This window comes from Prionailurus bengalensis, chromosome X (genome assembly GCF_016509475.1).
Source record: "Prionailurus bengalensis isolate Pbe53 chromosome X, Fcat_Pben_1.1_paternal_pri, whole genome shotgun sequence".
Classification (NCBI taxonomy): Eukaryota; Metazoa; Chordata; class Mammalia; order Carnivora; family Felidae; genus Prionailurus; species Prionailurus bengalensis.
Genome location: NC_057361.1, coordinates 58,530,026 through 58,653,483, shown reverse-complemented (window position 1 = coordinate 58,653,483; position 123,458 = coordinate 58,530,026). Strand labels below are relative to the sequence as shown.

The following is a 123,458-nucleotide window of genomic DNA, read 5'->3' as shown; positions in this document are numbered from 1 at the left end:
GATTCATGTATTTTGAAGCTCTTATATCAAGTGTACATGTATTTAGAAATGTTCTTTTCATTTATTGACCCCTTTACATTATGAGATTACCTTCTTTTTTTTAATGTTTATTTATTTTTGACAGAGACACAGAGTGTGAGTGGGGGAGGGGCAGAGAGAGAGAGAAAGACACAGAATCTGAAGAGGCTCCAGGCTCTGAGCTGTCAGCAGAGCCCGACGCGGGGCTCAAACTCACAAGCCGTGAGGGGCTCAAACTCATAAGCCATGAGATCATGACCTGAGCCGAAGTCAGATGCTCAACCAACTGAGCCACCCAGGCGCCCTTACCTTCTTTATTCCTGGTATCTTTGCTCTGAAATCTACTTTCTTCCATACTAATATAGCACCCCCCCCAGCTTTCTTTTGAGCAGGGTTATCATGGCACATCTCTTTTACATACTTTTACTTTTAACCTGTTTGTGTCTCTGTATTTAAAGAGCATTCCTTATAGGCAGCATATGGTTGGGTCTTGCTTTTTTTATTTTTACCCAGCTTTACCATCTCTACTCTGTAACTGGGGTGTTTAGACCAATCTACATTAAAAGAAAAAATTTTTAAATGCTTATTCATGTTTTGAGAGAGAGAGAGAGAGAGAGAGAGAGAGAGAGAGAGAATCATGAGTGGGGGAGGGGCATAGAGAAAGGGAGACACAGAATCTGAAGCAGGCTCCAGGCTCTGAGCTGTCAGCACAGAGCCAGACGCAGGGCTCGAACTCATGAACCATGAGATCATGACCCAGCCAAAGTCAGATGCTTAACCAACTGAGCCACCCAGGCACCCTTAGGCCAATCTACATTTAATGTAATTGTTAATATGGTTAAGGTTTTTTTTTTTTATGTTAATGTATTTAAGAGAGAGCATAGAGGAAGGGCAGAGAGAGAGAATCCCAAGCAGGCTTTGTGCTCAGTGCAGAGACCAATGCGGGGTTTGGTCCTACGACCATGAGATCATGACCTGAGTCAAAATCGAGAGTCAGACACTTAACCCACTGAGCCATCCAAGCACCCCAATATGGCTAAGTTTGAGTCTGTCATCTTGCTTTTGTTTTCCCTTTGTCCCATCTCTTCTTTGTTCTCTTTTTTCTCTTTTTTCTACCTTCTTTTGGATTGATCATTATTTTAATTCCATTTTATCTCCTTATTGGTTTATTAGCTTTACATCTTTGTTTTATTATTCTAGTCGTTGCTTATAGGTTTATTATGTACAACCATAACTTAACAGTCTACCTTCAAGTGTTATTATACCACTTCATGAAGAGTTATAAACTTATGTTAATGTACTTCAATTTCTGTCTTCCTGGACTTTACATTATTGTTATGCATTTTACTTGTACCCCACAATACACTGTTATTATTTTTGTTTAAACAGTTAATTTTTAATAGACTTTTTTTTAAGTAAACTTTACCCCCAGCATGGGACATGAACTCATGACTCTGAGATCAAGAGTCACATGCTCTACAGACTGAGCCAGCCAGGCACCCCAGTAGACTTCACTTCTTACATCAGTTTTAGGTTCACAGTAAAACTGAGCAGAAAGTACAGAGAATTTCCATATACCCCCTGCCTCCAAAAGAGTCATAGCCTACCCCACTATCTCAACATCCCACACCACCAGAGTGGCATATTTGTTACAGTTGATGAACCTACATTCATACATTATTACTACCCAAAGTCCATAATTTAGAGTTCATTCTTGGTGTTGTATATTCTATGAGTTTTGACAAATGTATGATGACATATATCCACTATTATAACAGCATACAGAATTCCTCTTCTAAAAATCCTCTGTGGTCTGCCTATTAATTCCCTTCTTCCCCCAATCCCTGGCAACCACTGATCTCTTTACTGTCTCCATAGTTTTGCCTTTTCCAGAATGTCATACAGTTGGAATCACAAAATATGTAGACTTTTCAGATTGGCTCTCTCACTTAGTAATGTGCTTTTGAGGTTCTTCCATGTCTTTTCTTGGACTGATGGCTTGTCTGGATTTACCACAGTTTATTTATCTGTTCACCTTCTGAAGGATATCTTGGTTGCTTCCAGGATTCAGCAATTATGAAGAAAGCACTACAAACATCTAAGTACAGGTTTTTGTGTGGTCATAAGTTTTGCTCATTTGGGCAAATTGAGTGTGATTGCTGGCCCAAACGGGCAATTATCTTTTTTTTAAATTTTTTAAATCTTTATTTATTTTTGAGAGAGAGACAGACAGAGCACGAGCAGGGGAGAGGCAGAGAGAGAGGGAGACACAGAATCCGAAGCAGGCTCCAGGCTCCAAGCTGTCAACAGAGCCCAATACAGGGCTCGAACTCATGAACTGCGAGATCATGACCTGAGCCGAAGTTGGACGCTCAACTGACTGAGCCACCCAGGCACCCCGGGCAATTATCTTTTTAAAACATCTTTATTGAAATAAAAATTTACATACAATTAATTCACTCATTTTAAATGTACAATTAATGATTGTCAGTATATTTACAATGTTGTGCTATCATCACAATATGATTTTAGAACATGTTCATCACCCCAACAAGATTCCTCTTGCCCAGTTGCAGTCACTCCCTGTTCCCAGTACTGGGCAACCACTAATCTACTTATTGTCTCTACAAAGGTGTCTTTCCTGAGTATTGCCCATAAATGGGATCACACAATATATCATCTTTTTGTATCTGATTTTTTTCATTTAGCATGTTTTTGAGTTTCACCCACATTGTAGCACGTATCAGTACTTCATTCCTTTTTATTGCCACCTTACATTTTTAATCAAATTTACAGAGATATAGTTTATATGCCATAAGCTCATTTTAAGTTTACAGCTTGATAACTTAAACTTTTTTTAAGTTTTTATTTATTTAAGGGGCACCTGGGTGGCTTAGTCAGTTAAACGTCCAACTTCAGCTCAGGTAATAATCTCATGGTTCTTGAGTTCAAGGCCTACATTGGGCTCTCTGCTGACAGTGCAGACCCTGCTTGGGATTCTCTTTCTCTGCCCCTCCCCTACTCTCACTTGCTTTCTCTCTCTCAAAATAAATAAATAAATAAATAAATAAATAAATAAATAAACTTAAAAAAAAAGTTTTTATTGAGACGCCTGGGTGGCTCAGTTGGTTAAGCATCAGACTGTGGCTCAGGTCATGATCTCACAGTTCGTGGGTTCGAGCCCCGCGTCGGGCTCTGTGCTGACACCTCAGAGCCTGGAGCCTGCTTCAGATTCTGTGTCTGCCTCTCTCTGTCCCTCCCCCACTCATGCCATGTCTCTCTCCATCTGTCAAAAATGAATAAACATTAAAAATTTTTGGGGGGCACCTGGGTGGCTCAGTCGGTTAAGCGGCCGACTTCGGCTCAGGTCATGATCTCGCGGTCCATGAGTTTGAGCCCCGCGTCGGGCTCTGTGCTGACAGCTCAGAACCTGGAGCCTGTTTCAGATTCTGTGTCTCCCTCTCTCTGACCCTCCCCTGTTCATGCTCTCTCTCTGTCTCAAAAATAAATAAACGTTAAAAAAAAAATTAAAAAAAAATTTTTTTTAAAAATACCAGCCAGATGTCACAAAAGATGGCAGAGCAGGACGCTCTAAGAATCCATCCATCCTCCTAAATAATTATTGAATTGGCAGGAACTGTCAATTGTAACAATTTGGAACTATACTTGCAGAGTCCAGGGGAGAGCTTGATAAAGAGGCTTATCAATTTTGGTAAATTTCTTCAAACATTGGCCTTTTACCCAGTAGTTTTCATCCCCCAGCACTAAGGCAGGTAGGTAAGGGAACAGTTCCTAGTGCAGCCTCCTGAAGCTTGAGTGGGCAATAAAGACATTGTCCTTCAACTATCAGGATCTTGTGGTTTGATTGCTGATTGATGTTTTTGATGGCTGAGAGACTGGCACAGAGGCTGACCATTGTTTCAAACCACGTGGACTGAAGCAGATTACAGGGGGTTTAAAGAAACAGTACTTGAGGGGCGCCTGGGTAGCTCAGTCGGTTAGGCGCCTGACTTCAGCTCGGGTCATGATCTTGTGGTCCGTGAATTCGAGCCCCGTGTCGGGCTCTGTGCTGACCGCTCAGAGCCTGGAGCCTGTTTCAGATTCTGTGTCTCCCTCTCTCTCTGTCCCTCCCCTGTTCATGCTCTGTCTCTCTCTGTCTCAAAAATAAATAAATGTTAAAAAAATTAAAAAAGCAAAAAGAAACAGTTCTTGGGTTTTTTGGTCTTTTGCTTCTTTCCCCACTCTGGGGACAGAGACATTTAAGGAAATCTTTGTCAGGTAACTGGCTGACCACAGAGATAACTGAACAGAAACTTCAGTGACCATGTACAACAAATAAAGTACACAATTTACTATTCAAAATGTCCAGTTCTCAAAAAAATTTACAAAATATACAAATAAATATGAAAGTATGGCCAAGTCACAGGGAAAAGAGGATTTGAAAGAGGAAGCCCAGACAGTGGAATTACTAGTCAAAGATTTTAAATCAACTGTCTTATGTTCAATAAGCTCAGAGAAACCATGGATAAGAATTAAGTGAAATCAGGTAAACAATGTATGTAAAAAATGAGGGTATCAATAAAAGAGAAATTACAAAAAAAATCAAACTGAAATTCTGGAACTGAAAAGTACAATAACTGAAATGAAAAAACTCACTAGGGGTCAACAGAAGATGTGAGAAGGCAAAAGAGATCAACAGACTTTAAGATGAGACCACTGGGGTGGAAGATGAGACCACTGGAGGGAGGGGAGATGAGACCATGATTTCTTTGAAATCATTCATTCCAAGGAAAAAGAAAAAAAAGGATGATGAAAAATGAACAGAGCCTCAGTTGGTTAAGCATCTCACTCTTGATTTTGGCTCAAGTCATGATCTCATGGTTCATGAGACCAAGCCCCACGTCAAAGCCCCACATTGGGCTCTGCACTGACAGTGTAGAGCCTGCTTGGGATTCTCTCCCTCCCTCTCTGCCCCTCCCTGACACTCACGTGTACTCTTCTCTCCCTCTCTCTTGCCTTCTCTCTCAAATAAATAAAACATTTTAAAAAAATGAATAGAGCCTGAGGGACCTGTAAGACATCATCAAATGTACCATGGTACACATATTCCACATAGAAGTCCTGGAAGGAAAAAAGAGAGAGAAAGCAGAAAAAAATTTTTAAAAAATAATAGCCAATAATGTCCCAAATTTGAGTAAATACATGAATATATATGCCCAAGAAGCTCAATGAAATCCACATAGGACAAATTCAAAGTTCTATATCAAGATATATTATTAAGTTGTTGAAACCCAAAGACAGAATTTTTAAAGCTACAAGGGAGGGGCACCTGGCTGGCTGTCCATTAATCATCCGACTCTTGATATTGGCTCTGGTCATGATCTTGCGGTAATGAGATCAAGCCCTGCATTGGGCTCCATGCTAAGCATGCTGAGCATGGAGACTGTTTGGGATTCTCTCTCTCCCTCTCTCTCTGCCCCTCCCCTGCTCACACCCTTTTTCTTAAAATGAGTAAATAAACTTAAAAAAAAATAAAAAGAAAGGAAAAAGTAAAATTATCCCTGTTCACAGATGGCATGAGCTTATATGTAGAAAACTCTACACACACACACACACACACAACTGTTACAGCTAATAAACAAATTCAGCAAAGTTGTAGTCTACAAAATCAATACACAAAAATCAGCTGCAATTACATACACTATCAATGAAAACCACAAAGCACTGCTGAACTAAATTAAAGAAGACATAAAAGAATAGAAAGACATCCTGAGTTCCTGGATTGAAAGACTTGGTATTGTTATAAAAATATTCCCCAATATGACCTACAAATTCAATATAAATGTAATCCAAATTAAAATCCCAATGTATTTTTTTCTTGAAGAAATAGAAAAATCCATCCAAAAATTCATGTGGAATCTGAAGGGACCCTGAATAACCAAAACCATCTTGAAAAAGAACAAAGTTAGGGGCGCCTTGGTGGCTCAGTCGGTGTAAGCATCCAATTCTCGCTTTTGACTCAGGTCATGATCCCATGATCCGTGGGATTGAGCCCCACGTCGGGCTCTGTGCTGACAACGCAGAGCCTGCTTGGGGTTCTCTCTCTCTCACTCTCTATCTGCACCTTCCCTGCTTGCATGCGCTCTCTCTCTTGAAATAAATAAACTTAAAAAAGAAAAAGAACAAAATTACAGGACTGACGCTTCCAGATTTCAAAACTACAAGCTGCTACAAAGCTACAGTAATCAAAACAGTGTGGTATTGGCATAAGGATAAACATATAGACCAATGGAATACAGAGCCCAGAAAAAAATCCTCAAATATATAGTCTACTGATTTTCAATAAGATGTCAGAAAATTCAATGGGAGGGTAGCCTGGGTGGCTCAGTCAGTTAAGCTTCCGACTTTGGTTCAGGTCATGATCTCACAGTCCATGAGTTCAAGCCCTGCATTGGGCTCTGTGCTGGCAGCTCAGAGCCTGGAACCTGCTTCTGATTCTGTGTCTCTTCTCTCTGCCCCTCCCCCACCTGTCCTCTGTCTCAAAAATAAACAAACATTAAAAAACAAAAAAGATTCAATGGGAAATTGACAGTCTTTTCAACAAAAGCACAGACAACAAAAGAAAAAATAGATAAATTGGAATTTATATAAAAATTAAAATAGGGGCACCTGGGTGGCTCGGTCGGTTAAGCGTCCGACTTCGGCTCAGGTCATGATCTCACGGTCTGTGAGTTCGAGACCCGCGTCAGGCTCTGTACTGACAGCTCGGAGCCTGGAGCCTGTTTCAGATTCTGTGTCTCCCTCTCTCTCTGCTCCTCCCCTGTTCTTGCTCTGTCTCTCTCTGTCTCAAAAATAAATAAACGTTAAAAAAATTAAAAAAAAATTAAAGTATTGTGTGTATCAAAAGATATCAAGAAAGTGAAAAGATGGGGTGCCTGGCTGGCTCAGTCAGTAGAGCATGCAACTCTTGATCTCAGGGTTGTGAGTTTAAGCCCCACACTGGGTGTTGAGCTTACTTAAAAAAAAAAGTGAAGGGGTTACTGGGTGGTTCAGTCAGTTGAGCATCCGACTTTGGCTCAGGTCATGATCTCTTGGTTCATAGGTTCAAGCCCAGTGTCAGGCTCTATGCCCCGAGCCTGCTTCGGATTCTGTGTCTCCTTCTCTCTGTCCCCCCTCTGCTTGTGCTCTGTCTCTCAAAAATAATAAACGTTAATAAAAATTAAAAAAATAAAGTTAAAAGACAACATATAGAATGGGAGAAAATATTTGCAAATCATTTATCTGATAAGAGATTAACATCTAGAAAATAGAACTCCTACAAGTCAACAACAAGAAAACAAACAACCCAGTTCAAGAATGGGCAAATGACTTGAATAGATAGGTCTTCAAAGAAGACATAGCCAAACAGCCAATAATCACACGAAAAGATGCTTAACTCAGTAGTCATTAGGGAAATGAAAAACAAAATCACAGTGAGATAAAACTTCAAACTCATTAGGATGGCTATGACTTAGAAAATGGAAAATAACAGTGTTGGTGAGAATGTGAAGCAATTGGAACCCTAGTCAATTAATTTATGTCAAAGGAGGCAAGAATACACAATGGTGAAAAGACAGTTTCTTCAGTAAATGGTGCTCAGAAAATTGGGCAGCCATAGCCAAAGAATGAAACTGGACCACCATCTTACACATTATACAAAAATTAATTCAAAATGGATTAAATATTTGAAGGTAAGACCTGAAACCATAAAACTCCTAGAGAAAACACAGGTAATAACCTCCCTGATATCAGTGCTGGTATTGATTTTTTGAATCTGACACCCAAAACCAAGACAACAAAAACAAAAATCAAAAAGTGGGACTACATCAAACTAAAAAGCTTTCACACAGCAAAGGAAATCATTACCAAAAAGAAAAGGCAATCTACTGAATAGGAGAAAATAACTGCAAATCATATATCTGATAAGGGGCTAATATTCAAAATATACAAAGAACTCATACAACTCAGTAGCAAAAAAAGAAAAAAAAGAATCTGATTTAAAAATGGGCAGGGGTGCCTGGATGGCTCAGTTGGTTAAGCAATCGACTTCAGCTTGGATCATGATCTCACAGTTCATGGGTTCAAGCCCTGCATCAGGTTCTGTGCTGACAGCTCTGAGCCTGGAGCCTGCTTTGGATTCTGTGTCTCTGCCCCTCCCCTGCTCACACTCTGTCTCTGTCTCTCAAAAATGAGTAAACATTAAAAAAAACTTTAATGGGCAGAAAATCTGAATTAGACATTTTTCCAAAGAAGACATATAGATGGCCAAATTGTACATGAAAAGTTGCTCAATATCATTAATCATCAGGGAAATGTAAATCAAAACCACAATATCACCTCACACTTGTTAAGATGGCTGCTATCAAAAAGACAAGAAATTGGGGCGCCTGGGTGGCGCAGTCGGTTAAGCGTCCGACTTCAGCCAGGTCACGATCTCGCGGTCCGTGAGTTCGAGCCCCGCGTCGGGCTCTGGGCTGATGGCTCAGAGCCTGGAGCCTGTTTCCGATTCTGTGTCTCCCTCTCTCTCTGCCCCTCCCCCGTTCATGCTCTGTCTCTCTCTGTCCCAAAAATAAATAAACATTGAAAAAAAAAATTCAAAAAGACAAGAAATAAAAAGTGTTGTGAGGATGTGGAGAAAAGGGATCCCTTGTACACTGTTTGTGGGAATGTTAATTAGTGCAACCATTACGGAAAGCAGCCAGGAGTTTCCTTAAAAAGTTAAAAATAGAACTACCATATGATCGAGCAATTCCTTTTCTGGATATTTAATTTTCTTTTTATTTTTGTAAGTAAACTCTACTCCCAACGTGGTGCTTGAACTCATGACCTCGAGTTCAAGAGTCACATAAGTTCTACCAAGTAAGCCAGCCACGCACCCCTCTTCTGGGCATTTATCCAAAAGAAATGAAAACACTACTCAAAAAGATATATGCACCCCCTTGTTAATTGCAACATTATTTTCAATAGCCAAGGTATAGAAACAATCTAAGTGTCTTCCAATGGATGAAAGGATACAAAATTGTGGTACACACACACACACACACACACACACACACACACACTCTGAATGGAATATTATTCAGCCACAAAAAAGAATGAAATCTTGCCATTTGTGACAACAAATGTGACAACAAAATAGATGGATCTCAAGGGCATTATGCTAAGTGAAATAAATCATATAAAGAAAGACAAATACTCTATGATCTCTCTTATATATGGACTCTAAAAAAAAAATAAAAAGCCAAAACCAACCTCATAGTTACAGAATACAGAATGGTAGTTACAAGAGGCACAGTGTGGGGGCGTGGGAGAAATGGGTGAACTGTTTGTGTGTGTGTGTGTTTAAACAAATTGGATAAAAATTTTAAAAAATAACTGGAAACATCATGTATTGCTGATGGAAATGTAAAATGTTTATAGCCACTGTGGAAATTGGTTTGGTGATTTCTCAGAAAGTTAAAAAAAAAAGTTACACATAGGATTACCATATGATCCAACACTCCTACATATATACCCAAAGAAATTGAAAGCAGAGACTCAAACAAATACTGGTTCATCAATGTTCACTGCATACTTGTACAGCAACATTCGCAAATAGGCAAAAGGTAGAGATGATCCAAGTGTCCATTAACAGATGAATGCATAAATAAAATATTGTATATGCATGCAATAAAATATTATTCAGCTATAAACAGGAATACAATTCTGATACATGCTATAATAAATACAAACCTTGAAAACATGATGCTAAGGCACAATAGTTCAGGCACAAAAGCTCAAATAAGCCAGGCACAAAAGTTCAAATATTGTACAATTCCACTCATATAAGGTACTTGGAATAGGCAAATTCATAGAGACAGAAAGTAGAATAGAGCTTACCAGGGGCTGTTGGGAATGGACAATGAAGAATTATTGTTTAATGGGTAGAGTTTCTCTTAGGGATGATGAGCAAGTTCTGGAAATAAATAGTGGTGATGGGTTATAAAACATTGTGAATGTACTTAATGCCACTGAATTGTACACTTTAAAATGGTAATTTCATGTTATATATATTTTGCCATTAAAAAATAAGAAAGTAGGGGCACCTAGGTGGCTCAGTCGGTTAAGAGCCTGACTTTGGCTCAGGTCATGATCTCACAATTCATGAGTTCGAGCTACACATTGGGCTCTCTGCTATCAGCATGAAGCCTGCTTTGCATCCTCTGCCCTTCCCCTCTCTGCTTTTCCCCTGTTTGTGCTTTCCGTCTCTCTCAAAAATAAAGAAAAGAAAACAAAAAAAGAAAAGTCAAAAGCCACAGGATAAACTCAGAAAAAAAAAAATATATATATATATTTTAATTTTAGAGAGAGAGAGCACAAGTGGGGGAAAAGGGCAGAGAGAGAGAGAGAGAGAGAGAGAGAGAATGAATCTTAAGCAGGCTCCACTCTCCCTGCCCCTCCCCTGCTCATGCTCTCTCTCTCTCAAAATAAATAAACTTAAAAAAAGAAAATATATTTGAACCCATTTGACAAAGGCCTGATTTTCTTAGTATACAAAAAGCTTTCCAAAGCAATAAGAAAAAGCAAAATGGAAAACTAGGCAAAGGACATGAGCAGCATACACACACACATTCACACACACACAAAGGAAAGACATGTGACTCTGAAGCATATTAGAAAGAAACTTAACCTTACTCCTGATAAAAAGATTGTGTTAAAAATACAATGAGATAACACTCTTTTCCTATAAAAATGGCGACACCAGAAAGTTTGAGAATACATTGTTTTGGCAAGGGTGTAAAGACACAGACACTCTTGAATTTTGTTGTTGGAATTGTAAATTGGTGTAACTTTTGTAAGCCAACTTTATCAAAAACTTTTAAAAGTACATTTGATTTTTTAAAATGTTTATTTTTTATTATTTATTTTTTAATGTTTATTATTTATTTACAGAGAACGAGCCGGGCAGGGAGCAGAGAAAGGGAGACAGAGGATCTGAAGCAAGCTCCATGCTGACAGGAGAGAGCTCAATGTGGGGCTCAAACTCAAAAAATGTGAGATCATGACCTAAGCCAAAGTCCAACAATTAATGGACTGAGCCACCCGGGTGCACCAACATTTGACTTTTTAAAAACATGTTTGTTTATTTATTTATTTATTTTGAGAGAGAGAGAGAGAGAGAGCGCGCAGGAGAGGGGCAGAGAGAATCCCAAGCAGGCTCTGCACTATCAGCACGGAGTCCAATGCAGGTCTTGAACCCATGACCCTAGCCGAAACCAAGACTCTGGCGCTTAACCAACTGAGCCACCCAGGCGCCCCACATATGACTTTTTTATAGGTAACAGAAAACCCAACTACAATAGGCTCAAACAATAAAGCAGATTTATTGGTTCATACAAATGCAAATTCCAGGGGATCAGAGATCTTTGCAGTTGATTTAATTCCATGGATCAACAATATCACCAAGGACCTAATTTCTGTCAGATCTGTCTTCCAAAGTGTGAGCTTCATCATAAATTTCACTTCCTTCTTGGTAGCAAAAGGAATGCAGCGTTTGCAGCTTCCCATCAGCCACACCACACTGTCCAAAAGAAGAGACAAAGCTGGCTTCTGTTCTCTCTCTCAGAAGATCAAAGAACAAAACCAAAACCAAAAACCTTCCACCAAATACTTCAACAAACATCCTCTAATATTTCATTAACTTGAATTGGGTCAGTGGCCCATTCCAGAACAATCCCCTTGACAGGACAAGGGTATGCATTCATTGGCTATAGCCTGGTTGCCTGAACCAATCACTGAGGCATGGGGGATGGGCTCACCCTGATTGGGTTACAAGAGTGGTTCACCCCAGCCAGAAGCTGGGGGTTGAGTTCAATACCACCCCTTCAAACTTTACCACTGGTAAACAATGGGGAAGATACAGAATGGATGTTGGGCAGGGAATCACATCAACCACTAATTAGTTTGATCCAGCAACCATACTTCTAGGAATTTATCCTATAAATGTACTGGCACTTGTCTGCAAATAAGTATGTTCAAGGAGATTATAATAACAGGATATTGGAAATGACAAAAACGCCTGGGACTGGTCAGATCAATGATGAGGTAGCCATCAAAAAGAAAAGACAGCTATAAATGTTTTAATGACACAATCTCAAAGATATGGTAAGTGAAAAAAGCAGAGTGAATAGCCTGCTGCCATTTGTGAAAAAAAGGGAGAAGAGATGCATATATATATAGATACATTTTTTAAGGGGAAAGAGGAAAGTAAACTTCCATTTTCATCAATAAACCAGGCCAGATAGACAGAGATATCCAAACACATGTGCACGTGTGTGTGTGCGTGCACACACACACACACACCCATTTATACTTGCATATGCATGATTTGCATAGAATATATCTGAAAGATTCATGAGAAACTGACAATAGCAGTAATCTCTGGAAAGGGAACCAGGGGAACTAGGGACTAGAAGTAGGGGTAATGCGTAACTTTCATTGGGGCGCCTGGGTAGCTCAGTGGGTTAAGAGACCGACTCTTGATTTCCACTCAGGTCATGATCTTCTGGTTTGTGAGATCAAGCCCTGTGCTGGGACCCATGCTGTAAGCACAAAGCCTGCTTGGGATTCTCTCTCTCCCCCTTCTCTGCCCAACCCCCACTTGCATGCATGCTCTACCAAAGATAAATGTTAAAAAAATATATATATATATATATATATAACTTTCATTGTATATCCTTTAATTTTTTATTTCTTTTTTTTAATGTTAATTTTTGAGGGGGGAGGGGCAGAAAGCGAGGGAGACACAGAATCAGAAGTAGGCTCCAGGCTCTGAGCTGTCAGCACAAAGCCCAACACAGGGCTTGAATTCACAAACTGTGAGATCATGACCTAAGCCAAAGTCAGATGCTTAACTGACTGAGACACCCAGGTGCCCCTGTATATCCTTTCATATTGCTTGAATTTTCTTACCATGTGCATGTATTTTTACTTAAAAACATGTATTAATTACAGGTTTCCATGTGTTACTTTTCATGTTGGCAAAGGTAAAAGTATTTGTTAATAGTTGGCAAAGATGGGATGCCTAGGTGGTTCAGTCGGTGGCTCAGGTCTCACAGTTGATGGGTTCAAGACTCGCATCGGGCTCTGAGCTAACAGCTCAGAGCCTGGAGCCTGCTTCCGATTCTGTGTCTCCCTCTCTCTCTGCTCCTCCCCTGCTAACACTGCCTCTCTCTCTCTTTCTCAAAAATAAATAAAGATTTTTAAAAAATTTAAAAAAAAGGCAGAATTCTACACAGCAATGAAAAAGAACTACTGATATATTCAACAAACATAGATGAAACTCACAGAAAATGAATAAAAGATGTCAGAGGCAAAAGAGTACATATCATTTATATGAAATTCAAGTACAGGCAAAACTAATCTATGACCATAGAAGTCAGAACTATTCTTGGGAGTGGGTAATAACAAATAGGGAGCACAAGGAGCCAGCCTTCTGTGGTGCTGGAAATGTTCTGTATTTAGACTTGGGGGGAGATTACATAGATGTATACACATATAGAAAGATCTACTTAAGGGGCGCCTGGGTGGCTCAGTCGGTTGAGCGTCCGACTTCAGCTCAGGTCACCATCTCGCGGTCCGTGAGTTCGAGCCCCGCGTCGGGCTCTGGGCTGATGGCTCAGAGCCTGGAGCCTGTTTCCGATTCTGTCTCCCTCTCTCTCTGACCCTCCCCTGTTCATGCTCTGTCTCTCTCTGTCTCAAAAATAAATAAACGTTAAAAAAAATTAAAAAAAAAAGATCTACTTAAGATTCATGCATTTTACTAGACAAGTTATACCTTATTACATGATAAAAAGGAATGAGGTAGATTATATAGTGATATGGAACAAATTTCAAGATATATTTTTAAGGGTGTGTGATTATATATATATATATCATATCCATTCCATACACACATATATGGTGCACTGACAGTAAAGTAAACAATGAATAACCACAACTCTGCTGGGTAAGTGCTAGAAAAAACTTTTGTTCTAAAGTCCTCTGATTCCTGGTAGCCTACAGCCTACATTTAAAAGGCCTCATGCTGGTGCAGCAGCGTGGCTCAGTCGGTTAAGCAGCTGACTCTTGATTTTGGCTCAGGTCATGATCTCTTGGTTCTTGGAATCGAGCCCCAAGTGCAGCTCTATGCTGACAGTGTGGAGCCTGCTTGGGATTCATTCTCGCTCTCTCTCTCTCCCTCTGTCTCTCTCTCTTTGTCTCTGCCCCTCTCCTCTCACATGCTCTCTCTCTCTTTCTTAATAAAGATGAAAAATAAATAAATAAAAAATAAAAGGCCCCATGCTTACAAGTGTCCAATTGGAGTTCAGATGAAGAACAGAGAAAACAGTGGAACGGCAGTATTTGAAGAAAAAAATAGCTGAGAATTGATGAATCAATCCAAGATTCACGAATTCCAAACAGGAAAAACACACAAACAAAAAAAACAAAGAAAAAAATCCCCACTCAAACACATTGTAGTGAAACTTCAGAACATCAAAGAGAATATTTTAAAAGAAGCAAGAGGCTTGGTGTCTACCTATAAAAGTATACAACACTATACCTATGACATATTATTGTCCCCCAAAAGAGGAAAAAGTAAAACCTGAATCTAAATCTAATCAAGGTTTAGATCTAATCAATATTCAGGAAATAAAAAGAACAGGGAATAACACCACAGGGATGCAATCACTAAAATCCATTCTATGGGAAGCACTACAGGACGAACAACCCAGTTTCTTCCACAAATAAATCCCATAGGGGTAAAAAAAGGAGGGAAAGAAGGAAGGGGCATCTATAGATTAAGAAATTTAAGAAACAGGGGTACCTAGGTGGCTCAGGTGGTTGAATGTCCAACTCTTTTTGTTTTAATTTTTTTTAATGTTTATTTATTTTTGAGAGAGATGTTTATTTTATTTTGAGAGAGAGAGTGCGAGCAGGGGAGGGACAAAGAGAGAGGGAGACACAGAATCTGAAGCAGGCTCCGGTCTCGGGGCTGTCAGCACAGAGCCCAACGCAGGGCTCGAACCCACAAACCGTGAGATCATGACCTGAGCTGAAGTCAGACGCTTAACTGACTGAGCCACACAGGCGCCCTGAGTGTCCAACTCTTGATTTCAGCACAGGTCATGATCCCAGGGTTGTGGGATAGAGCCCTGCATTGGACTCCATGCTCAGCATGGAGCCTGCTTAAGATTCTCTCCCTCTCCCTTTGCCCCTCTCCCCAACTTGCTCTCTCAAATTAAAAAAAAAAGAAGAGCACCTGGGTAGCTCAGTAGGTTAAGCATCCCACTTCAGCTCAGGTCATGATCTTGCAGCCCATGAGTTCAAGCCCCATATCGGCTCTGCTGACAGCTTGGAGCCTGGAGCCTGCTTTGGATTCTGTCTCCCTCTCTCTCTGCCCCTCCCATCTTTCTCTCTCTCAAAAAATAAACAAACATTAAAACATTTTTAAAAAGAGAGATTTAAGAAACATATCAACCAGGGCACCTGGGTGGCTCAGTCAGTTAGGCCTCCAACTTCGGCTCAGGTCATAATCTCGTGGTTTGTGAATTCAAGCTCCATATTGGGTTCACTGCTGTCAACACAGAGTCCGCTTCGGATCCTCTGTCTCCCTCTCTCTCTGTCCCACTCGCGCTCTGTCTCCCTCAAAAATAAATAAAATATGGGCTCCTGGGTGGCTCAGTTGGCTAAGCGTCTGATTTTGGCTCAGGTCATGATATCGTAGTTCATGGGTTCAAACCCTGTGTGGGCTCTGTGCTGACACCTTAGGGCCTGAAGCCTGCTTCAGATTCTGTGTCTCCCTCTCTCTCTACCAAAAAGAAATAAAACATTAAAAAATAAATAAATACAAGGGTGACTAGGTGGCCTAGTCAGTTAAGCCTCTGACTTCGGCTCAGGTCACGATCTCACGATTCATGGGTTTGAGTCCCATGTCGGGCTCTGTGCTGACAGCTTGGAGCCTGGGGCCTGCTTGGATTCTGTATCTCCCTCTCTCTGCTCCTCCCCAACTCATGCTATGTCTCTGTCCCTCAAAAATACGTAAACATTAAAAAACATTTAAAAGAAAAGAAACATCAACCAATTGCAGTGTATAGTCCTCATTTGGATCCTGACAATCCTTGACAACAAACTAAACATATAAACGTTCATGAGACAACAAGGAAAATGTGAATAGTGACTGCACATGTGATGATATTAAAAGAATTGTTAATTTTCGTTATCAACAATAGCCAAACAATGGAAAGAGCCCAAATTTCCATAGACTGATGAATGGATAAAGAAGATGCGGTATATATACACAATGGAGTATTACTCAGGCATCAAACAGAATGAAGCTTGCCATTTGCAACAATGTGGATGGAACTAGAGTATATTGCGCTAAGCAAAATTAAGTCAGTCAGAGAAAGACAAATACTGTATGATTTCACTCATATGTGGAATTTAAGAAACAAAACAGATGAACATATGGGGGGGGGGGAGAAAAAAGAGAGAGGGAAACAAACCATAAGAGACTCTTAAAGATAGAGAAAAACTGAGGGTTGATAGAGGGAGGTGGGTGAGGAATGGCCTAGATGGGTGATGGGTATTGAGGAGGGCACTTGTTATGATGAGCAATGTGTGTTGTATGTAAGTGATGAATCACTGAATTCTACTCCTGAAGCTAATATTGCACTGTGTGTTAACTATCTGGAATTTAAATAAAAATTTGAAAAGACAGGGGCGCCTGGGTGGCGCAGTCGGTTAAGCGTCCGACTTCAGCCAGGTCACGATCTCGCGGTCCGTGAGTTCAAGCCCCGCGTCAGGCTCTGGGCTGATGGCTCAGAGCTTGGAGCCTGTTTCCGATTCTGTGTCTCCCTCTCTCTCTGCCCCTTCCCTGTTCATGCTCTGTCTCTCTCTGTCCCAAAAATAAATAAACGTTGGAAAAAAAAATTAAAAAAACTATCTGAATAAAAATTTGAAAAGACAAAAACAAGAATTGTTAATTTTTTAGAGGTGGGGGTTTTATTGTAACGTTTAAGAAAAGTCCTTATATTTTAGAGATACATACCAAAATATTTATGGATAAAATGAAATAATATGATGTATGATATTTGTTTCAGAATAATCTTGGTGGTGCAGATAGGAGAGCAAGGGTTAGGGGAATATAGATGAAACAAGACTGGCCATGAATCTGGGTGACAGGTACATGGGGATTTAGTATACTATTCTCTTTTACTCTTGTATGTTTGAAATATTCCATAATTAAAGTAGGAAAAAACAGAGCTAGAAAGATAGATTACCTACAACGAAACGACTGACAGCTGATTTACCAACAAAAAAGAAATCAGTGTTTAGAAAGTGTTTATAGTACGACACTCTTTGCGTAAAAAAATAACATCAACTTATATATTTTTTTGCATATATTCTTGTATTTGCATTGATTTATCTCTGGTAGTTCACATAAAAATTGTTAATAGGAATTACTTCTCAGTAAGGGAATTGGGAAACTGGGGAACAGAGATGGCAACTCTTCACATACCCTTTTGTACTATTTGAATTTTTTCGCTTGTGTTTGTAATACCTTAAAAATATTTTCTCAGTAGGCTAGGAACAGGAGAATTTATAACTTGATACAGAGTGTATGTGACAACTAAAATCATCATACTCAATGGTGAGATATAAGGGGCATTCACCTTTAAGTCAGAACATATCAAGAATATTTTTTAATGTTTATTTATATATTTATAGAGAGAGTGCATGCGTGCACATGCAAGCAGGGGATGGGCAGAGAGGGAGAGAGAGAATCTTAAGCAGGTTCCACGCTGTCAGGGCAGAGCCTGACACAGGGTTCCATCTTGTGACTGTGAGATCATGACCTGAGCTGAAATCAAGAATCAGATGTTTAATTGACTGAGCCACTCAGGTGCTTCCAAATCAGAATTATTCACTTGTTTTTACAAATACCATGCAACACTGCTCTGCAGGTTCTAGTGAAAACATTAAGACAAAAGAAGGTAAAAGTTATAAATACTGTAAAGGAAGAGTCATAAAATGTCCTTGCTTACATAGGATATATAATCTAAGAAAATCAACTGAGAATTAAAATTAAACAGGAAAAGAGTTTATTTTAAATCAATAACTTCTCTATATAAAACTGCTATCTATAAAAATATCCAATTAGAAAATATAATGGGAAAGAAGATTCCATTCATAGTAGTGGGAAAAAATGACGGAAATAAATCCAACAAGTGTATAAAAGGGAGTGCCTGGCTGGCTCAGTTAGTAGAGCATGTGACTTCTAAAAAAAAATTTTTTTTAGGGGGCGCCTGGGTGGCTCAGTCGGTTGAGCACCTGACTTCGGCTTAGGTCATGATCTCGCGGTTCATGAGGTTCAAGCCCCGCATCAGGCTTTGTGCTGACGGCTTGGAGCCTGCTTCAGATTCTGTGTCTCCCCCTCTCTCTGCCCCTACCCTGCTCTTGCTCTGTCTCTCAAAATAATTAAAAACATTAAATAAATTTAAAAATTTTTTAACGTTTATTTGTTTTTGAGACAGAGAGACAGAGCACAAGCAGGGGAAGGACAGAAAGGGAGACACAGAATCCAAGGCAGGCTCCAGGCACTGAGCTGTCGCCACAGAGCCCGACGCGGGGCTCGGGCTCATAGACTGCAAGATCATGACCTGAGCCGAAGTCGGATGCTTAACCTACTGAGCCACCCAGGCACCCCAAGCATGTGACTCTTGACCTCAGGGTTATAAGTTCAAACCCCATGTTGGGTGCAGAGATTACTTAAAAATAAAATCATAAAACAAAGAAATGTACAAAACATTTACATGAGTAAAACTACAAAATATTGCTGAAGGCTATATGTATGAAGATATGAAAAATAGATAGACGTACAATATTCCTGAAAGACGTTTCAGAAGTGAAAAAAATTTCAAATAACTATCACTTTCCATAACAATCTCATTGGGGTTTGGGGGGGATAGGGTGGGAATACCAGACAAGTTGGTTGTGAAGTTTATCTGGAAGAATAAAGTCAAAAACTTGTTAAAGATGGAAATAAGGGGGGGAGGGGAAATAAGGGAAGGCTTGCCTACCAAATATCAAATTACTGTATAAAGTTGTGATATGCTTCAAGACTAGACAAACAGATAAGTGGAACTGAATAGAGAGGCAGTTACGTGTGGGAATTTATTTATTTATTTATTTTATTTTTTTAAGTAATCTCTACATCCAATGTGGGGCTCAAACTTAAAACCATGAGAGCAGGTCTCATGCTCCACTGACTGAACCAGCCAGGCACCCCTTATCTGGGAATTTAGTGTATGACAAAAATTGCATTTCAGAACCCTTCTGAGACACCACTAAAAGTGGTACATAAAATATGTACAACCCAAAAGGACAAAAAGTTTCAGGTATTCTCTAGAGGCAGGAAATCCATTTGAGAAATGGTACCTGAAACAGTAGCTAGGAAGAAATTCTGGTCTAGTGCAAAAAAGGATACAGATGAGAAGGGGCCATTTTGCCAGTAAAACTATGGAAAGGCTCCAGAATCTGAGACAACAAGGTACAGCAGAGGGTGAGCATGACATACAGGACTGAGAACTAAGTGTAATTAAAAGCCTGTACATGAATATTCAGTAAGACAAAAATGTTCACCCTTTCTTGTAATCAGAGGAAATGCAAAATAAAAATGAGATACCATCATTTGCACATCTGGTCGGTAAAAATGTTTTAATTGACAACAAAGTGTTGATGAAGGTACTGGGGAAACTGGTACCTCATATACTGTTGGATGGCCATGTAAATTGGAACAGTCTTTGTGGAGGGAAATTTGAGCAGTATCTATTTACATACATACATACATACATACATACATACATACATACATTTTCAGTAATCTCTATACCATTGTGGGGCTCGAACTCACAACCCTGAGATCAAGAGTAAAATGCTCTTCCGACCCAGCCAGCCAAGCATCCCTCTCTATTAACATTTTAGATGTATATGCCTTCTTTCCAGCAATCCCACTTCTAGGAATCTATCTTCAAGAAATATTAGCACAAATAATCAAAGATACATGTAAAATGGTTTTCATTGCTGCTTAATTTGTAATAACAAAAAATTGGAAACAACCTAAGTGTCCATCAGTATTGGAACAGATAGATAAATTATGGCATATATGTAGAATCAAGTACTTTGCAACACAAAAAAGAATGTCAGCGATGTATACATATTGATGTGAAAATATCTTCAAGGACTATAAAGTGGTATGTTTAATGATTAAGCAAGTTACAGAAAAATATTATAGAATGATTCCAAATTGACCAAAAAGGAAAAAACAAGTTTCTCCATATGTATATAGATAGCTACTCATACTTCTACTATGTTCCTACATGTTATAGGCCAATATGCTTGCAAATGCATTGAAAATATTTGAAAGGATATACACCAAACTAACACTGACTTCCTCTGAAGAATAAATTTAAGGATTCAAATATTTTATTCTCCATTTTATTCACTTTTGCTTTTTTTTAATGATGAAGGAAGCTCATTACCAGAAAGTTGAATATTTAATTGTCACATTGAAGATGGTTCTCAAATCTATTTTCAATGCTTTTTTCATGAATTCCAATTTTGCATTCACAATTAACTTTCTGCTAGCAATTCCACTCATGTTTTGCCATCATTTCAAATTCATATCTAAAATAAAGTTCATTATCAGGGCATGTGGGTAGCTCAGTCAGTTAAGCAACCAACTTCAGCTCAGGTCATGATCTCACGGTTCGTGAGTTCAGGTTCATGAGTTCGGGACCCGCATCGGGTTCTGTGCTGACAGCTCAGAGCCTGGAGCCTGCTTCGTTTTCTGTCTCCCCCTCTCTCTCTAAAATGAATAAAGAATTTAAAAAATAAAATAAAATTCATTATCAGACTATTTAACTATTAGTTCTAGTTCCTGCCTCTATTTTTGTTAAAAGCACTAGCTTCTACCTATTAATATTGAAGTATGCATCTTATTCCATTCCATCCCTTATCAGAAAAAAAATCACTAAGTCCAAGGTTTATTTCTTCATTTTTAAGAATATCTCATATGTCTTTTTCCTGTCTATTCTTTACCATTCTAATTCAGACCCTTCATTCAACAAATATTTATTGAGCATGTATTATATATGTGCTAGGCAGTTTTACGTTCTGGGAATAGTGAATAAATACAGAATTATATTCTGGTGAAAGAGAGAAATAATGTACAAATAAAAAGCCAATTATTCATTAACAGTGTTAACCTTTTTATAATGCTTATCCTATACCAGGCACTATACTAAGCTCTTTAGACATGTTAACTCATTTAATACTACTAATGACTTTATGATATAGGCACTGTTATTAATCCCATTTTATAGCTGGGGAAACTGAGGCACATAGCTCTTAAGTAGTCTAAGGTCATATAGCCAGTAAGTGGAGGAGTCAAGATTTGAACCCAGGCAGCCTGACCTTGGGTTCATCTCTTTGGTATGACTATAGGATAGACACGATGTCTGATGTCTCTTTATGACCTTAGAAGCTGTTGATCCTTACTATTTATATCTATTTATCGGGGCGCCTGGGTGGCGGCGCAGTTGGTTAAGCGTCCGACTTCAGTCAGGTCACGATCTCGCGGTCCGGGAGTTCGAGCCCCGCGTCGGGCTCTGGGCTGATGGCTCAGAGCCTGGAGCCTGTTTCCGATTGTGTGTCTCCCTCTCTCTCTGCCCCTCCCCCGTTCATGCTCTGTCTCTCTCTGTCCCAAAAAATAAATAAACGTTGAAAAAAAAATTTATATCTATTTATCAAGGATTGCCAAAGTAATGTTCTGATTTTATTATTTCTTTTTATTCATTGGAATAGTTTTGTAAAAAGATACATCCCCCCATCTACTATTTTGTTAGTTCAGATTGGAAAGGCAGGATAAATGTTTGATTCTTTTTATTGATGAATTCTCTTTTTAAAAAAATGTTTTAAGTTTATTTATTTGAGAGACAGACAGACAGAAAATCCCAAGCAGGCTCCACGTTGTCAGCACTGAGCCCGATGCAGGGCTCAAACTCAAAACCGTGAGATCATGACCTGAGCCGAGAGCAAGAGTCAGATGCTTAACCATCTGAGCCACCCAGGTGCCCCTATTGATGAATTTTCAAGATAATGAATTGGTTACCTATCATGAACTGAGACATGAATGACAGGAAGGAGCCAGTTATTCAAAAACCTGGAAGGAGACTATTCCAGGCAGGGGAATCAGATATTACAGAGGCACTGAAGAAGGAGTGAGCTATTTAAGTTCAAGTAACACATTACTTTCACTCCTACCTGTGGAACTATTTTGTTACAGACTGAATATGTCCCCCTAAAATTCATATGTTGAAATCTTATCCCCCAGTATGATGGTATTAGGAGATAGGGCCTTTGGAAGGTAATTAGGGTTAGATGAGGTCATGAATAAGGTAAGATTAGTACCCTTATAAGAGTCATGGAAGAGCTTGCTTCCTCTCTCTGCTCTCCACCTGGTAAAGGGCCCTCATCAGAATTCAACTGTTTTGGCACCCTGATCTCAGATTTCCAGCCTCCACAACTGTGAGAAATGAATTTCCGTTGTTTATAAACTACCTGGTCTATAATACTTTGTTACAGCAGCCTGAACTAAGACATATCTCTTAAATCTATGACTCTCTCCTCCATTCTTATGACCACACCCACTTAAGTCTGGGGTCTTATCTTTCTCCCCTGGACCACTGCCAATGATCTTCAATTAGTTTCACTGTCTCCAAATATCTCTTCTACCCTACTCAACTCTTTACTCATCAAAAGTTTTCAATTCAGTGTATCATTATTTTTAGTGATAATGCATCTATAATTTTATAACAGATTTCACTGGCAGATAGGATTCATTTAGTGGAGGGAAGTGTTTGCTGGAAAGTACTACTTGGACACCAACGAACACAGGCTTTGTAGTCAAGACCTAGATTGGAGTCCCAGGCTCTGACTCTTGATAGCTGTGTGACCTAGGGAAATTTATGTAACCTCCCTGAACCTCAATTTCTTCATGTATTATGAAAATGATAATTATCATGCTTTTAGGGGCACCATGCTTTTAGGTGGTTCAGTTGGTTAGCATGTGAGTCTTGATTTTGGCTCAGGTCATGATCCCTGGGTTGTGGGATGGAGCCATACATCAGTCTCCATGCTAAGCTTGGAGCCTACTTAAGATTCTCTCTCCCTCTCCCTCTGCCCTTCACCCCCACTCTGTCTCTCTCTAAAATAATAATAATAATAAGGGGCGCCTGGGTGGCTCAGTCGGTTAAGCATCCAACTTCGGCTCGGGTCATGATCTTGCGGTTCGGGAGTTCAAGCCCTGAGTCAGGCTCTGTGCTGACAGCTTGGAGCCTGGAGCCTGCTTCGGATTCTGTGTCTCCCTCTCTCTCTGCTCCTTCCCTGCTCCTGCTCTGTCTCTCTCTCACTCAAAAATGAATAAACACTTAAAAATAATGATGATGCTTTTAATACACTGTTGTGAGAATTAAATAATATATATTATCATTTGAGATACATGTGTATAATATACAGAGAAACAAAAAAGATAAAAGAATAGACAGATTATTATTACAGTGCTTAGATCACAGTAAAGGCTCAATAAAGAGTAGTTTCTTTAATTTTTTGTTACCCCTTCCACTATGCCTCTTGCAGAAGCTCCAATTTTAGTGATGAATTCCACCTGCTTAAAAACCCAGTCATTTGCGAAGAGCTGTTCTAGAACCATTTGAGAATATCCAAAACTTAAGGACCCCACTGGGGTCCTACAAGAGGAGCTTGATACCATGCCCCTCTAGCTTAAAAGAGTCCCTTTGACAAGCCTATCTAGGAACCAGTGAGGCGCCCCGATAAATAGATATAAATAGTAAGGATCAGTGGGACCCTTACATACTTTACCTCTCACTTCATCCAGATCAGTAATTAATTATCTCCCAGTTACACCATATTCAGTGTTTTGGTCTCTGGGATCCCTGCTTCCACTGTCCCCTCTCTCCCTTTCTGCTCTCCAAATCCCAGGATACTGCTACAGGGAGAACCAAGCAGACCAATATAACTTCATGCTGTCCAATTTCAACTTGGCCCTTGCAGCTCTTTTATTCATTTCATACATTCGCTGGCACTCTCCCCACAGAGGCTGTTTCAGACCTTCCTCATTCTCCTCAATCTCCCTGCTTCTACTTCCACAGAATTCATAGTAGACAATTTCATCAGATTACCTGGCACACCTGCAACAGATCAGTAAATTCTCTCTCCCTTCTAGCCCTGTCCTCTAGCCATCCAGTTCCCTTCTTGGAAAAGCAATCAATATTCTTGATCTCTTATTTAACCTTTCAGAGATATTTTATGACCCTACAAGCAAAAATATGGAAAACAGAGAACTTTCACTGTTCATTAAAGATAAATAGGATTTGGATACATGGAGAGAAAGGAGGTAATATTCTAAGCAGAGGAAACATCCAGGGCAAAAGCACAGAGGTGGGAATGAATAAGTTATATTTAGAAAACAGGGTATATAGCAAGTAGAGTAATCCCCTGAGAAATAATCCCAACTGCTGCCTCAAGTACTACCTCTCCTTTCCTAGTTCTGACTTCAGCCTGATCAGTGCTTCTTTGCCTGTTCTGCTCCACATACCAACAGAGTGGAAATCTGACACTCCATGGCCCCTCACTCATCCTCTCTTGCCTGGATCTCAGTTACTATTTATTGAGGTCTGACCCCAACCATCTGTTTCAGTGCTGCTAAAGAGTCCTAGCTCTTTTCTGAGTCACTTGCCAAGCCAAACACCTTCCGCTTCTTTGGTCACATGGACAATTTCCCCACCCTACTGAAAATAGGACAATGAATATAGAAGATGCATTGTATAGACATTGATTTTGCCAATATACACAACAGAGGTCAACGAAATATGTTAGACTATACAGCAGAGATGCAATCAGCAAAACTCAGACTGTGTGAAGCTCTACTGAAAAATGATGAGTTCCTCAATAAAAAATTGTAAGGAAAAAAAAAATAGATGAAAGGGAACCTTTAGTTTAAAAGTGACATACGGGGTGCCTGGCTTGGCTCAGTGGCTGGAGCATGCAACTATTTATTGATCTCTGGATCGTGAGTTCAAGCCCCATGTTGGGCATAGAGCTTACTTAAAACATAAATAAAATAAAATAAGATAAAATAAAATGAACAAATAATACATATCCACCAATCACAATGTGTGGACTTTATTTGGATATTGAATCAAATAAAAAACCTGTAAAAATTCCTTAGATGTTCATGAAACTATTGGAAATTTAAATACTGATTGGTAATAAATGATATTAAGGGAATATTGTGCTTATTTATGTGTGCTAATGTTATTACAACTATGGTTTTTTCTTTTAAAAAGGATCCTTACCTTTTAAAGAAACATACTGAAATCTTTAGGTATGGAATATCATGTCTGGGATATGCTTCAAAATGATGGGGAAAGGAGGAAATGATGAAACAAGTGCATGGAGTTGATACTAGTTAAAGCTGAGTGTTTGGTAAATTGGGATTCATTATAATATTCTGTCTACTTTTGTACATGTCATGAATTCTCTATAAAGAAGCTTTAAAACAATGTTATTGAATTGTCAAGCATCTTGTGAAAGTGTGTATATGGGTCTAAAGGAGCGGAACAGGAGGAACTGGAATTTGAGAAGAGGAAGGTCTGTTAAGATCCTCTGTGGGATGAGTGCCAGGGAACGCAGGAGACAAATAAAAGGGTTGCTGAGCAGCTTCCAGGGCCAAGTTGAAACTGGACAGCATGAATTTATATTGGTCTGCTTGGTTCTCCCTCTAGCAATGTTGTGGAACTTTGTGAGCAGAAAGGGAGAAAGAGGACAGTGGAGGCAGGAATCCTCAAAATAGTAACACTGAATCTGGTAAATACATTGGAAAAGTGTTGCATCAACATGAGATAGCACTGATCAAAGGCCTCACTGCTTCCTTGATAGGCTTGTCAAAGGGACTCTGCCAGGCTAGAGGGGCATGGTGTCATGTTCCTCTTCTAAGGCTTCTTTTTTCAGACCCCAGTTGGTCCTTATGTTTTAGATGTTCTCAAATGGCTCTATGACAGCTCTTAGCAATGACTGAGGTTTTAATTAGTAGCTATGGTACTTCCAAAGCATGCAATTTCCTTCCCTGAGTATTGCTTTCCTCATTTATAAAAATTTGGGATAATACCTACCTCACAAGGCAGGTGTGAAGATTAAGTAAAATAATGTGGGTAGAAGTGGTGAACACTGTGGCATTCTATACATGAGACTTTATTCCATCAGCAGGTGAATACAATCTCCCTTAATCCTGGAGCTGATGCAATGGTATGTTAAATATGTTATCACTTTGTAGACCAGCAAGACCTGTCAAGAAAATCCTTATTTTCTTATTGAAACATTATAAAATTGGATATTGGAGATGTGTCCCTCCTCTCCAAGAGAAAAAAAAAAACACCCCAACTTTCCTAATAGTCTGAAGTGAAAGCTTTTAGTAGAGAGAGGAATAATAGTAGTACTAATAATAGCAAACAGTTATATAGTGCTTACTATATATGTCAGGCGCTATACTAAATATGGGTTAGCTATTATTTTTTCTAAGTTCATTAACTTATTTTGTGAGAGAGCACGCACGTGCACACACAGCAGGGGAGGGGCAGAGAGAGAGAGAGAATTGTGTCAACTCTTACTACTATAATATACAATCTGGATCTCAAAGGAAAGATAAGGCCTAAAGATAAAAATGTGTGAGTCATCTACATGTGGGTGGTATTTGAAGTCATGGGCATAATTGAGAGTGTCTAGAAGAGTCATATATAAGAAGATAGGAAGATCAGGACTAAGTCCTGAGGAACTTCATCATTCAATGGCCAGGTAGAAAAGGAAGAACCCTGCAAAGGAGACTGAAAGGAATGGCCAGAGAAGTAGGAGGACAACCAAGAGGAGTGATGGGTCATAGAAGTCAATGTATTAAAAGTATTTTATGGAAGAAACCATCATGAGTGTCAAATTTTGCTTGTGAGATCAAGTAAGACAAGGACTAAAAGCATCCATTAGATTTAGTGACTTGATGGCCAAAAGTGACCTTATCACCACAGACTGAGTGGGTTGGAAGTCAGATAGAGTGTGTTTTGATTGTACCAGGAAGGAGGAAATAGAAAATCAATAGTTATTTCAAGAAGTTTGCTTATAAAGGAGAGAATAGAGTTAAGTAGCAGTTGAAAAGGGTTGTGTAGTCAAGGAAAAGTGTTTTTATAAAATTGGAGAGACCCGAGCATGTTTAGATGTCAATGAAAATATCCAATGAAAGGGAAAGCTTGAAGAAACAGGAGAGAGGATAATTAATAGTGTAAAGTTTCTGGGAAGGCATGAGGGAATAGGATACAAAGCACAATGGGAAGAAATGAGAAAGTGTAAAGGAGGTAAGGAGAGGATTCGTGCTAATGTGAACGAATATGTACATCTGACGGTGAGAAGTGGGGGAGTAAATGAGGTAATGCAAGCAAAGCACTTAACACAGTGCCTGGCAGGTTAGTTTGTATGAGAAGAGGTAGCTATGGTTATTGCTGTTGTTATTACCATTAATGTTATGTACCTGCTTTACTGTCTTACATTTTAGGTTTTGGACTGCATAAGATGAGGAAGTACACTACTTTATTAATTCTGTGAACTTGAAATTTTATATATCAAGTTTATATACAACAAAGGTTACTTGAACTTTTTGATTTCCTCACCTTCATCCTCTCCAGGAATTCTGGGTAGTTGCTGGTCTCCTGATTGTGATAAGATAGAAAAAAGTTGTACATTTAAGGTTAGTGCACTTTATGCACTTTTCTATATGCATTCTACACCTCTAAAAGCTTTAAACGTCCACCAAAGCCCCTATTGATGTCAACTCATCTGTAGAAAAATAACATTAAAAGTAAACTGCCGCCAGGGTTGGAAAGGATCTGAAGGGCTTGAGTCAAGGGGGAAACTTTATTTGCACCTCAAATCCATAGAATGAGAGCAGAGAAATGAGCCAGATTTGTTGAATATCCTGGAGGTCCAGGAAGCCCCTTGACCTCTGATCAAACTTCTCTGTGAGGCAGAGATGCATTCTTTGGATACATTCCCCAGGATCCCTTAATCTTGCCTCAATCTCCAAATCCTCAGCCATGCTATCCTGTGATCCCTTACCTTTGCTGCCCACGTCCATTCTCTCACTCCCATCTTACCTCTAGCTCCCGATAAGACCTTATATTCCTTGAATCGGAACTGAGAGAAAATTGTGCTATGAAAAGAACTTGAGATCATTTTGAGGTTTGGTGAAGCTTCCTACTGAGGTTTCTTAGACTTTGAATCTCCCAGATTCCTGCCCACTCTGTTGAGGGAGTAAATCTCGCTCAAGAAAAGGGAGACTCAAGAAAGAGATGATCACTCCTCTGTTTAAAAATCTACATTAAAAAAGGGCCTACACTGCCTTTCTAACTCTGTTTTAAATAATGTTCAAAATCCTTCAACTAGAATTTTAGGCTCCTCCCAATCTAGCTACACTCAGCTAATTTTTTTGTCCCCTCCCTTAAACATACCCCCTGATATGTTAGCAGTGGTTACAAACAGCAAAGGGACTAAGCTTGGAGAGTTTACATACTACATACTTCTGCACTGAGCATTTTACAATGACAATGTATTACTTCTGGAATTTAAAATAAAACACCTTCCTGCCTCAGCTTGGCTCTCCCTACTCTGCCATATCCATCCAATTCTCATTCCTACAAGTTTCCATTAAAAATTTATTTCTTGGGGCGCCTGGGTGGCGCAGTCGGTTAGGCGTCCGACTTCAGCCAGGTCATGATCTCGCGGTCTGCGAGTTCGAGCCCCGCGTCAGGCTCTGGGCTGATGGCTCAGAGCCTGGAGCCTGTTTCCGATTCTGTGTCTCCCTCTCTCTCTGCCCCTCTCCCGTTCATGCTCTGTCTCTCTCTGTCCCAAAAATAAATAAACGTTGAAAAAAAAAATTTAAAAATTTATTTCTTACCCGTTACATTCATGGTCGGTTGATTTTAAACTAGGGTACCAAGACAAGCCAATGGGGACAGAATAGCCTTCTCAACAAATGTTGCTGGGACAACTAGATATCCATATGCAAAAACAAACTTGGACCCCTACCTCATGCAACATACAAAAAACAACTCAAAATGGATCAAAGACCTAAATATAAGAGCTGAAAGTATAAAACTCTCAGTAGAAAAGAGGAACAAATCTTCACAACCTTGGATTAAACAGTGGTTTTTTTGCCTAGGACATCAAAAACATAAGCAACTAAAGGAAAGATAAATTAGACTTCATAAAAATTAAAAATTTTTGTGTATCAAAGGACACCATCAAGGAAGTAGAAAGGCGAAACAGAATAGGAGAAAATATTTCCAAATCATCTACCCGACGAGACTTGTCTCTGGAATATATTTAAAAAATTCTCACAACTCAATAAAAAGACAACCCAGTTAACAAATGGGCAGAGGATTTGAATAGACATTTTTCCAAATAAGAACACAAATGGCCAATAAGCATATGAAAAGATGTTCAACATCATTAGCTATCAAGGAAATGCAGTTAAAACCACAATGAAATTCCACTTCACACCCACTAGGGATGGCCATAATAAAAAGTACAAATAGCAAGTGTTACTGAAGATGTGGAGAAACTGAAATGGTTTTACACTGCTGATGGGAATGTAAAATGGTACAACCTCTTTGGAAAACAGTCTGGCAGTTTCTCAAAAGGTTAAAGTTACCATTTGACCCATAAATTATACTCCCAGTTATATATCCAAGAGAAGTGAAGACGTAAGTCCACATAAAAACTTGTACATGAATGTTCATAGAAGCATTATTCATAATAATGGAAACAAACCAAACTTTACCTCAATTGATGAAACAAACATAATGTGATATATCCATACAGTGGAATATTATTCAGCCATAAAAAGGAATGGAGTTCTGATACATTTTATAACATGGATGAACTGTGAAAACATTACGCTAAGCAAAAGAAGCCTTTTGCAAAAGACCACGTATTGTAGGATTCCATTCATATAAAACATCCAGAACAAGTAAATCCATAGAGGCAGAAAGTAGATTAGTGGTTGCCCACAGCCATGAGTTTGGGGGCGGGGGGGAACTGGTAGTGACTGCTAACACATACAGGATTTCTTTTTGGAGTGATGAAAATTGGTTGTGGTTGCACAACTCTGAGCATGCTAAAAAAAACACTGCATTTTACACTTTAATGGGTGAACTGTATGAAATGTGAATTGTTTCCCAATAAAGCTGTTAAAAAATGTTCTTCCACGGAGCTCTCTCTTTCTAATGCAGTCCACATTAATCGCTCCACTCTCAACTCCTCCAGCTCTTAATAATTGTACTGTACAAGTTAACACTCAGCTAAACTACTTGATGTTTTTTAATATTTCATATAGATTAGCCTGTCGGCCAGACTATAATTTTCCTGAGAGGAGTAAACAAGCTTTCTGTTTCTCAGATAGCTCTAAACCACCTAACACACAACTGGGCATACAGTAAGTACTCAGTAGATTACCCGGTGATTATAAAGAACAGGTTGACTGTGCATGTGCTTGTTTTCACACACGTGTGTTAAACACACACAGAAGTTGGGGGGGGATGAATAAAATCTCAGGTAGTGAGGTGAGAGAACGACACTATGTAAAACTGCAGAATACGAGATTTATTTAAGGGAAAAAACAGCACGGTTTGGACACTTTTGTTCTCCCCTCCTTCAGCCTGCTGCTGCTCAATAACAACAGGACATGGCCAACCATATCCTGGTCTCTGACATTCTAAGGGAACCACTGAGGTCCTATCTAGATAGTTGACTGGTGTCACTATTCCCCCATCGCTTCCTCCTCCTCCTCCTCCTCTGTCCAGCTCAGATCATCATCTGAATCCTCAGATTCTTCCTCATCCATCTCTAACCCAGTCCCTGCCTTAGCCTTCTCAGCTAGTGCATCAGGGTGCTCCAGCTGGGCCCAGGATCCTGGGTCAGCCTTGACCAAGGAGATCTCAACCCGAGATGGCATCAAGGAGACAGAGCTCTGCTCCACGTTTATGACCTGAGGAGGAGGAAAAGATAGAGGAACACAGAAGAAAGAGAAAATGAGGGTTTGTGGTCAGGGTGGGGTGGTGATGAATGATGAAGAAAAATAAACAAATGTAAGGTGTGGAAAACAAGACGGGGAGGAATAAAACAATACAGTAAGAAAGAGAGAAAGAGGAAAGAAACGGGAGGAGGAGGAGGGGGGAGAAAAAAGGGAGGGAGAGGGGGAGAGTGAGAGAATATCAAAGCAAATGAAGAGAAAACCTCCACTTTCCCACTATAATTCCTTCCCTCAAGACACCCTCTATTCATTCCAGTCTGGTCCTTCTTTTTACCCCATCTTCCTCCCCCTCCTGTGCCCCTTATCTTCACTTACCCCCCAGAGCTTCATCTGTGCTTGGAACACACGGTTACCATCAAAGACAATGTGGACATGAAGCTGAGAGAGAAGAATTACAGGGGTAGTAACAGTCTCAGAAGGTCAGAACAAGTTACTACAACAGAGAACCACGCCAGAGGTGTGATCCCTACATCAACAGGTCAGCCAGACAGCCCTGATCTACCAGCTCTACCTTCCTCTCAGGGAACTATGGAGCCCACATGTTAACTGCACACAGCAACTCTGCCTGTAAAATTGTAATAGCATCCAATCCACCAGCCTCCCATCCAGCATCAGACATTCCTCACCTCAGTTTGACTGGCCTTCACCCAATTGAACGCAGGAAGTGGAATCTGGCCATACACAGTCACCACTACTAAGGAATCTGTCTGGTGCCAATCATGACGGCAAGATGCTGGCAGCTAAAGAGAAGATGTGAAATGTGGGTGGTAAGAATGAAGTCTTGGGGCGCCTGGGTGGCGCAGTCGGTTAAGCGTCCGACTTCAGCCAGGTCACGATCTCGTGGTCCGGGAGTTCGAGCCCCGCGTCGGGCTCTGGGCTGATGATGGCTCAGAGCCTGGAGCCTGTTTCCGATTCTGTGTCTCCCTCTCTCTCTGCCCCTCCCCCGTTCATGCTCTGTCTCTCTCTGTCCCAAAAATAAATAAATGTCGAAAAAAAAAAATTAAAAAAAAAAAAAAAAAAAAAGAATGAAGTCTTAACCCAAGGGGAGGTCTCAAGTGTGTCTAGAGAAGAGACACGGAATCCAAAAAGATTACTACTACTTCATATTGCAAAGCCTCTGGGCTGTTGAGGATAAGGAAAAGAATTTTATCTGGTATACGAGGGAAAGTTATTTCCGGAATTTGGTTCTAATCAAAAGTTCGGGAAAGTTGGAGCTTACCTGCTTCCCCCAGTCATGCCTACCAACTCTGCATCCTGGCTGTGCCAGGAATGCCCCAAAATCCAGGGTCTGGATGCCACAGCAGCTCCAGGACTTCATCCTGAGGTGGGAAGATAATTCAACTGAATCTCCTCCCCTCTGCCATGAGCCCTAACTCCCACCTTATGATCAACATTGGGAGAAACCTGTCTCATAGGCCACCCAGTCCCCTCTCTCACCCCTCATGGAATCGAGGTGCTCCTGGGTGGTAGGTACATGGAGTAGCATCACTCTCAGGGCTTTGGTAAACCTAAGATGGATAAAGGAGAATCAAGAAAATAATTAGGTCATCCTAAAGTATACCCCACACAGCCTCATATCTATACCCAGTCATCCCAGGTACAGGATTTCTCGGCCACATGCTTGTGCCCCCTATAAGCTCTCACTCACAGCATCACATCCTGGATTCTGGCAGCTGGAACCACTCCAGATCAGACTACTGTCAAGTCCTGGGCAAGGGAAACAGAGTCAGAACCTATCCATTCCCTCCACCTAATTGCCACTTTCACTATATCCCAGTCTGCACAGCCTGTCCTACTAATGACCTACTTACCTGCTCCAGGTTCTTGGTCTAATTCCTTCTGTTCCAATGCCATTTCCAGGGCTTGGGATATATTTAGCGGAAGCAGCTTTGGAGGTAACTCTGACCTAGGGGTTATAGGTGGAGTGATTTAGTTCTGACCCATTAACTATGATCAACAGGTCCAACACTCCCACCAGTGGTAATGGTGTCAAAGTCTGGTGAAAGTGGGGCAGGATTGGAAAAGTTGGGTAGCAACTCCATCGCCAGTTTTTTTTTTTTTTTCTTTGTGTACATCCCAAGTCCCTGAACCTTGGGGGAATCCCTAGGGCTTTTCTTTCCCATCTACTCAGTTGCTTTAAAAATTTAACATTTCTCGGGGCGCCTGGGTGGCGCAGTCGGTTAAGCGTCCGACTTCAGCCAGGTCACGATCCCGCGGCCCGTGAGTTCGAGCCCCGCGTCAGGCTCTGGGCTGATGGCTCAGAGCCTGGAGCCTGTTTCCGATTCTGTGTCTCCCTCTCTCTCTGCCCCTCCCCCGTTCATGCTCTGTCTCTCTCTGTCCCAAAAATAAATAAACGTTGAAAAAAAAAAATTTAAAAATTTAACATTTCTCTGCAGAACTGTATCATATCCTCATCCTTCCCTAATTGTGGACCTAACATGACTTTCTTCTGTTGCTCATACTTCTTCCAGAAAACTATTCTCTGAAGCCTCATAGCTGCCAACACTACATCTTTTTCTTGATGTAAAACTCATTTCAAAGCTTTTTTCCAAGGGGCACCCTGGTGGCTCCATTGGTTAAGCGTCCAACTCTTGATTTTGGCTCAGGTCATAATCTCATGGTTCGTGAATTCGAGCCCCATGCTGGGCTCTGCGCTGACAGCATGGAGCCTGCTTGGGATTCTCTCTCCTCTCTCTCTCAAAATAAATAAATTTGGGGCGCTTGGGTGGGTCAGTCGGTTAAGCGTCTGACTTCGGCTCAGGTCATGATCTCACAGTTCGTGAGTTCGAGCCCCGCGTCGGGTTCTGTGCTGACAGCTCAGAGCCTGGAGCCTGTTTCAGATTCTGTGTCTCCCTCTCTCTGACCCTCCCCCGTTCATGCTCTGTCTCTCTCTGTCTCAAAAATAAATAAATGTTTAAAAAAAAATAAATTTTAATTTAAAAAAAAGCTTTTTTTCCAAAAATAAAAATAAATCAAGTCATTCTCAACAATCCCCCTTGTATTATAACTAAGTATGTATTTGTGAGGGGCTAGATACCCTGTTGACTCTAACTACCTATCCCATCACCCCATACCAAACTTAAAGCAAAGGACAGTACTCTGGACACAAATTTCCCCTTAAGATCTAAAATATACACAAAGCCCTGACACTTGGCCCTCCTCACACCCCTAGTCCCCAAACCCCAGTGACCCGTCAATCACTTCTAGGAAGCTCCAGAAATGTAGGAAAAACCCAGGGACCTCCTCCTCTTTACTTGGGCCTCTCCCGACGCAAAGTCTCTGCTGACTTTGGAATCGTATTCAGAGGTTTTTGCTCCTGAAGTGAACTGCTTGTGGCAGGCCCCTCAGGTTGAGGGGCCTCAGGGAGCTTCTCAGCACAGTGTGGTCCCACAGTACAGCCCTAGTATAGATAAGGAGAGAAGGATTAGGTATAGAATCCTTCTATTAGGGGCAGAATCCAAGGAAGTAAATAATTTACCTTGATGTTTAAGAACTCAGAGAAATCTGCAGTTCGCTTCCGGCAGCAGGACCAACCCTGATAACGAAAGACCCAGCGCAGCTCAGATTCCCGGGTAGATTTCCTTTGGGAAATGTTCTTACTGTCCCCCCTTGCTACTCCTCACCTTAAGTGCATCATGGAAGATTGGGACCCCAGGGTGATGGCAACAGGAATCTGTGGATACCAGCAGAAGGATCAAAGAAGGGCAACTATACCAACTATCCCTTCTTATCTCTCCCCCAGATTTATATGCTCATGGGTTTTCTTTAGAATAAAAAGAAATAAGTAAAGATTGAAGATCACCCACACCAATTAAACTAGGGTAGATATACTCAAATTTCTCTACTCTCTTAATGGGCTGCCCACAGCTGACCACTCCCCCAGCACTCACAGAAACCCCTGGCACAGTCAGGATTACTCACCAGGAAGGTTTGCATTGGGGTCAAAGTGCTGCCCACAGCCTTTGTTATGGCAGAATAGAGACATGGAGGACGTTGGTAGAATTACTCAAAGGGTATTTCAAGGAGTCTGGCTGACGAGTGGGAAACACCTCTTAGTCTGGAGGCTTTTAGCTGCCTGGAAGGGCCAGCTGTTTCTATCTTTAGTTCAGGAGGCGTACACCTCCTAACATGGGCAAGGGAACTTCAATTGGTCTTCTCAACCAATCAGAAGGAGCTCAGGAGCATTTTAGCTCTGAGGCTCAAGAAAAAAGGATCAAGCAGAGTAAGGCTTGGAACTTGGGTGAGGTCAGCTAACCACTGCTGAGACAGTTTTAGATTTACCAGGCCGATTCCAAGCCTCTGACATGCCAGCAGCTGCTCAGAAATGAATCCCAATTTTTAGACCCCTCTCAGCTCAATGAAGGTACCCCAGTTCCTCCAGCTCACTTTCTTCCTCCTTCAAAGCAGTAGCTTTCTTGTCATCCTCATTGCGTCTATGTACCGCCAATAGCACCAATCTTTGTCAACCACTTAAGCCATAGTATGCATCCAACCTCCCCAAGTTTGCCTAAATGGATTCATACTTTTGAGCAAAAGGTGATAAAGGCTTAGCCTTTGCTCAGCTCGAGTCAGAACGCCCCTCCCTCCATTCCCTTTCAAAAATAGCACAGAAAATTAAAAGGCTTAAAATGTATTTTAATAAGTTGATGCTGCATTACTGCTCCATTTCTCAGAAAAACTCCAAAGATATCAGGGACAAATCAAACATGGTACACCAATAAAAAAATGCACAGCGTAACTACCTAAGATAGGCAAGGCTAAGAGCTACTGTCCGACCTTCAGCATACAGCAACTCTGTTCCCAAGATTGTACTAGCCTATCAAGAAAAGCTGTGAACAGCAACATCATAGACACAAAAGGGCCATTCCTGGGTTACCCTTACCCAAGAAAAAAGATGGAGGCAACTTAACACAAGATTTTTCTTAAAGATACACTAAAATGAAAATCTCTAAGAGAAAATGTCTTCCTTAGGACACGAAGGGGTAATATATGGGATATAACAGAACCGTATGTATGTGGTCTGTGACCTCTGTGGACATTTGCCTGAATTCCCACCTGCCAAGTGGAGCAATGGGGCTAAGGTCATTGGGGGATGTTTGTTTTTGTGGTGTATGTGGCAGTGTCTCTGGGGTTGGAGGGTTTAAGAATGAGAAAGCAAATAGAACAGGATGGACAAAGAATGGAATGATCAAGACTAACAGGGGGTCTAACTGGATCCATTTTGTCATGGTCCCCCCCCAGGCCCTCAACAATCACAGGAGACTTCAGGAATGCACCACACAGAATCAATTAGTTAGACGATATACCACACAGAACTGATTTGTTAAATTTTATCGCCCCTCCCTTGCCCTCAGCCTCCAGCATACTCCCTTAGAGTAGTACAGGCAAGGAAGACCTAACTATTGGGAGGAATCCCTAACACTTTTTCCAGGGCAGAATTCTGGCTAGTCCAAAAAGGGTCTTTCTTTTAAGGGTTTTTGGGAAACTAGACACTGAAATTTTTATTAGTATCGGCGACGTTTGTTTGGAGCAAATTCAGCTCCAGGAGCTGCACGGTTGAACGCAGGAGGGGTTCCACCAATGGCCCCAATTCCTTCCATGGTAGCAGCCTGGCCAAAGCGTTCAGTTGTTGGTGGGGTCTTTTAAGAGAAAAAGAGAGCAATGTTACAATAGAACCTATGCCCCAAGCTTCCCACTCATCTGTAATACCTCCCCTGAAGGCCATTTCCACTCAACTATTCAAAGCTCTTTTTTTAAATGTTTATTTTTGAGAGAGAGAGAGCACAAGTGGGGGAGGTAGAGAGAGAGAGGGGGAGAGGATCCAAAGCAGGCTCTGCACTGACAGCAGCAAGCCTGATGTGGGGCTTGAACTCACGAACCGTGAGATTGTGACCTGAGCCGAAGTCGATGCTCAACCAACTGAGCCACCCAGGCACCCCCAACTACTCAAAGCTCTTGATGTGCTAGGGGTGACTAAACCTGTTTAAAATCCCAGTGGACATCCTTGGGGCACCTAGGTGGCTGAGCCGGTTAAGTTTCCAACTCTTGGTTTCACCTCAGGTCATAATCTCCCGGTTTGTGGGATGGAGCCCCATGTCTAGATCTGCGCCATGCAGAGCCTGCTTGGGATGCTCTCTCTCTCTCTGCCCTTCCCCTACTCATGCACTCTCTCAAAATAAACATTAAAAAATAAAGAACTCAAGTGGATATCCCTGAAAAGAAGGCTGTCTGAATTACAGACCCACCCAACTATCCTACCCTTATCTTTTTATCCCTATTCCTATTGACTAAATAATATTACATCCTGAATTCCCAGGTTGAATAATTTCTAGTTAAGTCTTTTCTCCTGAACTAAGTATATGAACAAGGACATGCCATCATTCTTCGGCAACATTAAGCCATCCAGTTTTAAAATTCTGATGCTATGACTATTAATTCAGGACTGTATGAGCCATAAAGCCTTGTGGATTTACATCTATTTTATGTGATAATACCTAAGTTTCATTGCCTTCCCTCCAAAAAAAAAAACAACAAACCCATTAACCCAAGGTAGCAACTAAACAGAAGGCATTTACTTAACTCCTAGACAAAGTATAGTTTGAGAATGGGTTTGTTCAAATCAAGACCTTGAGATTACATTTAATGGAAAACAGTGGTCTTAAAAATAGCAAAACTGTGGCAGACAGGGACTTTGAAAGCAAAGTCCTTTCTCCTATCATCATTTACAATTACTGTAAGGCTCCACAGTTTATTACCAATCCCAAGGTTCCATCTGGCATCATAGTGGCAGGTCCTGGAGGAGCTGGGGTACCAGCTGGCACTGGAGCAGGGGGCATGGCGCCTCTGTTGTTTATGCCCATAGCACCTAAAGCAGAGCAGTGTGATCAGTACAGGAGACAGAGATTGTCAATCTCTGTGCGAGAGGAAACAATTCAACAAGACCTCTGAGCTAAGGACACGTTACCCCACCCAAAAACGATGCTCCCAGAAATGTCAGCCCCTTAAATCTGGACAATGTCCGAGAAGCTACATAGTTTACCAGAAATGAAACAAAAAAGAAAATCAGAACCATTAATCTCGTAAGTCCTTACCTCCCATGGCCATCTGGCCCATCCGTATCTCCTGTTCTCTCTGAAAAAAAAGAAATACTCAAGACAGTCCAAGACAGCACTGCATTCTACCATTCACAATATACTGAGGACACACACTAAGGGAAGCAGATAGAGTGATCAACATGTTCCAAGTACACGGAGACCAAGCTGAGGAAAACCAATATCTCCTTGCTAGTTGTGCAGTGGGTTCAAGGTTAGACCTACAAGGACTCAAGTCAGAGTCCCCTATTAGGAACAAAAGGAGAGGTAAAAGCCAAGGGGAAAGACAGTTGATTTCTTCTAGGACCCCAGTATGTGCAACAACTCCAAGGACACCAGAGAGCTAGTCAAGGCTGCTATAGGACTGGACAGCTCTCATTGGGCAGTCACTGAGTCTAAACAGTATACACTGGCCCCAGCTCTTCATCCTAAATTGCCTATGAGACAAGAACTCCTCTTCAAACCTTATCTTTCCTTCCTATGAATTCTTCTAAAAGAGGAGTTTCATAAAATACAAAAACTGCTCATAACCTGTAATATTTTAAAGTCCAAGTGGACATTTGGTGGGTCTGTCATATCAGGACTGCCCTGGCACATCATGGGCACACGGGAGATATACCGCATCAGGGAATGTTCCCTTGAATCCTTCCTGCTGTCGCCGCATCATTTCTTCCTGCTGCCGCCGCATCTCTTCTTCACGGCGCCTGCGCTCTTCCTCCTGCCTACAGAGAGTCACCAAGATATTTAGGCAGAGACATTCCAGAACTTGAGCAGATTATCTTAACAGGGACTCAGCCAAGGAAATTAAGAGCCTACTGAAAACTATCATAGCTTTCCAAAAAATTCACTGTAAATGTGTCCAGCCCTAAAGCAAGTTCTTTCACAAAGGAGCCTCATGAGATCGGCACTCAGCTGCTTTACCTTTAGTGCAGCTCTGGATAATTCCTAGAACCATGGGCAGCCAAAACATTTCCCATCCAAAGGGAGAACTTGAGAAGCAGCCAGGAAATATTTGCCAACACATTTACAAATGCATGAGGTAGCACGGTGGTAGGAAACAGTAATGAGACATTACCTTTTAGAGGGATCAGAAAAAAAGGGTTTGAGAGTTAGTTACCTGAGCTCCAGTTGCTTTCGTTTTTGCACCTCTTGGTTGTGCAGCTCTTCCATCCTCCGGAGTTCTTCTTGACGCCTCATCAAATCTAGAAAAACAATAGACTAATTTAGAGTATTCTTCATTCTCCTCATACAGACCCAATAATTTTCCATAAATAAAGATCCAGAAAGCAAAGGGGATATATAATCCCTGAGTGGTCATCTGAGCTATCCAGATTCCAAAAATGAAGTCAAACGTATGATTTCTTTCTCCATAGAATCCAGTATTCTCTGCCACATCTCCAAGCTCATTTGACTACCAAGATCAACAAAATATTTCAGAGAATAAAAGCAGAGGTTTAGGCCTTTTTCTACTGAATGATACAAAGACCCTTCTGAAAAAAGCCATTTTGTTCTTGTTCTAGGTTTAAGACTTACAGGCCTATACTCACCCTGTCTCATTAACATGACTTGGTGCTCATGGCGAGCAGCCTCCATCTCCATCTCCAGCTTCTCACGAGCTTCCTTGATGTTGCGGTCCACTTGGTCCTGCTGCTGCTTCTCCATCTCAATGAGTGCCTTCCAGCGCATGGCATACTCATACTCAAAGGAGCCAGGCTGTGCAAATCTGGGTGGCTGTTCTCGCTCCCTATAGACAAAGTTCCTGGGCTATTAAAACTCTGTCAAAGATTCCCCCAACTAAGCACTGCATTCCTCCTGAGGGCCATTGCCAGTGAATACATATAGCAAAGACCTGCCTCTTTTATACATCCCTTTACAAGCTTCCTTAAGAATAGACAAACACCTAACACGGAAGTGATGGGACCACATACTTATGAAATTGCTGGTTCTTTATAACCAGCTTCTCTGGAAGTCCCTCTTCATCATCCAACTGGTCCATGGGCTCCACAGTCACAGGCCGAGGAAATCTGGAAGCAAGCAGCTCAGCATTAATCAAATTATACCCTATACCAGGCTTCCTCTCTACACCGGTCACTGGCACAGCAAACCAGTCAGGGGTCAGGACTGAACAATTAAACATATTTCTGAAGGGGTTTTTACACCAAGCCCCAAGTAACCAAGGTCTTTTGATGGCATTATGTGGAATCTGGGATTGAAAGGATGGAGTCAAGCTTTAGATCTCTGAATATAGCCTCAAAGATGTTCAAAGTAAATAGGATACTTAAGTACAGCCTAAATATCCAGTATCTAGAGAATACCAGATAATCACTTGGAATAAATACATGCACATGTGTTTTGCATGCACAAAACAACTTTTCAGAACTCTTTTTATTACTTTTTAAATTTTATTTTTGAGAGAGAGACAGAGACAGAGAGCAAGCAGGGGAAGTGCAGAAAGACAGAGACAGAATCTGAAGCCGGCTCCAGGGTCTGAGCTGTCAGCACAAAGCCTGACACGGGGCTCAAACCCACAAGCAGTGAGATCATGACCTGAGCCAAAGTTGAATGCTTAACCGACTGAGCCACCCAGGTGCCCCAACTTTTTGGAGTTCTAAGACTTCAAGGTAAAGGGAGATTTAACGCTGACTAAATGACAACCTACTAAAAGGTTTTTTTTAATATTTATTTATTTTGAGAGACAAAGAGAATGTGTAGGGGGAAGGGGCAGAGAACGGGAGAAAGAATCCCAAGCAGGCTCTGCGTGGACATGGGACTTGATCTCATGAACCAGGAGATCGTAACCTGAGCCAAAATCAAGAGTTGGGCACTTAACTGACTGAGCCACCCAGGCTCCCCTGCAAGGTTTCTTAATCCTCATACTATTTTCATTAATTTTACACTGAAAACCCTACTAGAGAGCTGAAGTAGTATCCAAAGTCTTTAAGTGAACATAAGAACATGGTTCCTAGGGGCTAACTCTCCATACCACTGAAAGAAGTAGCAATCTAAATTCTATTTCTAAAAGCAACCCCTACTTACGTGGTTAACAGGAAGGAGCCTTCACTGCACCTGTCCAGAGCTTTCCGAGCAGCTGGCTTCCCTGAGAATTCAACAATGCCTTTTCCTGAGGGCCTTCCTCTATCATCCACGATGACTACAGCCCTTTCCACTTGGCCAAACACAGAAAAAGCTTCCTCCAGCAGTTCGTTAGAAACATACTGAGGAAGGTTTCGGACCGTGAGCGATGCACTATGGCAGGCAAAGCGCACACGCAGCTGCTTTCCACGAAGTGGCATGTTGTCCAGCTCTACTTTGGCAATCTCTGCTAGGGTTCGTGTTTCCTAGGAAGCAGACAGACATCAGAATAACTCAGTTTTGACAAAGACCACATCACAGCCATCGAGAGTCTAAAGTAGCATAGCTCAAAACAAAATGCCTCCCCCCCCTAAAACCTTGACAACACACATATAAAGGAACCTTGATAGTACTGAAAGAATAGAGCTAGGTTTCAGATAAATCTTTGGATAATAAATAGATAAACCTAACTGTTCTGATAGCCTTGCAATAAATCGATTGGGAATTCTAGAAGTAAATACTACTTACATGGTCATCAGTATCATAGGTTATTCTCCCAAGTGGTAATAGATCAGTGGGACAATGATGAGCTTAAAACCTACCCTTAAAATAGTAGCCAGAATATTTTAATTTCAGCTAGCTACATACAAGTTTAATGAGAATCATGTATGACCTCTACAAGACCTTTTTAGAACCACAAACCCTAATAGGAACCCCCTCTTATATTACTAAAGAGGAACCTTGAGTCCCAGAGAAAATGACTTGCCCATATACTCTTGTTAGTGGTAGATCTAGAATGGAAATTAGTTCTAACCGCCACTTCTAATAACCTTGCTAGCATATCATGTTCCTTGTTTATGTAGATAATGTCTAGAAAAGATTCCCCCTATACACTTAAACATGTTTCCTAATTAAATCAGATTTTATGAAAAAAGATCTAGTTAAAAATGGTTATGATAACCTTTTTTAGCACAACTTAAAAATTTTTTAAAAATAAGATACAAATAAAATTGTCCCCTCGTGATTTTAAAAAGTCCTATGTAAGAACTTTTCAAAGAAATTATATAAACCCTAATCATTACTAAGATAAACTATGAGTTGATAATTATTGAAGCTGGGCATTAAGTATGTATAGGTTCATATACTACTCTGTCTACTTCTATATGTTTGAAATTTACCAATTAAAAAGTTCCAACAGGCATACTTTAGTTTTAGCGTCCAAGGCAAATAAACCTATGTTGTCCTTGAAACAAAGCAAAAACCTATGAGGAAAAATAAAAACAAAATCTGCATTTTCTGTCCTGTGCTACCAACTCCAACTATAAACATTTAACAAACAGACCATCTGAGAATTGTTTCCACTGTCTAATTTTCCAAGCCCATCATTCCCCAGTTTCCCCACCTTTTAGAGCACACATTCTAAAAACCCATGGTTGCTCACCAAGCGGATAAAGCCAAAGCCCTTATCCTTATGAATGAAGACTTCGCCTGCCTTCCCGTATTTCTCAAATAGTTTCCTCATCTCCTCCTCAGTGATGTCAGGAGGAAGATTGCCCACAAAGAGCCGGCTACGTTGGGTGAAGGTCTTCTCTCCTGGTTTCCTAAAATTCTTCAGGTCAATAGTCAAGCCTTCATCTGAGAGAAGACATACAGTCACTCAAAGGATTGGACAAAGAGATCTACAGTCACTTTCTCAGAGCTACAACTGCTCCCAGATTACTAAACCTAACTGCTGTAGAGAAGTCAAACACCATTTCCCAATGCAATGTATCCACTAACCACTCATCAGTAAATTGTACCTTAAAATGTGAAAGCAGTATGCAGACATCTGAGAGGACTCAATGGCACTACTATGGGCCAGGAGCCACCCAGATTAAGTCAGAGACAGAAAGACAATATGGGATCTATTGGTCAAAGGGAAAATTAAGCAAGTCAAGGAGACTTATGTCAGTAGGGATCAGCTTTTTAAATTTAAAACATAATTGCTCCATTTTCCCAATCTCTCACCAATCTTCATAACCGTTTTTTTTAACCAATCTTCATAACCTTAACAGCTCCCATTCTTTCATGCTTAGGTTAATGGAATGAAAGGAAATGAGTTAGGAAACAGTATTCTTTGTAGGAATTTCCGGAAATAAAAGACGGGTAGGCTGGTTTTAGTGTTAGAGGCACACAATAGGTGCTCAAAGTTGGCTAAATGAGTGGGAACGTGCCTTTAAAGAATGGTTACTCTGATTAAAAACAGGCTGGTACAGACCCCAGGCTAAAAGTATAACACTCAGTACCAGCCTTCTTTTCCATTAAAGGCTTGCTCTATATTTTCTAACTACCAGTCATCTGATGATTACCTCTAAGAACCAAGCTCTGAGGTAAAATACAGACACATCTGTTTGGCAGTAGACTACGCCAACACAGCACAGCAACTTGTACTCATCTGCTATCCAACACGTCTGCTCCTTGTTTCAGAGAATCACCCTTTTTCTATCCTAAGAAGTATTAGGAGATAAGTAGGGAAAAGAAGAACAAAGGTGTGCCACAAAGGCTTATTCTTATAATCTCAAGACACTAATCTAAAACTACCCACTTACAAGTGTGAACTCACTTTGGCTGCTGGCTTGTTGCCCATTTGCAGGTATTGGTGGCGGTGGTGGCTGTTGCTGTTGCTGTTGGTGGTGTTGCTGGTGGTGATGCTGATGATGCTTCCTTGGAGTATGGTTTTGCTTCTCCAAGTTAAAGGTTTTATTGCTCTGCATTTTTGCACCCTAAAAGGAAAATGTGGACCGTCAAACATTATCAGGGCTTATCAGTCACCTTCCTGATGACATAATGTCACAAATCATCTCTGACGTCCTGGCTTTTGCCAGATTCAAACAACCGGGTATGTTGAACAAGTATAGCAAAGGAGTACCATTCAAAAATCTAAGAACCACCAGACATTAGCAGTTATGTTGCACACAGAAACTAGACAAGAACTGAATGAGAACAGGTTCACGAGAGTAACTGGAGGAAACTTCCAGTTCACTAATTCTATACATTAATTGGAAGCTACTTTCCTCAAAGAAGCCATCCCCTAAAAAATGGCCCTATCATAATATTAAAACACAATGAAATAGATTCTAGTTACCACAAGGACAAGAACTAGTAGTAAATCTTGTTCTCCAGCACACTGCACAGTCCTAGCCTATAGTAGATATTGTGGAATCAACAGCAGAAAAAGTATGAACTGTGGAGTTAGATTTGAAGCATGGTCCTAATACTTAACAGCTATGTACTACTTAGTAAATTACTTCTTCACAAATTCCTTAAGCTGTTATAAAGGGGATAATAAAAATACCTACCTCTCAAGATGGCTAGGAGCATTCATAAATATGTGAAAACACTAGTTCAGTACTGGAATTTGGTAAGCACTCAGTAATTACTGTTATTAATCACAATAGAAAGATAAAGGACTACTAAAGCAATGAAAGCAATACAAAAAGATGAATATACAATTGTAATTTTAAATCTCATCTAAAAAAATCAATGTAAGATAAAAAAGAAAACAAAATGAAAATTCCTGGTACAATCCAGACTGAATTCACAAGTTGGTTTTAAAATGGAAATTTTCTAATTGATCTAGTTAACAAGCTGAGAACCATCTTCCTCATTCAAGGACAGTTCTCCAGTAATTAAAGGAAAAAGCCAATCCTCAATCCTTCCCCCTAAACACAAGACCTTTTAGTCAGAGTTTAGCTGAAGGAAAGATGTGGAGAAGGACCTTGTCATGAATACTTGTTGTTTCCATGATATGAATCCTTTAAAATAAAGAAAACTATTTCTCAAAGAAAATGTGACAATGTCTTGATAACTATTGATTTTGGATGATGGATACATGACAATACTTTATGTATATAAAAACTTTCCTGATATATTTCATCATATCCCGCCAAAACTAGAAACAACAATTATCAAATTCTATATCCACAAATTGTTTTGTAAGACAATAATAAGAGCTATCAAGATGTTGGGGTGTCTGGGTGGCTCAGTCGGTTAAGCGTCCAACTTCAGCTCAGGTTATGATCTCTCAGTTTGTGAGTTCAAGCCCCCCATTGGGCCTTCTGTCGTCAGCACAGAGCCATCTTTGGAAACTGTCTCCCTTTCTCTCTGCCCCTCCCCTGCTCTCTCTCTCTCTTTCAAAAATGAATAAACATTAAAAAAAAGAGCTATCAAGATGTTAATATTCTGTAACTTAAGAAGTTCTACTCCTAGAAAGTTATCCTAAGAATATAATTTTAAAATTTAAAAACCACATCCATGAAATAGTCACTTCAATGACCTTTACAGTAACAAAATGACTTAAAATACCCAAAATTAAAAAAAAATAGAGGTATGGTTTTTAATAAATTATGGTACATCTATTCAATGGAATGTTATACAGCATTAAAAATAATGAAGACTATGTAAACAAGAAAAATGTTTGATGTTTTAAAAGGGAAAGGTTTAATAAAGAGGAAAAGGGTATCTTTTTTTCAAAGATATGAATGAGAAACCTGGGTAGCTCTTGGTTTCAGCTCAGGTCATGATCCCAGGTTGTGGGATCGAGTCTCATGTTGGGCTCCATGCTTTGTGTGGAGCCTGCGTAGGATTCTCACTCTTTCTCTCTCCCTCCTTCCCCTGCCCCTCTCCCCTGCTCCCACTCTCTAAATTAAAAATAAATAAATAAATAAATAAATAAATAAATGTAGACAAGAACAGAAGGTAAGCAAAATGAAAACTGTCCTGTTTATACGTTATTGACCAGTTTTCATATATACATATATATATGTATACACACACACAAATTGAAATATATTTCACTAACTCACCCGACAAATATTCACTGAATGTTTACTATTTGCTAGGCACTATTATAGGTGCTTGGGACGCATCAATGAATAAAGCAAAGATTCTTGACTTCAGTTGTGCTTACCTTCTAGTAAGACAAAATACACATAATTATATAGTACTTAATAAAAAATAAGTACTACTGGAAAATAAAGAAAAATGAGAGGGGGGAGTGGATAGGAAGTGAAAGGGATAAGACTGCAGGGTGCCTGGGTGGCTCGGTCAGTTAAGTGTCTGACTCTTGATTTCATCTGACTCCTGATCTTGGCTCAGGTCATGAACTCACAAATCCTGAGATTGAGCCCCTAGTTGGGCTCTGCCCAACAGGGTGGAGCCTGCTTGGGATTCTCTCTCCCTCTCTCTCCCCTCCCCTGCTTGCCTGCATGAGTGTGAACTCTCTCTCAAAGTAAACATTTTAAAAAGGAAGTAAGGCTGCAATTTTATTTACTTTTTTGAAAGTTTATTTACTTTGAAAGAGAAAGTGAACTGGGAAAGGGCAGAGAGAGAGAGAACCCAAGCAGGCTCCCCACTGCCAGCGTGGAGCCCAACTCACCAACCGTGAGATCATGACCTGAGCCAAAATCTAGAGTTGGACACTTAACCCGGTTAACTGAGCCACCCAGGTACCCCTAGACTGAAATTTTAAATACATCTGTGAGAGAAGTCTAACTGGAAAGTTGACATTTAAGCCAAGACTTGAATCTTATTTATATCATTTCATCAATCTTATGTTTCTCATTAATAAGGCATCTATTACAAAACATAACTTTAATATAGAAAACTTAGAAATAAAAAAAAAAAATCCAAAGACCCACCACTAGAAAATAGTCAACATTTACCCTTCCAGTCATTGTACATATACATATTTGTATATTATAGACTATTTTGCAACCTGCCTTTTCTACTTTATTACACAATAAACAACTTTTATATCGCTAAATCTTCTACATTAATTAAAAAAATTTTTTTGGGGGGCGCCTGGGTGGCGCAGTCGGTTAAGCGCCCGACTTCAGCCAGGTCACGATCTCGCGGTCCGTGAGTTCGAGCCCCGCGTCAGGCTCTGGGCTGATGGCTCGGAGCCTGGAGCCTGTTTCCGATTCTGTGTCTCCCTCTCTCTCTGCCCCTCCCCCATTCATGCTCTGTCTCTCTCTGTCCCAAAAATAAATAAACGTTGAAAAAAAAATTTAAAAAAAATTTTTTTAATGTTTATTTTTGAGACAGAGACAGAGTGCAAGTGGGGGAGGGGCAGAGAGAGAGGGAGACACAGAATCCAAAGCAGGTTCCAGGCTCCATGCTGTCGGCACAGGGCCCGACGTGGAGCTTGAACACACCAACTGTGTGTAAGATGATGACCTGAGCCGAAGTGGGACACTTAACCAACTGAGCCACCCAGGCACCCCCAAATCTTATACATTAATTTTTAATGGACATAGTATTTAGCCATCAACCAAGCACCTATTGTGTTGGACACTTGGGTTGTTCCTAGTTTTTCAACATTACATATAAACCATGTTCATAGCTAAATCTTGGAACACATCCATGAGTAAATATTCCTCCTACAATTTCGATTTTTACTTATTTAGCTTCCAAAACATACAGTATCATTTCAATATAATGCAGTTATAATTTACCATTGTATATTCAGTTTTTCTTCACTTTTAGTGTCAGTATAATTTTTAACAGCTATACAAAGTCCATGTGGATATACACTAATTTACTAAACTATGAGACATTTAGATTGTTTTCAGCTTTTTCCTATTATAATGCTGCAGTATCTTCTTGCTTATTGCTTTTCTAAATTATTTCCTTATAATAAATTCTTAAAATTAGAATTGAACCTATTTTTGTGACTCTTACCGCATAGTGCAGCACTGTTTCCTCTAAAAAAGGGAAATCATGTTTGTAAAAATAGGATATTATAACATAAAAATTTATAAAGTCTACTCCAGCAACAGTTGGGGTTTAGGTTAGGTGGGCATTAGAATCAGATCTCTATTTGAGTCCCAGCTATTAAACACCTCCCTCTTCCCCGACTCCAAATTGGCCTATCGCAGAAACTTGAGTTATCTTCACAGCCATTTCTCCAACTAGGTCCTCTTACCTTCTTACCCCTGGCTAGAATGCAAGGAAACTGGTTTTTTTTTTCCCTTCCAGTCTTTAGTTTGGGATTCAGTGGCCCCAACCTCAGTATCTTGCATCCCATTCAGAAATCCACTATATTGTGGATTAAATTACACATTACATTATATATATATATATAAAATATTACACAATTTACATTATGGATTTATATTACACATCAATAAAAATTCTCATAGAGATCTATTCAAAACAAATATTAAAAACTCTGTATTTACATCCTAACCAAACCTCACCACTCCATTTCAGAAAAACCATTTTACAACTTCTAAGAAATGATCTGCTTCCTTGAGGATAAAATGCTAGCATGTTCTAAACCACTTAAGATTAAACTTCAAGGGAGATTATTTTTGGTTTTAGAAAGTGGAGCCTGGTAGTTGAGATGATAATACCAGATATTTACCAACCACTATATGCCAGGCACTGTACTAAGTCTGCATTATCTCACTTAATGCTCAAAACTATTACTCTCCCGGATAAGAAAACTGATGCCCATCTAAGGTCACTCAAATGTGGAGCAAGGAGTGGAACTCACATCTATTTAACTCTAAAGCTCATACTCAGCACAATGATGCAAGCTTACTAATCAAAGCTTGATTTCAAAGTTTAGGGTCCAACAAACTGACTAGCCATGTCACCTAACTTCTGAGCCTCAGTTTACTCACCTATAAGAAGATGGTAACAACAGCAACTTCACAGGGCTAGTTCCTTTAAGGACTAAAATGAGATCCTGACCACAGCAAGCATTTGTTCCTGCTGGGAACCACTATCCCTATTCCTACATTTGATTGGTGCTCTAGTTAGACAAATGTCATTAATTTACATGCTTCCTCCTCTCTTTTGGATTCTAGGAAAAATCATTTTTTACAACCAAAGTGCTTACCTTAGTGTTTTTGAATAAATGTCTCCACAATGCTAATCTTTATAATTTTCCCTCCAGTTTATTCTTTCCCAAGAAGGCATTCAATGGTGAAGACTAAATAATATCGTATAAATCACTTAAAACAGTGTCCGGAAAGTACCAAGTACTCAGTTAAGTACTGGCCCTGTCACTTATTTCTGATGATGACCACCAACAGAATTTGGAATTAACTGCAGAAATCTCTTGTGAGCAATAAATTCACTGCCCCCTAACCATTGGGCCTCTGAGAACTAAGCACAAAGATCAGCATCAAGGATTTGTCTACTTACGTGTCCCAATGACTAACTCAGATAAGGACTTTTGAGAGAAAATACGTACTGCTGATTTAGAAAGACTGGGGCTATTGGACACAATACAGTTGCACAAATGTGGTTTAGGTATAAGACCAAACACTACACCATACATATCTGAAATCCATTTTCAGGAAAAGGATCAACTTTGTAAGTGGAACCTGTGGGGGAAAACTGGTAAACATCTACTGACCTAGATGGCTGCATGGATATGAACTTGCCTGAAAGCTGTACAATGCACTGACATGGTAAGGTACTTTTCTAAGTGTTTCTTAGGACCTTTCATTTATTAACAAGGAAGTTGCACAAACACACAGTATAAATCTAGCCAGATTTACAATATAAAGATACACAATATACAGTTAAATTTGAATTTCAGATAAATGATCTTTTAGTATAAAGCCCAAGCAACGCATGCTAAAAAGAATTTGTTTCCTATGTGAAATCCAAATTTAACGGGGCGTCCTGTGTTTTACCTGGCAATCCTACCCCCTACACCTACCTCAACTTTGGCTGAAGATAAAGTGCCTCCCAAATCCTCCCTAATCTCAATTTCTCTGTTAAGAACACAAAGAAAGGTTTCAGGGGACAACAAGTTCCCCCAAGGGGAAAATACCCAATAGGAAATCCATGAAATTAATTTTCATTTTTAAAAAGTGATGCTGTAAACGGGTCGAGTAGCTAGGCAACAAGACTTAAAAAGAAAAAAAAAGAAAAAAAAAAAAGAACCTGATTAGGAAAACCGCGGGGTCTGGACTAGGAGATGAACTTCCCAGCTTAGAGTTTTGACAAAGAAACATCGCTGGGGGTGGGGGGGACGGCACTTCTCATTCTGAATTAATGGCCTCGCGAGGCTGAGAGGAGGAGCGCCGGCAAAGCGCCTCCTCCTCCAGCAGCGACTTCAGGGCTCTCGGATAATAGACCCCACACCCTCAGGCCCAGGGCGGGTAAAAGGCCGGGGAACTTACTGACAGAACTCGGATTCGAAGACGAGTCGCATAAAGAAACGGAGCGGGAAAGGCAACGGGAGCCAGTCAAACAAGAAAGCAAAGCGAGCTTAGAGCGATGGGCCCCTGCGGGTGGGCTGAGGACGCCGTGCGGCGGCGGGGACAAGGCCTCAAGGGGCCTTGGAACGAACGGCCAACCTCCCTCCAAACCTAGCCTCGCCCTAGCCTCTTGTCGCAGGAAATCCTACTCCCCACCCAAAGAAGAACTAAGTCGTCCCAAAACTCACCCTCTACCGACTGTTCTCTCCTCAGAGTAACGGCGACGCTACACGGCCTCTACCGTCCCGAGAAAAGAGCGCGCGACCGCCGGAAACGAGACGACGGAGCTCGGTGCCTCCCAAGGGGTACAAAATGGTGTTCTTCATTGGTTACCTGAGTTGCCAATCAAGGTTTATCTCCAAAGGCGGAATCGGTTTTCCGCCATTTCTTCAACCGTATTGGCTACTGAATGCGAAAGGTTTGAGTTCGTGTGAACGACAGATGGGGACAAAGAGCGGGGCTGTCCACTTAATTCGCATGCGCAAACTGCCGCCTGCTCCAGACGGAAAAGGAAGGGGGAGGGGGATAGGTAGGGAGGGGGATGGAGGGTCGGAAGGAGAGACATAAGCGGGCTGACGGAAAGACTGCAAGACCCAGTGATGGGAGCGGCAAAGGAAAGCGGAAAAAAGGGAGAGAGAGGAAAGTGGAAAGAGAAGGGGAGAAAACATGCGCGTAGGCGTGCTCTGAGAAATCTTGCACTGCGCCTGTGCAAAAAGCGGGAGTAACAATGTCATTGTATTCAGCGTGGTAGATCTAGCCTTTTCCTTCTGAAAAAATGCCCCGCCATGTTTCTTTTTTCACACTTCCTCATTAGGGCTTGCACTCTGACACTCCATACTTAATCAGGTTTCTAGTTGCTTCTGCTGCCAGGTCTACTCGTGAAGCCCAACTGAAACAGTCATCACTATGGTTATGGTTATGATTATGGTTATGGTTCTTGAAAGGGATGGAGGAGAGGACGGGGGGGGGGGCGGGTTGATACTTTAGGCTCTGTGATTGCACATAATTGTAACCAGCACCTAGTTCCATGGTAACCAGGCAACCCAGCAATCCAAACACCACTATTGTCCTTTCAATTTACAGAGATTCAACAGGTGTCTTCATTGCCATGGATACATTGTATCCATGTACAGGTATAGACTGATTCTCTATTCTCTAGGATGCCAATCAGGTAGGCACTTTTCATTTTTCAGGATTCAAGTTAATCAAGAGCATAAGGCTCAACTGATCGGTGTTTGTAGTTCTCACTAGTTAACTATTTCACACTCAGGGTTTCAGGGTGCCCAAACTGGCGTCACCTTATGTGGGGTCAGTGATCTAGATCTGCACTGTCCAATGGGAACTAATGCAAGTATAGAAAGGTTATTTGCTCTGTTCAATGCAGTAACTACTGGCTATACATAATGTGGCCACTGAGGGCTTGAGATATGATTTGTGTGACTGAGGAACTGAATTGTGTCTTTTAAAATATTTTATTTTTTTAAAGAAAGATTCTCTTATTATTTTTTTAATGTTTTATTTTTGAGAGAGAGAGAGTGTGAGCGGGGGAGGGCAGAGAGAGAGAGAATCTGCAGAAGGCTACAGGCTCTGTGCTGTCAGCACAGAACCCAACACGTGGAGCACTTCACTCACAAACCGTGAGATCATTACCTGAGCTGAAGTGGGACACTTAACTGACTGAGACACCCAGGCACCCCTTAAGATTTTATTTTTTAAGTTTATTTTTATTTGTTTTGAGAGGAAGAGAGAAAAAAAAGCATGAGTAGGGGAGGGGCATAGAGAGAGAGGGAGGGAGAGAATCCCAAGCAGGCTCTGCACTGCCTGCAAGGAGCCCAATGTGGGGCTTGAACCCTTGAACCGTGAGATCATGACGGGAATGGAAGTCAGATGCTTAACCAACTGAGTCATCCAGGCACCCAGGTACTGAATTGTTAATTGTATTTAATTTTAATTAGCTAAAATTTAAATGCTTTCTTTTGAGAGAGAGAGTATGTGCACATGCAGGCAAGGGAGAGGGGCAGAGGGAGGGAGAGAGAGGGAGAGAGAGAGAGAGAGAGAGAATCTTAAGCAGGCGGAGCCCAACAAGGAACTCAATACCATGCCCTTGGTATCATGACCTAAGCCAAAACCGAAATCAAGAGTCGGACACTCAACCCACTGAGCTACCCCAGGCGCCCCTATGTTTCTATTTTCTATATTTGTACTGACTTGGTCAACAAATGTTCATACTTTTTTATATACATAGGATTAAGCTAAACTATACATACTTTTCTGAGCCATGACTTTCTCACTTTAAAAAATAATTTAGCTTTCTTTGCATATAAGTGTATAAAGATCTATGAGGAATTTTTAATATCAAATATTTTACAGACACCCAAATGATGGTTTTTAGTGTCTCTTGAGTGAAAAATACAAATTATAAAAAAAGCTATGAATTCAGTAACACTTCAATGAATGTATGCTTTGTTAAAAATCACAACAGCTGTTTATATTGGAAAATATTTGGTAGCAAAGTAAAAGAAAAATTGTACATTTGTGTATCTCAAGACAATCACAACATAAACAGAGAAATGTTGATGTAAACAAATAATCGCAATACTGTAGGCAAATAATAGCAGCATATTAGAGGTAGCTCATATTAGTGGTAACTCAAAGGTAGCAGGGCTCTGCATGAGTGGATCAGGAATGGTTTCACAGGAAAGAACACTTTTGAATTGGGTCTTAACCAAGAGGTTGAAGTCAGACCGATTTGCAACGGATCAGAGGCAGAATGACTTATGTTTTCAGTAATTTGGCATAGTTGAAGAAAAGTAGGGAAGCTAAGTCATAGGAAATTAGGCAAGAGAGATAGGCATAGGCCAAATTAAGGGCCCGTGCTGTGCTTAGAAGTTTGTACTTTGTAGGTGATGGGGAAACATTGAAAAGTTTTGTTTTTATTTTTTGAGAGATAGAATAAGTGGGGGAGGGGCAGAGAGCGGAGAGGAGAGAGTATACGAAGCAGGCTTTGCCATAACAGGCTGACAGCAGTAAGCCCAATGTGGGGCTCGAAGTCACGAACTGCGAGATCATGACCTGCACTGAAGTTGGACGCTCAACCGACTGAGCCACCCAGGCGCTCCTTGAAGAGTTTTTTTTTTTTTTAATAATTTATATTGTTTTTTTCTGATAATAAAAGTAATATATGCTTTTTGAGGGCAAAACTTGAAAAGAGAAGTACAAAAATCATCATAATCCCATTATGGAGAAATTGTTGTTAACATTTTGGTATATTTTCTTCCAGATTACCACAGACGTGGGCATGCGTGCCTCTGTGTGTGTGTGTGTGTGTGTGTGTGTGTGTGTGTGTGTATTTATTTGTTCATTTATTTTTTAATTTTTTAAAGCTTATTTATATATTTTGAGAGAGAGTGAGCAGGGGAGGGGCAGAGAGAGAGGGAATGAGAGAAAATCCAAGGCAGGCTCCACGCCAACAGTGAGGAGCCCCATGTCAGGCTCAAATCCATGAACTATGAGATCATGACCTGATCCAAAACCAAGAGTCAGACGCTTAACTGACTGAGCCACCCAGGTGCCCCTTATTTATTTATTTATTTATTTATTTAAGAGTGAAAGAGACTGAGAGACAGGATAAATTTTTTCTATATCTGATAGGTTTGAACTTCAGAAAGATCACTGTATTACTGTCCTGAAGCTGTTGTAAAAAATTACCACAGATTAGGTGGCTTTAAAAAACAGAAGTTTATTCTCTCACAGTTCTGGAAGCCAGAAGTCTGAAATCACTATCACTGGGAAGAAATTAAGATGTGGGCAGGGCCGTGATTCTTCAGTATCTCTCAGGAAGCTCTAGGGGAGACTGTGTCTTGTCTCTTCCAGTTCCAGTTCTTGGTGGCTGCTGGCATTCCTTGGCTTGTGGCTGCATCACTGTAATTTCTGCCTCCATGGTCACTTTGCCTTTTCCTTTGTGTGTCAAATCTCTCTCTGCTTCTCTAAGAACACTTGTCATTAAATTCAGGGCCCATCTGGATAATTTCCCCATCTTAAGAGCCTTAACTTAGTCACATCTGCAAAGTCCTACTTTTTTGCCATGTGAGGTAATATTCACAAATTCCAGGAATTAGGACATGTATATCTTTTGGGGGCCATTATCAAGCTTCCCACAATCACCCTTGCAACAGTGTGTAGAAAAGATTGGAGGAGATAACAAAGGAGATCAGGTCACCAGTTGGAATACAATAATAATTTCAGGTGAAAAATGAAAGCCTGAACTAAGTGGTTGTAGGCATAGAGAAGAGGAAACCGAATCCAAATATATAGAAGGCAGGATCAAAGGGGACTTAATAGCCAATTAAATGCAGGGCTAAGGAGTGGAAGATTAGAATGATTCCCAGGTTTCTGTTTGTGGTGCCTGGTCATCTGATTATGCCACTAACTAAGATAGGAAACAGTGGAGGCAGAGCACCATTGGGAGGGTGGGGCAAGGAGTCCATTGGCGCACTTTGGCCAAGTCAAGTTCAAGGTGAGAGGAGCCAGCCAAGCAACAGAGGAAAAGAGTTTGACCTCTGAGAGGTCAATATTTTATAATTATTATTATCAATCATAATATTTATTGAATACTTTCAAGGTATTGAACATAATAATATGGGATGTATCAGTACTAAGTATGATTTCTGTCCTCAGTAAGTTACCAAGTAACTAAATAAACAGAAAACATTAATCAAGAGAAAGTGGAAAAAGGGGGGCCTGGGTGGTGCAGTCGGTTAAGTGTCTGACTCTTGATCTTGGCTTAAGTCACAATCTCATGGTTTGTGAGTTTGAGCCCCACATCTGGCTCTGTGCTGTGATGGTCTGGAGCCTGTTTGGCATTCTGTCTCTCCTCTTTGCCCCACCCCTGCTTGTGAACTCACTCTCTCTCTCTGTCTCTCTCTCAGAATGAATAAAAAAACTTAAAAAATTTTAAAAGAAAGTGAAAAAAAAGCGAATAGCTTGGTCTCCAATACTGTTTTAAGAACTATAAGTGATCATCACCTGCATTCAACATTGTACTAGAAGTTGTAGCCAGGGAAATTGGCAAGAAAAAAATAATAGGTGTCCAAAATAAAAAGGAAGAAGTAAAACTATCTCTGTTTGCAGATGACATGATCTTGTATATAGAAAACCCATGGGGCGCCTGGGTGGCGCAGTCGGTTAAGCGTCCGACTTCAGCCAGGTCACGATCTCGCGGTCCGTGAGTTCGAGCCCCGCATCGGCTCTGGGCTGATGGCTCGGAGCCTGGAGCCTGTTTCCGATTCTGTGTCTCCCTCTCTCTCTGCGCCTCCCCCGTTCATGCTCTGTCTCTCTCTGTCCCAAAAATAAAATAAAAACGTTGAAAAAAAATTAAAAAAAAAAAGAAAACCCTAAGGAATCTGCTAAAAAAATTATTAGAACTAGGAAAGAGCCCAAGTGTCCATTCATATATATAAATATATACACAATGGAATATTACTCAGCCATAAACAAGAATGACATCTTGCCATTTGCAACGGCGTGGATGGAACTAGAGTGTATTATGCTAAGCAAAATAAGTCACTGAAAGACAAATACCATATGATTTCACTCATGTGGAATTTAGGAAACAAAAATTGGGAAGGGGAAAATAAGAGAGGGGGGAAACAAACCATAAGAGGGTTAACAATAGAGAACAAACAGATAAAAACAAAAAAATTAAAATAAATAAAAAATTAATTAAAAAAAAGAGAACAAAGTGAGAGTTGGTGGAGGGACGTGGGGGGAGGGCTAAATGGGTGATGGGTATTAAGGAGGGCACTTTTATATGAGCACTGGGTGTTATATGTAAGTGATGAATCACTAAAATCTACTGAAACCAATGTCACACGATATGTTAACTAACTAGAATGTAAATAAAAATGTGGAGACTTTGGAAGAAAAAAACTATTAGAACTAATAAATGAGTTCAGGGTTGCAGGATACAAGATCAATATGCAAATGTCAATTGTATTTCTATACACTTACAGTGAAGAATTTGAAAATGAAATTAAACAAATCCATTTACAAAAACATGAAAAGGAATAAAGTGCTTAGGAACAAATTTAACAAAAGCATAAAACTTACACTCTGAAAACTACAAAACATTGCTGGAAGAAATTCAAGAACATCTAAATAAATGGACTTTAATTAGCAGATAACAAGTGTTAGCAAGAATGTGAGAAACTAGAAATCTCCTGATGGATATATAAAATAGTGCAGCTACTTTGGAAGATAGTGTAGCAGTTCCTCAATTAAACATAAATGTACCACATGATCCAGAAATTCTACTCCTAGTTATATACCCAAGAGAAATGAAAATGTGTGTTCACAAAGAAACTTGTATATATGAATGTTTATAGCAGTATTATTCATAATAGCCCAAAGGTACATCAACTGATAAATGGATAATCGAAATATGGTATATCCATACAATGGAATAATATTCAGGCATACAAGGAATAAATTCTGACACATGGTACAACATGGATGGACCTTAAAAACATTATGTCAATTGAAAAAAGCCAGTCACAAAAGACCACATATATGATTCCATTTATATGAGATGTCCAGAATAGGTGAATCTATGGAGACAGAAAGTAGAATGGTGCTTGCATAAGGTTATGGGTGATAGAGGGATGGGAGAATATAGCTAAAGCATACAGGTTTTCTATTTTTTTTAATGATAACAATGGGTGGAGATGCAAACTGGTACAGCCACTGTGGAAAACAGTATGGAGTTTCCTTAAAAAAATTAAAAATAGAACTACCCTGTGATCTGGTAATCACACTACCGGGTATTTACCCAAAGAAAACAAAAACACTAATTCAAAAGGAGACATGCACCCCTATATTTAAACAGCATTATTTGCAATAGCCAAATTACAGAAGCAACCTAAATGTCCGTCGATAGATGAATGAATAAAAAAATGTGAGATACATATGTATATGTATATATGTATACATATATAAACATACAATGGAATATCATTTGTCCATAAAAAATGAAATCTTACCATTTGCAACAACATGGATGGATCTAGAGAATATAATGATAAATAAAACAAGCCAGTCAGAGAAAGATAAATACCATATGATTTCACTCATATGTGGAATTTAAGAAACAAAACAAATGAACAAAGGGGGGAAAAAAGAGACAAAAAACGGACTCTTAACTATGGAGAACAAACTGATGGTTCCCAGAGGGGAGGTGCATGGGTGAAATAGGTGAAGGGGATTAAGAGTACACGTATCTTGGGGCGCCTGGGTGGCTCAGTCCGTTAAGCGTCCGACTTCGGCTCAGGTCATGATCTCACAGTTTGTGAGTTTGAGCCCCGCATCGGGCTCTGTGCTGACAGCTCAGAGCCTGGAGCCTGCTTCACATTCTGTGTCTCCCTCTCTCTCTGCCCCTTCCCTGCTCGTGCTGTGTCTCTCTCTGTCTCAAAAATAAAATAAACATTAAAAAAAATTTAAGAGTACACGTATCTTGATGAGCACCGAATAATATGTGAAATTGTTGAATCACCATATTGTACACCTGAAATTAATATAATATGGTGTGTTGATTACACTGGAATTAAAATAATAAAGAAATAAATGATGACGATGTAAAACTGAGGTAATCGTTGCACACATCCGTGAATATACTAAAATCCATTGAATTATACAATTTAAATGGGCAAATTGTATAGTAAATGAATTCTATCTCAATAAAGCTCTCATTTAAAAACAGTGTAAATGGAACTCAGAGAAGTAATATTAATGTAAGTTGACTTCCCAAGGGATAGTGCCATAGCAGAAAGTCTGTAGAGACCTTGGGACCCACATATATCCTAGAGTGTGTCTTATAAAGTCAGTTGATCTTATGGGAGTAAATTGGGATATGTTGCCTCCAAAGTTGGGAGAGATGTTTGGACAGGACAGAGGGAATGTTAAAGAGGGGAGTATAGTCAGAAGCATACTAGGTCAGATTGCCACAAATGGACTTGCTACTAAGGAGGAATTTTTCACTGCATTTCACTAATCCTTCTGTTTTCTAATTTTAATTCCAGTTAGTTAACATATAGTGTTATATTAGTTTCAGGTATACAATATAGAGATTCAACAATTCCATACATCACCCAGTGCTCATCATGACAAATGCCCCATCACCTATTTAACCCAACCCCTTCCCCTCCCCTCTGGTAACAATCAGTTTGCTTTCTATAATTAGAAATCTGTTTGGGGGCACCTGGGTGGCTCAGTAGGTTAAGCATCTGACTTTGGCTTAGGTCATGATCTTGCAGTCTGTGAGTTCGAGCCCCGTGTCAGGCTCTGTGCTGACAGCTCAGAGCCTGGAGCCTGCTTCCAATTCTCCCTCTTTCTCTGCCTCTCCCCTACTCACACTCTGTCTCTCTTTCTCTCAGAAATAAATAAACATTAGGGGCACCTGGCTGGCTCAGTCGGTTAAACGTCTAACTTTGGCTCAGGTCATGACCTCACAGTTCGTGAATTCGAGCCCCTGATAGGACTCTGTGCTGACAGATTGGAGCCTGGAGCCTGCTTCAGATTCTGTGTGTCTCTCTTTGTCTCTCTCTCTCTCTCTCTCTCTCTCCCATCTGCTGCTCATGCTCTGTCTCTGTCTGTCTGTCTCTCTTTCCCAAATATAAATAAAAAATTAAATATTAAAAAAAATTTTAAATCTCATGTATAAATTCTAAAAAAATCTGTTTCTTGGTTTGTCTCTTTTTCCCTTTGCTCATTCGTTTTGTTTCTTAAATTCCACATATGAGTGAAATCACATGGTATTTGTCTTTCTCTGACTTATTTTGCTTAGCATTATACTTTCTGGCTCCATCCATGTCATTGCAAATGGCAAGATTTCATTCTTTTTTATGGCTAATATTCATATATATATGTATATATAACACATTTGTCTTTATCCTTTCATCAATCAATGGACACTGGGATGCTTCCATATCTTGGCTATTGTAAATAATGCTGCTATAAAAATAGGGTGCATGTATCCCTTGAATTAACGTTTTTGTATTCTTTGAGTAAATACCCAGTAATGCAATTACTGGATCATAGGGTAGTTCTTTTTTTTTTTTTTCTTAAAGTAAGCTCTATGCCCATCATAAGGCATGAATTTACAATCTCAAGATTGAGTCCCATGCTAGGATAGTTCTATTTTTTAACTTCTTGAGGAACCTCTATACTGTTTCTACACAGTGGCTGCACCAGTTTGCATTCCCACCAAGAGTGCACGAGTGTTCTTTTTTCTCCACATCCTCGCCAACACCTGTTGTTTCTTGTGTTGTTGATTTTAGCCATTCTGACAGGTATGAGGTGTTATCTCATTGTTCTGATTTGCATTTCCCTGATACTAAGTGATGTTAGACATTTTTTCATGTGTCTGTTGGCCACTGCATGTCTTCTTTAGAAAAATGTGTGTGTCTTTTGCCCATTTGTAATTGGATTATGTTTTGGGGGTGTTGAGTTTTGTAAGTTCTTTATATATTTTGGATACTAACCCTTTATCGGATATGTCATTTGCAAATATCTTCCCTCATTCTGTAGGCTTTTATTCTTCTGTGCAGAAGGTTTCTGTTTTGATGTAGTTCCAATAGTTTATTTTTGCTCTTGTTTCCTGTGCCTCAGGAGACACGTCTAGAAAAAAGTTGCCTCAGCCTGTGTCAGAGATTACTGCCTCTGCTCTCTTCTAGGATTTTTACAGTTTCAGGTCTCATATTTAGGTCTTTAATCCATTTAGAATTTATTTTTGTGTATGGTGTAAGAAAGTGGCTAAGTTTCATTCTTTTGCATGTAGCTGACCAGTTTTCTCAACACCATTTGTGCTTTTCTCATTGGATATTCTTTCCTGCTTTGTTGAAGATTAATTGACCATATAGTTGTGGGTTTATACTAATCCTTCTTTTTAAAGATGAAGATTCCTTATTTTTGCCTTCCTGCCTTTGCTCCTCTCTTATTTCACTCTTATCTTTTTCCTTCTTAAGCCTTACATTATAGAAATAGTACTACAATTTGAGTTCATTGGGGGCTTTTTTCCTCTCTCTGTCCTTAATTCACTCATCCACCAATTCATCCAATAAACATTTACTGAGTACCAGGGACTATGCTAGATGCTGGAGATAGAGATGAGTAAAAACTGGTCTCTATTATTGAGGAACTGACAGTCTAGCATTTCCCAATGTCTCCCTAAATACATATTTCCTTTTCTTCATTCCAGGGTACTTCAGAATGGTATAAAACATTAAGAATCCATGTGTTTCCATACTTGGTTCTAAGGGTGAACTTCACTCTAATCAAATGATCGCCAAATAGCACTTCCATTTATTTGACCAGGTTATATGTAGGTTTGCCTGTGGTGAAAAAATAAAAGTTTGAGGGGCGCCTGGGTGGCTCAGTTCGTTGAATATCCGACTTCAGGTCATGATCTCACAGTTCGTGAGTACAAACCCCACATCGGGCTCTGTGCTGACAGAGCCTGGAGGCTGCTGCAGATTCTGTGTCTCCCTCTCTCACCGCCCCTCCCCAGCTTGCATTCTGTCTCTGTCTCTCTCTCTCAAAAATAAACATTAAAAATTTTTGTAAATTTTTTTAATGTTTATTTATTTTTGAGAGAGGGACAGAGACAGAATGCGAGTGGGTTAGGGGCAGAGACAGAGGGAGACACAGAAGCAGAAGCAGGCTCCAGGCTTTGAGCTGTCAGCACAGAGCCCGACGCGGGGCTCGAACTCACGAGCTGAGATCATGACCTGAGCCAAAGTTGGACACTCAACCAAATGAGCCACCCAGGTGCCCCTAAAAAAATTTTTTTAATAAAGTTTGACATCCAGGAGTAATTAATTAAAGCATGGTACATCCAAATGATTAAATAATACACAGCCATTACAAATATGTTCTAGAACATATTGTACAAGATAATTCCAATTTTGTAAAAAATATGTATGCAAAAAAAGGACCAGAAAGATATACATCAAATAGAGCAGTGGTTATCTCCGGGTATAATAGGTAGAATATAAGTGATTAGTGCTTTCCTCTTCAGGTTTTTCATGTTTTCCAAAATTTTTGCAGTGAACATTTGTATTTTTGTAATCAGAAAACATATATAAGTATATATATATATATATGAGCATATATATACACATATACAAATATATATATATATATATATATATATATATATATATATATATATATAAAATCACAGGGATAGTGATTTTACCTGCCTTAAAGTGCTTGCAGCACTTCAGGAGTGCTTTGTAAATGATGACTAACAAGTAACACAATTGAGAACTGTGTGGTAACTAACAAAGCTGAAAATGACGGTGTTGAATTGCAGGCCACACTCTTACCCAACCCCCCACCCAGTTCTATATTACAGCCTTTTATCTGTGGCTGGTACATATTCAGATCTATCAACTGTGGGCATTCTTGGCTTAAAGACAAAAAAAAAATATTTATATGATATGAAGGTTTCAGGATACAAAGTCCCAGACCATGCATGAGGTCAGATATATTTCCCTTTCTTTTTAATTTTTTTTAAGGTTTATTCATTTTTGAGAGACAGAGTGCAAGCATGGGTGGGGCAGAGAGAGAGGGAGACACATAATCTGAAGCAGGCTCCAGGCTCTGAGATGTCAGCACAGAGCCTGACGCAGGGCTCAAACTCACAAGCTGTGAGATCATGACCTAAGCCGAAGGTGGACGTTTAACCGCTTAACCGACTGAGCCACCCAGGTGCCCCTATTTCTCTTCAAATGACAATAGTAACTGGGGCGCCTGGGTGCCTCAGTTGGTTGAGCTCCCGACTTCAGCTCAGGTCATGATCTCACAGTTTGTGAGTTCAAGCCCCACATTGGGCTCTCTGCTGTCAGCACAGAGCCCACTTTGGATCTTCTGTCCCCCTCTCTCTTAACCTCTCCCCCCCTCTCAAAAATGAATAAACATTAAAAAAATAATAAAATTATAATAGTAACCTATTAATCAGTACCTATTAAATACCTACTATAAGTCAGACAGTTGTACACCCCACTTAAGTGCATCCCTATGAGGTATAATCTCCAGTATTTCCTTCCAGTGTTTTTCTGTGTATATATGTACAATTGACCCTTGAACAACATGGAGGTAGGGGCGGTGACCACCCTGTGTAGTTGAAAACCTAAGCAGGGGCTCCTGGGTGGCTCAGTCAGTTAAGCATCTGACTTTGGCTCAGGTCATGATCTCACAGTTCATGAGTTCAAGCCCCACATCAGGGTCTCTGCTGTCAGCTCAGAGCCTGCTTCAGAGCCTCTGTCCCCCTCTCTCTTTGCCCCTACCCCACTTGCAGATGCACACATACTATCTCTCTCTCAAAAATAAACATTACAAAAAGAAAATCCAAGTATAACTTTTGACTCCCCAAAAACTTAACTACTACTGTTGATTGGAAGCCTTACTAATAACAATTGATTAGCACATATTTTGTATGCTATGTGTATTGTATAGCATACTCTATACATACAGCATACAATATATATAGCATACAATAAGCTAGAGAAAAGAAAATGTTATTAAAAATCATAAATAAAATACATTTACAGTACTGTACTTATTTAAAAAAATCCACATGGGGTGTACCCACACAGTTCAAACCCATGTTGTTCAAAGGTCAACTGTATATAGAATTTCTCTACAAAGTTAGCATCGTATTTTAACTCCTTTAAAAAAATGTAACATGGTGGAGGGGGAGCCTGCCTGGTTCAGTCGGTAGAGCATGGGCCTCTTGATCGTAGGGTTGTAAGTTTAAGCCCCACACTGGGTGTACAGATTTAAAAAAAAAATAAAAATGTAACATACAGGAGCATTTTTATGTGTCAATAATTCTTTTAATAGATTAAAGTCTATGTTTTTAAAGATTCTTTTTAAAAAATGTTTATTTTATTTATTTTGAGAGAGAGCACAAACAAAGGAGGGTCAGAAAGAGACAGAGAGACTCCCAAGCAGGCTCCATACCATCAGTGCAGAGCCAGACGTGGGATTTGATCTCATGAACAGCAAGATCATGACCTGAGCTGAAACCAAGAGCCAGACGCTCACCAACTGAGCCAGCCAGGTGCCCCGACTAAAGTCTATTTTTAGAGCAGTTTTAGATTTACAGCAGGAGCAGGCTGAAAGTACAGAGAGTTCCCATATACTCCCTGCCCACCCCATATTCACCCCAGGGCACAGCCTCCCTTGACTATCAACATTCCTTACCAGAATTGTACATTAGTTACAATTGATGACGAATCATTATTATTCGAAGCCCATAGTTCACATAGGAGTTTGCTTTTGGGGTTGTACATTCTATGGGTTTTTATGATGTAAATATGTCTCCATCATAATAGCATACAGAATAGTTTCAGTATCCTAAAAATGGTCTGTGCTATGCTGTCATTGTTTTTTTTTAAATGTTTATTTATTTTTGAGAGAGAGAGAGCAGGGAAGGGGCAAGAGAGGGAGACAGAGGATCCAAAGCAGGTTCTGTGATGACAGCAGTGAGCCAGTGTGGGGCTCGATCATGACATGTGAGATCCTGACCTGAGCCGAAGTCACCCACCCAGGTGCCCCAGTCATTGTTTTTTTAAAATGTTAATGAGTATATCCATTGTATGAATATAGACAAAACTGATTTAACTAATCCCCTATTATTGCGCATTTAGATTGCTTTCTTATCTCTGTTTTAAAGATGAGAAAATTAAGACCTGGTGACGACCTTGTGATTTGTCCAAAGTCAACTGACTAAAATGCAAGCAGAGTTGAGATTAGAATCCTGGTCTGTTTCTGTCTCCGCAGCCCACACGCTTTTATGCCACCACTCTGACACCATTAATCCTTCCTTAAACTGTCTCCCTTCAATTTGAAACCGAGTGTTCTGCACAAACAGACCAGCCAAGGATCCAAGTATGGGTTGAGAAGGGCCAGCAACACAAAAGAATGAGGTGGACCAACTGAGATGGAACAAATTGAAAATGAGAAGGGAGGTACAGGGACATAGAAATAAGCAGAAGGTGGGAGGTAGGTACACAGAATACTGGTTACAGTATAAAGGACACTGGGTTTGGGAAACTGAAGGGGAAAACTCTTGCTTTTATCTCTGTATGTAGGAGAGAGCAAAGATAATCTCAAGGCCATGTGGGGAGCCAGGAAGGATTAAGGTTTCTGGGAAAGTAAATGAGACAAGGGAGGATAAAACTCTCTGGGACTAGAAGGCTAGGAGAGGCTTAGTGTGGGAAGGAAGGCCCAGAGCAAAGAGGCAAGCTAGAGCAGGCACTGGACACCAAGCCTAAACGTTCCTAAATCTGTGGCAGGACTCCCCTCCAGCCTAAGCCTCCTCCAGTATCTCAGACACTAGAAGCTCTCCAGCCCTTAGGGGTTGGAGGAGGAAAGTAGGGGGCAGAGACTGCAAAGTGCACTAACTATAATGGGGACTGAGGAAGGATCCTGGCACACATATATTTTTTTTAAACCAGTAGGCCTAACGCTAGTGCCCCCTCCCCCTCCCCCACTTCTCAAGCTTCACCCTCAGCCACACCCACACGCTAAGGACCATCCGGGAGTGGAGGGAGGGAGGGACAGGGAAAAGCGTATGTGTGCGCGCGCGCGCGTGCGTGCTCGTGCAAAAGAGAGGCAGAGGGACTGGAGACAGAGACTGAGACTGAGACAAAAAGAGACTGGCAGAGAGAGAGAGAAAGAGAGAGAAGGAGGAGGAGGAAAGAGACTGACAAGGACAGAAGGAGGGAGGGAGGAAGAGAGGGGCTGAGAGAGAGAGACAGAGGAGGAAACACAGCTCTCGGCCTTGGTGAGGAAAACTACTGTAGAGATAAGGCAGGGAGCTCCTGCTGGAAGACTCTGGGAGAAGATCCCAGAACTTACCCTAAGACCGTTGAGGGAGTGGGGGAGTGTCTTTGCGGGGCCTGGTTTTGGGGTCATCAGGCAGTAACGGTTACTGCATAGGCGTTGTCACTGAGCCAGAGCCATTTAACCCGCCCTGGGTGGCTGGAAACCAAGCCTAAGACACCCCACAACTATGACATTCAGAATGGTTAGGGGAGCCCAAGGCTGCAGACAAGGGAAGGAGGGGCACGTGAGGGCTGGATCCCTGCCTACCCCCCCCTACTCCGCTGTCACTCATTACCCCAACAGTCTCCCAGGGGGCGGGCCCCGGAGAGGTGGGGTTGGGGGGAGGGTAATCTTGGCAGGCGCCTGCTGCATGGCGTAGGTAGGGACTGTCGGGGGGGGGGGCGGACGCTGGGGGGTTGAACACGAGTGGGAAGCGAGGAGAGACACGGGGAGGGGGAGGGGACCGGGAACCATTTGAATGAGAGGAGGGGATCACGGGTAGAGTGGGCTCCAGGAGGTAGGGCGGGCACGGGTGTGACGGGGTTGGGGGGGAAGGGGAGAAGACTCTTGAGCCAGGTAAGAGAAGCAGGTGCGTAGATGTATTTTTTGTGGGTTAGTGTACTCGGCCGTTCCGTGGAGAGGGGGTGCCGCCTTTCCCGAGGGCGGGCTTCAAAGCTCCAGAGGCTAGCTTTTCCTCCTCAACTAACGGGGCCCCGGGCGGGGGCTCAAGCTCCATCTCCAACGACTACGCTCCACTCCGCAATTTCCAGGCGGCCACTGGGCTGGGAGTCTCGCGCCGGGGGCCGGCGCTGTCTCGCGAGCCCCCTCCACGAGCCAGCCAATGGGGTTGGTTGCTGGCGCCGCCCGCCCGCCTGGTGCAGAGCGCTGGGCTCTGTGAGCGGCGCTGCCATTTAAAGGGGCCGCGACCCCTGTCCCGGCTGCTAGGGAGGGAGGTGGAGAAGGAGCGCGGGGCCGTCGCTGTCTGCAGTTCTAGGCTTGTAGCCGGTACACTAACCCTGCCGCAGGTAGGGGTCGGGCCTGATCAAGCCGAACCGAACCTGCAGGCGGGATTTCGCCGTAGCCAGGAAGGGTGGGGGGGGTCTAAGGAGAGATCGTAGCTCCAAAATGTCTTCCTGTAAATGCCTGAGGTGGGGGGTGGGCAACAGGAGAAGGAGGACTGGGGGAGCAATAGGAAGGGGGAACGGGGCTGAGGAAGTGGGCGACCCTGAAAGGTAACTGGGGGGAGGGGTTAGGAAGGGCAGTTTGTGGGGGCGAGGGAAGGGCTGAGGGGAGGACCTTGCAACGCGGGGAGGGGGGGGTGGGGCCAGACAGGGTGGGTAAAGACTGGGGAGCTGAGGGGCTCTGGGAGAGAGGGGAGGAGATAAGAACTGAGATCGCGGGGGTGGGAAAGGCTCTTGGTGGCAACAGCCCTAGGAGACTCTAAGGGGGGCGTTCAGCCCGAGTTGGGGGGGTAGTGAAAGGTAGAGGGGGAGGGGAACTGGGAGTTGCAGTGGGGTGGCGGGGGCAGGCGGGGAGGGTGGAACGACCGACTGCCTGGCTAGTGTGGGCACGGGGCCAGGGCGGGGAACGCCTCTCCCCACAGGGGGCGCTGTATGGGGGGGAGTGGTCATTGGGACTAGAGCCAGTGGAAATGCTTGTCGGTGTGGTGGGGGCTGTTCATGAGAAATCCAAGTGGGTGATGGGGTGTGTCTCAGAACCTATATAAGAAGGAATTCTGGCGAAGACCACCTCTTTTGCCCCTTCTTCTACCCCTAATCTACAGCCCATATCCAGTCATCCTCATGGACCCCAGTGACTTTCCCAGTCCGTTTGACCCATTGACCCTGCCAGAGAAGCCCCTGGCTGGAGACCTTCCAGTAGACATGGAATTTGGAGAGGATCTACTGGAATCCCAGACTGCCCCAACTCGAGGATGGGCGCCCCCTGGCCCTTCTCCATCCTCAGGAGCCCTGGACCTGCTTGATGCCCCTGCTGGCCTGGAAAAAGACCCTGGAGTCCTGGATGGAGCCACTGAGCTGCTGGGGCTGGGGGGGCTGCTCTATAAAGCCCCCTCTCCCCCAGAGGTGGACCATGGTCCTGAGGGGACCCTTGCTTGGGATGCAGGAGATCAGACCCTAGAGCCTGGACCAGGGGGCCAGACCCCTGAGGTGGTACCACCTGAGCCAGGGGCTGGGGCAAATCCCTCTTCACCACAGGGATTACTAGAGCCTTTGGCTCCAGATTCGCCAATAACACTGCAGCCCCCCCATATTGAAGAGGAGGAGACCACCAACATAGCTACAGGGAGAAGGGGCTCCCCTGGGCAGGAGGAGGAGCTTCCCCAAGGGCAGCCACAGAGCCCAAATGGTCCCCCCAGCCCTTCAGTGGGAGAGACTCTGGGGGATGGAATCAACAGTTCTCAGACCAAACCTGGGGGCCCTAGCCCTCCTGCACACCCATCCTTGCCAGGTAGGTCACCTAATCAGCTGGAGAATCCAGGCTGGGGAGAGGGTAGGGGTAAGTAGGGGTGGTTGTGTGTCTGGGGAAAGCGTAAGGGAGGGGGAAGAGGGTGGACAGACAAGAGTAGGGATATGTATGGAGAAGGAGTGGGGAGCTTGGAAGGGAGGACGAGGGGCTGTGATGAAGATTAAGGAAAGTAGGGGTAGGGAGGCAGCTCAGTGGCTATGGGAGGGTAATGGGGGGAGGTTTCAGGGGGTGGGTTGGGAAGAGTGGATTTGTTGGGAGAGGTTCCCTTTTTCTTACCCCCAGGGGGCTGTTGTGCCAGGGTCCTTTCTTTACAATTTGGAGAGGACACCAGGCTTCTTGGTGCTAAGATCTTTCCAGCTGTTTTGTTCTAGAAGAGAGTGGGGTTTCTGGGTTGGATGAATGATAACTAGGTTCTGGAGCCACCAACAGCATAGTGATTTCAGGGGAATGGTAGAAATGCAGGGCCTGGAATTGTGTCTCTGATAGGGGAGGAAGAGCCTGGGCTTGAGAGGCTCTGATTTCCCCCCTCTTTCTGCCTAGTGGTGTGCCTCTCCCAGGTTGTGACCAGGGTCTTGGGCCTTATATAACCACCTGAGTCCAGGGGAACCTCTCCATACATAATGCTTCCTTTTCCCTTTGCTACCTTTGGGTGCTTACATTTGTTGTCAGTGAACTATATAAGTTCTCTGATGAAAGACCTGTTATCGGTGTTTCCTTAACTCCCAATGATTGGGACAGAGGCTGGGGGGAAGGCTAAGATTTTTTTTTTAATGGAGAATAGCTGCCCCCTCCCCTCCCTTAGAACAGAGCTTGAGGTAACCCTGAGAGGGGCCCCAAGAAGCCACAGGCACTTGAGTTTTCCCTTTCAGTTTTGAGTATGTTCTTCCCCAGGAATGGAGGCACAGAGGTTGGGCCAGAGAGGGGGGTGGTGAGGGCAAGCTCAAGATTTAGGCTGTTTTCTGCTTCCTTTGCAGGAGATGGCCTGACTGGGAAGGCGAGTGAGAAGCCGCCTGAGAGGGTGAGGGGGGGAGGGGATTGGAAGGAGTCTGGTTCCCCCTATAGCTCTGGGAAGGACAGACCCTTCATTTTCCCTCCCAGATGTTGTTCTGGGGAGGGCTTGTGCAAGGAGAGTTAGGAGGAAGTGGGCGGGGGGGGGGGGGAGCTCTTGTGTCTCCTGCTTCTTAAGGAGAAAGTCCAGCCTCCTTTTCTCCCCTCCTCTCAGTCCTGGGCTGAGGGTCCCTACTCTCCCTTCCCCCTCCCATCTCTGTACCCCCCCCCACCCTGCACCAGTACAGCAGGCCCTTTAGCCTGCCCCTGGTGTCAGCTTTCCTCCCCTCCCATGTTTCCAAGGTGCAGAAGAGAAGCGAGCGCGTTAGAAGAGTAGAGCCTCCAAAACCCGAGGTTGTGGATTCCACTGAGAGCAGTGAGTAGGACTTGAGGAAGTGTGACCGAGTGGGATGTGGCGGGCCACAGATCTCCTGGCTCCCATAGTGCTGCGCCCTGCAGAGTGTGAAGTGCCTATCTCTGCTGTGGGTTGGCATGGGAACCAGGGGCAGTGGGGGAAATTGAAAACAACAGCAGCGAGAATGGAGTTTCCTGTTTCAGCCATGCCATCCCTGTCCTGAATCTTCTCACTCAGAGCCCTCCTGGGCCCTCCCAGGGAGAGTGCCACCAGTGGCTTAAGATGCCAGCATGATGCGGGTGGGGGCGCAGAGGAAATAAGTAGGGGGATGGCGCTCATCCGAGGAGCCAGTATCTGCTGAGCTGCCCGTTGGTCAGAGGAGAGCTGGTCCAGTAGCTTTTGCTCATGGTCCGTGCCCCCACTTCCACAGTTCCAGTGTCAGATGAGGATTCTGATGCCATGGTAGATGACCCCAATGATGAGGACTTTGTGCCATTCCGGCCCCGGCGCTCCCCTCGCATGTCCCTACGCTCAAGCGTGGCACAAAGGGCTGGGCGCTCTGCGGTAGGCACCAAGATGACCTGTGCTCACTGCCGGACGCCACTGCAGAAGGGGCAGACCGCCTACCAGCGCAAGGGGCTGCCTCAGCTCTTCTGCTCTTCATCCTGTCTCACCACTTTCTCTAAGAAGCCTTCGGGCAAAAAGACCTGTACCTTCTGCAAGAAGTACGTGAAGGTCCCCAGGGTGCAGGGAGGGCAGGGATCAGGCCGGGAGTAACTAGTGATCCGGGGACTGTGGGCAAGAAGCTAGCAGAGTGGAACTGGGAGGGGGGTCCGAGATTACTCGGCCCTGTGGTCATCGATCCCTGTGGAGGGGTGGGAGCCGATGAAACAAGAGGATGGTACTAAGTGGACATTCCAACCTGCTTCCACCTGCAGGGAGATCTGGAACACCAAGGACTCGGTTGTGGCACAGACTGGTTCAGGAGGCTCCTTCCATGAGTTCTGCACGTCCGTCTGTCTCTCCCTGTACGAGGCCCAGCAGCAGCGCCCAATCCCACAGTCTGGGGATCCTGCCGACGCCACTCGCTGCAGCATATGCCAGAAGACTGGAGAGGTGAGGAAGCTCGATGGGGGCTGATTTGCAGAGCCTGGCTAGCCCTGACCTGCCCCTGCCATCCTGGGGCTGCAGGGGCCAGGCCCTGTGGAAGAGGGGAGTGGGGAGGAAGGGCAGCCATCGTGAGGGAGCATATTCAAGGATAGAGCTTCTCCAGGATGTATGCAGCCGGCCTTCCTTGCCTCCCGGGACCTCACCATCAAGTCGGCAGCCCGATGTGCAGGTTGGGGGGTCCCTGGGCCCACTGTGTGCTGTGAAGGTCTAGGGTGAGGTGGGGCGGGCCGTCCTTGCTTCAGGGTGGGTGGTGGTGCCCAGGCCCTGGCTCAGGGTGTGTGTGTGTACGGCAGGTCCTACACGAGGTCAGCAACGGCAGCGTGGTGCACCGGCTCTGCAGCGATTCTTGCTTCTCCAAATTCCGGGCCAACAAGGGACTGAAAACCAACTGTTGTGACCAGTGCGGGGCTTACATCTACACCAAGACCGGGAGCCCTGGCCCTGAGCTCCTCTTCCACGAGGGCCAACAAAAGCGGTTCTGCAACACAACCTGCTTGGGGGCGTACAAGAAGGTGGGGCCGAGGGAGTAGTGCATTAGAGGGCTGTGGACGGGGGTGCGGTTCCTGGGTGACAAATAAAGGTGCCTGATGGGTCGAGGGTTGGGAAGAATAAAACAAATAAAGGGGGTTTCAATTGTATCTGTTATGTTTTATTTTTGAAGCTGGCTGGTGGATACACAGGTCTTTGTTATATCATCATCTATCCTTTTTTTGTATGCCTGAAATATCTCATGTTTTAAAAAATTTAACAAATAAAAGCGAAGGGACAAATCCAGCCTCAGCCTCTCCTTCCCCATCCTCACAGAAAAACACACGTGTGTACCCATGTGTCTGGTGCAAGACCCTGTGTAAGAACTTTGAGATGCTATCACATGTGGATCGTAATGGCAAGACCAGCTTGTTCTGTACCCTGTGCTGTACCACCTCTTACAAAGTGAAGCAGGCAGGGCTCACTGGTAGGTGCAAAGCCCTCTTCTCTGAGACCCCTGCTGGCCTTCCTTCTACCTCCCGTACTCCCTTCTAAAGTGATCCCTGCTGCCCAACCTCAGCCCCGACCACATCTTCCCATGGATTTCCTGTTCCATCTCTGCACTGCCTTACACCTTCTGTGTGCTCTCTCTCTCTCTCCTTCTCTATCTCTCTCTCTCTCTTTCTTTCTCTCTCTCTCTTTCTCCTTTTCTCTCTGTGCCCCAGGCCCTCCCCGACCCTGCAGCTTCTGCCGCCGCAGCCTCTCTGACCCCTGTTACTACAACAAGGTTGATCGCACAGTCTACCAGTTCTGCAGCCCCAGCTGCTGGACCAAGTTCCAGGTACTCCAAACCCTGGACCAGGGATGAAAGAAGGGTGTGGTGACACAGAGAGGGTATGAGAGTTGGGGCAGGTAGGCCCGGGCAGAACTAAGAACCAGCCTGACCCCCCCCTCCCCACCGCCCCCACACACCTCCCTTACTTGTCTTCCTTCCCTCCAGCGCACAAGCCCTGAGGGGGGCATTCACCTGAGCTGTCACTACTGCCATAGCCTCTTCAGTGGCAAGCCTGAGGTCTTGGACTGGCAGGTAAGATCCCCACCCCCGCCGACATCCTGCCACATAGACCGGACAGCTGTCTGAAGGGGGCCTTCCCTCCACTTGGCTCTCGCCGGATCGGGATGTCACAGCTCTGTCCTCCCCGCCCTGTGCCCCTCATCTCAGGACCAGGTGTTCCAGTTCTGCTGCCGCGATTGCTGCGAGGACTTCAAGCGGCTCCGGGGTGTGGTGTCCCAGTGTGAGCATTGCCGGCAGGAGAAACTCCTGCATGAGAAACTCCGGTTCAGTGGGGTGGAGAAGAGCTTCTGCAGCGAAGGTAAGGAGGTGGGGAAAGGCGCAGAAGGGCCTGAAACTTCCAGCCAGAGAGGGTGGGGGGGGAAGGAGGAGGGCTTGCAATGTGGCACTTGGGGCGCGGTCGGGGGTCCTCTGGTCACTGTGTTGTCCTCCTCCCATCCCCTCCCCCTCCTCCGTCTCTCTGTCCATCCGGAGGCTTCAAGGTACGAGAGGCTGGTGGAGGTTTTAGGTGGACCATCTTGGAAAGGTTGGGCCTCCTGGCCATGGTGATCTCTGGGTCTCTGGACTCTCTCCTCTTGCCCTCTTCCCAGGCTGTGTGCTGCTGTACAAACAGGACTTCACCAAGAAGCTGGGGCTGTGCTGTATCACTTGTACCTACTGCTCCCAGACCTGCCAGCGTGGAGTCACCGAGCAGCTGGATGGCAGCACCTGGGACTTCTGCAGTGAGGACTGTAAGAGCAAGTACCTGCTGTGGTACTGCAAGGTAAGGGGGGCAGGACACTGGAAAGGAGGGAAGGGGCGCCAAGGGGCACAGGCTATTACACTGGCCTCAGGGTGCGGGCCGATCTCCAGGGAGGGGGCTCTGGTTGGCCCGGCTTCTGAAGGGAGCAGCACGGCCTCTCCCAGGGCAAAGGGCCCAGCCCACTTTAGGGAGGCAGGTCTGACTGTCCTGTTGACGCCCCCCAGGCCGCCCGGTGCCACGCCTGTAAGCGCCAGGGGAAGCTGCTGGAGACCATCCACTGGCGTGGGCAGATCCGTCATTTCTGCAACCAACAGTGTCTGCTGCGCTTCTATAGCCAGCAGAACCAACCCAACTTGGATACCCAGAGCGGGCCTGAGAGCCTCCTGAACAGTGAGTGCTGGGCAGGGGGCATGCTCTGTTAGCACTGGCCTGGACCCTTTTCACCTTAGGCCCAGCCCCTCTCTCCCTTCTCTCTTGCTTTCACCTCATCCTTGGCCAGACAGAGCTCCTTGTACTATATTCTTTTTCAGCTTCTGGACCGTGCGGGTACTAGGGGGAGCCTTGTTTCAAGGTCCCTAGAGTTCGAGTCTACTCGAACTGTATAAAGGATGTGTTTTGAGGGGATGGACACTGACCCAGGTGGGATGGGGCATGTGGGGGGCTGTGGTTAATTTTCAGAGAGCTGGAAGTGTCGGCATAAGCTCTACCTTTGAGGAGACCGAAGACTATTGTTTCTAGAATGTCACCTCAGTCTCTCCACTGCTTCAGGGGTACCAAACTTCCGAGGGTCATCTGAGTGGAAGGTCTCCAATTGTGCGTCATTGGGGGAACTGTCTTTTGGTCTTCTTGGCAGCCAGGAGCAAAGAACCTTCTTGGCCAGTGTTGCTGGGGCCTAGAGAAGACTACATCTAAGGATGGGGGTGGTGAGGAGGGGATATTCTAGATCTCCCATTTGCATCTAGTGTGCCTTTCAATGGAGCTCTTGTGGAACGGGGATGAGAGCGGAGAGCAAGTTCCTCAGATGAGAGCATTCATTTGTTTTGACCTATAGGTCAGTCTCCCGAGTCGAAGCCCCAGGCACCATCTCAAACCAAAGTGGAGAACAGCAGTACAGTGAAGACCCCAGAGGAAAATGGGAATCTGGGCAAGGTCAGGGCAGAAGCCAAGGGGGTGGATGGCCTCAGAGGAGGGTATGCTGGTTGGCAGCTCTAACATTCCTTGGTCTCTGCAGATCCCTGCCAAGACCCGATCGGCTCCTGCTGCTTCCACCCCTCCTCCACCCCCGCCACCCCCAGCAACACCCCGCAAAAACAAAGCGGCCATGTGTAAACCACTGATGCAGAATCGGGGGGTCTCCTGCAAGGTGGAGATGAAGTCCAAAGGGAGTCAAACAGGTGAGCCAGGGTACCTAGACATCCCAGGCTACATTCCATAGTCCTAGGCCTCCAGCCCTGTGCCTGGGAACTGGACAGGGGGTTTATGAGATGGCTGAAGCATTGTGCACATGGTTGTCCCGGAATTCTCGAGTTGTCTCTCAGCCTCTGGTTCTAGGGCAGTTTTGTGACACTGAGCACATGTTAGAGCTTTTGGGGTAGAGGGGGACAGGCAAGCGTCAAGCTCTGGGCCAGATGTGGTACATCTAGCAGAGGCTCTGAGAAGACCCCTTTCTTGTCAACAGAAGAGTGGAAGCCACAGGTGATAGTGCTGCCCATCCCAGTGCCCATCTTTGTGCCAGTGCCTATGCATCTGTACTGCCAGAAAGTCCCGGTGCCTTTCTCCATGCCCATCCCGGTAAGTTTCCCTGCCCTTCCTGGTGTGGTCTCCTTTACCCTTTCAGGATTGAGACCCATGCTCCCCGCCTCCCCCCTTAGTCTCATCAGCTGTCCCTCTCATTCACTGGGGTGGTTGTTGGTGTTCAATTGGGATTCCTGCCTCCAGGTGCCTGTGCCCATGTTCCTGCCCACCACCTTGGAGAGCACAGACAAGATTGTGGAGACCATTGAGGAGCTGAAGGTGAAGATCCCTTCCAACCCCTTGGAGGCCGACATCCTGGCTATGGCAGAAATGATTGCAGAGGCTGAGGAGTTAGACAAGGCCTCATCTGACCTTTGTGGTACGCCATGGGGGGTGGTGATGAGGGAGACAGGGTGATACTGGCCTGTGTCAGCCTAAGGGGGAGGAGTGTGGTAATCTTGGTGCCTTAGAAGGACTGGGGAGTAGTTGGGATTAGCCCCTGAAGGCCTGTGAGGGTGCTAGGCAGGAGCTGCAGTGACCAAGCCACCTTCCCTGTCCCCCAGATCTTGTGAGCAACCAGAGTGCAGAGGGGCTTCTGGAAGACTGTGACCTGTTTGGGCCAGCTAGAGATGATGTCCTGGCCATGGCCGTCAAGATGGCCAATGTCTTGGATGAGCCTGGGCAAGACTTGGAGGCGGACTTCCCCAAGAGTGAGTGGGACTTGAAGTGTGTCCACTGGGTGCAGTAGCATTTGTGCCGAGAGGCATGAAGTGTCCCTTGTGATCTGAGCATGACCCCAAAACAGTGCTCCTTGTGACCCTGTGACAGAAGGTTCTCACAGGCACTAGTGCCAGAGATACCGGGACAGGCGCACTGTTTTGCAGTTGTGTTTAGCTTTTGTTTAATCGCGGCAGAACACATAACATAAAATTTATCATCTTAACCCTGTTTAAGCATGCAGTTCGGTAGTGTTACGAACATTCCCATCATTGTGAGTTTTTGCATTTATGTGCCTCAGAGCGTGTTCTTGGTACAGCTTTGCTGCTTCCTACCGAGTACAGTAAGGCTGTATAGGAGTCTCATCTCCAGTCAAGTGGCCAAGTGGCAGGGGTAGGGTGTGAGGACCACAGGGTTGAGATCTTAAAAAAATTGATTTCTTCCTCCTTTCCTCTCTAACAGACCCTCTGGACATTAACCCAAGTGTAGACTTCCTCTTTGATTGTGGCCTGGTAGGGCCCGAGGATGTGTCTACTGAACAAGACCTTCCCCGCACCATGAGGAAGGTGAGGGCCAGGGCTGCTAAATCCACAGAAGGAGGAGGCTCAAAGAGTTTTTTTCGGGGGGGTGGGGGCGGCTCTTGTAGTCAAGCCGGTGGCCTTAGTTTGACTTTCCTAACCTCTGTTGTCTGCCACTGTGAGTACCAAGAAATAGCCACACTTTCTCTCTTCACGAGGTCACCAGGGCCATTTCTGGGGCTCTGTGCTGTGGAAGCTCGCTGCGTTCTTACATCAGGCCCTTGCTTCCCCAGTGGTCAATACTATCCTGACTGGCTTCCGTGGTGCCCCTGGCCCTGCTTCTGCCACCCCTTTCCTTTCTCTTCCCCTCCAGGGTCAAAAGCGGCTGGTGCTTTCAGAGAGCTGTTCCCGGGATTCCATGAGCAGCCAGCCTAGCTGTACTGGACTCAACTATTCATATGGTGTCAATGCTTGGAAGTGCTGGGTGCAGTCAAAATATGCCAATGGAGAAACCAGCAAGGGGGATGAACTGCGCTTTGGCCGTAAGTATGGCGTGGGGGTGGGGAGGAAGGTACCCCGTGCTCAGGGGAGGGGCCCCCACCCATTTACCTAAAACACAGGGCCCCCTCGATGTGGGGAGAGGAGGAGGGCCAGGGCTGCAGTTCAGCTGAGGATGTGAGGATGTCTAGGGGTGATAAGGCCGTGATCACCGAAGGGTGTCCTGTGAAGATGGGGAGGAGTTGCAAAATAAGGGGAGAGGCTGTCTAGGTTTAAAGGCTGAGGGCTTTTTTTTTTTTTTTTGTAATGGGTGGGTTTGTTCTGGAGCTGGATGCACTAAGGGATGAAGGGATTAATGATGGAGCTAAATGAAATTCTCCACGTGGAGTTCTCTTAATCCCATCTACCTCCACTGTGTATCACTACAGCCAAACCTATGCGTATCAAAGAGGATATTCTGGCCTGCTCAGCTGCTGAACTCAACTACGGTCTGGCCCAGTTTGTGAGAGAAATCACTCGACCCAACGGTGAACGATACGAACCTGACAGTATCTACTATCTGTGTCTCGGCATCCAGCAGGTATCCCTGGCACGCCGCCTCGCTTGCCGTCACTCTCAACATAGCAGGCAGGATCCCACCGTAAATGACTCTGTCCCGGCCCCTGTTCCTCACCCTGCCTCCTACCCTGAGCAGGTCCCCTTGGTAATCCTCCAGAACCATTCTAGGAAGGGAAAGATGGGTAGAGCTGAACTCTTTGGGTGGCGGGGTGATGTGTAGTTTCCCCTGCAAGAGGTCGGCTGCATGTTGTCTGACGAAGGAGGCTGGGCTTGTGAAGAACCAGCGACAACACGGCTCCCCAGACTTCTTCCTCTTCCAGCAGGGCCCCGGTATCTCAGAGTGGGGGGGTATCCCTGGAGAAAAGCACTCTGGGTCACCTAATCAAGCAGTGCTTTCCCATTGCCTCCTCATTATCGAGGTTGCCATGCTCGGTGCCTTTGGCATCACGTCTTTCCTCCAGAACCTAGAGTCTAGCTTTCTGTGCATGTTTTTCTTTCTTCAGTACTTGCTGGAAAACAATCGAATGGTGAACATTTTCACAGACCTTTACTACCTGACTTTCGTTCAAGAACTCAACAAGTCTCTGAGTACCTGGCAGCCCACACTCCTCCCTAACAGTAAGGGACAGGGACCTTGCAACCCCTCTGCCCTCTTCTCCATGCTTTCAGTACACCGTTCCAAGAGTCCTGGGCTGTTTGGTCTGCTACTCTCCACAAAGTGTCTGAGGGCAGGAGTTACGTCCCTGGGGGGGCCTCGGGGTTGAGAGCTAGAGGGGCCAGAGCCCCCATCCTTGAACACGACCTAGGTCTAGGTCTGAAAAAGGTGGTTTGGGTTTTGGTGGTGAGTGAAGAAAGAAGAGAAGGCACTGTGGGACTCCTTGGGGTTTACATCTCCCTGCCTGTAACTCGAGGGTGGTAAGAGAAGCTCCAAGTGCAAGTGGAAACCATTTAAAAAGCCCAGTTCACTGTCTACTGTAGCAGGGTGTCTGCGTTCTCTGTGCAGTTGTCACTTACTGGCCAGCGATGGGGTGGGAAATGCTCGTGAGCGGGGCGTCTGGGATCGGAAGTGGCTGGGTGGGGGTGTTTGATCACTCCTGACTGGCGTCTCCCCCTTGACCATTGCAGATACGGTGTTCTCCCGCGTGGAGGAAGAGCACCTGTGGGAGTGTAAGCAGCTCGGGGTCTACTCACCCTTTGTCCTCCTCAACACCCTCATGTTCTTCAACACTAAGTTTTTTGGGCTCCAGACAGCCGAGGAACACATGCAGCTCTCCTTCACCAACGTGGTGCGGCAGTCCCGCAAGTGTACCACCCCTCGGGGCACCACCAAGGTGGTGAGCATCCGCTACTATGCCCCCGTCCGCCAGAGGAAAGGGCGAGGTACGAGGCTATCCCCCGACCCCTTTATCTTTCCCCCTCCCTGCTTTCCCCTCTCAGGCCCCTTCATGACTGCTGGCTTGGCCCTCTCCTTGTCTTCCCTACCCCTTCCATTACTGTGTTTGCCAAAAAGGCGAAAATAGCCAGTCCTGCAATCTGCTAGGCAGTGGCTCTTGCAGAAATAGGAGGTCACTCAGCTGCCTGTATCCTGCTCCCCTCCTTTTTCTTTTTCTTTTTCTTTTTCTTTTTCTTTTTCTTTTTCTTTCTCTTTCTCTTTCTCTTTCTTTTATTTACTTATTTTAAAAGAAATATTTCTTTGTGACCTTTTTTTAAGTTTATTTGTTTATTTTTGAGAAAGACAGAGACAATGTGAGTGGGAGAGGGGCAGAGAGAGGGGGAGAGAGAGAATCCCAAGCAGGCTCTGCACTGTCAGCACAGAGGCCAATGTGGGGCTCGAACTCATGAACCATGAGATCATGAGTTGAGCCAAAACCAAGAGTCGGATGCTTAACTGACTGAGCCACCCAGGTGCCCCTCTTTCTTTTTTTTTAAGTTCAGTCTTTTTTTTTAGAGGTTTATTTATTTTTTTTTTTTAATTTTTTTTTTTTTTCCAACGTTTATTTATTTTTGGGACAGAGAGAGACAGAGCATGAACGGGGGAGGGGCAGAGAGAGAGGGAGACACAGAATCGGAAACAGGCTCCAGGCTCTGAGCCATCAGCCCAGAGCCTGACGCGGGGCTCGAACTCATGGGCCGCGAGATCGTGACCTGGCTGAAGTCGGACGCTTAACCGACTGCGCCACCCAGGCGCCCCAGGTTTATTTATTTTTGAGACAGAGAGAGAGTGAGCAGTCAAGGGGTGGAAAGAGGGAGACAGAGGATCCGAAGTAAGCTCTGGGCTGACAGCAGAAAGTCCAACGTGGGGCACCAGCTCCTGAACTGTGAGATCATGACCTGAGCTGAAGTTGGATGCTTAACTGACTGAGCCACCCAGGCGCCTGGTGACTTTCCTCCTTTCAAGGAAATGTACTTTCTTGGGGTGGATGGTAGACAAGTAGGAAGCTGCTGGGTGTGTTCAACTGTGGGGGAGAGTTGACAGGGTGAATAAGAGGCTTTCCCTGGTTCGGTGCTGCTGGGTGTGACAAACTGCACCTTGGTTTCCATTCTGGCCCTGGAGTCCCGTGCCATCTGAGTGCAGTTCCCAAAGTCTCTTCTCTGGACCTGAGCCTCTGCCTGGGCTGAGGTACTGGGGGCTGGGACCATTGCTGTTTCCCTGTCCTGGAAGGCTAGCCCAGCCTTGCCATAGGGTCTGTTTTGTCAGTATGCATGCAAAGCTTCTGAGATGACGTCTTCAGGAAATCATTTTGGGGAGATTATAAAGGGAGACCTTGGCAGTGAGAACCAGGGAGGCCCACAGAACAACTCCCCCCCCCCCCGCTGTCACAGGACCTGTTTGCTTGACGTGGGGAGACTGACCGACCCTTCTTCTGCCTTTATTTCTCTGTGAGACTGTATTTGGTGTCCTGAGGCCTTCCCCCTGTGCCCTGGACTGTGCTCTTGGAAGTGGTTCATTGAGGCTGTGCTTGTAATGACTCTGGGTCATTTGCCTCATCTGCAGACACGGGCCCTGGGAAACGGAAGAGAGAAGAAGAAGCTCCTATCTTAGAGCAGCGTGAGAACCGCATGAATCCCCTCCGCTGCCCCGTCAAGTTCTACGAATTCTATCTCTCAAAATGGTGAGTTGGAAGCTTTGCAGGCGTGGCATTAGCATGGGGACTCAGGGAATCTACTTTGCCCTGGTAATTGATCTCTGTCCTCCCACCCCTTCCCCCACCCACCTCGCCACTGTTATAGCCCTGAAAGCCTCCGGACTCGCAACGATGTGTTCTACCTGCAACCTGAGCGGTCCTGCATCGCCGAGTCACCTCTCTGGTATTCCGTGATCCCCATGGACCGCAGCATGTTGGAGAGTATGCTCAATCGCATTCTGGCTGTGCGTGAGATTTACGAGGAGCTGGGTCGTCCTGGGGAGGAAGACCTGGACTGAGCCCATGTGCTATCCGTGTCTGTCTTTCACACCAACATCTGGCCTGGGGCCATGTCCCACAGGGCGACTGGCCCAGGAACCAATGCTACTCATCCTGAAGGGCCCTGACTGCCCTTCTCTACTCATCCATTCCCTGCCTTCCCTAGGAACCCCTGGCTCTTACCTTCTTCCACACCACTTGACAACCACAGGGCCCCAGTCCTCTGCACCCAGGGGCTGGTCTCCCAGCGATGGGCAAAACCCAGCTTGGCCATTTCCTTTATGCTTCAGAGTGAACCCCTTCTCCTGGGGGCCCAACTCTGGGTGGAGTGTTGAGAGCTCTGGTGATCCTGTTGGCTTTGGGTTTCCTGACCCATCCCATGTAGGTAAAGCTCCCTGTTCCTAGGTTTGGCCAAGGGAAGAACCCAGCTGCCTTCTCTGCCCTGTGCCCATCCCCTCCTTTTGCTCTTCCCCGGTACCACGCTAGAGGGTCTTGTATGGACGACGGGAAAGAAAGTATGGCAGTAATGAGGGGACCATTTACCTAAACCACAGAGCTTAGATGCTCTTCCCCTCCCATGAGATAACTAGTTGTTGGAATCCCCGCGCCACCTCACTCCCCCTCCCCACCCCTGCAAGCACCAGCCCTTGGTGCCTCCATTTAAAAAACTTCCAAATGCTTTCTTTCCCTCAAAGGCAGAAGATGACTCTAAGTGTGGGGAACTGACTCCTGTCCCCTTGGTTTATGTGTTTGTTGCTCTCTGCCGTCTTAGGTTGGCATGAGCCATGGTGTCAACATGCTTAGCCCCCTTCTGTAACTGCCTCCCTTTAGTTCAATGGACAGAGTTTCCCAAGGCAAAAACTACCTTCTGACTTGGATTGGGGCTGGGTTTCCCCACTCGTGTTCTCCCCCCATCATAAGAGCCAGGCCAAGCCTTTGGGGGCCCTGGGTCATACAGGATGGGATGTGTGGTCAAAGGATAGGTGAAGAACTGTGGGCATGGGTCCTGTGCCCACTGCCTGCATCTCTCTTCCCCATCTTGCCTTCATAGTTCCAGAAAACTATTAGCGTCCAGCAAAGGGGGTACCCAGTTCTTTCCCTGTTGGCTTTGCTGTTCCCCAGCCTCCTTTTTGTGTTTTTATAACTGTTACCAGTTTAGCCACTGTTTAAATTGTATATATTGTTCTGAGGCGCCTGGCCTGTCCCTTCAGTGAGCCATGCCCACCCTTGTGTTGTAGTGAGAAGCTGTTGTCACAACTAACCTCTGTCTCTGGAATTGTTTGTTTCAAATAAAGAGTTAAAATTGTCCTTTGCCTTCTCTGGGGGAGGGAGAGCGGTATCAGGAGAGGTGGGGGCCTTAGTGGACCAGTGCCAGACCACTTCAAACTCTCAAGGGAGTAAAGAAGTGAGATGTCCCACCTCAGTTTCAAGAATCATTTTTACCTGCCTCGCTGAATGAATCCACTAGGAAATATGGTCTTTTTATTTTTCTTTCATTTTTTGAAAATTTACTTATTTTGAGAGAGAGAGAGAGAGAGCGAGACAGCGCGAGTGGGGGAGGGGCAGAGAGAGAGGAGAGAGAATCTCAAGTAGGCGCAGAGCCCGATGTGGGGCTCAGAGTCACAAACCATGAGATCATGACCTGAGCTGTAACCAAGAGTTGGACGCCCAACCAACTGAGCCACCCAGGTGCCCCACGGTCCTTTTTAATAACAAGCTTCCAAATACTTAGAGGGGGGAAAATCAATTTCACAGCCATCTGTTGAGGACCTACTATGTGAAGGGCCTAAGCAGAGAAGACAAAGATTCATGAAACCAGGGTCCTATCCCCAGCAGGCTCCCAGGCTACAGGGGAGACAGACCACTGCACAGTTAGTTGTGAGACAGGCAGAATGAAATATCTAGTGCTGTGGGAGAATAGGGAGATAATTCATTTCAAGTTTACAGGGATGTATGTGCAACTGAGTGAGCTCGCTGGGGGCGATGGCATATAACCGGGGCCTCAGGGAATAAGTGGGAGGGGTTGGGGGAACCAGTACAACCAAAGCCATAGGGAAGCCAAGTGTGAGGCTGAAGTTTTCCAGCCAGGCAACCTGCAGCTTTAGGGAGGAGATCCTCACAACAGTATAAAGGATGGGGGGGGGGGGGGCAGGTAAGTGTGGCTGATAGATTCTGTGGGCCTTGATGGGGGCTGCGGGGATAAAGAAGGAAAAGGGAAGATGGATTCAGATATTTCAAAGGTCAAGGCTATAGGATCTGGAGGAGAGGGAAGCGCTGAGCATGAATCCCAGGTTTCTAGCCTTGATAACTGGGAGGGAGAGTGAGATGCCTTTCACCAAGTTGGGAAACAAGAGCAGGGTTGTTCTGTTTTATTTTTGTTGATGTTTTTTGCCAGGGAGTAGGGGTAACGGGGTTGGTAACAAGTTGAGGTTTGGGTCATGTTGCGTTTCTACTGAAACACTCAAGTGGTGGGCTGTGCGACATAGCAAAAAGAACACCCAAACTGAAGTTTCTAATCCTAGCTGTGCCACTGAGAGTTGGGCAAGCCTACCTTTTTGAGCCTCACCTTAAAAATGCGTTCATGAGGCACCTGGGTGGCTCAGTCTGTTAAGCGTCCAACTTCGGCTCAGGTCATGATCTCATGGCTCGTGGGTTTGAGTACCGCGTCGGGCTCCCTGCTGACAGCTCAGAGCCTGGAGCCTGCTTCGGATTCTGTCTCCCTCTCTCTCTCTGCCTCCCACTCTCAAAAATAAATAAACATTAAAAAAATGCATTCATATTCTGCCCTGACTTTCTCACAGAACTGCTGCAAAGGCCAGGTGAGAAAATGGATATGAAAGAGCAGAATCGATGCTAGATGTTACCATATATACTAGGCAGTTGGGAATGTGGGTCTGAGGCTTAGAAAAGAGATGAGGTGTTTATTCTTTTTTAGGCTTTATTGAGGTACACTTGACATATAACATAGTATAGGTTTAAGGTGTAGAGCTGTGCCGATTTGATACGCTTATATATTGCAAATGATTACCACCATAGTGTTACCTAACACCTCCATCCCATGGCAAAGTACCATCTCTTTTTGGGGGGGTGAGAACGTTTAAGATCTACTCTCTTAGCAACCTTCAAGTATATAATATTGTTAACCATAGTAACCATGCTGTACATTAGATCCCCAGAACTTGGGGTGCCTGGGTGACTCAGTCAGTTGGGCCTCTGACTTTGGCCCAGGTAATGATCTCATGGTTCATGAGTTCAAGCCCTGCAATGGGGCTCTCTGCTATCAGCACAGAGCCCGCTTTGGATCCTCTGTCTCCCTCTCTCTACCCCTCCCCTGCTCTCTGTCTCTCAAAAGTAAACATTAAAAATATTTTTTTAAAATCCCCAGAATTTATTCATCCTATAATTGGAAATTTAGAGCCTTTGACCAATGTCTCCTCATCTCCCCTGCCTCCAAGCCCCTGGAAACCACCATTTTACTCTCTGTTCCTAGGAGTTCAGCTTTTTTAGATTCCACATATAAGTGAGATCATACAGTATTTGTCTTTCTCTCTGACTTATTTTACTTAGCATAATGCATGAGATGTCAATTTAAAAGTCACCTGCCAAGAACTAGCTAACTGAAGCTCTGGGATTGGACAGGGTCGCTAAAGGAGAAACTGAATAAGAAGAGAACCAAAAGAAAAAAAAAAAAAGGTACCTTGGGGAGTATCTCCAGTTAACCAGCGAAAGGAACAGAGAGGGAGGGACCAGAGAAATAGGAGGAGCCCAAATCTGCCAGATGCCACCTGATGAAAAGTTGTCCTCATCCCCAGGCTGAGATGAGGTCCATTAAATTTCCCTTCTCCTCCCATCCGCAACACGGCCTAAAACCTTCTGGCTCTCTTCCTTCCTTTCCCTACTGGACAGAGCAGAGTCTGATGTCATTAGTTCAATTAGATTTCTATCGTGTGCCTAGCCTTGTGCTAGTCATTAGGGATACAGAGCTGAGTAAAAACTTGGGGTCTGCTCTTGCGAAGCCCCTAGTCTAACAGAGAAGACCGGGGCTTGGACTAGGGTGAGGCAATCAAGTGCAAAATATAAGAAGGCCCTCACTGTCAGGGTCATACTAGTACAGGGAAGGTATTTGCACAACCCCGAGAGTGACTGCCTCCTTAAACTTTGCCTTTTAGGTGCCTCAATTGGCTTACTCTAGTCGTGACCCTGGAGAAGACTCACGTGTCAATAAAATACCAAGGTGGAATGTAATCGTTACTTATTCTCTCCCAAGAAATAGAGAGAGCCCACTGAGGTGACCTGGGAGCTCACTTCCCATGAAGAGTGAGCATAGTTTTTTTAGGCAGAGTAGATGTGTAGGGATTAGTGTGCACCAAAGGCACGGAGGTATGAGAGAACACACAGTGTCTTTAGGGAGGGGTGGTTGGGCTGCAGAAGAGGTAGAGAGGGCACAGTAAAAAGGGTGAGTAGTGGTGGGGGTGTTGCTGGGAAAATGGGAATCAGGGTGTGAAAGGCATTGGATGCCATGCCTTGCCCTGCTAAGGTAACCAACCATCTTAATTTGCCAGGGACATCCCCAGTTTGTTTGCTTTTTTTTTCTAATTTTTTAAAAGTAATCTCGGGGCGCCTGGGTGGCTCAGTCGGTTAAGCGGCCAACTTCGGCTCAGGTCATGATCTCACGGTTCGTGAGTTCGGGCCCCACATCGGGCTCTGTGCTGACAGCTCAGAGCCTGGAGCCTGTTTCAGATTCTGTCTCTCCCTCTCTCTCTCTGACCCTCCCCCATTCATGCTCTGTCTCTCTCTGTCTCAAAAGTAAATAAACATTAAAAAAAATAAAATAAAAATAAAAAAATAAAAGTAATCTCTAAGCCCAACATGGGCTTGAACTCATGACCCTGAGATCAAGAGTTGTATGCTTTACTGACTGAGCCAGCCAGGGGCCCCAGGACATTCCCAGTCTTGGCAATGAAAAGCCAGCATCCTGGGAAACCCTCTGGTGCTGGCAAAGCAGACCAGTCATTTCTCCTCCAAGTCGTGGAAAGCCATTAAGATATTTTCACAAAGAATCAGCAAGATTCAAGCTTTAAGGGGACTCCAGCGTCTCGGCATGACGTGGAGGAGGACTGGGTACTGAGGAAATCTGGGAAGCCAGTTGCAGGGAGGCAGTGGTACAGAAGTCATTATGTGCTTCACCTTTGACATCTGGCAGATGTGAGTTCCAGTTCCCTGGCTCAGCCCCTTATTTCCTAGCTGTGGGGCCTGGGCAAGTTACTTAACCTATGTAGGCCTCAGTTTCCTCTCTGTAAAATGGGGACAATAATGGTATTTAGGGGCACCTGGGTGGCTCAGCCATTTGAGTGTCCAGCTCTTGATTTCAGCTCAGGTCATGGTCTCAGGGTCATGGGATGGAGCCCCGCATTGGAATCCACACTGGGCGTGGACCCTGCTTAAGATTTTCTCTCTAGGCGGGGTGCCCGGGTGGCTCAGTCAATTAAGTGCCCGACTTTGGCTCAGGTCATGATCTCACGCTTTGTGAGTTCAAACCCCAAGTCGGGCTGTCCATTCTCAGCAGAGAGCCCACTTCAGATCCACTGTCCCCCTCCCTATGCCCCTCTGCCCTGCCCTTTGTCACTCAAAAAAAAAAAAAATAATAATAATGGTATTTACCTCAACAAGTGATGAGGATTAAAGGAGACACTTAGAAAAAAATTTTTTAATGTTTATTTTTGAGAGACAGAGTGTGAATGGGTCGAAAGGCAGAGAGAGAGGGAGACACAGAAGCCAAGGCAGGCTCCAGGCTCTGGGCTGTTAGCACACAGCCCAACATGGGGCTTGAACCCATGAACCGTGAGATCATGACCTGAGCCAAAGTCAGACGCTTAACCGACTGAGCCGCCCAGGCACCCCAAGGAGATACTGTTTACCACAGTGCCCAGCACACACTAAGCACTTAATAAATGTTAGCTTTTATTGTCCAAATGATCATTTAGGAGATAATTGCAAGGCCTGAAGGAAGGCAAGAGCACAATGGGAGTGCTGAGGAGGAGAGGGGCTTGGGAAAGTTTTGGGAAACACAATCACCGAGACCTTGTTTGTTGGCTAGCTGATTATATTTTAGCATGAATGATTTTTAGTTGGCATGAATTCTCTAGGGAATCTGCATTTTCAGACTAACTTTGGAATGAAGGGCTTTGTCTCTTGAAGGGAAGCTGGAGGAGAAACAGAAAGGGGCAAGGGGAGACTGGTGAAAAACAAAGTGTGACTTTGAGATCCCTAAGGTTAAGGCAGAGAAACAGTGGAAGTTTGAAAAGTTTATCTTGATTTAGGGGTTGGGCAGGTAGGGCTTTTTTGCTTTTGTTTTGTTTTACATTTATTTTCTTTTATTTTAAAATATTTATTTATTTATTTATTTATTTCTTGAAGAGCACAGCAGGGGAGGGGCAGAGAGAGGGGGGACAGAGGATCTGAAGTGGTTTCTGCACTGACAGGCTGACAGCAGTGAGTGAGCCTGACGTGGGGCTCGAACTCACAAACCGAGAGATTATGACCTGAGCCAAAGTCGGATGCTCAAACAACTGAGACACCCAAGTGCCCCTTAAATTTATTTTAGTGACAGACAGAGAGTACGAGCTAGGGAGAGGGGCAGAGAGAGAGGGAGAGAATCTTAAGCAGGCTGCATGTTTAGCTCATAGCCCAATGTGGTGTAAGGTGATATCTCATTGTGGTTTTGATTTGTATTTCCCTGATGATGAGCAATGTTGAGCATATTTTCATGTGTCTGTTGACCATCTGGACATCTTCTTTGGAAAAATGTCTATTCAGGTCCTTTGCCTATTTTTACTCAGAACGTTTGGGGGTTTCCTGGTGTTGAGTTCTATAAGTTCTTTATATATTTTGGATATTAACCCCTTATTGGATATATCATTTCCAAAAATATATGCACTCCTATGTTCATTGCAGCATTATTTGTAATAGTCAAGACATGGAAGCAGCCCAAATGTTCACCCACAGATGAATGGATAACGAAGATGTGTTTAACACACACACTGGAATATTACTCAGCCACAAAAAAGAATGGGATCTTGCCAGTTGCAATAGCATGGACAGACCTAGAAGGTATAATGCTAAGCGAAATAAGCCAGTCAGAGAAAGACGAATACCATGTGATTTCACTCATATGTGGAATTTAAGGAACAAAATGGATGAAAAAATAAAAAAAAGAGACAGAAAAACAGACTCTTAAATACAGAGCACAAACTGGTGGGTACCAGAAGGGAGGTAGAGGGGGAGAAGTAGATAAAGGGGATTAACAATACATTTATCTTTATGAGAATTGAAAAATGTGTATAGAATTATTGAATCACTATATTGTATACCTGAAACTAATATAACACAATGTTAATTATGCTTCAAAAAATACACACACACACACATACAACCCCAGGGGAAAAAAATAAAGTTTAATGTAAAAGTCAAAAAAAGAAAGAAAGAAAGAAGCAAGCAAGCAAGCATGTTACTTTGGTGAAACAGAATTTAGCTCAATATCTGAGAGAGTCAGTGAATACAGTTGACCCTTGAACAACACCGGTTTGAACTGCATACACAGGTCCACTTCTATGTGGATTTTTTCCCCAATAAACACAGCACAGTACTGTAATGTATTTTCTCTTCCTTATGTTTTTCTTAATAATATTCTCTTTTCTGGGGCACCTGGGTGGCTCAGTCGGTTGGACAGCCGACTTCAGCGCAAGTCATGATCTCACAGCTTGTGAGTTTGAGCCTTGCATCAGGCTCTGTGCTGACAGCTCAGAGCCTGAAGCCTGCTTCAGATTCTGTATCTCTCTCTGTGTCTTGTCCTTCCCTGCTCACACACTCTCTCTCTCTTAAAAATACATAACATTAAAATAATAACATTCTCTTTTTTTTAGCTGACTTTATTAAAAGAATACAGTACATGATACATATCACATCTAAAATATGTGTTATTCAATTATGTTATTGGTGAGGCCTCCAGTTAACAGTAGGCTCTTGGTAGTGAACTTTTTGGGAAGTCAAAAGTTATACATGGATTTTCGACAGTGCAGGGGGTCAGTGCCCCCACTCCCACATTGTTCGAGGGTCAATAGTAGTTGAAGGATGGCACAGGTAGTGAGAGAAAATAATGATAGCACATACTTGTATAGGGCTTACTACCGACTAGGCACTGTTCTAAGTGCTTTATGTATAATCATTACATCTAATCCCCACTACGACCCTGAGATACAGGTGCAATTATTATCACTGTTTTACTGATGAGGAAACTGAGATCCAGAGAGGCCAAGCAACTTGGCTAAAGTCACACGGCTAAGGAAGTGGAGCACACTCTTAATCACTATGCTATACTGACTTTCCAGAGGGGTTTCAGTTGAAATGGCAAACCATCCTGGCATGCCTGGCTGACTCAGTCAGAGGAACATGTGACTCTTCATCTTGGGGTCATGAGTTCAAGCCCCGCATTGGGTGTAGAGATTACTTAAATAAATAAACTTAAAAAGAAAGAAATGGAGAACCATCCTGTGTAAATTACCCCTTTCTCCGTGAGGTCCACTATCAGACCACTCTGCTCTTTTTTTTTTTAATTACACTCTTTTTAAAAAAATTTATTTATTTTGAGAGAGAGAGACAGAGAGAGACAGAGAGAGAGAGAGAGAGAGAGAGAGAATGAGTGGGGGAGGGTCAGAAAGGGAAAGAGAGAAAATCCCATGCAGGCTCTGTGCTGTCAGCACGGAGCCCAACTTGGGGCTCGATTTCACGAACTTTGAGATAATGACCTGAGTCAAAATCAAGAGTTGGATGCTTAAATGACCGAGCCACTCAGGCACCCTCAGGTCACTCTGCTCTTTCTTCCATAGTTCATCATCACCCTTAAGGCATCTATTTGTGCCAAGATCTGCCCTGACGTGGATCTCCTCAAGATCTTCACAGTCTGTCTATGGTAGCAGTGAATTGCCTGTAAGTCTAGTAGGGGCTAACTTTAAGACTCCTACACGTGATAGTTCAGAGCCTAGGGTCCTGCACACTTTTAGCTATGGCATATGAGACGCATCACAGACTGGCCCAAACCTACTTTGCCAGTTCCACTTCTTACTATGACCTACAACCCCATCCCACGCATTCTCTGCTCTAGTCACATTGAACACACCCTACTCTTTCAAGACTCTGAACCTTTGCCCCCGCCTATATCCACTTCCCCACTGCCCTTAATTCAACAGGCTAAGCACCTACTATGTGTTAAGGCTAGGCATGCAATTTCCACACAATTTGATAAGCACTACAATGTACTGCAGTTCAGAATGAGGGGAGGACTCATTCTCTCGGAGGGACTTGGCAGGGGACGGGGAGGGGAGAAGAGAGGTGAATCGTTCACACAGGAAATGACATTTGAACTGAGTCTTGATGATTAGGAGTCTGCCAGTCAAGGAAGGGGAAGGAAATCTAAGTCCTATGATATTCTGCATCCAAAGTGTCTCTCACGTGTGTCTCCTCTTATTCCTTCTGCCACCGTCCTGGTCCTACAGGCACCATGTGGGCTGTTGCAATAGCCCCGCAACTGGCCATTCTGCCTCTCACCCTTCCCATCCCCAGTCCGCTCTCCATGTGGCTGCCAGAGCCAGCTCCCAAACCACAAATCTGAAGGTGGCATTCCTCTACTCAAAGCCCTTAGTGGGGGGTGCCTGGGTGGCTCAGTCGGTGAAGTGTTCAACTTCAGCTCAGGTCACCATCTCGCAGTTTGTGCGTTCAAGACCCTTGTCAGGTTCTGTGCTGACAGTGGGGACCCCTGCTTGGGACACACACACTCTCTCTCTCTCTGTCCCTCCTATCTCTCTCTCTCTCTCTCTCTCAAAAAAATATTTTTTTTAAAAACAAGAAAGAGTTAAAAAAAAAAAACCTTTAGTGGTTTCCATCACTGGTGGGACAGTCTTAACCTCTTATAGTGACACACAAGGTCCATTATAAGCTGGTCATACTGTCTCTTTCCCATCTCCCCTTTAGCCAATCCTCACTTCTCCAACTCTCCACAGTAGACTATTTGTCTGACTCGAGACAACATCACATCCATACCCTTTCAGTGTTGCTTTTTAAAAAATGTTTATTTGTTTTTGAGAGAGAGAGGGAGAGAGAGAGAGAGAGAGAGACAAAGAGAGACAGAGCGTGAGCAGGGGAGGGGCAGAGAGACACACACACACAGAATCCAAAGCAGGCTCCTCTGAGCTGTCAGCACAGAGCGCGATGTGGGGCTTGAACCCACGAACTGTAAGATAATGACCTGAGTCTAAGTCAGATGCTTAACCGACTGAGCCACCCAGCCACCCCCCCTTTCAGTGTTTTTTGCCCACCTTTTCCCCCCTCCCTAGAATAACACAATCCTTTCCCCACCTGATGGGTTCAGCCTTGCCTAATCCAGAAATCCAATGGAGCCCAGCTTGGTGGACTTTTATGGCCCCTTCTGTACCATAGGTCATGTCTGCGTTTGCATATTGTAGAACCAGTAAATGGAACAAGCGTTCTCCTCTAGCTACCACTGTGTGCACCCAGGCTATCTGATTGGGTATCTGAATCAGTTCGTGGTTGCCATGCCAATTCTCTGTGGATACTGCAGCCTGCTTTGAAATCCCAACCCAGCTGGCTGGGGCCTTGACTATTCTCCTAGTGCAGCCAGCCACTCCCCTCATGCAAGAGCTGACTCTTGTCCTTGCTCCCAACTCCTAGGACCTCCACACACGGATGCCTCTAAAAGACCATAAATGTCCCTAAAAACACCAGTACCGTGAGAAAGAGTGGGTAAGAAGCTCCTGTAACTTGGCTTTTTCTGTTCCCAGATTAGATCCCTTGACTTTGCAACATGTCTTGGACTTTGCTGTTTGGACTGCTGTCCACTCTGTGGGGGAGCCAACCCTGTTATCACCAAGTTCTTCCCACTAGCCCTGGTCCAGCTGAAGCACCCTCACTCCCTCCTGGCTCACTGCAAGTTCTAGCATGCCTTCAGGCTGTGGTCTCTGTGCTTCTGACATATTATCTTCCCTCCCTTTACAGTTTATAACCAGCTTCTGAACACATCTTATTTGATTCTCACCAAAGCTCTGTGAAAGAAGAGATAGAGAAGTTATTATCAACCCTATATCGCAGATGAGGAAACAGAGACTCAGAGAGGGTAGGCCTAATGTGTCCAAGGGGATAGAGCTAATAAATGGCAAACCAGGTCTCTCTCTCTTTTAAATTTTTTTTGTTATTTATTTTTGAGAGAGAGACAGAGACAGAGACAGAGCGTGAGTGGGAGGGCAGAGAGAGAGGGAGACACAGAATCCAAAGCAGGCTCCAGGCTCTGAGCTGTCAGCACAGAGCCTGATGTGGGGCTCAAACCCAGGAACCATGAGATCGTGACCTGAGCTGAAGTCGGACGCTTAACAAACTGAGCCACCCAGGTGCCCCCAAATCAGGTCTCTTCATTGCAAAGCCCTCTTCACTACTGCGGTCACTTAGAACTTTGTGTGGCAGGTACTACGCCCACTTGCCTCCTGTTTCTCCCTTACAGACACTCTGGGGACAAGCCTCAAATAAAAAGTCAATCCTGGGTTAGCCCTACCTACCTTCTCCCCTCCCTGAAACACTGTGTATTCCAGCTTCCCTCAGGGTCCTTTGGCCCTGCTCCCATCTGGTTCACAGGACACAAGGCTAGGTGTCCTCCCTTGGGCTGTAGAGCCTGCTCATAGCTTTGTTGTCCCACCACTGCCCCCTGGAGAGGAAAGCCTCGATCTGGAGTTGGAGCCTCTTTCCAAGGGAGATTTGTAGAACCTTCTGAAGAGAAACTAGATATCTGAGGTGATGATGGATGTAGCGTTTCTTCATGTGTGTAGGGCAGGAGGTTCCTTTGTGGAACCAGGAGGAAATTTTTAAAAAGGATATCTTTTTCTTTTTTTTAAGCTTATTTATTTTTGAGAGAAAGAGAGAGCAGGAGAAAGGGGCAGAGAGAGAGGAAGAGAGAGAATCCCAGGCAGGCTCTGTACCATCAGCACGGAGCCCAGTGTGGGGCTTGAACCCATGAACCTCAAGAGTCGGACACTTAACCAACTGAGCCACCCAGGTGCCCCATGGAAATCTTTTTCTTGATGGCCTTTCGGATGGAGAAGAAATGCTCTGTGTTTGTTGTGCTCTGTTCTGGGGGCGGGGGCGGGGAACAGGGGGTGGATTTTGATAAGAAAAGGAATCTCTCCCACCTTGGGGGACCTGGGGGTGGGGGCTTGTCTTCTCACAGGATATAATGTCAGTTTCTAAAAAGAAAGGAAATTTCTTGCAAGAAAGGAAATTTCTTGTTTCTAGAGAACAATTCTGATACGATTATGCCTGATTTCCTCTTCCTTCCTTTTTTTTTATTTTCTTAAAAATTTTAAATGTTTATTTTGAGACAGAGTGAAGGCAAAGAGAGAGAGGGAGACACAGAATCCGAAGCAGGCTCCAGCCTCTGAGCTGTCAGCACACGGGGCTCAAACTCACAGACTGGGAAATCATGACCTGAGCCGAAGTCGATGCTTAACTGATCCAGCCACTCAGGTGCCCCTTCTTCCTTTCTGATGTACTTCTCACACAGAGTCAATGTACTCTGACAGGGAGGGGCAGATCTTTTTTTTTTTTTTTTTCTGTCAAGAGGTAGGGGAGCTGAGGTGAGAAACTTGCTGAGGGGGCAACTTTTACTCTGAAGAATCAGTGGTGAGGACAGTGACTCTGACGTGGGGAAAATCCTGTGAGCCCGGGGAAGCCTTTTAGGGATCCCAGAAGTCCAGAGTGCTACAGGGAGCTTAGAGATATGGTAGGCCAGCCCTTTGCTCACAAGGAAACTGAGGCTTGGGGAAAGGAATGGGTTACTCCTAAGTGACAGAACTAGAACTCGAAGCCAGCTGTGTCAAGTCCCAGGTTGGGGCTTTTCCCCTCACAGTTGACACAAGGCGGGGAGGCTACCTGCTGCTTGGGAGAGTGATGTGAGTGAGGAGACCTGGCTAGGAAATGTCTGACCTGTGTTGGAGACATCTCTGGGGTGGGAGGCATTGATTCCTGGCGTAGGGAAACAGAGGAAGAGGATCAAATTAGGGGCTATGTCTAAAGGAGAGGGGTCAACGTCACTGTGCAATCTAACGGGTGGCTTGTGGGGCATCAGTTTGCAGTGAGTGCTGAGGTTCATGGGAGGACTGGGGTGGGGGGGTGAATATTTCTCCTAGGAGTTGGGGGGAGGGGAATGTGTGCTCCCCTCTCCGACTTGCGAAATTTCTCTATCATTTCCTGTCTCTCTAGATGGAGTTGTCATTTTAATGTTTTTCTTATCAGAGGAAGGGGCCCAAGGAAACTTCTTGAGGTAATGTAAATGTTTTACAATATATTGTGGTCACATTTACAAAACTGCACGCAACTCTGAAACTGCCATAAACTATACTTAGAATGGACAAGAAAAATTAAATTAAAGGAAGGGCATAAGGGAATTTGATCCCAATGAAGCTGCTATAAAAAAAAATGGTCCCCCCCAAAAGCCAAAACAACAACAACAACAACAGGAACAACAAGGCAAGAATGGCTTGGGGTCTTGCTATTTCTGTTGCCTGTTGCTTTCTAGATCAGCAAAAAAACAAGGCCAGCTCATCTGAGGGTGGGGGGAGGTCAGAGGTTGCAGGAGAAAGAACTCGACAAACACGCAAGCCACCTCTTCATTTACTGTAAAATCCTGTTTAATGTGTAACATTTCAGGCAGAGAGAGGCCTTGAGAACCAGAGGCAAAGGTGGCCCTGACCAACCCCCACTCCAACTTATCTGCCTGTGTCTCCCTCCCCTAATTCCTCCACCCCAGATGTGTCCTGCTTTTCCTTGTGGCCGGCAAGTGCTGTTCCTCCTTCCCTCGTGGGCACTACCCTCCCTTCTCCACCCACATGTCCACGGCACCCTCCTTCCATTCCACTTTGCCCACGTCCCTCCCCACTGATGTGACTCCAGAAATAGGGTATCTGACAACACGGGGTTAAGATTAGTTTCACAATTGGAGATGCTGTCAGAGCATCCTATCTCTTGTCCCCAGCGGCCCCAGGGAGAGGGAGAGGGAAGGGAAAAGGCGGACGGACAAGAAGAGCTGCCCACACCCCCACAACCTTGAGCACTGGCCGTGGGTGGCCTCCAGCTCCCAGCCTGTTCGGCCCCTCAGACGGAAGGCCCTGGGAGGAAGGGAGATGGCAGGGCAGGAAGATGTTGATGGAACAGTCCCTAGCAGGCAGAGGCCTGCACGCCGGCAGGGGAGAAGAAGGGGCAGGCCCAGGGCAGGGTTGGGGGGGTGGGATGGGCGGTTGCCTGGTGCGTGGCATCAGCAGGCCGAGCAGCGGTCGCTCTTCTCAGCCAGCCCAGCCCCGGTGCCCGGGCTGCGGCGCAGTATGTCTTTCAGGGAGCCGTCCTGCTCACTCAGCAGCTTGTTGATCTCGTTCTGCTTGTACTCAGGTGACAGGCGGTGGCCAAAGCCTGAGCCCTTGCGGGAGGGTGGATTGGAGCGGCGCTGGGCTCGGCGGGCGCAGGCCCGGATGATGAGGTACACCACCTCGGCCACGTTGAGGATGATGCAGATGCCAGAGGCAGCCAGCATAAAGACAGTGAAGACGGTTTTCTCAGTGGGGCGGGACACGAAGCAGTCCACAGTGTTGGGGCAGGGGTAGGCCTCACACTTGACAAGCCGCACCATGGCGTAGCCCGGGTAGAGCAGATAAAAGACATACATGAAGGCGGCCTCGAACAGCAGCCGGAAGACCACGCTGATGACATAGGTCCACCACAGTGTCCCTGAGATGTGGACCTTGTGCCTCTTCACCTCCTCCAGGTGGAGGGGGTCCCCGTGACCCTCGAGTCGCAGCATTTTCTTTTCTATGTGCTGCTGGTGAGCCACGTGCATGGCTACGAGAAGAGCCGGGGTGGAGACCAGGATCAGCTGCAGAGACCACAGCCGCACGTGGGAGATGGGGAAAAAGTGGTCGTAGCAGACGCTGTTGCAGCCGGGCTGAAGGGTGTTGCAGATGAAGGAGGACTTCTCATCACCCCACACACTCTCTGCAGCCACCACCAGCACCATGATCCTGAAGATGAAGATGACCGAGAGCCATACCCGACCAATGGCAGTCGAATGCCGGTTCACGCCACTGAGCAAGGTGTACAAACCTGTCCAGTTCATCCTGCCTCATTCACACCTGCAAAACAGGAGCCACAGAGCAAGCTGGCAGAAAGCTGGGGCAGAAAAGCTGGGCACCATCACACTGCCTGACACCCCCCCCCCCCCACCCCGTCACACCTTCCAAGAGCCAGTGACAGGAAGGGAACAAGGATGGTCATCGCTTTCCTCATCACCCCATGTCCCTTGCCAGCCTCTACTCCCCCTCCTCCTCCTCCCCTTCCTCCTCCTCCTCCTCACTTGACTTAACCTCCCTGAGCCCCATCTCCCTTCTTCGCTTTCATCCAACATTCTTTCTTCTCCAGCCCCTTTCTTCGCCAGGCCCATCTTGTTCTGTCATCAGCCATCTTCTTTAGCTCCCCACCCCCCAGCTCCTTAGCTCTGGACCTGGGGCAAACCCAACAAAGCCCGTTACCTTGGGGAGCGCCTATCCCTGAGGCCACCCAGACAGGTCCCCTATGGTCTCATGTCTGTGCAGGGGGAGTGGTCCCTGGGTCCGCGCCTGCGTCCCAATTCATCGCCGCCCGGTGCTGGGGAGTCATATGCTGCTTTATACCCAGTGTCTGCACAATGGGACCTTTGTGGGGCTCTGAACAACGCCCTTTAGAATTCAGATCAAACGCCCTGACTTCCGCCCACCCTACACACAGAGCACTTGTGTCCCAGCGCCGGACACCCAGCCTGCACCCACCTGTTCTGTGCCCGCCCGGTCCATCGCCGCACCCGCCCCACAGCCCCACCAGAAGAATGGCTACGGCGGGGGGTGGGAAGAGATGGAACAAAGACAGGTGCATGTAAGAGGGGACCCAAGGGGACCAGGAGGCTCTAGGCTGAGGCCCTCCCCTGTGACTCTACTAGAAACTGAGGGTCAGCAGGATTTGTCCTAGGTTGAGATCCCCTCCAGGGTATGGGTGAGCTCTCTTAGCTCTTGAGGGGGAAAGGGAGCTCATATTTCTCAAGCCAGGGACTGTGTTAAGCTTTCTCCCCGCCCCCCCCCCCCATACATGCTCTCTTTGGACCCACTGGGCAAACCTCTAATGACTTTCCCTCAGTCTTTCCAGATGAGGAAGCTGAAGCTCAGATGAGTTAAGTAACTTACTCAAGGTCACACAGCTAAGAAGTGTTAGAATAGAATGAAACACAACAGTATCTGAAGAGGAAGTTTAGGCTCTTTCCACGGTATACTCTTTATGCTTTTATAGATGGTGTTGGCAAAAGCAAAAGCCAGCCATTAAGAATGACAACAGGGGCACCGGGTGACTCAGTTGACTTCAGCTCAGGTCATTATCTTATGGTTCATGAGTTTGAGCCCTGCATTGGGTTCTGCATTGACAGTGTGGAGCCTGCTTGGGATTCTCTCTCCCCACTTGCTCACTCTCTCCCTTTCTCTCTCTCTCTCTCTCTCAAAATAAATAAACTTTTCTTTCTTTCTTTCTTTCTTTCTTTCTTTCTTTCTTTCTTTCTTTCTTTCTTTCTTTCTTTCTTTCTTTCTTTCTTTCTTTCTTTCTTTCTTTCTTTTAAAGAACGACAACAGGGGTGCCTGGGTGGCTCAGTCTGTTAAGCATCTGACTTCAGCTCAAGTCATGATCTTATGGTTTGTGAGTTTGAGCCCCACATCCACTTCAGGCTCTATGCTATGCTGACAGCTTGGAGCCTGGAGCCTGCTTCAGATTCTGTGTGTGTGTCTCTCTCTCTGCCCTTCCCCTGCTTGTGTTGTGTCTCTCTCTCAAAAATAAATAACCATTAAAAAAATTTTTTTTTAAAAGAACGACAACAAAAGCAAGGACTAATGCGACCCATAAGATCACGAGAAGAGTGGAAGCTGTTGACCTGTGAGTACTTTCCAAGTCCAGTGTCATGGAGCAAACCCTGACCATCCATCCTGGAGCTTCCGGGAAAGGAGCCCCTGGTGGACAGGTTGGCACATGGTGAGTACAAACCAGAGGGAGAAAGCAAAAGTTAACCAAGCAAACAGAAGGTTAGAAGATGGAATAGGTAGGAGTCATACACCTTTGGGTTTGAATCCTGGTTCTTCGCCTAATACCACTGTGGGCTACTTACTGAACTTCTCTGAGCCTGCTTGCTCATCTATAAATAGGGTTAATACCCAGGGTTATTGTGAGGATCAATGAAGCAACCTTCAAAAGGTTCTCAGCTCCAGTTTTTCATAGCTGATAATCAAGGGAAGTAAGCATCTTATCAGAAAGAGAAAGCAATGTTGTTTTGAGAGAGTGGGTGGTCTGCCAGACCCATTATCCCCTTTTTCTTCCCAAGGCTGATGTTGACCTGTAGTATCTGTCCTGAGATAGAACACACTGTTCCGTGGCTGTCCTACCCCAACATCAAGTGTACATTGTAAACTCCTGGTTTCCTGAGCTTGCCAGTTGCTCTAGGGAAGAAATTCCCCTCTAGGCTTTAGGCAGGCAAAGAAGGCCTCCCTGTACCTCCTACCAGCACTTCTGCCATTAAGTTGAAAGTAGATCATGCTGGGAGCAGGGAACTGGATGTGAGGAGAGAGCACACAGGCCTGGACCTGTAGGAGATGCAGGGGGTTTCCTGCCCCCGAATGCAGGGGCAGTGGTTGTGACAGAAGGCCTGCATCCAGGTCTAGGTGCTCTTCTCTGTTGTAGGAAGGGGGGGGAAGATATTAGCCACAGAAAAGTTGGGGAAGGTGGTGAAAGAAACTAGGGGATGGAGGGATGGTCCATGGGACAGAGATTACTTCTCTGAACAAGGTTGTCTTTTTTTTCATTTAACTTTAAAAAAATGCCTTAGTAAAGAAATGCTTCATCTGGTGAGACACAGTAGGTTCACAAACAGGTGGTCATTCTTGAAAAAAATTTTTTTTAACATTTATTTATTTTTGAGAGACAGAGCACAAGTTGGGGAGGGGCAGTGAGAGGGAGGGAGGGAGACACAGAACCTGAAACAGGCCCCAACACGGGCTCGAACTCACAAACCGTGAGATCGTGACCTGAGCCGAAGTCAGATGCTTAACCGACAGAGTCATCCAGGCACCCCAACAGGTGGTCATTCTTAAGAATAACCATTTACTGGGGCGCCTGGGTGGCTTAGTCAGTTGAGCTTGATTTTGGCTCAGGTCATGATCCCAGGGTCAGGGGATCGAGCCCCGTGTCAGGCTCCGCACTGGGTGTGCTTCAGATTCTCTCTCTTTCTTCCTCTGCCCCTTTCCCTTGCTCATGCTCGCTCGCTCTCTCTCTCTCTCTCTCAAAAAAAAAAAAAAAAAAAAAGAATAACCATTTACTGAGCACCTGTTACACCAGGCCTTGCATGTGAACTACCTTATATAAACCTCACTACAACTCTGTGAGGTAGGTATTCTTTTTAATCTTCATGTCACACATGAGGAAACTGAGGTAAAGAAAGGTGAAGGGATTTGTCCAAGGGTCACATGGGTCCACGCAGTTATTATGTGACAGAACTGGGATTTTGAGCCAGGCCAAGCTGACTCCAGAGCCCATACTTTTCCCATAAGTTCTACTACCTTGGCTAGAATTATAATTTTTCTTTCTTTTTTTTATTATTATTATTTTTTTAATTTTAAGTAAGCTCCACGCCCAACGTGGGGCTGGAACTCATGACCCTGAGATCTAGAGTCATGTGCCCTACTGTTTGAGCCAGCTGGGCACCCCTATAATTTTTTTTTCTGTGAGTGTTTTTAGAACCAGGGGGATTAAAAATGGGTCTGGCTTTTATTCTCCTGTAGCTCCTTCCCTTTCCTATCAGCTGGGAACTCTTTTCCTCTCCTGCCTTCCCAGGGCTTTCCACTGCCTCCTGATCTGTTCTGTTTTCCCTTCCTTACCTTTCTTGAGCTGCCTCCTCCAACTCCAAAGCAAATGCCAGCTGTTCTCTCCTCTCTGCTCCTCAGTCAGCCTGGCCTTTCCTGGGTTTCTAGGTTCTTGTAGCTCTCCACCTCTCCTCTTCTTGCACTCTCTGGGGCATAGCCAGGAGCTCCATTTGGGGGCCCCTAAGCACCCTTGTGTGGGCACTGGGATCTCAATTTTGCTCTCCCTTTTGGATGGAGAGCTTATCCCTTATCTCAAGGGTTTCATTTTAAAACATCCAGGGGAGTGACCCGGTTTTGAAATCCAAACCGTTTTTGTGACTTTGGGTTAAAGTCCAGGTATTGATAAGCTCTGTGTGGCTCCAGGCGTGTTTTGCTCTCATGTTTAACTGGACAAGACTTCTCTGGCTATGTCAGGCCCTGGCCTTGTCCTCGGATTCAGATTTGCCCAGGCATTCGAGCACAGTTCAAAATCAGGAGATCACACTCGGTCCCTACAACAGTCCTGTAATATTATCCCCATTTTTCAGACAAGGAAGTTGAGGTTCAGAGAGGTTAAACAACTTGCCTCAAAGGCAGCTCTGCTCAATGGTAGAGTCAAGTTTCAAATTTATTTTCTCCTGACCTCAAAGCCTTTGTACATCACACCGCCTTTGATGGCCAGCATTCTGACTGAGACCAGGCCCACAACTCAAAACTTCCACTCCTTCCCACATGTGTTTGCATGTGTGGGCATGCACACACACATGCACATGCAAGTGTGCACAGCACACACGTTCATCGAGTGTGTCTCTCTCTCTTTCTGCCCCCACCTCTTCCCTGTCCCTCTTTCCAACTACAGGAAATCCTGGTGTTGTTGTTTTTTGTTTTTTTGTTTTTGTTTTTTTTTGTTCTGGAGGAGGGCCCCGGCTGGACTGGAGGAGGTTATATTCAGCCCCAGACTCCACACTTCCTCCCCCAGTTCACAAGCAGTCTGTGGCTGGGAAAGGACAAGGGGCTTTCTTTGGGAATTCTTTCTGAATCTCAGGCTGCCTTCATCAGTTTGGTGTGGTTCAGGCTAGACCTCTGTAGCTTTCTCCCTCTTCTGTTTCTCTCCCCTGCCTCCACCCTGTGGCCCCACAGCACCCGTCACTTCCCTTGTCTTCTCCACCCTGCCATATGTATTGTGTGGACACACTTGGGTCAAGGCCACTCCAGCTCATTCCAGTTTTATCCTTCTCTCTCTGCCATTGTCTTTTCATAGAACTGTTAATGTCAGCTCCCTTACTCACTGTGTGGACTACACCCTCTTACTCCTCAGTCAACTATCTGACTTCCTGTTGCTCTCCACTTGGGCTTATTATAACAGCCACCATTTATGGAATGCCTATGGTGCTCTAGAAGCACCATATGTATGTTCATTAACTCTCATCCTCATAACAAGCCTGTGAGCTGTGGCTTGCTGTCTGCAGTTCACAGATGGACCAAAGGAGGCTCAAAGAAACTAAGTAAATTATCACACAGCTGGTAAGCAAGTGCTGGAGCTCAACCTGGGACTCATGGTGACCCCTCACCAAAGTGTGGGTCCCTTCCCCATTGCTCTGTGGCATCCTCATCCATAAGTCTCTCCACTCACGCCCCTCTTGTCTGTATTCTCCTCTCCTCTCCTCCTTTTCTAAGTCTGTGCATACTGCCATGCCATTCCCAACAGCTGGAACAACTTTCAAACAGCTGGGAAGCCACCCCTCCTTTAGATCTCCAAATCATCAGTTACTCAAGCTCAGCTTGAGTCTGCCTACCCCCTCAAGAAAATGGAATCCCATGCCCCTGTATCCCAGCCCTGCTGCCTGTACCTCTGCACCTGCTAAGTGCACTGTATTCACCCAAGCGCAACCCCAGGTTGGTTGCATGCCTGGTGTACCTTCTAATCAGGGAAGGAAAATAGCACCTGGCAGTGCCCAATGGTCCCACCGAACCCTAACCCTCTGTGGCACAAAACATCTTCAAGAGACGAACTTGGCCACCTCGCACCGAGGGGACCCCTCAAGTCTTCCTGGGAATTCAGCCTTCCCTGTGAGGATGAATGGAATCCATGGCTGGGAATAAAGGGGGACAGGGGAAGCAGCTCTGAGCTTGGAAAAAGGATAAGAGTTGAAACTTAGAGAGAGAGGCTAAGCAAGCCTGGAACCTGGCAGGAAGGGCCTCACTCTGCCCAGAGGGAAGCACAGAAGGGGTCTAAGTGGCTTAGTGCTGAGGTCAAGAGAAGGCAAAGCCCGAACCTCTCCCCAGCCCCCATTTCTGCCCTCCTGTGCCACACCAGCTCCCCCTCCCCGGCCCCACCTCCCCCAGTCCCCAGCTTCCTCACCTGGCTGCTGCTGTCCTTTCCTAGGGAATGTCTGCAGGCGTGTCTGCACTGTGCTACTAGATACTGTCAGCCAAGTCCAGGGGAGGGACAAAGAGCCCAGGGCCAGAGCCAGATTATGGCCCACAGCCCAAGAGGAACCAGACAAACATTAACCAGCCCCGCCTCCTCACGCACACAATCATTAAATAAGATTGATCCCCTGAGCTCCCAATGGGTTTGGCGAGACAGATCACATAGCCTGGAGTTACTGCCCTATCCCAAGGGGAAAGAAGCATTATTGTCACCCAGATGTCCATGTTTAGTCTATCCGGGAGACTAAATGGGACCTAGGCTCATCAACAGCCCTCAGGCTTCCCCCATCCCCCAGCCATATGTAGACCAGTGTGTGGGTAAGTTGCAAGGAGGGCTCCTGCACTGGGTACCATCCCTTCCATCCCTTACAGATCCCAGCTTCTGAAATGATATGACCATAGGGAGAAAAAAAGACATGGGCAGTGCTTACTGACACCTTGAGGTCAAGATAGGGGATGGTGGTGCTTCCTCCGTATGGCAGTACCATGGTGTTCTTTCACCTTTTGCTTATTGTCTGTGTCATGAGTGGCTGGGGGTGGACCAAAGGATTTCCAAACCCATTCTAGAACCCAAACACCTCTTCAAAAATTGCCTTTTACCCTCAGGGCCAAGGCAATTGAACTGCAAAGTATATCATGTGCAGAACAGATCTTGGCAATCATTAAAGTAAACAGAGAGTGTCAACCATTAACTGAATGGTCAGTACAGTTTGAAAGACGATTTACCTGAAGACCCTGCTAATTCTGTGGCCTGAGAGGCTGCGCAGAAATGGGTAAGGTCAACAGAAACCGGCCCCCTGGCTTCTGCTCCTCAACATAGCCTGAGCTCACTGCCAGAAAGAGTGCCAGAACCTCAGCTTCCCTTGGGCAAACCCAGGCACATGGATACACCAACCAATAAATCTTTACTGGACACCTATTGTGCACTCAGCCTGAGAAAAGTAAGGAAGGGGTAGGTGGCAGAAAAGGGGAAAACATCCCAGCTGTTTTTTCAATGTGTTTTAAAATTTAGTTTTGAGAGAGAGAGAGAGGAGCAGAGAGAGAGGGGGACAGAGGATCAGAAGTGGGCTTCTCGCTGACAGCAGCAAGCCCCATGCAGGGCTCGAACTCACAGTGAGATCATGACCCGAGCCAAAGTCAGATGCTCAACTGACTGAACCACCCAGGTGCCCCATGTCCCAGCTGTTTTTAAGGAAGTTATCAACTTCCTGAGGAGACAAGACCAAGACTCAAGAAGTCACCGTGAAAACTATCCATGTATGTTCAGTTATGTGGTTCTGACTTTCACTGCTGAGGAAGTTTGAAGAGGAAGAAGATGAGAGTTGACTGAAGGAATCAGGGAAGGCTTTCTAGAGGAGGTGAGGCTTGAGCAAAAAAATAAAGGACGTGTGGGAGTTTGAAAGGGGAAGGGCAAGATTAGCATTGCAGGGAGGAGGAGGAGTGTGAGTAAAGGCACAGTGGAAGGAATGAGAAGGAATGAGTAGGGCACATCTGGGGACAGAAAGGAGGCAAGGCTTCGTAGGGTGGCTGTGGAAGATAAGATCAGTCAGCTAAGGGGATCAGAGTAGGAAGGACAGTTAAAGTCAGGTAGGGAATTCCTTTAGTGAGTGTCTGGCAAACTTGGTATAAGGCAAAACTGAGCTACACACCATGGGGGTGAGGCTGACTGCCATTCTTCGGCAACTGGTAGCTCCTGCTGAATGAGTCTACAGTGGTGCTGAGTGGATGGAGAGGAGTAGCACTTCTTGAGTACATAATGCGTGAAAGGCAGCGTTCAAAGTACTCTGCAAGTATTGCTTTGTTTGATCCTCAAAATATCCCTGTGCACTAGGCATTACTAACATTCCCATGTTACAGGGGATTGAGGTACACTGACGTTAAGTAACATAACTGAGGTCATCCAGTTAGTAACAGAGCTGGTTTGAACTCAGGCGGTGTAGCTCCAGAACCTGTTCATCTCAACCACTAACTACCTCACACAGCTTGATGAGTTCTACAGGACCCATTGAGAATCAGAGTGAGGACCAGTTCCTGATGCTAGAAGGTTCTCAGCTAACAGGAGAGATGAGTACCTATAACAATGCAGTATGTCCTAAATATCATATGTAGATATGAGGTGCCCGAAGGCGTTCCGATGTAGGAGAAAATGATAGGTTTCATGGAAGAGGCAGAGTTGAACTTGGGTCATAAAGGAGATGGAGAGTCCAGGCATTCCTGGTGACAGCAAGCAGTGAGATGTGTTTAGGGAATGGTGGGCAGACCTGTTTGACCAGAAGAGAGAGAGCTCCTACGAAGGGAAACTACGGGCCAATATCAGTGTGTACTCACCATTCCTTGGAGTTCTGGCAGGGTTTCTCTGGGGCCAGTGTAGTTCAGCATGTAGTTCTAGGCTTCTGGAAATCTATTTGAATAGTTTACTTATTTTATTTTATTTATTTTATTTTTAAGTGTTTTTTAAAAATTTGTCTTTGAGAGACATAGAGAGAGTAGGGGAGGGGCAGAGAGAGAGGGAGACACAGAATCTGAAGTAGGCTCCAGGTTTCGAGCTGTCAGCACAGAGCCTGACGTGGGGCTCGAACCCATGAACCATGAGATCCTGACCTTGGCTGAAGTCAAACGTTCAACCGACTGAGCCACCCAGGTGCCTCTGAATAGTTTATAGCTGTATTAAAAAATTGTTGGGGCGCCTGGGTGGCTCAGTCGGTTGAGCGTCCAGCTTCAGCTCAGGTCATGATCTCATGGTCTATGAGTTTGAGCCCCGTGTCGGGCTCTGTGCTGGCAGCTCAGAGCCTGGAGCCTGCTTCAGAGTCTGTGTCTCCCTCTCTCTCTGCCTCTCCCCCACTCATGCTCTGTCTCTCTCTGTCTCAGAAATAAATAAACATTAAAAAAATTTGTTGCTAGAATTTACTTGTCCTCTTCCTATTTACTGCTACTTGAACACATCTTCTGGATAGGATCCTGCTGCTGTAGGAGAGCAAAAGAGAGAGGAAAGGCAAGGAGAGAGAAGGGACTGGCATGGGCAGCATGGGCGGGGGAAGAGGAGAGGAAAATGAGGAGAGGAGAGGAGGAAAAGTGTACTAGAATGAGCAATGTAAATCTCTTTGCTCCTGGAAAGCAGCTAAAATCAGCTTCTGCCTTGAATCCTAAACACACTTTCTTCTTACAATGGGTGTTTGGGGAGAATATTTTAAAATTTTACATCAGCCTATTTATTTCTGCAGAGTCACTCAGGGAGATCTTCTTTCGGTCTTGAAACACAGAAGAGGCCCTAAACATCAGCCTGCTGCCTCCGGCATGGCTCAGACATCAGCCCAAACAAGGGCTTTCCCCATTCTCGTTCCACCAAGGACCGGGACAGTAGATGGAGGAAACCGATCACACGATTGAAGAGCACATCTCACCAGCCACATCGTCCAAGTTCAGGGCTTCGGACCTCCTCAGCAGAATCCGCAGGCTGGTGGGAGCTCTGATCATTACATCACAGAGAAGTGTGGTTGCCTCAGCACAGCAATCGTGAGGCTTCCTCACATGGCATGCAGCACGCCTGCCTCGCATGTGGAGTCCATCATCTAGCCAATCCCTGTGTCTCATTACCAAACAAAATGGGGTATTTTGTATGGCTTTGATCAATGAGACAGCATTGCTGTATGGCTCAGAAATCAAAGGGGACAACTTCCAATATAAATGTTGCTTAAGACACACAGGCAAAAAACTCTTCCTAAATGGGTCCATAGGATTAAGGAAATGGCTAACCCTGAACATTTGCAAAATATTTCACAAGTCCCCACCCCTACAGCTCAGGCTGTGGAGGGTTATGCAAACTGTTTCCAGTAAGGGCTGCTAGGGAAAGATGGAAGTGGTCCTGTACTCATAATTGGTATTGTTTTTCACAAATTCTTTTCAAAAAGACACATAATTATAGGAATGGGTCTGTGCCCCCAGGGATTCATATCCTAAAAGAGGTCAACTAGAGGGAGTTATCAATATTGTTTCAAGGGGACCTCTGAAGACCTATACCCAGATAGTGCACCAATTCACTCAACAGGAGTATCCCTTTTGATATAAGGACAGTTTGGAGGGGGGAACAAAAGCAAAGTTGTTTCAGACCCTCCCCCCATCAAAAAACTAATCATATGAAATACCCTGAAGCCAGCTTCACATAGGACAACACACTCATTCTACCAACAGTAAAGCCTAAAGGTGAGGTGGTGCTTGTTGGAGCTAATAGATTTCCTGGAAATAGAGCCTTAAGCAACACCATATCCACTCCCTGCAATTTGGAATTCATTTTGCTTCTGTTTTTGTGTTTTATGAAGACCCTGATTCCTGGGGTTTGAAGAATGGTACTATGGTTCGCCGATATCTGATCAGTGCACCAACAGAGGGTGTGCTTGCCAAAGATCTCAGAAAGTTCCACATCCTTTCATTAGACTAGGCAGCCAAGTGAAGAAAGTGAAATGGAAAATTGGAACTTTTGGTCTCCTGTCTTTTTTTTTTTCTTTACGAGAAAGAGAGAGAGAGCACACACAAACAGGGGAGAGGGGCAGAGGGAGAGGGAGAATCTTAAGCAGGCTCCATGCTCAGCACAGAGCCTAACATAGGGCTCTATCTCACATCCGTGAGATCATGACCTAAGCCAAAATCAAGAGTCAGATGCTTAACTGACTGAGCCACCCAGGCGCCCCTTGGTCTCCCATCTTAATGTTGCTTGTTTCAGCCAATACATCTTCATGCCCATTTCCTGATCTTTCTGCTCTTGGGGATAGAGTGTGCAATGTAGGACCTAGAGAGTTCTGCAGGGGTAGCAAGTTCCCAGGTTAAATCCAGTCCTGGATTTTTACCCAAGGGGACTAGAGGTAGCGTGGTAGGGGTGAAGAATCAGAGAGAAGTCCAGGTCACAGCCAGAAAAATAGGGCCAAGTGTCAAGTTTGAAGGGTGAAGTGAAAAGGACACAGAAGAATTTAGCTCCTTCTGCTTATCCAAGTTTGGGGAGTCAACTTGATGGGCTGATAGCATGCCCATTAAGCTCTTAGTAGTTTAGTACTTTCCTTCTACTTTTCTTTTTCTTTATTTTTTAAGTTTATTTATTTTGAGAGAGAGAGAGCACGTGTGGGAGGGGCAGAGAGAAAGAGAGAGAGAGAGAGAGAGAGAGAGAGAGAATACCAAGCAGGCTCCACACTGTCAGTGCAGAGCCTGATGAGGGGCTCACACTCACGAACCATGAGATCATGACCTCTGCTGAAATCAAGAGCTAGACGTTGAACTGACCGAGCCACCCAGGCACCTCAACCCAGTTTTCTTTCTTTATATACACATACCCATCATTGAAATTATATTGTATATGCAAGAGATTTTGTTTTCTCATAGGAACCATTTTCAGGTCTTCCAAATAAGACTCTACTGGTCTATCACCCACCCCCTCAAACTAATGACCCAATAGGAACATGTAAATGGGCCCCAAATAGAAGCCCTGGTATTCACCCTTTCTGTTTACTCTTTGGACTCCTTGGCCCTTCGGTCCTTGGACCTCAGCCAAGTTTGCCAACAATAGCACCATGAATGCCTCATCTAGAATCCGCCCCCTGCCTCAGTAATCACAACCTCTATTCTTACTACTTCCCTGAACCACCCAGCACTACAAGGTCAATAGCTAGGGAAGTGCCAGGCTACTGACGACACCCTGAAGGCCCAGGCTTCTGCTGATAAGCACTGCTCATAGGAGATGCGGTGAGCTGGCCAGGTAGGTTTTGTTCCTACCCTACCTGCCCCCACCAACCCTGCTACAAATTAGAGGACTGATTTGTAGGCTCATTCAGATCTGTGAAACCATTAACTCCACTGTCTTCTGCCTGAAGCTGTCCCACCTCCCTGCCCAAGAACATCCACTCAGTCTGGGGCAGAGAGGGAGCCATAACGTGTGTTACAGAGATTCCTGGACAGCCCCACCAATGTGAATTACAGCACCTGGTCCAGGGAGACAACTGCAGGCCAGGGGGGGCATCAATAAGAGCTTGAGTTCAACACTAACTCCCATCCGTGTTGCTTTGTGCCTTCCATGGAGCCAACTCAGCTCCAGCCTCAGTCAATTCAGTGTGTGTGTGTGTGTGTGTGTGTGTGTGTGTGTCTCAAAGGGAAGACAGGATCTAGTCCTGTATACCTTCTTTTTTAAATTTTTAAAAAATTTATTTTATTTAAAAATTTTTTAATGTTTATTTATTTTTGAAAGAGAGAGAGAGAGCATGAGTGGGGGAGGGACAGAGAGAGAGGAAGACACAGAATGTGAAGCAGAATCTGGCCTCTGAGCTGTCAGCACAGAGCCCAATGAACCATGGGGCTCGAACCCACGAACTGGGAGACCATGACCTGAACCCAAGCTGGACGCTGAACCAACTGAGCCACCCAGGCGCTCCTCCTGTATACCTTCTTTAGGCTGCCAAAGCAGTCCCTGCAACAGCTTCTGAGCACCATATGAAAGGGTAAGTTTTGGGGGACGCCTGGGTGGCTCAGTTGGTTGAGCATACAACTCTTGATTTTGGCTCAGGTCATGATTCCAGGGTTATGGGATTGAGCTCCATGCTCTTAGGCATTCTCTCTCTCTCTCTCTCTCTCTCTCTCTCCCCCTCTGCCCTTCTCCCCTCCTCTCTCTCTAAAAAAAAAAAAGGAGAGTAAGCTTTAATACATCGTCATCTTTTACAGCCTTCATTCTTTTTTTTTAAATGTTTTTATTTATTTTTGAGACAGAGAGAGACAGAGCATGAGCAGGGGAGGGGGAGAGAGAGAGTGAGACACAGAATCCGAAGCAGGCCTCAGGCTCTGAGCTGTCAGCACAGAGTCCGACGCGGGGCTCGAACTCACGGAGTGTGAGATCATGACCTGAGCTGAAGTCGGACGCTCAACCGACTGAGCCACCCAGACGCCCCATTATAGCCTTCATTCTAACTAACCTACTTTCCTTTACCTGTTCCTTGCACCTGAACAGGACAATCCTGGTCCCAAGCTTCCCAAGCAAAGATTTTGTCTTACTTCTATGTCTATCCTCATCTTGTCTTTTGTTTAAAGATTATGGTTCTCCTGCATGGCTTTGCTGCCCGGGGCCTCCTCCAGGGAAACCCTCTTCTAGTTGGGTGTCCCCAGGATTCTCTTCCCTCTGCTTCAAAAGCAGACGCATCCAGAATAGGGATTCTATAATCTGCACGATGTGCTTCAGATGTAAAGGAAGAGTTTCAGATCCTTTGAACAGGCCTCCATTTTGGCTGTTTTTGTTCCTACGAAAGACAAGGATGATTGAGCTACGTCGTTGCCTCCCAGGAAATCGGTGCTCAGTGGCGTTGGATTTGCCAGCACAAGGGTGCTTTTCAGAATGTCAAGCAGTTATTGATTTCTGAATCTGAGCTGCTGCTTTACAATAAACACAAACTGCTCTTTCTCACCGCTGATGTCTCACCTCACGGAGCTGGGGCTGGGTTGAGCCGTAGAATGCACTGAGGCTTGGCATTACTCCTAGAGAACAATACTGTCTATAGAACTGAGCTACACACCTTGATAAAGAAGCCCTGACTGTTATCACATGAGTCACAAGAACCTCCACAATTATTTCAGACTTATCACAAGCTTTTTTGGGGGGGGGGCTCTTTTCCAAATATTCACCAGCTTTCTAAATTATGTAGCCATGTAGGTAGCATTGGAGTGTTTCACTCAGTCTCAGTGATGCTACGTTTGCCTCTGAGGCTTGAAGAGCAATTTCTGATGTTGATTCCCTGAGCTGGCCGCTGCTCCCAATTCCATACTACACTGTACCACTTACCCTGCAAATATGAATGTCAAAAGGCCTTCACAACCTACCTCTCTTCAGGGCAGTCCAAGCCCCCAGTGCAGCATTCTCAAACTGGATGGTATGTATATATTATATATATATTGTTACATTAATATATATAATATATATTTAATATATATTAATATATTATATATATAGAGAGAGTGTGCAAGCTGGGGAGAGGGGCAGAGGGAGAGAGAGAGAATCCTAAGCAAGTTCCACGCTCAGCACAGAGTTCCCCAGCGCAAGGCTCCATCCCATGACCTCGGAATCATGACCTGAGCCAAAATCAACATTCGGATGCTCAACTGACTGAGCCATCCAGGCACCCCATCAAACTGGATGGCATCTTAAACTGGGCTTTTGCCCTATCTCTTTGCCTTCTTTTTTTTTTTTTTTCAACGTTTATTCATTTTTGGGACAGAGAGAGACAGAGCATGAACGGGGGAGGGGCAGAGAGAGAGGGAGACACAGAATGGGAAACAGGCTCCAGGCTCTGAGCCATCAGCCCAGAGCCTGACGCGGGGCTCGAACTCACGGACCGCGAGATCGTGACCTGGCTGAAGTCGGACGCTTAACTGACTGCGCCACCCAGGCGCCCCTCTCTTTGCCTTATTAACCAAGTTTTTTGAAAGACACTTCTATACTTGCTGTCTCCACTTCATCATCTCCCGTTCGCTGTTCATTTTCACTCCCATCTGTCTTCTGCCCCCAGTCCCTACACCATTGAAATAGTCTTCACCACAGTCATTTTGTTGCTAAGTCCATGGACACCCCTCAGACAAGTCTTACTGACTCTGACGCATTTCATTCAGTTGACTATTCCCACCTTGAAACTTTCTTCTCCTTTGATTTTTTTCCCCTGTCATATTAGTTTTCATGTTTGCTGAATACACAAGTAACACATGTTCTTTGTGGAAAAACTGGAAAAGACACATGCAAAATCATAAGAATGAAAATTATAAGTCTGTAATACCACCACCCAAAGATAACCTTTACTAACAGGTGTGAAACCTTACATTCATTTTTCAGTGAAAAAAATACACATATGTATTTGTAAAATACAATTGTCATCATATGATACATACCTTTTATTGAGGTGTAATGGACATATAACATTATATTAGTTGCAGGTGTACAAGATAATGATTTGATATTTTCATATACTGAGAAATGACCACCACAATAAGGCTAGTTAACATCTGTCACCATATATAGTTTTTTAAAAATTGTTTTTAAATCTTTATTTATTTTTGAGAAAGAGAGTGTGAGCGGGGGAGGAATAGAGAGAGAGGACACAGAATCCGAAGCAGGCTCCAGGCTCCAAGCTGTCAGCACAGAGCTTGACACGGGTCTCAAACTCACGAACCTCAAGATCATGACCTGAGCCAAAGTCGGATGCCCAACCGATTGAGGTACCCAGGCACCCCTGTCACCATATATAGTTAAAGACATGCTTTTCTTGGGGCGCCTGGGTGGCTCAGTCAGTTAGGCATCCGACTTCGGCTCAGGTCATGATCTCGCAGTACATGAGTTCAAACGCCGCGTTGGGCTCTGTGCTGACAGCTCAGGGCCTGGACACTGCTTCAGATTCTGTGTCCCCCTCTCTCTCTGCACTCCCCTTCTCTCTCTCTCTCAAATAAATAAACGTTTAAAAAAGAGACATGTTTTGGGGCACCTGGGTGGCTCAGTTGGTTAAGCGTCCAACTTCAGCTCAGGTCATGATCTCACATCTCGTGGTTTCGAGCCCCTCCCCGGGCTCTGTGCTGACAACTCAGGGCCTGGAGCTTGCTTCAGATTCTGTGTCCCCCTCTATCTCTGCCCCTCCCCTGATCATGCTCTGTTTCTCCCTATCCCTCAAAAATAAAGATTTTTTAAAAATGTAAAAAAGACATGTTTTTCTTGTGATGAGAATTTTTAACATCTACTCTTTCAACAACATTCAAATACGTAATTGGCTACAGTTTTGATGCTGTCCACTACATCCCCATGACTTATTGATTTTATAACTGGAAGTTGGTACCTTTTAACAACTTTTCCCTGTTTCTTTATGACCTCTTCTTCATTCTCTGGAACTCAGCTTAGATAGTCTAGTCTTCACATACAAAGGCGCAGGAGTGGTGAGAGGTAGCCAGAGCCTTTTGTGCTAAATTCAGGAGTTTGGGTTTTATTCCCTCCACTTTCTTGATCTCCCTGTTTCTCCACTGCACTGTATTTTTCTGTGATAGTACTTACAATAGCCCACCATATTGTCTGTTTAACTGTGTGTCTCCTCCATTAGAATAATACTATTTTTTTAAGTTTATTTTTTTTGAGAGAGGGAGAGAGAGCATAAGCTGGAGAGGAACAGAGAGAGAGGGAGAGAAAGACAATCCTAGGCAGGCTCTGCACTATCAGTGCAGAGCCGGATGCAGGGCTTAAACTCAGGAACCGTGAGATCATGACCTGAGCCAAAATCAAGAGTCAGACACTTAACCAACTGAGCCACTCAGGTGCCCCTAGAATAATACTTTTTAAGGGCAGGGGCCATTCATCTAGGTATCAGAACCTATGTTCCTGGCACATAGTAGATATCTGATAAATGACAATTGAATGAATGAATGGAGGTGGCCAACAAAGGAGAGAACTTGAAGCCTTTCTTTAAGGTGTCATATGAATGCAGTCATCTTTTATCTTGGCCATACCCCAAGCATCACTTCCAGAATTGGAATGATCTGCATAGCAGCCTTAGCTAAAAGCTGTGTCCAGAATGGTCTGGAACAGATCCTGCCACTGAGAAACCATAAAGGCGTGCCACACATGCCAAGCTACTTGACCTGCATCACCCATTGCAGTTACCCACTCTTCCAAGGGAAATGATCCAAGGACCTCAGTCAAGATTCCCCTTGCAGGGAAAGATTAATTTCTGGATTAATAACCTCTTTTTACAAATGACTCCAAAGAGCTTCTGCTTCCACCTCCTCACCTCCTCAGCACCAATCACTGCTTTTCAGTTATTTGTAACCCACTGGCTGGGTGGCAATGGGCCTGCATAACTTCAGCTTACTTTAAAGAATGTGCGGATAAGAATTTTACCTGCCGGGTTGAAAGCTACCGAGGCTGTTTCAAAGCACATTGTTGGAGATTTACCAACAAGGTTTCCCAGATTTCTCTTCTCTTGACATGTCACTCCATGTTGAACAACAGGAATTGGTCTTGCTGAATTACTAATGAGGTTGTATCTCAAGACTTGGCTCCATAGTTTTCAATTCATTTCATTAAATATTTGCTAAGTGCCTATTGTGTGCCAGGAACTCTGTCAGGGGCCACGGAAGATGCATAGATGAAGGAGACAGGTCTCACTAGTTGTTTAAATAACCAGCTCTAGGGGGCGCTTGGGTGGCTCAGTTGGTTAAGCATCTGACACTTGATTTCAGCTCAGGTCAGGATCTCACAGTTCATGGGATCAAGCCCCACATGGAGTTCTGCATTAACAGCGCTCTCCCTCTTTGCCCCCACCCCCAACTCGTGCTCTTTCTCTCAAAATAAATAAATAACCAGCTCGAATATAAGATAGTGACATAAGTGTTAAATAGAGGTATAAGCAATATGTTGTGGGAACACAGGTGAAAAAAAGGAAGGGAGATGGGAACTCATGTTTTCTACACACCTATCTATGATGGCAACTCTTGTCACAGATATTTTCATGGAGAGTATTTCTCACTAGGGAAATCTGAAAAGCCTTCATGCCTTAGGACATTTGAGTTGGGCCTTGAGTAAGAATTTGACAGGAGGGCAGTGCCTGGGTGGCTTATTTGGTTAAACATCCAACTTTGGCTCAGGTCATGAGGTCATGGTTCATGGGTTCGAGCCCCGCATCAGGGTCTGTGCTGACAGCTCAGAGCCTGGAGCCTACTTCAGATTCTGTGTCTTCCTCTCTCTCTTCCTCTCCCCGCTCATACTCTGTCTCTCTTTCTCTCAAAAATAAATAAGCATTTTAAAAAAAATTTTAAAAAAGAATTCAACAGGAGGAAAATCAAAGCGAGGACACTCAAAGTTCAGAGAACAGTATGTAAAAAGACAACAGGGCATGAAAGTACATGAGCTGTTCAAGGATCATAGAGTATTGGCATGGCCGGGCCATTTGGTATAAGATAGTGTGGGTCAATGAAGCATGACAAGATTGGCTGAGACCAGATTTTGGAAGAGTTTTGATGTGTAGCTTGGACATTTGAATTTTATTTAGTAGGCAACAAAGAATAACTAAAAGCTTTTTAATGAGGGGAATGACAAGATGGAAATGATGCTTTAAGAAATGGTGGAAATGATGCCAATTAACTAGGCAGAAGGAACTGGGGATGGGGTAGACAAGAGGTTGCAAGAATAGGTAGAGATGACTATGTCAATGATCCAGGCATGAAGTAATAAATACCTTATCTAGGGAGGTGGCAGTAGTGACGGATCCAGTAGGGTTACAAGAGGCAATATGGTGTAGTACAAAGTGCACTGGACTGGGGCTTCATTCGTCCTGGGTTCCAGTCCTGACTCCTCTTTGCAGACTATGGGGATTTATTTTTCAGGGATTCAAATTTCTTTTCTGAAAAAGGTGAAATTTGGGGAAATCAGTATCATTGAGGTCTCTTCCGGTTCTAATGGCCTCTGGTACAGACTAAGTCACTTACCCAAGATCACAGAGCTGGGATTTGGTCCCAGGTAGTTTTGTCCCTAATGGCAGTGTGCTTAACCAGTGGACTACATGGTTAAGAGGACTAACCATTCAGATTTTTATAGAGGACTAACCATTCAGATTTTTTAAAAAATTTTTTTCAACGTTTATTTATTTGTGGGACAGAGAGAGACAGAGCATGAACGGGGGAGGGGCAGAGAGAGAGGGAGACACAGAATCAGAAACAGGCTCCAGGCTCTGAGCCATCAGCCCAGAGCCTGACGCAGGGCTCAAACCCATGGACCGCGAGATCGTGACCTGGCTGAAGTCGGACGCTTAACCGACTGCGTCATCCAGGCGCCCCTAACCATTCAGATTTAGTAAGTGGTTAGCTGACTAGGAGAATGAAGGTGCCATTAATAGGATAGTGGAGTCAAAGAAAGACTCCTTGTCTCCTTGTGGAGAACGATTATGTTTCAGATATGCTGAGTGTGAAGTATTAATGGAACCTCTAGTTAACTGTTGTAAGGGTGGAATAGCAGCTCTGGAGAGAGGCAGGGTAGAAGATTTCAGTTTGGCAATCAAAAACCTGAAGGCAATCCTGAAAGCTAGACAAACAGACGAGTTTATAGAAAGAGAAAGTGAGTATCGGAGAGTAGAGAGCAAAGAACTGTGGGAAGTGAGAAAAGGGGGAAGAAGACAAGGAAGGAACAAGTGAGTGTGAATCTTGAATAAGCTACTTCCATTATCTGTCTCTTTAGTGTCCTCATTTGTAAAGTGAAGGGGTTGGAGCCAGTAAGCTACAAGGCTTTTAGCTGAGGCACCCCATGCATAATCAGAGAAGATAGAAGAGAACAGAATGCCATGGAAACTGAAGACAGTTCCTTTAAATTAAAAAAAAAAAGTTTATTTATTTTGAGAGAGAGAGAGAGTGCATGAGCAGGGGAGGGGCAGAGAAAGATGGGGGCAGAAGATCCAAAGTGGGTTCTGCACTGACAGCAGAGAGCACGATGTGTGGCTTGAACTCACGAACTGTAAGATCATGACCTGAGCTGAAGTTGGAAGCTTAGCTGACTGAGCCACCCAGGTGCCCCCTGAAGAATAGAGTTTCTAAAAGAAAGCTTGAAGAGGTCACTTGCATCCAATGCTACAGCAGTGTCAGGGACTGAGGACTTAGATGAAGCCACTTTTTTGGCGATTTGAAGATCCTCTCCAAGGTAAGGCCCTCTCCCTCCCTCTAGTGCTATGGATTTTCTGGACCCTTTCTTCTACCTCTTCTAAATGTGACTATTCTGCAAAATTCCATTCTCTGCCCTTCACAGAGGCTCAGTCACTCTCTGAGATCAACTGTTATCTCTACAAGGTGAGTCGGAAACCTCTGGCTTAATTTTCCTTTTGCACTTCAGTTCACATTTCCCACTGCCTATTGGATATTTCCATCAGTTACTGAAATTTAGCTTGCCGTAAAAGTAATAATACTAAAAATAATAGCTAACACTTATTGAGCATTTACTCTGTTTTGTCCTATATGGTAGGTAGTTTATCATCCCCATTTTGCAGATGAAAAGGCTGAGGCTCAGTGATGTTAAATAACGTGTTTAAGGTCACACAACTGGAATATTGCAGAGCCAGGATTCCTCCTGATTCCAGAACACAAGAGCTTAACAATGTCACCATGATCAGCCTAAAATCAAGTCACCATTTTTATTTCCTAAATGAGCTCAACTGCCTTACTTCCCTATTTCTGCTTCATTCTCCTCCAACATCTTGACTCTCTTTTATAATGGGTTCTCATCCTCTTGTGCTCAATTATGGAACTTTCTCAGTTGGTCTCCCCACTTGCAGTTTTACCCTTCCAGTTCTGGACACGTGACTGATCTAGCTTTAAGAAATTCGGAAGACTTCCCATTATCTACGTTAAAGTCCAAACTTGCTAACATGGCTGAAAGACCCCCTTTACAGTCCAACCCTGCACTTTATCTGAACTGAACCCCTAGGCATCACCAAACATCACAGAGGCATTTATATCTGCAAGCCTTTGCTTACGTGTCCCTCCACCTGGAATGCCCTCCCTACCCTTCACCAGGAGAACTTCCACTAGTCTTTCTTTCTTGTTTTTAAAAACCTGTGTGTTATGTATTTATTTATTTATTTTTGAGAGAGAGACAGAGTGTGAAGGGGGGAAGGGCAGAGAGAGAGGGGGAGACACAGAATCCGAAGCAGGCTCCAGGCTCCGAGCTGTCAGCACAGAGTCCGATCTGGGGCTCGAACCCGCAAACCATCAGATCAAGACCTGAGCCAAAGTCAGATGCTGAGTCACCCAGGCTCCCCCTGTGTTTGTTTTTTTTTTTTTTTGAGTGTATTTATTTATTTTGAGAGAGAGATCAAAAGAGCACACGAGCTGCGGGTGGGGGTAGGATGATGAGAGGGAGAGAGAGAATTCCAAGCAGGTTCTGCACTATCAGTGTAGAGCCCCACGTGGGGCTTGATCTCAGGAACTGTGAGATCATGACCTGAGCCAAACCAAGAGTTGGACATTTAACCAACTGAGCCACCCAGGTGCCCCTCCATTACTCTTTCAAATCCCAACTTTAATATCATTTCCTCTGTCAAGACTTCTCAGATTCCCAACCCTTTCTTCTGAGAGAAATTATGCCCCCTCCTCTGTGCTCCCAGACAGTGATCATTTCTGGATATAATGATGTCCATCATAAGCACATTAAGCTGAGGTGAATGAATTCACCTGAAGATATATATATACATATATATATATATATATATATATATATATATAGTGAGAGACAGAAAAATAGTTAAACAGTCCAGATCCCACCTCTGTTCCCCACACCAACTATTCCCAATTAATAAATATGTACCCTCTGGGTGCCTGGCAGGCTCAGTCACTAGAGCATCTGATGCTGGATCTGCAGGTCACAAGTTCAAGCTTCATGTTGGGTATAGAGATTACTTAAAAAAAATAATTAAACATGCACCCTGTAGTGAGGTACATAGGAAATGTGGATCTACTGTTTTTTCCTAATTGATCTCCAGCCCCATGGGAATTTCATGACACCAGTTGGGGCTCAAATTTATGGATTTTTTTCAACAACATGGGTCCTAACTGCATTTCCATGACTCAACTAGGACTCAACTCATGAAATAGCAATCTATCACAACTTGATTTGTGGAATTTCTTGAGAGATATGTTGGTATCCAGAATGACATCTTCTTCACAGGTTTTTTGGGGGTGAGGAGGGTGAGTTAAACTGTTGTTTCTTGGGAATTTAAACTGTTAAATTCCTTAAAGGCAATTTAAAGGAAAATGTTGATTAAATAACAGTACAAGTGGTCACATGGATATGACAAAAATTGTGAAGGTCATTCTTGAATGACTATAGTTTGGGAAATATTGCCAGTCATGTGAGAACTGGGCTATTTTCTGTCCTTGGAGGGTCTAGAAAGACACTCTTGCACTGACTGGCAGAAATGATTACATTATAATCTAATGGGTTTATGGAGGGTGGATTCCTGGTCCTGACTTGCTGGTCTCTAGTAGAGGGCTGAGGTAGCCTATACCAAGAGGCAGGTACGTGGGCAAGCCCATCAGGAAAAGTTGGGTTGGGGCAAGGACTGAGGCAAGGACAGAGCAGCCCTGACCTTTGTAGCTCTAGATCTGTTTCTAATGGCCTTTTAAACATCTCATGGATGTTCCTCAGCACCTCTATTGTTATGTTGGAGTCAGCTTGTACTGACAACTGATCATTATTAGTCAGTTAGTTAGCTAGGAGGCTTTGTGCCCAGCATGGCGCCCAATGAGGGGCTTGAACTCACCACCCTGAGATCAAAACCTGAGTTGAGATCAAGAGTTGGACACTTAACTGACTGAGCCACCCAGGAGCCCCTCTTAATTTTTTTTTAAGACTTAGGTTTTTTAAGAGGTGTTTTAGGTTCAAGTAAAATTGAGAGGAAGGCACAGAGATTTCTCATGTACTCCTGCCTCCATGCATGATGGCCTACTCCATTATCAATATCCCCTACCAGAGTGGTACCTTTGCTATAATTAATTAACTTACACTAACACATCATAATCACTCAAAATCCATAGTTTACCTTAGGATTCACTCTTGGCTTGGTACATTCTATGGGTTTAGACAAATGTATAATGACATATATCCACGATTATAGTGTCATCCTGAGTATTTTCACTGTCCTCCAAATCCTTTGTGTTCTGCCTCTTCATTGCTCCCCTAACCCCCAACCCCTGGCAACCACTGATCTTTTTACTGTCTCCATAGTTTTGCCTTTTCCAGAATGTTAGTCAGAATCATACAGTATGTAGCCTTTTCAGGCTGGCTTCTTTCACTTAGTAATATGCATTAACGTTTCCTCCATGTCTTTTCTTGTCTTGATAGCTCATTTCTTTTTAGCAATGAATAATATTCCATTATTTGGATGTACCATAGCTTATCCATTTACCTACTGAAGGATATCTTGGTTGCTTCCAAGTTTTGGCAATTATGAATAAAGCTGCTGTAAACATCTTTGTGCAGGTTTTTTAGTGGACGTAAGTTTTTACCTTTTTTGGGTTGAAAGGAGTGCAATTTCTGGATCATATGGTAAGAATATGTGCAGTTTTATAAGCAATCACCAGACTGTCTTCCAAAGTGTCTTGCATTTTCCATGCCCGCCAGCAATGTATAACAGTTCCTGTTGCTCGATATTCTCCCCACCATTTGGTGTTGTCAGTGCTCTGGATTTGGGGCATTCTACTAAGTGTGTGGTGATATCCCATTGGGTGATATCCCAAATGCATTTTGCATTTCCCTGATGGCCTATGATGTGGAGCATACTTTCACGTGCTTATTTGCCATTTATATATCTTCTTTAATGAGGTATCTGTTAAGGTCTTTGGCCCATCTTAAAATCAGGTTGTTTGTTTTCTTCTTATTCAGTTTTAAGAATTCTTTGTATACTTTGGATAATAGTTCTTTATCAGATGTGTCTTTTGCAAATATTTTCTCCCAGTCTGTGGCTTCTGTTCTCATTCTCTTGGTATTGTCTTTCACTGAGTGGTTTTTAAAATTTAAGCTTATCAACTCTTACTTTCATGGATCGTGCCTTTGCTGTTGTATCTAAAAAGTCATTGCCATACCCAAGGTCATCTGGTTTTCTTCTATGTTATCTCCTAAGAGCTTTATACTTTTGTGTTATACATTTAGTTCTATGATCCGTTATGAGTTAATTTTTGTGAAGGGTGTAACGTCTGTTTCTAGATTTTTTTTTTTTTGCATGAAGATATTCAGTTGTTCCAGCACCATTCATTGAAAACACTATCTTTGCTCCATTGTATTGCCTTTGTTCCTGTGTCAAAGGTCAGTTGACTGTATTTATGTGGGTCTATTTCTGGGCCTTCTATTCTGTTCCATTGATCTCTTTGTCTATCTTTTGCCAATGCAACAAGTCTTGATTACTGTAGCTTTATTTATTTATTTATTTATTTATTTTTAAGGTTTTATTTATTTTTGAGACAGAGAGAGACACAGCATGAACAGGGGAGGGGCAGAGAGAGAGGGAGAAACAGAATCGGAAGCAGGCTCCAGGCTCTGAGCCATCAGCCCAGAGCCCGACACGGGGCTCGAACTCATGGACCGCGAGATCGTGACCTGAGCTGAAGTCGGACGCTTAACCGACTGAGCCACCCAGGCGCCCCAGATGACTGTAGCTTTATAGTAAGTCTTGATGTTGGGTAGTGTCAGTCCTCAAAATTTGTTATTCTTCAATATTGTGTTAGCTATTCTAGAACTTTTGCCTCTCCATATAAACTCCATTAAAATTAGTTTGCTGATATCCACAAAATAACTTGCAGGGATTTTGAGTGACATTGCTTTGAATCTCTAGATCAAGTGGGAAAGAACTGACACCTTTATGGTATTGAGTCTTCCAGTCCATGAGCATGGAGTATCTATTTAATTCTTCTATGCTTTTGTTTATCAGAGTTTTGTAGTTTTCCGCATATAGATCTTGCACATATTTTGTTAGATTTATATCTAAGTATTTCAGTGGGGGGAGTGCTAATGTAAATTAGTATTGTGTTTCTAATTTCAAGTATCTCTTGTTTGTTATTTGTATTTAGGAAAGCAATTGACTTTTGTATATTAACCTCATATCATGCAACCTTGCTATTAGTTCCAGGAGTTTTTTTGTCAATTCTTTCAGATTTCATGGACAATCATGTCATTTGCAAACAAAGACACTTTTATTTATTCCTCTTCAATCTGTACAACTTTTGTTTTCCTTTCTTGTCTCATGTGCATTAGTTAGATCTTCCACTACAATGTTGAAAGGAGCGGTGTGAGGGGGACATCCTTGCCTTATTCCTGATCTTAATGGGAAAATTTTGGGTTTCTCACCGTTAAGTATGATGTTGGCTGTAGTTTTTATTTTTAGATATTATTTGTCAAGTAGAGGAAATTTCATTCTATTTCTAGTTTATGGAGAGTTTTTTTTTATCATGAATGAGTGTTTGTTCTTATCAAATGCTTTTTCTGCATCAATTGATATGATCATGTGATTTTTCTTTGTTAACCTATTGATGTGATTGATTACATTAATTGATTTTTGAATGTTGTACCAGCCTTGCATGCCTGGAATAAACCCCACTTGATCATGGCATATAATTCTCTTTATACATTGTTGGAGTTGATTTGCTAATATTCTGTTGAGGATTTTTGGATCTATGTTTATGAGAGATCTTGGTCTGTAGTTTTCTTGTAATGTCTTTGTCTGGTTTGGGTATTAGGGTAATGCTAGCCTCATAGAATGAGTGAGGAAGTATTCCTTTTGCTTCTATACTCTCAAAGAGATTATAGAGAATTGATATAATTTTGTCCTTAAATGTTTGGTAGAATTCACCAAACTAGTGAGTCCTTCTAGGTCTTGTGCTTTCTGTTTTGGAAAGGTTATTGATTCAATTTCATTAATAGATATAGGCCTATTCAGTTTTCTATTCTTCTTGTGTGAGTTTCAGCTATTTGTGTGTTTCAAGGAATTGGTCCATTTCATCTATGTTATCAAATTTGTGGGCATAGAGTTGTCCGTGGTATTCCATTATTCATTACTCTTTTAATGTTCATGGATCTGTAGTGATTACCCCTCTTTTCATTTATGATATTAGTAATTTGTACCTTTATCCTTTTTTTCCCCTTCTGTTAGCCTGGCTAGAGGCTTATCAATTGTATTGATCATTTCAAAGACTCAGCTTTTGTGTCACTGATTTTTTTCCATTGATTTCCTGTTTGCAATATCTTTGATTTCTGCTCTAATTCTTCTTATTTTTCTTCTGCTTACATTGGATTCAATTTACTCTTTTTTTTTCTAGTTTCCTAAGGTGGAAACTTAGATTATTGATTGTAGATCTTCCTTCTTTTGTAACATGGGCATTGAATGCTATAAATTTTTCTCTAGGTACTGCTTTTGTTGCATCTTACACATTTCAATGAGGTTTTATATTAATTTTAATTTAGTTAAAATATTTAAAATTTTGTCTTGAAGTTTCTTCTTTGCCCATGTGTTATTTAATACTATGTTATTTAATCTCCATGTATTTTGGATTTTTCAATTATTTTTCTGTTATTGATTTCTATTTTATTTTATTTTTTTAAGTTTATTTATTTATTTTGAGAGAAAGAGAGAGCACGAGCAGGGGAAGGACAGAGAGAGAGAGAGAATCCCAAGCAGGCACAGGCTCTGCACTGTTGGTGCAGAGCCTGATGTGGGGCTCAAACTCACGAGCCATGAGATCATGACATGAGCTGAAGTTGGATGCTTAACCAACTGAGCCACCCAGGTGCCCGTTGATTTCTATAATTCCATTGTGGTCTGAGAGCAGCCACTGTGTGATTTCTATTCTTTTGAATTTGTTAAAGTGTGTGTGTGTGTGTGTGTGTGTGTGTGTGTTTGCCCTGAATGTGAATGTCCCAGTGAATATTCCATATGAGCTTGAGAAGAATGTATATTCTGCTGTTGTTGGACAAGTAGTCTATGGATGTCGATTGTATCCAGTTGATTGATGGTGCTGGTGAATTCAACTATGTCCTTACTGATTTTCTGCCTACTGGATCTGTCCATTTCTGATAGAGGGGTGTTGAAGTCTCCAACTGTAATAGTGGATACATCTATTTCTCCTTGAAGTTTTATCAAATCTTGACTCACATAATGATAAGGAAGACTTTTTCAAGATAGGAGAGAAAGATTGGACTTAACCCTGAATACAAAAAATGACAAGTGGGGATTTATAGCCAATGAGAAGAAAGAAGGGGTCAGTGGGTGGAAAATTACCAAGAGGAGATGTCAAGGATGGAGGGTTCTTGTTAAATTCACCTAACAGTCTTGCTAGAGGCAAGCCAAGGACTTGCACGTCAAGTGTAGGCACTGAAGAACTTGATCAGATATCAAGGGTGGGAGAATGACATAGCAGGAGTCTTTGCTAAGACTGGGTTGCAAAGGCCAAAGACAGAATGAAGGCCATGGTTGAGGTCTAGTGAAGAGAGGACTCACAGGAGCCTAAAGTGTGGTCAAGGAGAGAGTCTTTGTCAATCCTACTGTTCAAAGAAAGAAGAAATATTCTTCTTTCCTGTAAACAGTTTAAGTCCAGGGGCGTCTGGCTGGCTCAGTTGGTAGAGCCTGTGACTTCTGATCTCAGGGTCATGAGTTTGAGCCCCACATTGGGTGTGGAGTCTACTTTAAAAAAAATTTAAGTCCATTTAAATTTATTATTCATTAAGGACCAGTTGAGATTTGGTAGTAGAAGATATTTGTTGGATGGTGTGAACCGTCAGGCATTTAATAAGGGGAATTTCTACAAAAACAAAAGGAAAGCAAAGATTAATGGTTACAGAAGATTATAAATCCAGTTCCTGAGTCTGGAGGGCAGCTAATCAAGAAAATTTGTAGGCACTGGGCTCAGAGCATCTTTCAATGGTGGAATGAGGACAACAGTGGCAATCCGACAGATTTCCTGGTTTACAGTTTGCAGGGTTGTTTCCTGGAGGAGAGCATGGAAGATGCAGATCTTCCAGTGAACGTCCTGCATGGCCCACACAGCAGCAGGCACAAAGGTTGCCCATATGTGATCTGCTGTGGTGATGCCTCCTTTGAAGTTTATATCAAGTTGTCCAGCTTCAGCTTATAGGGCTTC

The 123,458-nt window shown here is 44.1% G+C and overlaps 4 protein-coding genes across 20 annotated transcripts; 1 reads left to right on the top strand and 3 right to left on the bottom strand.

Annotated features, from left to right (window-relative positions):
- Positions 1–4,992: 4,992 nt before the first annotated feature.
- ITGB1BP2 (integrin subunit beta 1 binding protein 2) lies at positions 4,993–35,782 on the bottom strand. 13 transcript variants are annotated; one of them, XM_043570851.1, is made up of 13 exons: positions 35,210–35,782; positions 34,912–34,961; positions 34,767–34,823; positions 34,543–34,688; positions 33,100–33,194; positions 32,937–32,995; positions 32,726–32,796; positions 32,508–32,607; positions 31,915–32,028; positions 31,604–31,666; positions 27,870–27,908; positions 9,937–10,012; positions 4,993–5,139 (listed from the first exon to the last, which is right to left on the bottom strand). In XM_043570851.1, exons 1-12 carry the CDS (start codon positions 35,271–35,273, stop codon positions 9,974–9,976), a joined length of 897 nt encoding a protein of 298 aa, XP_043426786.1. In that variant the 5' UTR covers positions 35,274–35,782; the 3' UTR covers positions 4,993–5,139; positions 9,937–9,973. The 13 variants fall into 13 exon arrangements, 10 of the variants coding, with proteins under 10 accessions (XP_043426786.1, XP_043426789.1, XP_043426782.1 ...); XR_006295743.1 differs by lacking the exon at positions 4,993–5,139 and adding an exon at positions 11,434–11,617; XR_006295744.1 differs by lacking the exons at positions 4,993–5,139; positions 9,937–10,012 and adding exons at positions 11,510–11,617; positions 26,331–26,502.
- Positions 35,783–35,902: 120 nt separating this feature from the next.
- NONO (non-POU domain containing octamer binding) lies at positions 35,903–51,408 on the bottom strand. 2 transcript variants are annotated; one of them, XM_043570845.1, is made up of 11 exons: positions 51,045–51,408; positions 44,054–44,213; positions 42,893–43,086; positions 41,416–41,717; positions 40,308–40,403; positions 39,927–40,123; positions 39,497–39,581; positions 38,999–39,101; positions 38,380–38,419; positions 38,044–38,153; positions 35,903–36,927 (listed from the first exon to the last, which is right to left on the bottom strand). In XM_043570845.1, the coding sequence occupies exons 2-11, from the start codon at positions 44,202–44,204 to the stop codon at positions 36,793–36,795; spliced, it is 1,413 nt and encodes a 470-aa protein (XP_043426780.1). In that variant the 5' UTR covers positions 44,205–44,213; positions 51,045–51,408; the 3' UTR covers positions 35,903–36,792. The 2 variants fall into 2 exon arrangements, with proteins under 2 accessions (XP_043426780.1, XP_043426779.1); XM_043570844.1 differs by having other exon boundaries at positions 50,900–51,168.
- Positions 51,409–65,951: 14,543 nt separating this feature from the next.
- ZMYM3 (zinc finger MYM-type containing 3) lies at positions 65,952–81,673 on the top strand. Of its 3 annotated transcripts, none has more exons than XM_043571478.1 (25): positions 65,952–65,976; positions 67,381–68,066; positions 69,059–69,102; positions 69,435–69,507; positions 69,917–70,211; positions 70,425–70,602; positions 70,950–71,168; positions 71,461–71,611; positions 71,850–71,965; positions 72,125–72,211; positions 72,347–72,497; positions 72,787–72,959; positions 73,163–73,328; positions 73,990–74,087; positions 74,170–74,332; positions 74,617–74,729; positions 74,877–75,051; positions 75,236–75,382; positions 75,852–75,955; positions 76,281–76,449; positions 76,834–76,985; positions 77,467–77,581; positions 78,089–78,343; positions 79,959–80,076; positions 80,195–81,673. In XM_043571478.1, exons 2-25 carry the CDS (start codon positions 67,400–67,402, stop codon positions 80,385–80,387), a joined length of 4,122 nt encoding a protein of 1,373 aa, XP_043427413.1. In that variant the 5' UTR covers positions 65,952–65,976; positions 67,381–67,399; the 3' UTR covers positions 80,388–81,673. The 3 variants fall into 3 exon arrangements, with proteins under 3 accessions (XP_043427413.1, XP_043427412.1, XP_043427414.1); XM_043571477.1 differs by lacking the exon at positions 65,952–65,976 and adding an exon at positions 66,447–66,622; XM_043571479.1 differs by lacking the exon at positions 65,952–65,976 and adding an exon at positions 66,475–66,622 and having other exon boundaries at positions 69,441–69,507.
- A 12,417-nt stretch (positions 81,674–94,090) lies between these two features.
- On the bottom strand, positions 94,091–101,851 carry GJB1 (gap junction protein beta 1). 2 transcript variants are annotated; one of them, XM_043569928.1, is made up of 2 exons: positions 101,734–101,851; positions 94,091–95,603 (listed from the first exon to the last, which is right to left on the bottom strand). In XM_043569928.1, the coding sequence occupies exon 2, from the start codon at positions 95,585–95,587 to the stop codon at positions 94,736–94,738; it is 852 nt and encodes a 283-aa protein (XP_043425863.1). In that variant the 5' UTR covers positions 95,588–95,603; positions 101,734–101,851; the 3' UTR covers positions 94,091–94,735. The 2 variants fall into 2 exon arrangements, with proteins under 2 accessions (XP_043425863.1, XP_043425864.1); XM_043569929.1 differs by lacking the exon at positions 101,734–101,851 and adding an exon at positions 96,000–96,152.
- Between the last annotated feature and the right edge of the window lie 21,607 nt (positions 101,852–123,458).

What these genes read in the sequence shown, in the direction of transcription:
- NONO (XM_043570845.1), bottom strand. Translation starts at nt 44,204, where the DNA reads ATGCAGAGCAATAAAACCTTTAACTTGGAGAAGCAAAACCATACTCCA. An exon ending in AGTCATGTTAATGAGACAGG is followed by an intron (nt 39,582 to 39,926) that starts GTGAGTATAGGC and finishes TTGTTTTTCTAG; the next exon opens with ATTTGATGAGGCGTCAAGAA. An exon ending in CGAAAGCAACTGGAGCTCAG is followed by an intron (nt 39,102 to 39,496) that starts GTAACTAACTCT and finishes GACTCTCTGTAG; the next exon opens with GCAGGAGGAAGAGCGCAGGC.
- ITGB1BP2 (XM_043570846.1), bottom strand. Translation starts at nt 35,273, where the DNA reads ATGTCTCTATTCTGCCATAACAAAGGCTGTGGGCAGCACTTTGACCCC. An exon ending in CTGAGTTCTTAAACATCAAG is followed by an intron (nt 34,689 to 34,766) that starts GTAAATTATTTA and finishes TATCTATACTAG; the next exon opens with GGCTGTACTGTGGGACCACA. An exon ending in AGACCAAGAACCTGGAGCAG is followed by an intron (nt 32,996 to 33,099) that starts GTAAGTAGGTCA and finishes TCCCTTGCCCAG; the next exon opens with GACTTGACAGTAGTCTGATC.
- ZMYM3 (XM_043571478.1), top strand. Translation starts at nt 67,400, where the DNA reads ATGGACCCCAGTGACTTTCCCAGTCCGTTTGACCCATTGACCCTGCCA. An exon ending in AAAATGGGAATCTGGGCAAG is followed by an intron (nt 74,088 to 74,169) that starts GTCAGGGCAGAA and finishes TGGTCTCTGCAG; the next exon opens with ATCCCTGCCAAGACCCGATC. An exon ending in GGCCTCATCTGACCTTTGTG is followed by an intron (nt 75,052 to 75,235) that starts GTACGCCATGGG and finishes CCTGTCCCCCAG; the next exon opens with ATCTTGTGAGCAACCAGAGT.
- GJB1 (XM_043569928.1), bottom strand. Translation starts at nt 95,587, where the DNA reads ATGAACTGGACAGGTTTGTACACCTTGCTCAGTGGCGTGAACCGGCAT.